The 144,179-nt window shown below is 38.2% G+C and overlaps 2 protein-coding genes across 3 annotated transcripts in view; one reads left to right on the forward strand and one right to left on the reverse strand.

The window, feature by feature from the left end:
* LMOD2 (leiomodin 2) overlaps window positions 1–2,262 on the forward strand; it is a 9,005-nt gene extending 6,743 nt beyond the window's left edge. Inside the window, exons 2-3 of the mRNA XM_061414573.1 lie at window positions 1–938; window positions 1,909–2,262. The exon at window positions 1–938 is cut by the window's left edge and continues 430 nt beyond it. Coding sequence (XP_061270557.1) covers window positions 1–938; window positions 1,909–1,935 — 965 coding nt within the window. The 3' untranslated portion in view covers window positions 1,936–2,262. The remainder of the gene's footprint in view (window positions 939–1,908) is intronic.
* A 20,125-nt stretch (window positions 2,263–22,387) lies between these two features.
* On the reverse strand, window positions 22,388–104,076 carry WASL (WASP like actin nucleation promoting factor). 2 transcript variants are annotated; one of them, XM_061414582.1, is made up of 12 exons: window positions 103,588–104,076; window positions 61,824–61,958; window positions 59,133–59,219; window positions 57,440–57,536; window positions 54,060–54,083; window positions 44,439–44,607; window positions 43,389–43,431; window positions 41,429–41,582; window positions 39,564–39,581; window positions 35,059–35,579; window positions 27,853–27,961; window positions 22,388–25,039 (listed from the first exon to the last, which is right to left on the reverse strand). In XM_061414582.1, the coding sequence occupies exons 1-12, from the start codon at window positions 103,702–103,704 to the stop codon at window positions 24,978–24,980; spliced, it is 1,536 nt and encodes a 511-aa protein (XP_061270566.1). In that variant the 5' UTR covers window positions 103,705–104,076; the 3' UTR covers window positions 22,388–24,977. The 2 variants fall into 2 exon arrangements, with proteins under 2 accessions (XP_061270566.1, XP_061270567.1); XM_061414583.1 differs by lacking the exon at window positions 39,564–39,581.
* Window positions 104,077–144,179: the final 40,103 nt, after the last annotated feature.

Consider the following 144,179-nt stretch of genomic DNA (forward strand, 5'->3'; position numbering starts at 1 on the left):
CCCTCAAGGCCAACACGGTGGTGAAGACCTTCAGCCTGGCCAACACGCGCGCCGACGACAGCGCGGCCACGGCCATCGCGGACATGCTCCGGGTCAACCGGCACATCACCAGCATCAACATCGAGTCCAACTTCATCACGGGCAAGGGCATCCTGGCCATCATGAGGGCGCTGCAGCACAACACCGTGCTCACCGAGCTGCGCTTCCACAACCAGAGGCACATCATGGGCAGCCAGGTGGAGATGGAGATCGTCAAGCTGCTGAGGGAGAACACCACGCTCCTGAGGCTGGGCTACCATTTCGAGCTGCCAGGACCAAGAATGAGCATGACCAGCCTCCTGACCAGAAACATGGATAAGCAGCGGCAGAAGCGGATGCAGGAGCAGAAACAGCAGGAGGGATACGACGGAGGAGCCAACCTTAGGACCAAAGTCTGGCAGAGAGGCACGCCAGGCTCTTCACCGTACGCGTCTCCCAAGCACTCCCCCTGGTCGTCCCCCAAACTCCCCAAGAAAGTCCAAACTGTGAGGAGCCGCCCTCCGTCTCCGGCGGCCCCGCCCCCGCCTCCGCCTCCGCCTCCGCCCCCTCCCCCTCCCCCACCCCCACCGCCACCTCCCCTTGCTCCCCAAAGGCTGCCACCCCCACCTCCGCCTCCCCCGCCTCCGGCCCCAGAGAAGAAGCTCATCACCCGCAACATTGCGGAAGTCATCAAACAGCAGGAGAGTGCCCAGCGGGCATTACAAAACGGACAGAAAAAGAAAAAAGGGAAAAAGGCTAAGAAACAGCCAAACAATATCCTAAAAGAAATTAAAAATTCCCTGAGGTCGGTGCAGGAGAAGAAAATGGAAGACAGTTCCCGACCTTCTACCCCACAGAGATCAGCTCACGAGAATCTCATGGAAGCTATTCGGGGAAGCAGCATAAAACAGCTAAGGCGGGTAAGTAACCCAAAGGCAGATGGGGCGAGCACCTAGCGTAGGAGTCAGCCTCCACCTCACTCGGGTACCAAACCACCTCTCTAACACTTATCAGTATACGCCAGAGCAGGCTGCCAAATCTGGAGCATCAAGAGCAGCTCACTAGAGAGAGGACGTTTCTGTTTGAGAGATGCGCTTGGTCCACCTTCTTGGCATCTCATTCTTTTAAGGGCCAGGCTCATCTTAAGACATTTCAACCTAAAAAAGAAAAAAAAAATCCCAATTTCCTTAATAAGAAATCAGGGTATATGTCTCCAAAACAGATTCATCACTTGACAAAAAGTTTACCACCAAGTTGCAAGTGATTGGACTTCCCTGATGGCTCAGAAGGTAAAGCGTCTGCCTGCTATGCAGGAGATACGGGTTCGATCCCTGGGTCAGGAAGATCCTCTGGAGAAGGAAATGGCAACCCACTCCAGTTTTCTTGCCTGGAGAATCCCATGGATGGAGGAGTCTGGTAGGCTACAGTCCACGGGGTCACAAAGAATCAGACACAACTGAGCAACATTTTCCTTTTCTTTCTTTCTTGCAAGTGACTTAACACTTAATTTATAATACAAAATTTGAACATCACCCAACAAAAATCTGGGTTTCCCAGGTGGCACTAGGGGTAAAGAACCCACCTGCCAATGCAGGAGAGGTAAGAGACCTCTTGGGTTCAATCCCTAGGGAAGATCCCCTGGCAAAGGGCATGGCAACCCACTCCAGTATTTTTGCCTGGAGAATCCAGTGGACAGAGGAGCCTGGCGGACCACAGTCCATAGAGTCGCAAAGAGTTGGACACGACTGAAGCAATTTAGCACACACACACACACACAGCAATCTGAGTTCTTTCTGGAAAATACTGCTAAAGTCATACTCTACAGATTTTTTTTTTTCCACTTTATCATTTGCATTGTTTTTATTGAAAGAGAATCCCCTATTTTTGTAGGTGGAAGTTCCAGAAGCTCTGCGATAAAAGCCTGATTTTTAGAAGAGGATGCAGCATTATTCAGTTGGTATTAGATAAAATGTATTGTGAGATGTTTCTAAAATACCTTCTTCAATTTGAGATGTTCTCCGACTTTAAAAATAGCCTCACCCATTAATTCCAAAGAGAATGTTAAGAAACTACCGGCATGTTTCTTCTGTAAATATGAAAATAAACTTCTTTTTTATGTCATGAGATTTGTATTGACAAGAAGCAGTTTATTTAAACATGCTCTGGACGTGTTGGTAACTCTGAGCTGTAATGAGTTCATGAAATGTGCTGTTATTTTTGTAATCCTAATAAATTTGGATTGAAGTTTTTTTGTTTTTTTTTAAGCAAACTAATATTTTTTGTAAGTGGATAATCACATCTGTCAGGTGTGTATGTAACTTTGCTAAATATTAAACATATTACATTCTTACCCCCAAAAAGGTTTGGGTACTTAGCATTTGCCTTTGTTTTCTCATGTCTAAGAAAATCTGATTAGAGCTCTCTCTAAAGGTCTGGAATCAAGAACCCTTTTAAAGGTCTTTTTGGTAGTGAGATACTAATAAAAGCTTGGGAAAAGACCCAACTTAACCATTGTCATCCTAGAGGCATGAATATTGGACCCAGGATGTCAACTGATACTCCCCCATTCCCATAAGGCTGATAGACACCCAGAAGTCATTCAATCATTTATAATTAAAGTTAACTGTTTCTGGAAAAAAATGGCAAATTAGAAAGTTTCTTGGTAGAGATGAAACAAGTGCTAAGGGAACACCTGGAAGATAGGCGCCCTGCATACCTGTCTTGAGGGTAATGCTAAAGAGTCACCACTCAAGTCTCCTTTGAGCTCACCCTGTGATAAGCTTTAGTTTAGTGCAGCGGTCCCCAACCTTTCTGGCACCAGGGACTGATTTCATGTAAGACAATTTTTCCATGGAAGGGGGTGGGGGAGGGGAAGATATTCTCCAGATGATTCAAGAACATTACATGTATTATGTACTTTATTTCTATTGTTATTACATCAGCTCCACCTCAGATCATCAGGCATTCTATCCTGGAGGTTGGGGACCCTGAGTTTAGTGCGTCTGTGTGCTCTGCCTTCGTAGTGGTGATGTCAGCGTCCACTACACACATGCACGGACAAGGGTGCGTGCATTTGCAATCATCCTACCCCATCTCTCTTTCATTCAAGAAAGATCTGGATTTTCAGATAAGAGGAAGATCTGTCAGAGATTACCTTCATTCCACCTGGTGCTGCACTCCAGCTTATGAAAACTACAAATCTCCTCTAAAGTCCTTCGTACTATCTTTGATTAGCAATGTTTCCTTTGTGTCCTATAGAGAATGATAGAGGTCCTGGTGAGCTCTTGGGTCACCAGGGTCTTTAATAATTATTTCCTGACTTTGTGTGGGGAGTGACTGACATTTTCTGAACTAAGTTGTATACTTTTCACAACAACATTAAAAGGTGCTCTTTCCATTTAATCCACGAGGAAAACCAGGTTCAGAGGGGCTGGGGATGCATGGGAGACTGTTTCAGAAGTCCATGCATGCTCCTTCTGCATCCCTGCATGTCTCTGCTTCCATCTGGACTCAGAGTCCTAAGGCTCCCTGTGCTTAGAAGGACAATGGGAATGTCAGTTTCCTTTAGCAGTGACTTCAGTATTTTACCCCTTTTCATGAATGTTCACAATCATGCTTATTTACTATTGTGCAAAAGAAAAAAAGCTAAAATATAGATTTTTAAAAGGCAAGCATGGGTGTGTGTGTGTGTGTAGTCAATTAGCACAAAAAGCCAAGACTGACCTTCCTTTCCCCTGACCTCTGTGTGTGCATGAGAACAGGGCTCTTCTGAATGTGAAGAGCTTTCAGCTCCACCATGATGAAGCAAAGGAGTAAATGGTTGCTGATAAATAGATCCTTTGATAAAACCATGTATAAATCCCAGAAAAAAGGGGGTGTGCAGAGGTATGAGGAAGAGGCTAGCTCCTGGGCTGCCAAGAGATGCTAGGCTATGGGGACTGGCTAGGCCTTCTCACCAGACAAGAGTGTTTGGGAGACAAATATCTCCTCCTTCAGATTTTGGCCTTGCTGGAAATTTTTGGGCTTCGAGAGAGAGGAGCATCCACTGATAAGGCACTTAACAAAATGGAAATAAGCATCCAGATCCCCATACTCAACCTTCAAAACATTGTAAAGCCCCTAATAAGACAAGTATGATATAGTTGGGACACTAAGTTGGCACATTTTTTGTTCAAGGAAAGCATTTTTAGAATGTGATTTCAGAAGACAGCACTAGAGCCAGGCAAAGTGTCATGACTCTTCAGCCCAGAACAGGAATCCCAAGTTCATCATTCCTGCAAACTCACAGACCTGGTATGAAAGCTAGCTAGTTCATTCCCTATAAAGAGCGTTCAGCTCACTGGGAGAGGGGCTGTCCAAGACCAGATGAAGTGTTTAGACCATGATTTATATCTGCACATTAATCTCTTAAAGTACACCTCATCCTGGTTGAAACAGGGCCAAAATGCTGAGTCTCACTCTGCGTCTGGAGCCCTGCTGCCACAAGTATTCAATAACTCAGTGTCAGCAGGATCGTGATTTAATACCTGCCCTGATGCAGTTGCTCCAAGTGAGGGAGTTCAGTTCAGTTGCTCAGTCGTGTCCGACTCTTTGCGACCCCATGAATCACAGCATGCCAGGCCTCCCTGTCCATCACCAACTCCCGGAGTTCACTCAGACTCACGTCCATCGAGTCAGTGATGCCATCCAGCCATCTCATCCTCTGTCGTCCCCTTCTCCTCCTGCCCCCAATCCCTCCCAACATCAGAGTCTTTTCCAACGAGTCAACTCTTCGCATGCAAAGTGAGGGAGAGGAAGAGGTAAAAAGAGACTGCAGTGCGTGTATTGAGAGGTACCATAGACAGGGGTAAATCGATATGTTCTTGAAAAGACCTCTTAACTACTTCTTTTTGTGAGAAGTTCACACTGTCTTTTCTTTGTTTCTCTGAGGTTTGGAAGGTGGGGTTTTGTTTTCATCAGTCATCAAATAGTAGATGTAAAAGTCAAAGACCTGACCTAAGAATTACAAAACTCAGAAATATTGCATTGATACTGAGGCACTGAACTTTCACAATTGTTCTCTGAGTGCCTGCCACATTCCAAATACTTCTGGACACTGAGGATGTGCAGTGAACAAAGGAGATAAAACTGCCTGTCTTCATGTCACTTACAAGTCTGGGGGAGGAAACTGACACCATTCCTTCAGGCACTGTGTCTATCAGGTGCCTCCTGTGGATGAGGCTCTCTGCTTGATGCTGGGGAGACCAAGTTGAATTAGAAAGTGTCTTTCACTTCCAATCAGGATCCTTGTTCCTTCCAGAGTTTGCAGGAGGTATAGAGTCCTTTGTGAGCACTGAGGAAGCCTAATCTTCTAAAACTGGTGTTAGCAAATCTCTATAAAGGGCCAGAGATATTTAAAATATTGTATAACATATTTAAATATTTTAGACTCTGTGGGCCACTTGGTCTCTGTCACAACTACTCAACCCTGCCATTATGGGGTGAAAATAGCTACAGATAACATGCAAGTGAATGAGCATGTCTCTGTTCTAATACAACTTATTTGTTGACACAAGAATTCAAATTTCATGTAATTTTCATGTGCTGTTCATATTCTTCTTTTGATCATTTTTTCAACCATTAAAAAATGTTAAAACTCTCTTTAGTCTGCAGACTGGACAGTAGAAGAATTGGATGGGTTTGACTTGTGAGCCAGCCACTGTTTACCACAGACCCTTGACCATAAGCAGATAAGGGGTCAAGAAAAGCTTCTCAAGGAAGGTGACACTTGTTTTAGAATTTTAAAGAATGGAGAAGACACCAGGCTGAAAAAGGAATCAAATGGTAGGGGTGATGAATGAGGAAAGACATTTAAGCTTGAGAGAATAGGGTCTTACAGAAAATAGAAAATCATAGGGTTAATGTCATTCTATAAAAAGCAAGAATTTGGTGAAGAGTTAATATTTCAGTCTTTCTTCTAGTATTGATAGGTTTTGTGGATTAAGAATAGTACTAGTAAATAGTTTCTGTATGGTCTTTGACAAAAGTAGTATGTGATCATTAAGACAAATTAGAATATACAGATAAGGCAAAAAACATACAAATCTCCACAATCTCACCCATGCAGAATTGCTGACAACCCTTTAGTATATCCTTTTAGACCCTTCTTAATGCATATTTAAACACACATATAACTTACATACCGTCACATAACCTACTGTATTTTATTTAAGCAATTTTAATAACTTGGATATTTAGGTTATTTTGATTAGACTGCTTATTTGGAATTTGGTTTGTTCCAACTTATCTTTTTGAGTCATTCTAACATTTAACTTTTCTGAAAAGCCCCTAGAAGAAACGACTGATTGAAAAAAATCACAGCTGAGAAGCCATCCCCCAGTTAGACAGGGTTTGTGAATACACCATCATTATGGTGCACCAAAACTGGAAATTAGGTTTCGACCAAACTGTCATGTTTACCAGCTTTCTCTCAGTCAAATCATATGCCTACTGAACCACAGAGGCATGGCTTGGTAAGACAAATTCCCAAAAGTCCATAAAATTATCTATGTCTGAATAAAAAGGCTGGAAGGGTCCAAGAGCCACAACAGTCTGCCCTGAACAACTCAGTGTAAGCTAAAGAATGGGGATTCATTCTGAGGGTCATGGCAAGCATCAAAGAATTTCAAAAAGCATGACATGATGTTTATACAGCTTTGCAAAAATATGGCTTTGGCCTGATACAAAGAGCTAACTCATTGGAAAAGACCCTGATGCTAGGAAAGATTGAGGGCAGGAGATGGGGGAAATAGAGGATAAGATGGTTGGATGGCATCATTGACTCAATGGACATGAGTTTGAACAAGGAGACAGTGAAGACAGGGAAGCCTAGCATGGCAGTCCATGGGGTTGCAAAGAGTCGAATGTAACTGAGCGACTGAACAACAGCGACTGAGAGAAGAACGGACTCAGTGAGGCCCAGGCTGGTGGCAAGAAGACCAGTAAGGAGACCACTGCAATGACCTAGAAATGAAGACATGCAGACAGACTGTGAACACTGTGTAGGTGTGAAGACGTCAGAACAGATAAAGCAGAGACTGAGAAAGCACGTGCTCCACAGATAAAGCAGAGACTGAGAAAGCGCATGCTCCACAGAATTTAGTGACTGATTAGGTGAAGGGAGGCAGGGGGCAACAGAAGAGAGGCGTCCAGGTTGACATGTCCAGGCTGGGCCGTTTGGGTGGATAGTCGTGCGACAAAATGGGAGAACAGGATACAGCAAGTATTGGAGGAAGAAGATACGTTCAGTTTTAAATAGTGTTGTGTCTGAGGTACCTGTCCATTTGAAAGTAGTGATCATGGGGAAGGTAGGTTTGTGCTGGAAATAAGGATTTGTGGGGTTGAGTATGAGTAGCACTTAAAGATGGGGGTTTGGACGAGGTCACTCCAAGAAAAGGGCAGAGGCTGACTGAGTATGTCTAAAGAAAAACCAGAGGAGAGTCAGGTGGCAAAGCAGAGAGTTGCACTAAGGAAGGGCCAGTTGGCAGCGCAAAATGCCTCAGTGTGTTCCTGAGCTCAAAGGCGTTCACTCAAACTGGTGCTCTTGGCGGGAGCAAGTCCATGGGAGCCGTGAAGATGGACATCAGGTTGGAGGGGTAGAGTGCGATAACTCAAATGCTTCAGAAAATGGATATGCTCCTCTTGAAGAGGGTCGGAGCGTCCACAAACCTCAGAATTAAAAGTCACATATTCCTGGTATGTCATTGTATTGTATTATATTATATATATTGGGTTGGTCAAAAAGTTCATCTGGGTTTTTCTGTACCTTCTTATGGAAAAACTCAAATGAACATTTTTGGCCAACCAGATGTATCTACATACGCAAGTATCTACTATAATTTTTACTTGATGTGATAAAATCTTATTTATATATAATATTTACATATTTAAATACAAATACATGCATATATTATGTACATATTTTTCCTCATGTCAAATAAAAGTGACATATGTATAAAGAGATTTGCAAAAACTTAAAAAAAAAGTGACATATGTATGTGCATATGATGTGATGTGACATTAGTCACCCAGTCGTGTCCAACTCTTTGTGACCCCATGGACTGTAGCCCGCCAGGCTCCTCTGTCCTTGGGATTTTCCAGGCAAGAATACTGGAGTGGCTAGCGATTGCTTTCTCCAGGGGATGTCCCCAACCCGGGAACTGAAGCCGGGTCTCCCACCGTGCAGGCACATTCTTTACCATCTGAGCCAGCAGGGAAGACTGTATGTGCCATACACATGTATTTAATAGTCAAGATAAAGTTAACTGGAAACCTCAGTGCACCTCCGTGACAGTCCAAAGAGTTCTGAGAATTCCTGGGATGAAGAGGATAGGGGATAGAGGCTTTATCTGCTCATGGTTGTCTCTGGTTCCATGCACCAAACATGCCTCTTGCAAACCTATGGTTGCCTGGCCCTATTTCAGTCGACAGTGACCTAATGTGACAATAGACCTGTGATAATCAGCCCTCTTTCCTGGTTTCCACAGCCTCGACATTACATGAAAATTCGGGAAATGAAGGAAAGATTGTTATTACAGTAACACAGTGATTTCAAGCATATGTTACAACAGTAATAGAGGGACTAACTCCCTATTTGAGATTTTTTCCCCCTACTTACATTTTATACAACATGATAGTCTGTATTTTATTGTTAGTTTATCACTCCTTCTTCTTCTCTCATGATTTGTCTTCGTTACTATCCTCCTACATCACTCCTGGGAGTTCCAAGTTCTTTTCATTCTGTTCTGCACAGCAAATTCAACGCTCTTCAACTCCTGCCAAAGAGCAGCTCCAGTTTACTTTTGCATATGCAAACTGGTCAGAGTGGGGCAGATCAGAAGCTTTAATTTAACAGGAGTTTCCCTCAGGTTATGGCCATGAATAGAATTTCTCCTCTTAAAAATGTCATTTCCTCTCCTTAACCACCATAAAAACCTTTGAGGAGTCACTCACAATCTGTTATCTGGACTGTTGCTTCTGAACTGGCTTTTTCCTAACCAATTGCTTCCTAACTGGTTTCTCTGTCTCCATTCTCCCTCGCCCATTTTTTCTCTACTTGCTTAAGTGATATTTTTCCCTACTTGCTTAAGTGATATTTTTCCCTACTTGCTTAAGTGATATTTTTCCCAAATGCAATTTGTGATAACCCACATTCTACAGAATAAAGCTCAGCTCCCTTGGCCTGGAAAATGTGGCCCTGCCGATCTTTCATCCTCATCTTGAGGCAGGCAGTAGATGGGGCCCCCAAGGATAAACTGATTGGCAACTCATTCCCTATGGACCAAAACTCCAAGACAGGAATAGCAGGACAATTAAAATTGGGGCCTACCCAGACCACGTATTTCTCATTCTCCAAGTCAGGAGACCTCCCCAACTATACATACTCAGGAAAGCTCCTTGGAGATCAAAATGAGAGTAATGTCAAGGGATGCTCTACCCATAGGCCTTTGGGGTATAATTCATCTTGGCTAAGAGTTGTGTGTGAACTCATGGGAGGATCCTGAGATACACCAAATATGGACTGTGACTCAGGCAAACCAAAAGGATTGGCCAAAGGAAACCCAGAAGAAATGCCCCATAAAAGTAATTCAAACTGTCAAAAGGGTGCAACTCAGCAAATCTCTCTCTCTCTGAGATAGCTCTATTTACACATACTATACTTCTTTTTTCTACTAATAAATACTTTTACTTGTTTCACTGTGTGTGTTAGCTGCTCAGTCATGTCCAACTCTTTGCAATCCTATGGACTGTAGCCCTCCAGGCCCCTCTGTCCGAGGATTTTTTCCAGGCAAGAACACTGCGGAGGGTTGCCATTCCCTTCTCTAGGGGATCTTACTGAACCAGGGATCAAACCCGGGTCTCCCGCATTGCAGGAAGATTCTTTACCATCTGAGCCATCAGGGACTACTTTCTGTCTTTGTGGGAATTCTTTTCTGAAAAGCTGAAGGGCCAGGTCCCCTGTCACAGACCACTAGCCTAGTGGCTAGGATCTGGTACTCTCACCACCATGACTCAGCCTCAATCTCTGCCTGGGAACCCAAGCCCAGCCTCAAGTCATTGTAGACTGAGACTACCCGAGATCAATCTGTCCTCATGCTCCCCATGCTTAAGCCATTCTGAGCAACGTGCAGTTCACTGAATCAGTGATGCCACCTCTTGACACACACCTTTCACAGACCATCAATCTGCCCGGAATTCCCTTCCCACTCTCTACATCTAGGGACCACCTACTCATTCTTCAGAAGACCTTGAAAGATGAGTCACTTATTGCACCAAGGAGATGGGGAAAGGGGCATCTTTCAAAGGAGATCTATTCTTTTCCACACTCTCCCTGGGTGACCTCATCCAAAGTCTCATCTTTAAATTCCACTCTTACCACATGATGCCCAAATTCTTACCTCCAGCACAAATACCACCCTTATGATTCTAAATCCACTCTTTTAAAAGAACAAGCACCCCAGACACAGTGTATTTAAGGCTGAACTCATCTTCTTCCTCCATCATCCTCCCCTCTTGTATTCTACATTCCACAGTCTCACAATACTTATATATATAGCATATATAATACAAGGCAATGTATATCTTGCCTTGCATTATATATGCTATCTGTGTAGATGTCTTAATCTTCCTGCTCACCTACTGGATTCTATATCCTAGAGATCAGGGACTTTATCTTACCTTCATTGCTAATAAACAGCAAGCACTCAATACATACAAATTGGTGGAGATGATTAGCTGCTCAGCAATAAAGAGACGATGTGATCATATATCCTCTCCATTCCTCCCCAGGTGGCTAAAGGGTGATGAGGAACCAAAAATGATAGTGGTTGAGAAAGGAAGTGTAGAGGCAAGATTTATCCCGGGGTCTATGACAGGGTGGGGCTTCTCTGGTGGCTCAGTGGTAAAGAATCTACCTGCCAATGCAGGAGACTCAGGTTCAATACCTGGGTAGGGAACATCCCCTGGAGAAAGAAATGGCAACCCACTCCAGTATTCTTGCCTAGAAAATCCCATAGATAGAGAAATGTGGCTTGCTACAGCCTATGGGATTGCAAAGAGTTGGACTGAGTGACCAAACTACTATGACCACTCATGACAGGGCAGGAGACTGCCTTAGACTCCACTACATGTGGAGACTAAGGAGCTCGAAGGAGGGCTTCTCTAGGGAGCAGCCAATGGTAGGCTGCCCATCTGTGTGCACGGCAGGCCAGAGCTCTAAGAATATCTGCATCTACTCTTGCTGGCTCTCTCCCCTCGAAGCCTCACTCCACCCCTTCTCCCGTGGGATCTTAGATCTGTCCTCAGGATACAGTCATGAGTGTTTGGATGAGCCGAGGACTGACAACTGGAAAACAAAAGTCTTGTTCTCTAAATAAACAATCCTGAGGTCAAATTTGTATAATCTTTAACCCCCTAACATTGAATTCATTAGACAAATTCGCACTCCAAAGCTGAAGTCTTTACTTTGATCTATTATCTACTTGTTGATTGGCTATTCTGCACTAATTTTCAGATGACTAATCACTTGTCTCAGATTGAAACCTTGTGTAATTAGCCATGTAGGCTTTATGACAAATTCAGCAACTTCTTAGCAACATGACTGTTGTGGTTATATGTTTAGAAGTTTTAAAAATTAGGTATGTATTTGGAAAGTCTGGTCATCTCTGATCAAAATCCTGTTATCCGTAGCACCAACTGTTAAATTTTCTCTCTTCCTGAATGAAATCTCAGTTGATCCATCTGTGTAGTCATTGCTGTATAGCCGTTAAGTCGTGTCTGACTCTTTTGCAACCCCATGCACTGTAGCCCATCAGGCTCCTCTGTCCATGGAATTTTCCAAGCAGGAATACTGGAGTGGGTAGCCATTTACTTCTCCAGAGGATCTTCCCAACCCAGGGATCTGAACCTGCATCTCCTGCATTGCAGGTGGATTCTTTACCTCTGAGCCACCAGTGAAGTACATAAATACAAAAATAATCTAAAGTCAGTCTCAGATTACAGTTTGGAAGTTGCCCTTCCTGCATTTCTCAAGCATTAATTCTCCTCCAAGTTGGGGCTGGGTGGCAGCCACACTTAACATACACGTGAACCAATAATCCAACAAATGGCAGTTGGAGAAACTCTTTACATTGGAGAAAAATTGGGAAACTTAAGCTTTTTTTTTTTTTTTTTGACATTTAAAGAAGTGTCAGAGGGAAAATACACTCACTTATATGTATTTGTGAACATCTTTCTGGCAGTTATACTTTAATCTGTGGCTCTTGCTTTATCATCATTTTCAGCTGGGGGGTACAGAATATGCAGGAGACCAGCAGAAAACTGAAAATAACACAGTTAGGAGGAGCACGAGCATACTCTCCAATGCATATATTTATTTTTCTCTGAATGCTGCCAAGACTTTTCGGTGACTCTTCTCTGAGACACTTGTAGGAAGTATAACAAGTGTAACAAGAAACTTGACCATCAAAACTTATGGGGATGGTATCTATGCTTCTACCCCTAGAAGCTGTCATTAATATCAATAAAATTTGTTTTTAAAAATGTGAATTATTTTTAAGAGAAGCTAAAGAATAAAAGGCAAAACAAATCCAGCTTCTTCTCCATGTATGATCATCATAAGTTAAAAGTCACCATGGGGTGAAAAAATATGAAATCAATGAAAAATGCTTAAAGAAAGAGACACATTGACAGAGGTTACTTGAAATTCAGAGACAGGATTCTGAGGTAATTCCAAATAAATTCTTGTGTAATCATTTATTAAGCATTTGGGATGACTCAAATCACTTGTAATCATTTATTAAGCATCTGGGATTATTAAGCATGCAAGTTACCTAAGCTAACATTTAAATGGAAAAAAAAATGTTTTGATGGTGATGGGAGGAGGAATGGGAATTGGGGATGAGCAAACAAAAAATGACAAAAGATTCTATTCATGAATACTCCAAAAAACTGAGGCTGTAGTAATCTCAAAACTTGCCTTGGTTTGCTTTAGTGGCTGCTGGTTTAGCTGCATGATTTTAACATATTTTTTTCTTTCTCTCTTTTAAATAGCATATCACTAAGAACAAAGCTAGTGGAGGTGATGAAATTCCAGCTGAGCTATCTCAAATCCTAAAAGATGATGCTGTGAAAGTATTGCACTCAGTATGCCAGCAAATTTGGAAAACTCAGTAGTGGCCACAGGACTGGAAAAGGTTTGTTTTCATTCCAATCTCAAACAAAGGCAATGCCAAAGAATGTTCAAACTATTGCACTGTTGCACTCATCTCATATGCTAGAAAAGTAATGCTCAAAATTCTCCAAGCTGGGCTTCAACAGTATGTGAACCAAGAACTTCCAGATGTTCAAGCTGGATTTAGAAAAGGCAGAGGAAACCACAGATCAAATTGCCAACATTGACTGGATCACAGAAAAAGCAAGAGAGTTCCAGAAAAATATCTACTTCTGCTTTATTGACTATACCAAAGCCTTTTACTGTGTGAATCAAAACAAACTGTGGAAAATTCTTAAAGAGATGGGAACACCAGACCACCTTACCTGCCTCCTGAGAAATCTGTATGCAGGTCAAGAAGCAACTGTTAGAACTGGACATGGAACAACAGACTGGTTCCAAATAGGAAAAGGAGTACATCAAGGCTGTATACTGTCACCTGCTTATTTAACTTATATGCAGAGAACATCATGCAAAATGCAGGGCTGGATGAAGCACAAGCTGAAATCAAGATTGCTGGGAGAAGTATCAGTAACCTCAGATATGCAGATGATACCACCCTTGTGGCAGAAAGCGAAGAAGAACTAAAGAGCCTCTTGATGAAAATTAAAGAGGAGAGTGAAAAAGTTGGCTTAAAACTTAACATTTAAAAAACGAAAATCATGGCATCTGGTCCCATCACTTCATGGCAAGTAGATGGGGAAACAATGAGAGACTTTATTTTGGGAGGCTTCAAAATCACTGCAGGTGGTGACTTCAGCCATGAAATTAAAAGACGCTTGCTCCTTGGAAGAAAAGTTATGACCAACCTAGACAGTATATTAAAAAGCAGAGACATTACTTTGCCAACAAAGGTCCGTCTAGTCAAGGCTATGGTTTTTCTAGTAGTCATGTATGGATGTTAGAGTTGGACTATAAAGAAAGTTGAGAGCCAAAGAATTGATGCTTTTTAATGTGGTGTTGGAGAAGACTATTGAGAGTCCCTTGGACTCCAAGGAGATCAAACCAGTCAATCTTAAAGGAAATCGGTCCTGAATAATCACTGGAATGACTGATGTTGAAGCTGAAACTCCAATACTCTGGCCACCTGATGGGAAGTACCGACTCATTGGAAAAGACTCTGATGCTGGGAAAGATTGAAGGCAGGAGAAGGGGATGACAACAGAGGGTGAGATGGTTGGATGGTATCACTGATTCAATGGACATGAGATTGAGCCAGCTCTGGGAGTTGGTGATGGACAGGAAAGCTTGGTGTGCTGCAGTCCATGGGGTCCCAAAGAATCGGACATGACTGAGTGACTGAACTGAAGAGTGTGACAGCATTTCCCTCTGGGTCTTCGCATTGCAAAAGCAGAACAATCCCAAGCCTTCTACAGTTGAAGTAAAGATAATGGAGTAATATTTTAATTGTTTATTCAGATCATTACTGGTGTCAATGCACTTAGGAGGCAGAGAACTATAGTGGTTTAGGGTACGTTTTTTGTATTGTCAGACCTAAGTCTGATGCTCAGCTCTGCCATTTACTATTTGTATGTGTTAGCCACTCATTGTGTCCAACTCTTTGCAACCCCATGGACTGTAGCACACCAGGCTTCTCTTGTCTGTGGGATTCTCCAGGCAAGAATACTAATGGGTTGCCATTCCCTTTTCTAGGGGATCTTCCCAACCCAGGGATCGAACCCAGGTCTCCTGCATTGCAGACAGATTCTTACCATCTGAGCCACTAGGGAAGCCCCTATTTACTATTTAACTTTGTGCCAATTGTTTAACTCAACTTTGCATTTGCTTGACTAAAAAATGGGAATAATAACTCTCCCATGTAAAACATTTCATGTCATGCCCAACTTACTAAGTATTCCAATGTGGGGCTTCCCAGGTGGCGTTATTGGTAAAGAATCTGCCTGGCAATGCAGGAGATGCAAGAGATGCAGGTTTGATCCCTGGGTCAGGAAGATCCTTTAGAGTTGGAAATGGCCACTCCAGTATTCTTGCCTGGAAATGGTGGGTCCCTTTAAACCTGATTTTTCTCAGATTCTCAGTGATGAAAGGTCTGGGAGTGGCGAAAGCACAGCCAAGGGGCTTCTGGAAGCCCCTTTACTGGCTTCACCATTATTATCAAAAAGTGGCTTGGTCTGAACTAGCTGGGTGCTCACAGTTCAGTACCCTCTGCAGACAGGAGACAGGACCAGGGGATGCCTCGCTGAGGAAGTCAGAAATCCGTCTACACTGAGAATTGCAAGCTAAGTGGGCAAGTGTTAGCTGTGCCCTCTGGGGACAGTGTTTACTAGAAAAACATTTGTGTGGGCAGGTAATGTACTCCCCATACAAAGCAGAACCAATATTTGAAGGTGTTCTCCCCCAACCCCATCTCTTTTTGGCCACAAGATCTTATTAATAGTTCCCCAATCAGGGATCAAACCCACACCTCCTGCAGTGGAAGCATAGTCCTAACCACTGGACCACCAGGATAGTCCTTACTTGAAGGTGTTCTTGATATCATTAATACTTAGAAGAAGCCAACTTTCATTGTGTCTCCCCAAGTCCCAATAATACGTCACAAGTTTCAAGAACTCACACATGCAAAACCAAGTCCTCTTCTGTGTATTTTATACTCCCTAGCTAGCCCTCCTGGTTACCAATTATTATTTTCTGTCATGGGGGAGGAGTGACTGGAACCATACAACAATAGCCAAAAATTGTGTTGGATAATTTCTAGGAGAGGTGAGCAGAATAGAGGTTGTTGCTTTGAGTCAGAGAAAAAAGTAAAGCTAGAGGATGGCTTAAGGGGACAATGCTTTCAAGAGAAGTAGTAACTGAAGACTGGGAAGCAGCCTTATAATTTTCTGAAACCTGTTGCTTCTTCCGGCTTCCTATTTGACACTGCGTAGTAGTTTCTATCTTTGGGGAAGATGCTTTAAAAAAAAATGCCATTGGGAATTAACGCATGGAAACCAAAACTTGGGGAAAAGGTTTCTATATTTTGATCTTGACATAGCATCAAGTTTGCTTCTCCAGACTTGTCAGAACAATTCTCATGAGCTGATATCATTGTTAAAGTGTGAAGAATTCCACAGACAGAGGATCCTGGCAGGCTACAGTCCCATGGGGTGGCAAAGAGTCTGACACAACTGGAACAACTTAGCATGCACACACACTTTCTATTCCTAGTTACGTCAAGGTAATAAACTACAAAAACCTACTAGGGATCTGGCAGACGGTTGAGACGGAAGCCTGATCTCTCAATGGGTCTTAAAATTATGTGGTCACATGAATTTACTCTATTACCCTAAGGTAGAAATATATTAATACATGCAATGAGAGATTTATATTGTGGCCTACTTCCAAATTACAGTAACAACAATCATTTAAAATAGTTTGGTTTATAAACACCAAAGTCCTAATGTATAGCATAGGGAACTATATTAATATCTTGTAATAAATCATAATGGAAAAGAATATTACAAGACTGTATATATGTGTATAACTGAGTCACTTTGCTGTAAAGCAGACTGGTACAACATTGTGAATCAACTATATTTCAATAAAAATGAAAAATATAATAGATAATAAGAACTTACTGTATAGCATAGGGAACACTACTTAAAACTCTGTAATGAACAATATGGGAACAGAATCTTAAAAAGAATGGATGTATGTATGTATTACTCTCACACTAGCAAAGTAATGCTCAAAATTCTCCAAGCTAGGCTTCAATAGTATGTGAATCAAGAACTTCCAGATGTTCAAACTGGATTTAGAAAAGGCAGAGGAACCAGAGATCAAATTTCCAATATCCGTTGGTTCATCAAACAAAGCAAGAGTTCCAAAAAAATATCTACTTCTGCTTTATTGACTATGCCAAAGCCTTTGACTGTGTGGATCAAAACAAACTGAAAAATTCTTCAAGAGATGAGAACACTAGACCACACGACCTGCCTCCTGAGAAATCTGAGTGCAGGTTAAGAAGCAACTGTTAAAACCGGACATGGAACAACAGACTGGTTCCCAATAGGGAAAGGAGTATGTCAAGGCTGTATATTGTCACCCTGCTTATTTAACTCATATGCAGAGAACATCATGTGAAATGCAGGGCTGGATGAAGCACAAGTTGGAATCAAGATTACTGGGAGAAATATCAATAACCTCAGATATGCAGATGACACCACCCTTATGGCAGAAAGTCAAGAACTAATGAGCCTCTTGATGAAAGTAAAAGAGGTGAGTGAAAAAGTTGGCTTAAAACTCAACATTCAAAAAACGAAGATCGTGGCATCTGGTCCCATCACTTCATGGCAAATAGATGGGGAAAGAGTGGAAACAGGGGCAGACTTTATTTTTGAGGGGCTTCAAAATCACTGGAGATGGTGACTGCAGCCATGAAATTAAAAGATGCTTGCTCCTTGGAAGAAAAGTTATGACCAACCTAGACAGCATATTAAAAAGCAGAGACACTACTTTGCCAACAAAGGTCCATCTAGTCAAAGCTATGGTTTTTCTAGTAGTCATGTATGGATGTGAGAGTTGGACTATAAAGAAGGCTGAGCGCCGAAGAATTGATGCTTCTGAACTGTGGTGTTGAACACTCTTGAGAGTTCTTTGGATGCAAGTAGATCCAACCAGTCCATCCTAAAGGAAATCAGTCCTGAATATTCATTGGAAGGACTGATGCTAAAGCTGAAACTCCAATACTTTGGCCACCTGAGGTGAAGTTTGAAAAGACCCTGATGGTGGGAAAGATTGAGGCTGGGAGAAAGGGACGACAGAGGATGAGATGGTTGGATGGCATCACTGACTCAATGGACATGAGTTTGAGTAAACTCTGGGAGTGATGGACAGGGCATGGCATGCTGCAGTCCATGGGGTCACAAAGAGTTGGACATGACTGAGCAACTGAACTGAACTGTACATAATGACTAGAATAAGTTTTATAGAATCAAAACAGGACTCAAATGCATAATTCTGAGCAACTGAACTGTACATAATGACTAGAATAAGTTTTATAGAATCAAAACAGGACTCAAATGCATAATTTTATCTCCCTACCATCTTTTCCCAAGCAGGCTACTGGAATAACCAACGGAATAATGATTGGTTTAATATTCAGTTAGCTGGGAAGTGAGGAAACACATATGAAAAATACAGTCATCCCTCAGTATCCACAGAGGATTTGGAATTCCATGGATACCAAAGTTCAAGTCTGCTGAAGTCCCTTATATAAAATGGTGGTTCAGTTGTTCAGACTCTACATTCTCATTCCCATTATCCCTGGCTGAGGAACTAAAATCACACAAGTTGCATGGTGTGGCATAAAAAATTAAATTAAAAAAAATACAATTTTTAAAAATTTAAATAAAAAATTAAAAAATAAAAAATAATATGGTTCAGTACAGGGAATACAATTAGCCCTTCATCTTTTGATGCAAACCCCACAGAAACAGAGGGCTGACTGCAGTGACTCCTGTCAACAAGTTTTTGTTCTTCTGGGTTCTAGAAATCAAAGCAATGAAAATGTCAAGTAAAAAGGATGCTGACAGGGCTCAGGTTGTATATAGAATTTCTCTTTGTTTGTCGTTTAACTGGCATGAACCATGTCAGGCTGTCCCAGGCATGTTAAACTGTGAGGCCCTAGTAGAGATTTTAAAGCATTCAACTGGCTCACAATCCACCTGAACTTTCTAAACATCTTGAGGCAGCAGGACCTTATAATCATGCTCTATGGGAACTGGAGGCATCATGCATGAAAACAAGACTATAACAATAGATCATTTAGAGGTGGCTTGGAAAGTAGTTAGTTTTAGGATGAGGTTTATTAGACTCTCATAATTACTGAACTATTAATGTTATCTACATCACAACCTTCAGCAAATACCCACAGCAAAGTTTGGCAGTGTTTTTAAGGAAGTTAAAAATTTTCTATCTGAATGGACTATATTGAGCCTTAGTTGAATACACAACTAAGAAGTTGGCCCTTCTACACTTACATCCTTGCTCAATAAACAAACAGAACCCAAATATTCTATTGCATCAGTTTTTCCCTAACTAGTCATTATCCTTCAAAATGGAGATTCGAACCCACTTAATTTTACTTGCTGAGTTTTCTCCCAATCCCAGTTTTAAAAACAATGGCTGGAGACACAAATTCTGTGTAGACAAACACACACAAAATTCTTTTCTATGCTCAGCCTCCTTAGACTCCCACTCATTTAAAAAAAGAAGAAGGTTTCTTTTTAGGCCTGGAAGCTGATTTAAGGACCCAAGTTGTCAAATAGACAACTACAGAATTGAGACGTTATGAATGGCTTTGTTGATTTCCCTAACGTTAACTGGACGTGATAATGTCTTTTCCTTTCACTTAATTTCTTTCAACACCACAAATACTAAATATATTTTATTTTCCTGTCCCTTTTACAGCAAAGGTGAAGTACATGCAACCTAGTTAGAATTCTCCTGTCTCAACAATAAGAGAAGCAAAAAGTTGGATTTCAAGTGTCCAGTTTGTCCTTGTGCTCCTTGGAAGAACTCCTGGTCTATAAATTGACAGTACAGCTGTTGGCTGATAATTAGGCAGAAAGATTAATACATTCTCAAAGTAATTTTCTGTCAGGCCATTGACCATAAGGGTTTACAAAATACTTATGTTTAAATAAAGGCAATGCCCATTTACAAGGAACTAATGAAAAGAATTTGGATGTAGAATAAAAACCTCAATTTGTTTTCCACTCAGTACTGACAGAAGTGTCCTGTGCTGACTGAATGCTTGGACAATGTAGGGTGACTGCCATCACTGAGCCAAGATACCATCACATGCTTCAGAATCAGGCTGTCTCGTCAAAGCCAGCCTGCTTTACTAGGCAAAGATGGGAACAGGATGCTAGAGGCTTTTATCAACACCCAGTTGACATGTGAGAAAGGGTGAAATTTGTAGCCGTAAATCTTGCAGAAACAAAGTAAATCTGCAATTTATCCACAACTTAAGAAAAACAGTGAAAACAAGAAAAAAACAGTATTATGGTATATGGGAAAGAGCAGCTGATTTAGTAGTCAGATCTGGCTTCTACTATTAATATTTGGCTCTAATGGGCCTCAAGCAAGTCCCGCAACTACCCCAGACACGCTCTCATCCAGGATATGAGTATATGCTTGATATAACTTCGATGGTCTCCCAACTGTTTTTCAGTTGTGACGTAAGTATTTTAGATTTAAGGAAGGACAGGATCAGAGACTATTGTTATATTTTAATGCCCATCATATATTTAATTTTAATAATCAGTTTAAATAAGGAGATATTGATGCTGGCCTTGATGAAAATCCTCAAACATCTAGCAAGAACTATGATAAGACTGAATTTAGGTCAAGACATGGCAACCAAATTCAAGATTAAAAAATGCCAATATGACACATGGAACTTCAATTTCCATAATGCAATTTGATACTGCTATAACTGTAGTTCTTAACAAATTTTTAAAAGATCCTTACTAAGGATAAGAAAATTTTGCAGTTGTTAAAAAATTAAGAGTACTTCAAATTTATCAGAAATGCCCCAATATACAAACACCTAAGCTAGAAACCACCTATAAGCTACTGTTATATTTTACTCAAAGTAATTGTTATTCATATCTTGACTGATCTTGACAGTGGTACACATGGCTGGTTTAGACTTACACTGGACTTGTGTAAAATGTAATACTATATATGTATCAGTAGATTGATCACTGGTGCAAATTAACATTTCTTTTTTAGTGAGTTGAGTGAGTGCTAGTCACTCAGTTGTGTCCAACTCTTTGCAACTCCATGGACTGTAGCCTGCCAAGCTCCTCTGTCCATGAAATTCTTCAGGCAAGAATATTGGAGTGGGTTGCCATTACCCTCTCTGGCAATCTTCCCAATCCAGGGATTGAACACGGGTCTCCTGTATTGCAGGGAGATTCTTTACCATCTGAGCCATCAGGCAAGCCTGATCACTGGTATAAATTAAAAAAAAAAAAAGAAAAAGTTTAAGCTGTTGTTGATTTATCCAGATTTGTTTTATAAAGCCAAAATTTTCAATGGGTTCCCTCATGGCAAAGGAAGATGCCATGCAGCACATACAAAAGATACAGTCTTAACATTAACTGCAAAGTAAGTTCCCCATGATATTAGTAAGAGCCAGGTTATTATGTCTTTTTCTAGTGGCTTCACTAAAAAGCACACTTAAAGGAAAAAAATCTAAGAATAAAAGAACAAGAGATTACAAAAAGTATGCTGTTTTGGAGGTATGATGTGACAGTGTCAATAAGGTAAGTGTGCTAAGTAAAATGTTCATAAAGAATTTTCCATTGTACTGTAATAGGCCTTTTCCCTATAGTTCTCCTTTAAGAATTCCATTTCTAAAGCAGAGTAAGTAATTTCAGGAATTTCTTCATTGAATAGATAAATATAATATGACAAAAGCAATTCTAAGGCACTTCTCTCTTTAAAAAACTTTTTAAAAGTGTGGTTAACACATTCTTAAGGGTTCACATTTGTACAATAGAAACAAATTTGTAAAAGGACATATCATTATGGAAAATGTTTAAATGTGACCAATGCTTTTAGAAGGCATTTTGCAGCATCCTACACAACAGATTCCACAACTCAGCTTAATCTTCAGACACCCACTTGTGCCAGGGTCAGTAGAACGGAAAATTCTACTTATCAAAAACTGAATTTCCTGTTTAAAAGTAAGCACCACCTTTGATAGCAAAGCTCTTTAAGTTCCTTCCACATGAACTACTGTATTTGGCTTTTACTGAAACTACCAGTAAACTCCACTATCACTCTGATTTAGGAAAGCACAACATTTTCGGTGTGCACAAGTTCCAATGTGACCTTGCAATGTGAACACTCTGTATACCACAGCAGTGGCTCCTGGAGGAACAGCTGAGCAGCTGTCACGTTTCCCGGCAGAACAGGGTGTAACATTCTTTTGCTCACCAAGTTTATTTAATGGCACACTCCAACTTTCAGGGCATGCAGTTGGCTGAAAACTTCAACCATTTCCATTCACTGCTGTGAATCCATTATTAAACAGTTTGAAATTTTTTTTTTTACCCATTTTAATCTCTTAACAATAAACAAATGAAAACAAACTATTTTATACTATTTGGGTCAAATTAATTTTATTATGCTCCATGATGAATTGCCACCAGTGCAACATCCTATTCACTATACATTTCAAAAAAAAAAAAAAAATTCACATACTAAACAAAATTTCAGTTGATAAATGGAAATGAATGATTGAAAGTCTTTATGAATCTCATACATACAATATGTGGCTAGCTGAAATTGTCTATCACGTAGCATTTAGATATAAAAAGCCTCATGCTAGTTTGTTAAACGCGAAGGCTACCAGACAATCATTTAGCTGGAGTGCATGTGGGAAGCTCTCAGACGACGCACAGGTATAGTGCTGTCCACGGTGCGAGGCGGTGGAGGACTGAAAACATGCAACCTTTACATCTACAGTGGATTTAGTCTTCATGCCTGGACTGAATCCCACAGCTGCTGTGTTTCAACCAATATTAATTTAGACTTTGTGCAACAACAAAAGTCTTTTTTTTTTGTCCTTTAAGAAGAAAGAATAAACTCAATTACCATTGGCAAATTTTATACCCATCTCACATGTTTAGAATTGTGTTTCCAATTCGAAGATTTGATATCCTTTGCTCAGAGCAGCTCCTGATAAATCTTTATCATAACGAAGTTAGCTAGAAAACCCTGCATTCCTTGCCCCAAAGTGAACAGATATCTTAAATTGGCATTAAAGACATTTCCAAGATATTGCAAAAAATTTATATAATGTCTAAAAGAAACAAAAAGGAAAATGATCAATATTATTTAAAATAATTAAAACGTTCTATTTACCATTTGCACAAATTCCTAATTTTATTGGTTGTTGTTGTCCAGCCTCATCCACACCAGACCCACAGAAATTAAGCCACAATAAAAAAAAAAACAGTAAGCAGAAAAAGGTTTTTAGCAGCAGAGGGCACTGTTTTTTTTGCAAGAAACAAAAAGTCTAGAATCTTTCCCATGAGCTTAAATTATTCCTGCAAGGTAGGTAACAGTCTCTGAATAACTTAACTATTGTACTGCACCACTTACTGCTTTCAGCAACAAAACCTTTTAAATTATTTCTCATGATAACTAGATGCATGATCACTAGAGATTATGTGATAACTGGTTAAAATTCAAGCCACATCTTGCAGGTCCAGCCTGTCAAGATCATGCCAATAACTAGATTTTGGTCGGTACAATTATAGAGAGCTTAATTTTTAGTCAGATATTGTGACTATAGTAATGAAATACATTTGGAACTACATTCTGTATATGACTCAATGTGAGAAAAATAGGTGTCTGTATTTATTTAAATCAGATCATTTTTCTACCTAAAATTTAAAGTAGGCAGGTATGATAATTAATGCTATATATATGAAACAATCACCCTTAGGCAGACTAGTGTACTGTAGAGAGGCAAGGAAACCCTAATTTTAACACATCATGTAGCATATATAACAGATATGCAGGTTGTAAAGTTTTATTTTTGCTTCTTAAAAATCTATCATTGGGTTTTGTGTTTCAAGAAATTTGACATTGGGACCATCAATCTTTTAAGAAAAAGGTAACCCTTCACCTGACATTTGACAAAAACATTGAGAAATTATCAAAATTTAAAAAAAAACACCCAGCATATTATAGTTTCACTATTACAGGGTATACCTTAGCCAACTAGGTAAGATTTCTATGGTTGGCATTTCTGAATTATCTCAATCCATACAGACTGCAAAATAAAAATACTTAATCCTACCTCATTTTTATGTTCTGAATTTTTTATAGTAAATTAATCAAATACCACAATGTATAGCCTCCTTCAGTTCATGTAGTATGGAATTATATCTAAGATCCCCTAAACTTTAACATCTTTTCTTTCAGAATAATACCAAAAATACTTTTTAAAAATTTTTGCCAAAAAGAGCCTGCCACATTTGCTATAACACAAAAATAACCTCAGTCAAGTATTAGGGATGCAAGGGCTCCTTATGATTCCAGCCTCCAAATACCAGATCTGTACAACAACAGGCAATACTGCTGTAAGAGATGTGTTACTCATTTTCCCAACTAGCATCTCTGTAGTGATTTTACGTAGAGCATATTGCTAAAATTTGAGAACTTGCATCAGTGTAGTGAAGTCTAGAGAACTGTGCAATGTATCAGTTTCAACATTCATGTGGCATGTGTTCAAAAAGAAGGGGCTAAATAAACTAAGGTTTGCATCACTTAAAAAAGAATGTAGTGCTATACTAGATTTTAATAAGAAAATTTAGGTACAGAAAAAGTAGGGTATGAAAATAGTGTTTTCCTTCTGGCATTATAACTAAATTACATTAAGGTTTTTGTCAGTCTCACATATAATATTTAAACTCCCTTGTTGATGGAATGAAAAACACTCACAAATCAAGTGAGCATCCTGGTGTAAACGTGCACACAGTCACAGGGAGTAGCTTTGCAGAGGATTATGACAAACCCTTACAGATTAAATGAGGTATTGCACAGATTAATAAAAAAAAAGCAAAAAGGCAACAAAAATATACAGCAAATTGGTAGAACATTTACATGATAATTTTACAGAATCCATAGACAGAAAGTAGTGTTTAGTATTTCACCTTAAAAATATATATATATAATATATAGATCAGTCTTCCCATTCATCATCATCCTCAAAATCTTCATCATCATCTTCATCCTCATCTTCGTCTAGAAGAGAATCAGTAAGACAATTAAAACATACACATAAATAAAATGACACAACATAATTCTTGCTATTCAACTTCTAAAATACAACCTGGAGGAATCCAGTTACTAAAATGGTTTAAAATGAATCAATAAAATACATTTAAAGAGTATTTGATTGTGAGCTGAAGATTAGGAGTAAGAAGACTTGGATTCTAGTTCCTTAATCTCTATGGAACCAGTTTCAACCTGTGCTTCCTTATGTGTAAAATCACGAGTTGATCTCACTGAATCAACAGGGCTTCTCTGGTGGCTCAGATGGTAAAGAATCTGCCCACAATGCAGGAGACCCGGTTCAATCCCTGGGTTGGGAAGCTCCCCTGGAGAAGAAAATGGTTACCCATTCCACTATTCTTTCCTGGAGAATTCCATGCAGGGAGGAGCCTGGTGGTTTACAGTCCATGGGGTTGCAAAGAATCAGACTGGGCAACTAAAACTTCATTTTCTATGAATCAACACACATATCACAAGAAAAGCTGCAAAAAAAAAAATATACTTGCACGTTGTTTAGCTGACTTCAGTTATAATTCCAGTGACAGGTAGGAACCGCATCAGCACTAAGCCATAGAGGAAACAGAGTAGGCACCCCAATACCCAATCTCCTTTTCTACCCTGATTCTCTCTTGAACCCACTGACACTGCTCTTTCCCAGTCACCAAGGACCTACTATCACTAAAAGTGAACTTGAACATGAAAGTCGTTCAGTCGTGTCTGACTCTTTGTGATCCCATGGACTATACAGTCCATGGAATTCTCCAGGTCAGAACTGCAGTGGGTAGCCTTTCCCTTCTCCTAAAGCTAAAGCTCAATTCTCTGTTTTCAGTTTTGTGACCCATCACACCCATCTAACCCAGATGATCACCCTGCCCTCCTTCAAACTTCTTCCCCTGACTTCTAAGATACCACATTCGCCAGTCCTCCAAACTCTACTAGACTTTCTCTTCTCTGTTTATACCCACTTCTTTGATGATCTCATCCAGTTCTGTACCTTTAAATACCGTGTACTTAATTACATGCAGAATTATATTAACAGTTCACATCTCTCCCCTGAATTTGACTCATAACCAAATGCCTACTCAACATATACTTTTAAATTTTTAGTAAGTATCTCAAATTTAATATGTACAGAATCAAATTCCTATCTTTCCTTTCAAACTTGGTCCTCCTAAATCTTTCTCCATTCTATTAATGAAAACTTCACTCTTTGAGTTGCTCAGGTCAAAAACCTCAGACTCATCCATCACTCCTTTTTTCCCAAATTTTGTTTTCAATCCATCAACAAACCCAATGTTATCCACATTTAAAGTATAACTAGTATCCAACCACTTCTCAGGAGCTACCAATCTGGTTCAAAGCTGCATCATATCCTGCTCGGATCACTGCCAATCATTACTCTGCTAAGAACCTTCCAGTGGCCGCCCACCACAGTCATGGCCTCCAAAGCCTTACTCTCGGCTTCCTGCCACCTCGCATACTACTTTCTTATTTTTTTCTTCCTTATTCTTCTTTCTCTTTCTTCCTTATTCTTCTTCTTGTTCCACCCCTACTGACCTTGGCACTGTTCCTCAACCTCAGGGAGTTTGTATTGGCTGTGCATTATTTTCCTGTTTTCTACATGGTTTACTCCCTGAACTCCTTTGAGTCTTTTCTCAAATGATATCTTAGGTAAGCCTCATTATCCTATGATAAATGAAATTCTCTGTCACAGTCTGTTAGTCTTTTTCTGCTTACTTTCTTTCCTTAGTACATATCACTATTTAAAGTACATATTTTCGAATTTGTTTTATTTATTATCTCTCTCTTTCTCACTGGAATGCATGCTCCATAAAGGCAGGGATTTTTCTTTTTTTCTTATTATCTCACAATGAATACTTGTGGACTGAATTAGCCTATTCTATCTTTTTAGCACAGTATAGAAATAAAAATGCCTATTTAAGGAAAACAAATGTTGCTAAAGGATCATAGACATCCACATCCTTAAGGGGAAATAAACAAAGAAAACAACATTTACTGAGCACCTACTATGTGCTCAGCAACCTTCTGGTTATTTGCATAATAATTTGCTATTCATATCAATCATCTGATTTATGAATTCTCTCCATGTAACAATCTGGAGAAATGAGGTCCACCACAGAGAATAAATAATAGATTTAATAAGAACAAAGATCTGCATCTAATACATCATGTTCTTCAGTAAATCTCCACCATTACCGTAGCAAAACCCATATTCTTTCTCTCTTTCAAAAATGATACTCATTTAATGGTGGTGTGCATATGTTTAATAACCACAAGTACAAACTATTTTATTCAAATAATGTTTTGGGAAAAAACAAAAAAGAGAAAACAAAAAACTAGGGTTCTTTAGCAAACCCCAGAAACAATACAATTTATCTCATTTCTCAGTCCCAATTCTTACAAATCAGGGAAACCTAAATTTACCTTAAGTTACAAGAATGTCTCAGGAATGAGATACAGGAATGTCAAGTCTTTTTTAAGAAGTTGTTTGCTAGGCATTCTATTAATACTTCTAGTTTGGGAAACAAAACTGCCATTTTTGCCAAAATTGTTCTTCCAATTTATGGTTATGACATGGCCTCCATTAAGCTTCAAACAGACTAGTCACAGTGACAACATCTTAAAATAAGTCTGAGAACCTATATCAATAAGTTATTCAGTAGCAGGAAGAAAATCTAGAAAAGACTGTCATAGAACAAAAAGAGAAACAGAACTTCAAATATTCAAATTTATTAACAATACGTATACACATGCAAATATACCTGAAGAATGAATGGCTTTGCTCCTCTTCTGCATCACTTCCATTAATGCACCTACAATTCCTGAAGTGGGTGCAGGTGCTGGTGGTGTAGACTCTGGGGCATCAGTTACCTTGGAAAGGAAAGTCAGCAAAACTGAGTAATACATCCTTATCAAAAAGTCTCTCTCTCCAGAAAATCTTTCTCTCTTACAATCACTTCATTATTTTAAAACAAAATAAAACCAAAAAAGCAAACAATCAAGCCCAGGATAGGATTAAATGAATTAAGAAAAAACAAACAAACAAAAAAAACAAAATTGCTGCTTTAGAAGACTTATGCAAGATATATTTTCCATTTTTAATGTATAGGCCATCAACAGATTTCCAAATTTAGATTAAAAATCAAACTTTTTGCTACTTGCCCTTGAAGTTGAGTTACTTCTGTTTATTCTAATATACAAAACCTGGGCTGATAAGAAACTTTAAAACAGTTATCAAAGGGTATTTTATAAAACTGAGGACATATTTAGATTCCGAGAACTACAAGGTGAGAAGCACATTTCAAGATATCTAAGAGCATTTAAAGAGACTTATATTTTCCTGAAAAATTCAACTTTGCTAATAAGCTTTATAATTTTAAATATTATATTTAATATAAAGTTATAAAGTATAACTTAGAAGACAATGGCACCCCACTCCAGTCCTCTTGCTTCGAAAATCCCATGGACGGAGGAGCCTATTAGGCTGCACTCCATGGGGTGGCTAAGAGTCGGACACGACTGAGCGACTTCACTTTCACTTTTCACTTTCATGCACTGGAGAAGGAAATGGCAACCCACTCCAGTGTTCTTGCATGGAGAATCCCAGGGATGGGGGAGCCTGGTGGGCTGCTGTCTATGGGGTCACAGAGTCGGACACGACTGAAGTGACTTAGCATAGCATAGATATAATGTATAAATATGTACACATATGTATACATACATATTCTAAATATGTATAATAGACAATATATATACTGTAATTCAAAATTAACCTTCCTTCTCATGTATGTGAAACTTCGCTTTAAGGAGATCAGATGGGTAGCCTTCAAAATGTACCTCACAAGGCAACTAACTTTCCCCAACTAAAGTACTATTTACTTTATCTAATACAAACTACATTTGGGGGAAAAAAATCAATATTAAAGGGTCTCATTAAAGAGACTCACAGACTTAGAAAATGAACTTATGGATGCCAGGGAACGTGACGGTTAGGGACTTTGGGAAGGTCATGTACACACTGCTATATTTAAAATGCATAACCAACAAAGACCTACTGTACAGCACATGTAACTGCTCAATGTTATGTGTCAGCTTGGATGGGAGTGGGGCTTGGGGGAGAATGGATACATGTATAAGCATGGCTGAGTCCCTTTGTTGTTCATCTGAAACTACTGTAACATTGTGTTAATCGACTATACCCCAGTACAAAATAAAAAGTTTTTTTTTTTTTTTAAACCCTATCAGTAAAGGGTCTCATTAAAACAGAAAAAAAAGGATTTTATTAAAATCGAATTTCTATATAAAATAATCCCTGATTTCAACACTCCCGACTCTTTCCAACCCCATGGACTGTACAGTCATGGAATTCTCCAGGCCAGAATACTGGAGTGGGTAGCCTTCTCCTTCTCCAGGGGATCTTCCCAACCCAGAGATCAAACCCAGGTCTTCTGCATTGCAAGTGGAATTCTTTACCAGCTAAGCCACAAGGGAAGCCCCATTAAAAAAGAGACTACAGGAAATCTGTAGAAACTAAGGGGAAAAAAATACAATTTAGAAAGTACTGCTCTCTGTGCACTTTGATTAAAATAAGTAGTCATTTATACAAAATACTCATTTTGTTAATTTTGTCCCTGATAGTATCCACAGAAAAGTATGTTATTGGTATAATTAAAAATGAAATAGCACAGCTATACTAAATAATTACACACATACACATAGCTACCCTTGAATAACATGAGTTTGAATTGCATGGGTCCACTAATATGCAGATTTTTTTCAATAAATGTATTGGGACATTTTTTAAAGATCTTCTACATCTGAAAAAACTTAATAGATGAACCCCATTGCCCAAATTCATGAAAAGAAAAAGTTAGACATGTCATGAATGCATAAAACATATGTAGATACAGGTCTACTTTACCATTTACTACCATAAAGTATATACAAATCTATTGTAAGAAGTTAGAATTTATTAAAGCTTATGCACACACAGAGACTTTGGGAAATCCTACATACATGGCATCATTCCCTGTTAACAGAAATGTAAATAAATGTAAAGATGCAGTTTTAAATTATAACTGCATAAGATTAATTGCAGTGCACACTGTACTATTGCCCTAATTTTGCAGATACCTTCTGTCGCTAATTCAGTGAGCCAAGCATGAGTATCAACTTGAAACTCCTTGTGATTCTACTAGTGTGAGCACTTTGTCTCCCCAGTAAATTGTGTATCGCAGTAAAAAGTGATCTCTTGCAGTTCTCGTGTATTTTTCATTGGATTGAGTGCAATACTGCAATCCTTGAATAAAACCATGGGACAAGGGCCACTGGTGATGCTGGAAGTACTCCAAAGAAGGGGAGAAAAGTCATTACAAGAAAAAGCTGAATTGTGTGATATGTTCTATAGAATGAGGTTTGCAGCTGCCCACCAATTAAGGATAAATGAATCCAGCATTAAGGTCATAATGAAAAAAGAACAAGAAATTCATGAAGCTATCACTGCAGTTAGGTGTAGGAGACCAACCCCTTCTTTTCCTACTCCTCCTCCTCAGCCTACTCAGTGTGAAGACAACAATGATGAAGACCTTTGTGATGATCCACTTTCACTTAAGCAGTAGAAGTAATCATCATGCCATCATCATGCAGAGTTCCAAAGAATAGCAAGGAGAGATAAGAAAGCCTTCCTCAGTGATCAATGCAAAGAAATAGAGAAAACAACAGAATGGGAAAGACTAGAGATCTCTTCAAGAAAACCAGAGATACCAAGGGAGCTTTTCATGCAAAGATGGGCACAATCAAGGACAGAAATGGTATGGACCTAACAGAAGCAGAAGATATTACGAAGAGGTGGCAAGAATACACAGAACTATACAAAAAAGATCTTAATGACCCAGATAACCACAATGGTGTGATCACTCACCTAGAGCCAGACATTCTGGAATGCAAAGTCAAGTGGGCCTTAGGAAGCATCACTACGAAAGAAGCTAGTGGGGGTGATGGAATTCCAGTTGACTTATTTCAAATCCTAAAAGATGATGCTGTGAAAGTACTGCACTCAATATGCCAACAAATTTGGAAAACTCAGCAGTGGCCACAGAACTGGAAAAGATCAGTTTTCATTCCAGTCCTAAACAGAGGCAATGCCAAAGAATGCTCAAACTACCGCACAATTGCACTCATCTCACACAGTAGCAAAGTAATGCTCAAAATTCTCAAAGCTAGACTTCAACAGTACGTGAACCATGAACTTCCAGATGTTCAAGTTGGATTTAGAAAATGCAGAGGAACCAGATATCAAATTGCCAACATCCATTGGATCACCGAAAAAGCAAGAGAGTTCCAGAAAAACATCTACTTCTGCTTTATTGACTACGCCAAAGCCACTGACTGTGTGGATCACAACAAACTGTGAAAATTCTTAAAGAGATGAAAGTACCAGATCACCTGACCTGCCTCCTCAGAAATCTGTATGCAGGTCAAGAAGCAACTGTTAAAACCAGACATGGAACAACAGACTGGCTGCAAACTGGGAAAGGAGTATGTCAAAGCTGTACACTGTCACCTTACTTATTTAACTTATATGTAGTGTACATCATCCAAAATGCAGAGCTGGATGAAGCACAAGCTGGAATCAAGACTGCCAGGAGAAATATCAATAACCTCAGATATGCAAATGACACCACCCTTATAGCAGAAAGTCAAGAGGAACTAAAAAGCCTCTTGATGAAAGTCAAAGAGCAGAGTGAAAAGTTGGCTTAAAACTCAACATTCAAAAAATAAAGATCATGGCATCTGGTTCCATCACTTCGTGGCAAATTGATGTGGAAACAATGGAAACAGTGACAGATTTTATTTTGGGGGGGGGGCTCCAAAATCACTGCAGCTACGAAATTAATGTCTGCTCCTTGGAAGAAAAGCTATGACCAACTTAGACAGCACATTAAAAAGCAGAGACATTACTTTGTCAACAAAGGTCCGTCTAGTCAAAGCTATGCTTTTTCCAGTAGTCATGTATGGATGTGAGAGTTGGACTATAAAGAAAGCTGAGCGCAGAAGAACTGATGCTTCTGAACCGTGGTGTTGGGGAAGACTACTAAGAGTCCCTTGGACAGCAAGGAGATCAAACCAATCAATCCTAAAGGAAATCAGTCCTGAATATTCATTGGAAAGACTGATGTTGAAGCTGAAACTTCAATATTTTGACCACCTGATACTCATTGGAAAAGATCTGATGCTGGGAAAGACTGAAGACAGGAGGAGAAGGGGATGACAGAGGATGAGATGGTTGGATGGCATCACCAACTCGATGGACATGAGTTGAGCAAGCTCCGGGAGTTGGTGATGGACAGGAAGCCTGGCGTGCTGCACTCCATGGGGCCGCAAAGAGTTGGACTGAGTGACTGAACTGAACTGATCATGCCATACAGTTAATAAAATAAACTTATCTGTTGTGTAAGTGTGCCTTTTTGTGAAAATCTAATAACTACATGGTGAGAACTGTATGAAATATTTTCATATCAACATTGCCTAAGTATTCATCATGTAGGACACAGTGTACAAGATTACACCATATTATATCACCATACAGTATGCCTCTCTCGTAACTGGAGAAACCGTGTAGCTGTCCATCATCACAGGTAAGTGGTTTTGAAAAAAAAAACAACAACAAAAAAACAATGTTTCCAATACAGTATTAAGAATATGACTGTAATAATATATGCCATAAAAATTTTATAATGATTCATTCATTAGTATGTAGGTCAGCTACTGTGAAGCAATAATACTGAATATACTAGGCTACCATAAAGCAATCATTATCAACATATAAATTGTTATACCTGTAAATAACTATAAATTTATCATATTTTCATTTTCAATGTCTAGTGTATTACATATAACATCTAGCATTATATAAGAATATATATATATATAAAAAAAGAATATTGACCAATACTGACGTAGGTACTAACAGACTATTCATCTTGTGAGCAGATGATGTAAAGTTATAGTATCAATAAATCCAATTCAGTACTGTAAATGTGTTTTCTCTTCCTTATGATTTTCTTAACATTTCTCTTCTCTAGCTTACTTTAAGAATATAGCATATAGTATAATATATATATAAAACATATAAAACATGTTCATTTTTATGTTATTGTAAGGCTTCCAGATAACAACAGGCCATTAGTAATTAAGTTTTGGGGGAGTCAAAAGTTATACACACATCTGACTGCTCCAGGGGCTTGTACACATAACTCCCGTGTCCAAGGGTCAACTTATGTACCTGAAATTCTAAAGGGTACGGACGGCCCCATTAAAATCTGCTCTTCATCTGAGCTGTGGTCATTTTGACAATAATTCTGCCCGCTAACAACTATTCAGTTCCTGAGAAACCTTTAGTCAGAAATAAATGGGAAGAGGGAAGTTGATTGTTCAGAGGCTGATCTAAGTATCATTCTGGATACATGTTAAGAAAAGATCTAAACACACTTTAAAGACCAGAAGTTTCTTAAATCTGTGCTATGCTAATGTTTAAATGCCTTCATTCAATTAGTTGTGTTCCCTATCTGTCATTTCCCTCCTAGACAGTTTCTAGGATTTAGGAAATTATAATTCTCTACCTACTGCAAAATAATTTTCCATTAAAAATCTCCTCCTTTTAGTTCCATTTACTTCATAGAAAAAGCTATCATTTCTGTCTGAAGTCCTACAGAAAAGTGTTCCTCCAAGAACTGAGAGACCACATCTAAAGGCCTGGAGGAAGTGTAGGAATGTTAGGTAGCTTAGGCTTTAGGTCAGGGGTCAGCAAACTACTGCACGGGCCAAATCTAGTCTGTCTCATCTTTTTGTATAACTTTCTTAAAGCTAAGAATGATTTTTACACTTTCAAATGGTTGAAAGAAAACAAAAATGAAAGAAGAATATTTGTGATATGTACAAATTATATGAAATTCAAATTTCAGTGTCCATAAATACAGCTTTATAGAACACAACCATGTCCATTCATTTATGTGCTGTCTATGGCTGCTTTCACAGTATATGTACGGCTGTTGCATCTGTGCTGTAACAGCAGAGCTGAGCAGTTGTAACATACTATATGGGTTTGCAAGCCTAAAATGTTTACTGTCTAGTCCTTTAAAGAAAAAAGTTTGGTAACCTCTGCTCTAAGTGAAAGTGAAGTCGCTCAGTTGTGTCTGACTCTTTGCGACCCCATGGACTGTAGCATACCGGGCTTCTCTGTCCATGGGATTTTCCAGGCAAGGGTCCTGGAGTGGGTTGCCATTTCCTTCTCCAGAGGATCTTCCCGACCCAGGGGTCGAACCTGAGTCTCTCACACTGCCAACAGGGAAGCCCTGCTCTAGAAGAAGGCTAAATGATGACCTCATCCAACTCAGAGAATCCAGAATTATCTGCCATCACCACAGAAATTCTTTCAATTCTCTGTGGAGTCTGATTCTCTACTAATCTAAATTTTAGACACAGAAACTTTAAAATATAGTTTAGTTTTCATACAGTTAATAGTCTGACTTTACCAAAATGATTACGATTCATTTCAATATGGCTACTTTTACTTCTGTGTAGTTTAATAAAGATTTTTCTCTCAATTAAATTTTATTTAAAAGTCTAGAACAATGAATTTTGAACACAGTGCAATATTCTCTTTATTGAAATTCTATAACAGGTAAACTAAAACTATGGTGACAGAAATCAGATCAGTGATTCTTTTTGAGAAGGGAGAGAGGCATGAGGGAACTTTCTAAGGTGGTATTTTGATATAGAAATATAGGTTACACAGGTAAAGGTATAAATGTGTGCGTTTTATGGTATTAAAAATATCAGAAGTTCATTGGGTTAAAAAAAATACCACGAGAAAAAGTAAAAAAAATATTTCTTTCCAAAGACATCTTATAATACTTTAAAATTCCATGAAGATAGGTAGTCTAGATTGAAAAGAATGGATTACTTACAGATTTCAGTTGAATACCCTGTCGTATCTGGTCTAAAAGTGCATCCCTTCCAGAGCAGGACACCGGCCGACTGTTCTGTTCCACTTTTTTTAGCTGAGCACCCTCTCTAATTTGATCTAAAAGAGCTGCTTTGCTTCCTGCAGGAGTTGGAACTTGGTGGTCACCATCAGAAGGGAGGCCAGGGGGAGGTGGTGGCCCTGGTGGAGGCGGAGGTGGCGGCGGAGGTGGTGGTGCCACTGACCCGCTCACTGACAGAGGTGGAGGTGGTGGTGGAGGCCCTGAAGGTGCTGAGGAGGGAAGAGCTGGAAGTGGAGGAGGGTACATCCTGTTTGGCGGTGGTGGAGGGGCTCCTACACCTGGCCTGGATGGAGGCGGTGGTGGCGGTGCAGCTGTGGGAGCTCTTGAAGGTGGTGGAGGAGGAGCCCCTCTTCCCCTGGCAGGAGGGGGAGGAGGGCCCGAGCTATGTGGAGGCGGGGGAGGAGGGGGCGGCCCTCCCCTTGATGGTGGTGGAGGTGGTGGTGCTGAAATACAAACAGGAAAAAAGAAAGCATGCTTTTTTCCCCCCACAAACATTATACTGAAAAAGCAACATATTTCAACATGTATTAAAACAGTATGAGGAAAAAAAGGCCTCATCTTTGTATTTTAATTACAAAGCTATCTGAGCAAAGATGATATCTTATAATTCTTATGATATCTTATAATTCCCAATAATTTGGGAATCTTCAGCCTAAAGATCACTTTCCTGGTCTTGAAAAAATATTCGCTGAAGTAGTAGAATTTAGTTGTTAGAAAATAAAAATCAATGGTTATTTTTCCTCTTTAAAGAATCAAGTATAGTTAGCTGTTCTATATAGTTGATTTATATTCAGAATTAAATAGCTAATGTAGTATAATCTATTAGAATTTACTCAAGTTAATCTGCTGCTACTGCTAAGTCACTTCAGTCGTGTCCGACTCTGTGCAACCCCATAGATGGCAGGCCACCAGGCTCCCCCGTCCTGGGATTCTCCAGGCAAGAACACTGGAGTGGATTGCCATTTCCTTCTCCAATGCATGAAAGTGAAAAGTGAAAGTGAAGTCGCTCAGTTGTGTCTGACCCTCAGCGACTCCATGGACTGCAGCCTAACAGGCTCCTCTGTCCATGGGATTTTCTTTTAAAATGTGAACCTTTGTCATCTAACTTACATTTGTAATTTATAATGTCCTCTATTTTTGTGTTTATAGGATATATAAGAATACATAATACATATATAATAAATATATAATATAGTGATAGATATAGTGTAATTCTAGTAATGGCAGTAAGGGAGGTGGGTTGCTCAGCTGAAATGTTCAATTACTTATTCAGGAGACATTAACAAATTTACTGAAAATTTCTAAATGCTGTAAAATTCAAGTTAGTAGTAAAATATTAACATTACTCTGACAGTAATAATATATACATTCTTATTTTACTAAAGGTAAAGTGTAAGTTAAAACAGAGAAGTTCAAAGTATAAACATATTACATTTCCAGAGGCATGATTTTACCAAGAGCATACACAAATTTACAGAATAATAAACTTCATTATTTTTTCATTAATTTAAAGAATGAGTAGGAAAAGAAATAACTTTTTCTTTTAAAGGAATAAAGCTATTTATATTTACTGGTACAAACTAATATATTCCTGATGGATAGTTCTAAAGTCTATACAAATACCCACCTTAATTTCAAATTATAGGATTAGATGCTCAAAAATGCAATGATCAGATCAGATCAGATCAGATCAGTCTAACTCTTTGCGACCCCATGAATCGCAGCACGCCAGGCCTCCCTGTCCATCACCAACTCCCGGAGTTCACTGAGACTCCAAGAGGAAAAAAAAACCCCTCACTTCAAAGGAAAGCCAAACATTATTTTCTAATTTCATTTGAGATAATCATGGGAAATATGCTATAAAATATGCTATCAAATTTAGTCATAAACATGAGATGAAAAAGACAGTAAGGCAAGGCTCACAAGGGTATTGTCTCCTGATACAGAGACTTTTAAAACTGGAAACATGGAGCAGCAAACAGGAGAGTCATCCTACTTGGATACAAGCCACCCCTAAGGGAAGTGCCCATGATTTACACTCAAGGCATGCTGCTGCTGCAGCTAAGGTTCACCCAATTTTCTCACCAGATCCAAAGCAAGAAGACAAACTTGCTAAGACCAGTCTTTTTCAAGCATATTTTGTGGTAACAGTAAAACCAAGAGGACATGGTCTATGTACATTATGTACAGCCCCTGAATAGGAGAGTACGTCAAATCCTCCAAGCAGATATAATCATTTTAATCAATTTAAGGCTTGCATTTCAAAAAGCAATGATATTTATCTGAACTAGTATTTTTTATGATTTAATTGTTTGCTAATCAAGAGGAAAAGGACTCACTCTATACTACAAAAACTGTATTGTTAGTCAATCATTTCCTGTGGTTTTGCTAAGGACTCTGGAACCATAATGTTCTATGTACAATGAAGAATCTCTTCAGTAGAGAGAATAAAGTTCTTTTGAACTGGGAGTAAGCACACTGATTGGAATAATTTGTGATTCAGCTAATAATCACTCAAAGAGACACTAAATTACTGCTCAGGCAAGGGGAGAGCATTAATTTATAGTCAATAAATTATCAGCTGTACCAAATTTGGGTACAGCACAAGTTTAGCATTTCTATTCTCTGAAAAGTGACTGGAAATCTCTCTGTATTTTCATGAGGAAAACATCTATTACCACCTTTCTATTTTTATAATCTGTACTATGACTACATAAAAAGGAAAGTATGCTAAAGATATACCATATCTCAGGGTAAAAATATGAAGGAATTAAGAGGAGAAGAGAGGAGAGATGGCACAACATCAGCTAGGTTCACATGCACAAAAACGTCTACTGGGCAGACACCACACACCACTATGAGAAAGTCTGAAGGCCTATAGGTTTTCAAAACTCTGAGTCACCACAAACACCAGATTCAGAATGACAATGATAGTTCTTAGATATTTAATTAGTAAATAAAAAGCATAACACAAAAGTTACAACAAATCAAACTGTTCTTACTATCAAAGGTTAGTGAGAAAGGAAGACTGAAACTTTCAGAAAAACTTCCTCTTGATGGTACACTGTAATGACAAGCTGACATATTTAAAAATAATTATTTCAGGTCAAATTAAGCATAACCAGTAGATAACTCTAGATATTTGATATTTAAGGGAATTAAAAGCAGAAATTATAAAACAATATAAATACATTAATATTTAAAAGAAATGTGTTACAGAATTCAGGAAACACTTTGAAGAACTGCTCTCATGCACTCTCATCAGGATTAAGCAAAGCAGGCATATATTATTCAACACAGATTGAAATCTATGGGAATACTGACAGCTCCCTGAGTTGTCCTTCACCCAACTGCATGTTTATGTTTAGTCCTCCCCGCTTAAAGCTCAGCATTCAGAAAACTAAGATCATGGCACCCGGTCCCATCACTTCATGGCAAATAAATAGGGAAACAGTGGACACAGTGGCTGACTTTATTTTTCTAGGCTCCAAAATCCCTGCAGATGGTAACTGCAGCCATGAAATTAAAAGACGCTTACTCCTTGGAAGGAAAGTTATGACCAGCCTAGACAGCATACTAAAAAGCAGAGACATTACTTTGCCAACAAAGGTCTGTCTAGTCAAGGCTATGGTTTTTCCAGTAGTCATGTATGGATGTGAGAGTTGGACTGTGAAGAAAGCTGAGCCCCGAATTGATGCTTTTGAACTGTGGTGTTGGAGAAGACTCTTGAGAATCCCTTGGACTGCAAGGAGATCCAACCAGTCCATCCTAAAGGAGATCAGTCCTGGGTGTTCATTGGAAGGACTGATGCTAAAGCTGAAACTCCCAATACTTTGGCCACCTGATGTGAAGAGCTGACTCATTTGAAAAGACCCTGACGCTGGGAAAGACTGAGGGCAGGAGGAGAAGGGGACAACAGAGGATGAGATGGTTGGATGGCATCACCAACTCAATGGACATGGGTTTAGGTAGACTCCAGGAGCTGGTGATGGACAGGGAGGCCTGGCGTGTTGCAGTTCATGGGGTCGCAAAGAGTTGGACACGACTGTGTGACTGATCTGAACTGCCCCAAATTAATGTTAAAAATACAAGTATATTTTATGTAGATTATTGAAATAATGCCAAGTGTAAAAACCAATCACTAAAAATAAGTATAATAAGTAAAACTAAAAACAATAGCAGTGCTGTAAGAGGTAACCCACAAAATTTCAAAAAAATTAAATTACAGACAAAAATGATCTGACTCATAGAAATAAATTTCCTTTCTTACTTTAGCATCTATATACCCCAAACATTAGTTTGAATAAAGGGAAGAAAACCTTACTGGATATTAGTTTTGGAGGCAGGATATATGAGTTAATAGCTTCTTTGAAAATAAACACATGCATAATTTAGGACACTGGGTCAAATAACATCCCCATACATACCACTCCATTGTGGTGGACCTAAAGAGCAGATTATTTATTATAAATTAATGGACTTCAAACAACTGCACAGATACACAAAAAGATATACTGGAAATGATAAGGTTTACCACTTTTTACAAGCCTGATTACATGATTTTACAAAATAATTCCACTTTTTACAAGCCTGATTACATGATATTACAAAATAATTCCAAGAAATTTGAGTCAGGTCTTACAAAACCTATTTTTATGGCAACTTCATAAACTTCTCCCTATTTTTATCATACTTCTGAACACGCTATATGCTTTGCCTAGGAAACATTTCCATAATAAATCATTATCTTTTTATTCTTCCTCTTAAAAAATGTATCTTCTATAAAATCATTCTTGGGTGTCTAAAAAGTTCCACACTGGGAGTTAAGATTCTTGAGTATTAAGTTTCTCAAGTATTTTTTTTTGTAATGCCTATGAATTTTTTCCTTTGCTTTTAGGTAATTCAATTAAGCACTTTGCCTAATTTGATATTTTAAAAGCAACTAGAATAAAAAGCAGTAATAAGAAAGTTTAAAAAAACAAACTCAATCAAGTTAATACAGACCACTCTCAGTTACAGATATTCAGGCGAGAGGCCAGCAATATGGACTGTCTAATAAATGCCAAGAGTATTTATAAACAGTTCAGAGAGACCCTGAGCATCATCTGGTGTAAGATGAAGGTGAATGTTAACAGTGGAGAAAAAGACAGTCAAAGAACAAACTAGGTCTTCAAGACCTCCATCATTTGCACACTAATTATAACCATGACTTATTTTGGCAGCATTTAAAAACAATGTTGCCCAGATGTTTTTATTAAAAATCCATACAATTTGGAAATGTGATTTTTTTTCACAAAATAAGATAAATCATCATCATACTATTTTCAGTGGAATTAGCATTGCGTTTCCACAACAGCAATTATGACTGCATGATTGTTTACATTATCTGTTGTCACAATAGATAGTAAGATTTCTGAGGGCAGAAACCATATCTTTGTATCTAAATATCCTGAGTAGAGACTAGTGCTAACACAATAATGTTTACTGAATATATGAATGAATGAATGAACATCAGCAGTGAAAAAGATACAGGTAGGTCAAATACCTAATTTAAAATGTTAGTTAAATTCTTCAAAAGAATGCTTTGATTATCTGGAGCTTTTGTTTTGCTATACTGTCTTATCACGAGTATGCAAAAAGGAGGAAGAAAAGTAGCCCCCAGTGAATTAACTGGTAAAGAGGTAACAGTCATATTGGAAAACTCAGAGTTAAGTGTATTTATATTTAATTGTGACAATTATTAAAATATGACCAAAAAACATGGTGATTTAAATAAAATATCAAATCTTAAAAAGGTACAAGTTGTTTGTGTTCGCAGGTACCAAATGGCAAGTTTTATATTTTAGCTAAGAAAAAAATTTATTTCAAAATAAAGATTTTGCATTATTTATATTCTAAAAATGCTTATTATACATTATAGAATTCATAATTATATTTAAATTACTACTTCTAATTATCATAAATGCAACTTTGATAGTGGTCTCTAACATTTACTAAGTGAAATATGCAACTACACTTTTTTATTCTAAAACCAAACAGCCAGAAGACTTTGTATGAATTTTCATGAATTTAATATAAGACTTTTAAATAGTTAGAAAAGTCTTGACAAGTTTTTTAGTTATACTGAAATAATGTAAAATCCAGTACACTGGGCTAAACAAGTTATCCCATAAATTACAACATTCTGCTTAAGGAAGGTTCACATGAACATATGTAGCTGTCATCCACGCAACTGACTTCAAAAGATTCAAAGGAAAAATAGTCAGAATGCCTAAACAGAAATAGAAGTTACCTTGCCTTCGCAGTTCATTTTTAACAGCTTCAACACCTCCTGTTTTTTCAATGAAGTCATATATAACTTTTGATGTTTCTCTGTCTTTAAGTTGTGCCTCTGAGATTCCACACATATCAAAAAGATTCTTCAATTCTGGATCCAAATTATTCAGCTACAACAGATAAAATAATTGCTAACTATAAAATCTATCCCCAATTTTTCACAACAGCAAGTTGAAATTTTATTCTCATATCTGTGCCTTTTATGAAATTATTTTCTTTTGTGTTTATAAATTTTTAATATAGTTAGAATATTTATATGCTAAGTAAATATCTTATAAAAAACAGAAAAAGATAAGAACAAAGAATAGGCTTTATATTTTATGTTTTCTTTTTATTTCCTACCTTTGTAAAAAAAAGCATCTTATTTTGATTTTTACCAATCCCTTCATGAATGATACATCTCTAAAGTTCATCTATTCTACCTTGTCCTAAATAAGATTTAGATATAATCACAAATAACCACAAAAAGTATTATTAAATCTATTAAAAAATTTGAGGTCAAGTACCTCTTCATAACCCAAGTACCCTGTAAAATGCCCAAGACAAAGAGGCATTCAAAAACACTGTGGTGCTGTTTATGACAAGACATGGAAGCAACCTCAAAGTCAACTGACAGGAATGGATGAAGAAGAGGTGGTACATATATACAATGGAATATTACTCAGCCATTAAAAATGAAATAATGCCATCTGCAGCAACACAGATGGACCTAGAGAGTGTCATACTGACTGACTGAAGTAGATCAAATACAGGAGAAATATCACATGGCATCCCTTATATGTGGAATCTAAAAAGAAATGATGCAACTGAACTTACTTACAAAAAAACAGAAGACTTACAGACTTAGAGAAGGAACTTATGGTTGCCAGATGGAAATGTATACACTGCTATATTTAAAATGCTTAACTAACAAGGACCTACTCTATAGCCTATGGGACTCTGTTTGATGTTATGTGGCAGCTTGGATGGGAGGGGAGTTTGGGAGAGAATGTGCATGCTAAGTCACTTCTGTCGTGTATGTCTCTTTGTGAACTTATGGACTGTCCTGCTAAGCTCCTCTGTCCATGTGATTCTCCAAGCAAGAATACTGGAGTGGGTTGCCATGACCTTCTCCAGGGATCTTCTCAACCCAGGTATCGAACGCACATTTCCTATGTCTCCTGCATTGGTAGGCAGGTTCTTTACCACTAGAACCACCCAGGAAGCCCTTGGGGGAGAGTGGGTATATGTATATGTATGGCTGAGTCCCGTCACTGTTCACCTCAGACTATCAAAACATTGTTTGTTAATTGGCTATACCCTAATAGAAAAAAAATAAAGTTTTTTTTTTTTTTTAAATATTGTGGTGTTAACACTGTAGTTCTAGTAATAAAAAAGTAACCAAAATAATTTTTGATTCTAATCACAAATAATATTTCTTTTCAACATAATTTTTCCAAACCCTGATTATCAGTCAAATGTTAAATATGTATACTTAGGTAACCAATTTTCAACTATTTTGCTCAAATGCTATAAATGAATGAATGACGAAATCACCAAGAAGAAGCAATAGAATACAAAGATCTAGACAATCTTTGGATATTCAGAATGTGACTATAGTACTTTCAAGTAATCTGGCTTATATTCCCCTCAAATGATCACTTTGCAGAAACAATTTTCTCCTCTTGGCTTTCAAAACATAGAGATTTCATATTATAGTAGATAAAGCCTAAAAAAAAAAATTCTCTTTAGAGACTTAGCCATCAATGATAGAACAATATATGATTTTAAACCTCAGTGGAATATGAACATGAATATAAGCACATTCAACCAAACACTAGAACTCACAAAAATGTATAAGCATAAAAGTCTAAAGGTAGGACATGACATTCCTACATATTTAGAGTTATAACATTTATGGCTTGAAAATAACTTACATCAAAGCCAGTATTCGGATCCCAACCCACATGTCCAATGTGTCTAAAGTAGCAGAAAGAAAAAAAACAGAAAAAAAAAACGCGTAAGTGACAATAAAAACATAATACACATGAAATCCAACCCAACCAGTGAATTTTTAGCCTGAACTAATGTTTCTCATAGACAAAATCATTTTCAGGGAAAAAAAGTGTAAGTAGTCAAGAGACCAGGATTCTAGCCCCAACTCCACTACTAACTGAGCCTTAATATTTTTGCACAACCTTTCTGAGCATCCATTTCCAAGAATACAAGCATTACATGTGTAAGACAACAGGAATTCTGTTATGAAGAAATGAAGAATGCACAGGAGAATGCTTGAAATACATCGAATGAATATCAAAGGTTTGATGCCTACAATAGACTGAGTTTTCCAAAAATTCCTATCTTGAGATCGAATACCAATGTGATAATTCCTGGAGATGAGGATCTGGGGAGGTAATCAGGTCATGAAGGTAGATTCCCCAAGAATAGGATTGGTGCCATTAAGAAAGAGGCCTGGAGAGCTCTCTCGCCCTCTTCCAACATGTGAGGACACAATGAGGAGACGGCAATGAACTAAGAAGTGGGATTTTACAAGACACTAAATAAATCTTGCCTGCCTCTTTACATCCTCCAGAACTGTGAGAAATAAATTTCTGTTCTTTATCAGCTACCCAGTCTACAGTATTCTGTTAGCAGCCCAAACAGAATAGGACAATGCCTTTAGGTAATTTCCAAATATCATTTATAGAGAAAAGTGAGATTTCATTTTCATGTCCAACAATTAGTTGAAAAAACAACTCTAATTTTTCTTTTCTGATAGGTGGAAAAGTAAAGTAACTAAGATTCTTAAAAAGTCTATTGATCAATAGCCTTTAAAAACTCCAACAACAAAATTATAGCAGAAGGTATGCAAGCGATAAAGGTAAGGGGTCTCCCAAAAAGAAAATAGAACTTTCTAACAATTTAAAAAAAGAGCAGAAATGAATAAATCAAAAGTAAAGATAAGAATAATAAAAGAACTGCCTTACTGGAAATTGCTTGGTGTTCCAATATCTGCCTTAGTTAACCTCTTCTTTTTAGCTTTTCCTTTTTTCTTTTCTTTGGTATGGGAGATGTTGTTGATTTGTGGACCATAAAATCTATTTGTTGTAATTTCTGGATTTTTTATGTCAACTGTTGCCATGGGTAGATTAGGACCTGCAAATAAAGTCAAAATAATATGAAAGAGATTTAAGAATTATCACAATCATAATTTATAATTTAAATACCTTTTTCTGAAGCAGGACCACTTCAATACTATAAATTATTTGTTTTAAAATCACATGTTAATTTTTATAAATAATAAATTTCAAAAATTCTTAAACTGCAGAAGTCTATAACAAATTCTTAAATTAGCATAGATACATTATTTCAAAGAAAACTATTTTTATAATACTAAATCTCATAAAGTACAATGAATTTTCAACAAGAATTTAAATTTATCTGACCCATTAAATTTTGACTATTACAAGCTTCACATCCAACACATTATTCATTAATAAAGTGGCATACATTACATAAGAAGAATAAAAGAAAAGAAGCATCTTTGTTTTAAATCTAGTAAAGAAATCTAGTTTTACTTCTTTATTTCAACTTTATTAGTCTATGAGGAAAAAAATGCTTATATAATTATTATTATCATTTTTTCCAAAACAGTAATATTTAAGTCTAGTAGCATCTTTCTCATTACTATACATATACTTTGGCTATCAGAAGTATATAGCTCAAAAATTTAAGACACAAAAATTCTTAAAACATTCCATCTTCCACAAGGATCAACAGCAAAAAGACCTTAGGCATTTTCAGGTATTATTAACAGCATCTCCAGAAGTGACACTAAATGTAGCACAAAAAATTTTGTTTTATAATTCATAAAAGTACTCTTGCTCTTAAAGGTATGAAAGTCTGAATGAAACAAATTCATCTTAAAAATTCCTTTAAAAATTAAACTGAAGGGCAACACATGTTCCTCAGAGATTCCATTTAAATGTATGATTCTCTTAATGTATGACAAAACTTCCTATTAGACCAAACTCCTCTGAGATGATCATAGTAATGACAATTTTAAAAACGTTGTATAAAATATAATCACTATTATGCAGAGAAAGAGTTAACAGAGTAGGCCTAAGACTGCTATCTTTAGAAAGGCCTGCTTGCAAGGCTGGCCCTTAGCTGGCATCTAAGGATCTAGGATTTTAAGAGGGTTCTTATTCCCTGATAAGATGGGCTCATTGTGTCTCAACTATTAGTACTATCAGTATGTTTTATGCTGATACCTGCTTTCCTTCTGTGAGTCTAGAATCTTGGTATGTACTAGACAGAAGATGCCCACATGACTAGCCCCCAGTAAACCCCAGGCACTGAGTTTCTCCTTAACACATCTCATGTGTGTTGCAACAACTCATTGCTAGAGAAATTAAGCACATTCCCTGTGACCAATGACAGAATACTCTTGGAAGATTGTGTGTGGTTCCCCTCAGACTTAATCCCACGTGTTTTCCCTTTTTTTTTTTTGTTTTTGCTTTGTATTTTTTCACTGTAAGAGATCTTTACTATATGCTCAGTCTTGTGAGTCCTTCTAGTGAATCACCAACTGGAGGGGTGGTGTATGGAATCTCCAACACAACCATAGAATGGCAGATAGAAACTCTAAGAAATTATAGGCTAATGTATCCTGAGTGATCACTAAATGCCAACTTGACAATAGTTCTTCAATTATCCTGAAAACCTCAAAGGCAACCTATTCATAAACATTGTCTGAAAAAAAACACTTATCTCCATGGGAAACTATATATAACTAATTTTTTCTCCCTCAACTCTACTATTGAAGATGAAATACAGTAAAAATAAAATTATAAATGCCATCTGCCAATTTATCAGACAAATAATTTGTACACAACTAAAAGATATACACAATTCAGCTATTTTCCCTTAATATTCAAAGTCATTAAGTACAGTATGTAAATGTCTAAAAGTTCTATTTATAGTTTCATACAAAATTCTGTAGGAAATTGCTCATATTGGCAAGAAGTAAAAATTCTTCTTGGAAAAAAATGGAAGCTAGTGAAAAATATGGATAAAACCATTAAAAGCTGATTTAGCATCAAGGAATAATCTGACAATAATTGGACCAAAAATTAAAGGTTAGTTAAGCAATATAGGAAGTTTATTAAATAGGAGATAAAGAACTAGATTTTCAAATTTGTTCAGATTCAAGATTTGAGTTCACTGTAGTTTCCAAAAAAGGGACTTATTAAAAATAATGAGAATTCAAATGTTAAAGGGTTGAACTGGAGTCATACTAGTATCTTCATAGACTTATCTAGTGCTCACTTTTTACTTCTCATTCTTCTCTTTCTGTTTTCTCTCCTCTTACAATTTATCATTACTCATCATTATTAGCAACACCATTCAAAGAAGATGCTGCAAATTATTACTCTCCTATCTTTATACTTAATAACATTTAAGAACCCCCTTAATCATTTCATGGAGAAGGCAATGGCACCCCACTCCAGTACTCTTGCCTGGAAAATCTCATGGACGGAGGAGGCTGGTGGGCTGCAGTCCACAGGGTTGCTAAGAGTTGGACACGACTGAACGACTTTACTTTCACTTTTCACTTTCATGCATTGGATAAGGAAATGGCAACCCACTCCAGTGTTCGTGCCTGGAAATCTCAGGGATGGAGGAGCCTGGTGGGCTGCCGTCTATGGGGTCGCACAGAGTCGGACACGACTGAAGTGACTTAGCAGCAGCAGCAATCATTTCATTACAAGGGACCGGAATGCAAAAGTAGGAAGTCAAGAAACACCTGGAGTAACAGGCAAATTTTGCCTTGGAGTACAGAATGAAGCAGGGCAAAGGCTCATAGAGTTTTGCCAAGAGAACGCACTGGTCATGGCAAACACCCTCTTCCAACAACACAAGAGAAGACTCTACACGCAGACATCACCAATGGCCAACACCAAAATCAGACTGAGTATATTCTTTGCAGTCAAAGATGGAGAAGCTCTATACAGTCAGCAAAAACAAGACCGGGAGCTGACTGTGGCTCAGATCATGAACTCCTTATTGCCAAATTCAGACAAATTGAAGAAAAGTGGGGAAAACAACTAGACCATTCAGGTATGACCTAAATCAAATCCCTTATAATTATACAGTGGAAGTCAGAAATAGATTTAAGGAACTAGATCTGATAGATAGAGTGCCTGATGAACTATGCACGGAGGTTCGTGACATTATAGGAGACAGGGATCAAGACCATCTTCAAGAAAAAGAAATGCAAAAAAGCAAAATGGCTGTTTGAGGAGGCCTTAAAAGAGCTGTGAATAGAAGAGACACTAAAAGCAAAAGAGAAAAGAAGATATACCCATTTGAATGTGGAGTTCCAGAGAATAGCAAGGAGAGATAAGAAAGCCTTCCTCAATGATCAGTGGAAAGAAACAGAGGGAAAATAGAATGGGAAAGACTAGAGATCTCTTCAAGAAAATTAGAGATACCAAGGGAACATTTCATGCAAAGATAGGCTCAATAAAGGACAGAAATGGTAGGGACCTAACAGAAGATATTAAGAAGAGGTGGCAAGAATACACAGAAGAAGTATACAAAAAAGGTCTTCATAACCCAGATAATCACAGTGTCATCACTCACCTAGAGCCAGACATCCTGGAAGGTGAAGTCAAGTGGGCCTTAGGAAGTATCACTATGAACAAAGCTAGTGGAGGTGATGGAATTCCAGTTGAGCTATTTCAAATTCTAAATGATGACGCTGTGAAAGTGCTGCACTCAATATGTTAGCAAATTTGAAAAACTCAGCAGTGGCCACAGCACTGGAAAAGGTCAGTTTTCATTCCAATCCCAAAGAATGGCAATGCCAAAGAATGCTCAAACTACTGCACAATTGCACTTATCTCATACGCTAGTAAAGAAATGCTCAAAATTCTGCAAGCCAGGCTTCAGCAATACATGAACCATGCACTTCCAGACGTTCAAGCTGGTTTTAGAAAAGGCAGAGGAACCAGAGACCAAATTGCTAACATCCGCTGGATCATCAAAACAGCAAGAGAGTTCCAGAAAAACAGCGATTTCTATTTTATTGACTATGCCAAAGCCTTTGACTATGTGAATCACAATAAACTGTGGAAAATTCTGAAAGAGATGGGAATACCAGACCACCTGACCTGCCTCCTGAGAAATCTATATGCAGGTCAGGAAGCAACAGTTAGAACTGGACATGGAACAACAGACTAGTTTCAAGTAGGAAAAGGAGTATGTCAAGGCTGTATATTGTCACCCTGCTTATTTAACTCATATGCAGAGTACATCATGAGAAATGCTGGGCTGGAAGAAGCACAAGTTGGAATCATGATTGCTGGGAGAAATATCAATAACCTCAGATATGCAGATGACACCACCCTATAGCAGAAAGGGAAGAAGAACTAAAGAGTCTCTTGATGAAAGCGAAAGAGGAGAGTGAAAAAGTTGGCTTAAAGCTCAACATTCAGAAAACTAAGATCATGGCATCCAGTCCCATCACTTCATGGCAAATAGATGGGGAAACAGTGGACACAGTGGCTGACTTTATTTTTTGGGCTCCAAAATCACTGCAGATAGTGATTGCAGCCATGAAATTAAAAGACGCTTACTCCTTGGAAAGAAAGTTATGACCTACCCAGACAGCATATTAAAAAGCAGAGACATTACTTTGCCAACAAAGGTCCGTCTAGTCAAGGCTATGGTTTTTCCAGTGGTCATGTATGGATGTGAGAGTTGGACTATAAAGAAAGCTGAGTGCAGAAGAATTGATGCTTTTGATCTGTGATGTTGGAGAAGACTCTTGAGAGTCCCTTGGACTGCAAGGAGATCCAAGCAGTCCATCCTAAAGGAGATCAGTCCTGGGTGTTCATTGGAAGGACTGATGTTGAAGCTGAAACTCCAGTACTTTGGCCACGTGATGCGAAGAGCTGACTCATTTGTAAACACCGTGATGCTAGGAAAGATAGAGGGCAGGAGAAGAAGGGGACGACAGAGGATGAGATGGTTGCATGGCATCACTGACTCAAGGGACATGAGTTTGGGTAAACTCCGGGAGTTGGTTTTGGACAGGGAGGCCTGGCTTGCTGTGGTCCATGGGGTCGCAAAGAGTCGGACACGACTGAGTGACTGAACTGAACTGAAGTCAGTTTGAGGTATATCAGAGTTAGATACTCTCTTTATGCTGTCATCCTTCCTGAAATAGGTGTGTCCAAAAAGCAATAATAAAGGAATAACCAGATTCTCCATTATAAAACAACAGAAATTTGGGAATTCCCTGGTGTTTCAGTGGTAAGGACTCTGCACTTCACTGCATGAGCACTGGGTTCAATCCTGGTTGGGGAACTAAGATCCCACAAGTTGTGTGGTGCAGCCGGAAAAACAAAACAAAAATTTAACAATTATAATTAATTTTAGGAAAAATAAAAATATTTTGATGTTACTTTAGTTTATATAAAAGTAACCTATTATCCTAAGAATATCCTAAATGGTATAAAGTTGGTAAAGTTAACAGTTTAAATTATTCAAGCTAGTAAATTCTTTTCTGGGAAATAATAAAGTTAAGATTCTTGTAAGCCTGATTTACAACTCACTGGAGAAAATGACTCAGCCATCTCTGAAGAAAGTCAAGGATGAAAAGGACAGGAATGAAATATAATTGATATTCAGAATAAATACCAAAGTTTCCCCTCCTCACCCTCCTCCAAAATCAGGTGTGGATATATTGTTATGCATCTACCAAGCAGTTCATAAAGCTGTGCCATTAGCTACTTACTTATTTCACAGAAACTTCATCAGTATTGGTTAAAACACTACTTAATTAAGTCTATATAGAAAAATTCAGATTTTAGAGACCTATTAAAAAAACTGGTATAAGCTGGGAAATTAGCTAGTTTTTCAAAATCTTTCATTTTATAGACAAAAACTAAGGACAGTGTCATCACCAACAGAATGATACTCAGATGTGTTCTTTCTATAATAAAGAACAAAACAAACAAAAAACAACAATTAAGGACAGGAAGAGGCAGGTGACCTGTCTAAAGTCACACAGTCAGTGACAAAGGGAAAGGTAAACTCTGCTGTCTTGGTGTCTAGTCCACTACTCTATTAACTAGAGTACCTTTTACACAACAGTTAAATGCCAAGACTGATCAACAGCACTAACTTTACAATAAGTATATTTTATGTCTTTACCAATTTATCAGTTCTCTTAGTTTGTGGTCCAACTGTTACAAGAAATGGTTATGAGTTTCAAAATTTAGAAAAAAGGGCTTTTTACACATTCAAGAGACTAAGTGTTTGGCAATTTTTGTTGGCAGCATTTACTTTACAGTTTGAAGATGTTAGGAAATAAATTTAAAATAATGTTCTAAAGCCTAATTAAATAGTTAAAAGTGACAGACTAAAAAATTAATAACTTGTATATAGTACAGAATCATTTTTAAAATAAAGTTTATGAAAGATATGGTAACAGAAGTAAATCATTTCTAGTAAACTTTACTTATTCCATTTCTGAAATTACATTCATCCTAAGAACATGTATTACGTAAATACATAATGAAGGGGGGCTGTTTCCCTTCTTTTTCAAAAAGCAGTTATGACAAATTACCTTCTTCTGATGAACGACAACTGTCAGAGAAAAGGTTTTTTAATATTCTCACTCAACAGCATTTCTAGTTAAATTTAAAACTAAAAGAACAAACTAAACTCTTCCGCTTAATTACATAAAAAGCAGAGAGCTCTCACCAAGGTAAAATAGTTGAGAAACAGGTGGCCTAGTGACCTCTGATGTCAAGCAGTCATAAAGCTGAGAACAAATCATTGGAAAGTGTCTAAGTTAAAAGGTGAGGTTGACCAATAAAGAAAAAAAAAAAGTGTATGGATTAGGAGTTAATGAGGAAAACACATGTCCTAATTGTACTTTAGGGCAGGAATACATGTTACTTCTACATAAAGTGTCTTTTTTACAGTTACAATTTGAAAAGGTCGGCTAGACTGATCGAAATGAGGATTGGGACAAAGCCCCTGCATGGACTCTGCAAGGCAGTTAAAAGTATCCATCGCCACCTAGTGGCAGCGCAGCAAATGCAGAAAAGCAATAGGCCACCTTCCTGAGTCCTCTCTCCACCATGGGGAGAACAAGGCAAGCAACTGCACTGCAGGGAAAAATATGAAAATTTCTATTAATAATTGTACGTGTATCTTATAAATAAATAAGTATGCAAATATTGGCAACACATGCTGTATAATTTTTTAACAATACCATTTTTAAATTTTCTGTTTATTTAATGAAAAAAGTTTGGGACCACTGTGCCAAAAGGTTAAAACTTTATATTTTAAGATTTTAAAACAAGAACCATTTCAGAGAAAGAAACTAAATTTAATTATGAGTATTTCTTACTAGGGATAATAAAGTTATAAAACATCATTGTCACATAAAGAATATCCAAATTCAAACCATTGTGGATTAGGTGCCTCTTCAAAAACATATTTTATATGTATTAATTAAATTACAGAAATCAAAAAGTACTTACATCCTTAACTTTAATTATGTTATTTGTACAACATCTACACTTTATAATCTCAGATTACTTTCCCTAAAGATGCTAACACTAGGAAGCCTTCCACACTGCTACTTAATATATGCTCACAGAAGGCCAAATAGTTTAATAAATTAAAAGAGGAGACTGAAATATTGAGCACACAAGTGGAAAAACTTCTAATGCTACATTAAAGGTTCACAGATGCAAGATTTCTGGCTCAGCTGCTCTGCTTCCCTTGTTTCTGTGACATACTAGCTGCACACCTCAAGGCATGTTACGTACCCTCTCTAGGTCTCAGTTTTTCCTTCAAAACTATCCTGATGTAGCACAGTGGTTACAGCACAGTGGTTACGGGGCCAGGCTCTGGAGCTGCAACACTTGAGACTGAATCTTGCTCCACTTTCCTAGTTCTGTGACCCTGAGCAAGTCACCTATCGTGCCAGTCTTCTCACCTACATCAGGGATAATATAGCAGCTACTTCAATTGGTTTCTGGACAGTGCCTGGCAGGTAGCAAATGACCATTAAAGGGTAGCTGTGAGTATGATCACTGTCACTGTCTTCATCATGGTAACTAGTATTAAGCACCATGCTAAACACTTTGATTACTTTATTTATCCCCAAGCAGTCCTGTTACAGGACTAAGTATTAAAAATTTCCATTCAAAGAGAAAGTCAAAGTATACAATGCTTGGCACATATTAAGTACTATTGAAGGTAGTCAAGTTTTTAAAAAAATTCTAATAAGGTAAATAATCCAAAATTTAATACAGCAATGTCTGGTTCATGTTATTATATCACAAAAACAAATTTAAGGACAAAATCAGAAAGTAATATGTTGGTTTAAAAGAAACAAAAACCAACCACCACCAACAGTTGTCATATATTAAGAACTCTGTACTATATTAAATGTTTCCCTGAATAATCATCCTATATTCTGATGAGATAATTGAGATGCCTTTGAAAAAGCAGCAGCTATATTCCCCACTATAACAAAGGCTCCTGGAACAACAGTTCTTTACTATCATAGGATCAGGGATCCCATTTCAATGTGATGAAAGCCATGGATCCCCTCTCCCCAGAGAAAAGAACATATATACAACATTTAGCACAAAACTTCAGCCAGAGTTTATGGGACCCAGGATGAAACTCTGCACAAAAGATCTAGGACCTTGTCCTTTATATCTTAGTATCCTGTTTTTATTCTTTAGTATAAATACATATATTTTAAATAAATGAATCTGTATTATTTCAGTTACTAATACTTCAATCCACATTACTTCATTATCAAATTAAAGAGGATTATGTGCAGCTACTATGTGTTCTAAACACATCAGCACAGTAAGCACAGCTACTATGTATTTAAACATACCAGAATAGTTAAGTGTTCATTCTGAAAGGGGCTAGTTTCATATTCCCATTGCAAAATAATCTTTTGAAATAAGAAAAAAAAGAAACATGAGAGCAGGAAATGAAGAGATATGATAGATAACATTTACTGTTTTTTTTTAAGGAAAACATTAAGACCAGTTTGTATAATTTTTGAACTTAAATCAACTGTACATAAGGAATTAAGATGTAATAATGAACGGCAGCCTTTGTTGTCTTCCCTCATCCTAGAAAAAAGCCAAAGAATAGTACATTTCTAAGTCCCCACCTATTATTTATTTTAAAATAAGAACACAATATACTACAGTATTTAATCATACATATTAAATAGTAGGTATTAATGTGTATGATGGGGCTTTCCAGGTGGCGCTAGTGATAAAGAACCTGGCTGCCAATGCCCGAGATGTAAGAGACTTGGGTTCAGTCCCTCGGTCGGAAGATCCCCTGGAGAAGGAAATGGCAACCCACTCCAGTTTTCTTGCCTGGAAAATCCCATGGACAGAGGAGCCTGGCGGCCTACAGTCCATAGGGTTGCACAGAGTCGGGCATGACTGAAGCAACTGAGCACAATGTCTATGATACTTGTTTCTACAAGGATTAAATTACAACCTAAAATTTTTTTGATCAATAATTATTGAAGAGCTTACCATTTGGGGGGTCTCGTCTTTTCTCTGTTAGGAAATAAATTGAAAGAATATTATTAGACATATGTAATACAAAAACCAACATAAAAAATTAACTCATCTAAACTGTCTTACTCTTATAAGTGGTTAATAAGAGTTTCTCTGAGGAACTGACATTTGGGCACCATTTGAATAAAGCAAGAGAAGGAACATATTTAAAGGCCCTCAGGAGAGAACAGCATAAAGGCAAAACCATAATACTGGACTGCAGTGAACCAAAGAAGAGTGGAAGGAGAGAAGTCAGAAGGGAAACCAGGGAACTGGAGCATGTAGGATCCCACAAGACATGGGTTAAGGAATATAGACTGTATTTCATATATGATAGGAAGCTCTTACAAGGTTTTGAATACAAATGGCATGATCTAATCTGTTTTTAAAAGTTCTGCCTGGTTATTATGTGGAAAAGAGAGAGTAAGGGGCATACAGTGACAGCAGAGGGACAAGTGAGAGCGTTAGGTAGTCCAGATGACAAACGACGGTGGCTTGGATTAGGGTGGTAGCAACAGAAGTGAGAAACAGACTCAAGACACGTTTTTGAAGGCAGAGACAATAGGACTCACTGATAGGGTTTATGAAGAACCTCTGTGAGCCAGAGTGACAAGGTAGAGCCAATGCCTTTTACTGGGACAGGGAAGACCAGGAGAGTAGGAGCAGGTCTAAATCAGGTTGGGGAGCCTGGATTAAGTGTTCTGTTCATACATATAAGTTTGAAGGCTATTCTGACACACAACTGGAGCACACAAGTCTGAAGGTCAGGAATGAGGTCAAAGGGGGTAGATAAAATGTTGGGAGTCAGCAGCAAATAGTATTTAAAGCTATGGGACTGAATGAAAGCATAAAGCTAATGAAAACACCTATAGATGCCTAAGCATGGGGGCAGACAGAAATAACACTGAAAAACTATAGCCAACTAAGGAGGAGTAATACCAAGAGAACTGCTATTAACCTGTTGCATTCATACTCATAGTCTTGCATTCATACTAGGTTTGACACAATTTTCCTTTCATGAAAGTTCAAAAGTGGTTGAAGAATTTCCAACAAACACAATTTCCACAGACTTTTGTAATACAAAATTTTCCAAAATCATATTTCCAAAATATTCCAAATTTTCCAAATACCATAAATAAAAATATAATAAAATATTTAGTTTCTAAACAGTCACAATCCTAAAATTAATAGGATTTAATTGAGGGGCAATTTGAAAATCCTGGCAATGGGAAATACAAATGGATTACTCCATCCGGTGGTCTGATGAAGTAATTTTCTGAAACATTTGATATAAGCACATCCTGTGTCCATGAATGTCAAATCTCTAGTTTCTAAGGTGATGTTACATCTGCATCCAGAGAAGAAATACTTCTTAAACTGGTGGTGACACAAACATGGAAATATGCTGAGATAATGTAAAGTTCAGAGTATAAGTTCTAAAATGCAATTACTTAGAATATAACACTATCCTGGCTTGAGTACCATGTTAAGAAAAAAAGAGATCTTTGGTTGAACTAAAAATGAAAGCGAATGGTGTAAAGTGTTTACTAGAAACATTAGCAGAATAGTGTTTAATCATATCAGGGAAGTTTTTAGTATCACAGTACTAGTCATACCATGGTTGGAGTACTACATTCAAACCTGAACATCATATTTGAAGCAGGACCATTTTCTAAATATGGATCATTTGAAGAAGATATAAAAATCTATAGTGCATTCAGAGCACAATATACAGACAGTGAGTCTATAAATTATATTATGTGAGGAATAACAAAATGGAAGTGCTTAAGCTAAAGAAGTGAAGGCCTAAGGAGGGCACGGTAGGTAGATGGCTTCCAAATTAAAACTGGCTGATTATTTGTTGCTCCAAAAGTTGGTCCCCATGCATCTAAGTTAAAGAGAGGCGAGGCTGAAGGCTGACTTAGCATGACAGGATGCCCAGTGATAAATCAGCTGTCTCCCATGTGGGTTTCCATCTTTCTGCTTCTGAAACACTATGACTAAAAGCTTAAGAACTGCATAAACAGAATTCCTGCACCAGGTGAAAGACACCTTTAGGTGCCCTATCTATTTCAAAGTCAATTATTCCACATGGTAAGAAGTGTTTTAAACTTGTTTTTATATTGAAAATGTCACACAGTTTGACTAAAAGGAGTTCCAGGGAGCCTCTGGCCTAGCACCACAACATGTCACTGAAATAGGAACTGAACCTCAAATTCTTCCACAGAATTAAATTCTTCCACAGCATGGAATCAAGCGGTAAACAACCCTGGTTCCAAAAAGGAGTAAAAAACAATAGGTGCCTAATAATTCTATTCACTCATTACAAAGAGGATATAATAAGATGACAGTGAGGCAACAACTCAGTTCATTTTATTTTCATTTTGCACATTACCTCCTCCTTGGAAACCCATTAAAATAAGTTAACATGTATAAAATGTAACACACGCCTTTATATTCCTGTCCTTTTTCATGATTTATTCCCTCTTACTGGTAAAGCAGATCCTTGAATACAGTGATTTTCAAACTGGGGTAACGTATACTTGGACGTACAAAAAGACTTTTTCAAGGAATATATGAGCATAGCTAGTTTCAAGGGGATCTATTTGCTGGTTGCATCTCCCATAAGCTATTTGTCCTACAAGTGATCTGCTTAAGAAGATGATTCTGGAGAGATTTACCTTTCTCAATCACTCTTTTCCCACTTTACAACAGGAATGCCTGGTAGTTGACTACTGTTGAGTAGTTAGTTCTACATCAATGAATTTAAAGCTCTATATTATCCTGCATCATTTGCTAATGTCTTATATATATTAGAGTCTCATGCATTAAACTAAGTTCCTTATGATTTTATAACATACAACATTAGGTACAAAACAGAAAAAGCAATGTTTACAGATCTTGTTTGCAACTTTGCATATCTGCTTCTAGGCTTGCCTAAAGTCTTTGTTCACAAAATATAGAATACTTTTTAAAATGTGAGTTACAAATAATGAAATAAAAATGCAAACATTAAGAGTCAGTGTATGTTAAATATTATCAACGAAAAAGATTACTGGAGTTCTCTAAAAAAAAAAGAAAATCAACCCAATAAAAATAGTCAGTTTTTTAAAGGGAAAATTAGTGACCTGTTTTGTGTAAAGGGCCAGATAGGAATTACTTTAGGCTTTGTGCTTCATAGTGTTTGTCAACTATCCAACTGTGTTGTGGGAGAAAATATAGTCAAGAACAATATGTAAATCAACAAGTATAGTTGTTTTTAATAAAACTTTGTTTACAAAAATAGATGGTAGAACAGATCTGTCCCGTAAGCCACAGCCAGCTCCTGTTTAAAGAAATTTTTAAAAAATGCTTACCAGATTTCCTTTGTCGTCGTCCCAACAAGTCTGTAACTGCTTTTCGGAATTTTTTTGCTTCTTCTTCATTGGCAAAATTAAGAGCAACTTGACAGGTCTGAAATATTTTCAACAGAAAAGGTAAACAACAAAACCTATAAATTTAGCTTTATTTAACAAAAAAGTTAATAACCAACAAAAGCACATTTCTGAAGAAAGCAACCTTACTTTATTAGCACACAAGAACTTAATCACTTGAATAATTTAAGAAGGCAAAAAGCATGGAGAAGGTAGAGTAAAAGACTACTATTATGTTACAGTAGACACTCAAATGTTAAACTGATACTTCATCTTCAATAAAAAAAAAAAAAGAGTGAACAGAATTTGATCCTTCAATAGAGCTCTGTAAACATTTGGATTTGAAAAGGCAAACACTAGAAACACTGATCAAATGCAGATCAACTCTTTCTTTTTTATGATTTTATTTTGCAGCTTAATTACAGGTATTCACGTACATTATTAAAAGTGTGAGAACACACTTGACATTATAATGGCATTTAGTCCACACTTTTATGTATGTACATATATTTACATACAATGACGAAAAATGTGAAAAATAACAAAGAAAGAAGAAAATACATTTTGAAAAGACAGATATATCATCTAATCCAACCTTTTATTGTAGAAAATCTAGGAAATACAAATATGCAAACAAAGAGTATTAAAGTCACTCAATCTAGTCCTCCCTCAGACAACTCCTGTGAGTATGTAGTACAAAAATCATTTTAACATTGTCCCCCAGTACGTTGCTGTTGTTGTTATTGTTTAGTTGCTAAGTTGTGTCCATCTCTTTTGTGACCCCATGGGCTGCAGCCCTCCAGGTTCCTCTGTCCATGGAATTTCCCAAACAAGAATACTGGAGTGGGTTGCTATTTCCTTCTCCAGGGGATCTGCCCAACCCAGGGGTCGAACCCGCATCTCCTGCAAGTGCAGGTGGATTCTTTACCCCTCACCCACCAAAGAAGCCCTGTTCCCAGGTACAGGCAATAAATTTTTAAAATTCTGTTTCCCCTGTCTCACTTTCCCTGGTGACTCAGACAATAAAGAATCTGACTGCAATGCGGGAGAACTGGATTCAATTCCTGAGTCAGGAAGATCCCCTGGAGAAGGAAATGGCTACCCACTCCAGTATTCTTTCCTGGAGAATCCATGGAAAGAGAAGCCTGGTGGGCTACTGTCTATGGGGTTGCAAAGAGTTGGAGAGAAGTGAACAGCTAACACTTCATTTTAGTACTCTTCTAGGCCATGAATTATTCTTTCACAAAATAATTTGTATGGCAATATAATCTTCAATATTTAAAAGTTACCATGGATTAGGGGTTTCATTTTTATAGACAGGAAAACTAAAATTCAGAGAGTTAAACTATTTGTCCAAAATCACACAGACAGGTTAAAACTATATAAGACAGAGAAGATGAAAAAGAAACCTCTTCTACATGCCAAATTACATTTACATTCCTCTTGGAAACCTTTTTTTTCCCTTAAAATCTTAGCCATTGCTTCCTATTAAGCTGTAATATCTGTGACTAGGCTTTTAAAAGTAAAATAACTCCTTATATTTTATACAATGGATTTACACAAAAAGCACATACTTTCTACAGACAAATGTAAACGCAATTACACTAAACAGGGAAATAAAGGAAATATGACTTACATCTCCAGCAAAGGTATGAAAATATCCTCTAGGACTATTATATACAAAGTTATTGTATAGCTCTTGTTCCCACAATAGTTTCCCATCCTAGAAAAAAATAAAAGTTGAAATAAGGGTCACCAATAAGAAAACCTCTAGGAATAAAAAAGAAAAGGAACAAAAATAAAGGAGATGACTCATATTAGGGCACTGTTTGTATTAACAGCCTTTACACACAGAGCACATATATGTACAATACATAAACAACATATCACACAATTTAATAAGTAGCAACAAAACAGTAAATATTGGTTGTTTCTTTCATAAAAATTACATACCAAGTGAGTTGAACTCAGTATGCTAAGATATAATCTTGTTAGCCAAGCATTTCCAAATATATACTTGGTCAAATACATATCTAGAACAATTACTAGATCATCAATGTTAGAAGTGGTAAGATTCTTTTGTACATGCACTGATTATCAAAGCATAGTTCTATCAGCAGTATTTAGAGTGTACATATCAAGTATTACTGGATTTCATTCTTTTTTCCTCAATTCTGTAGACACTGAGAGGGTCAAATATGCCTTCTCTGTACTGTTCATTAACAATCTTTGAATTTCTAACTTTTGCAGAGTGGTCTCCTAATTAATTGATTTATTATTAATAAATTATCATTAATTCTCCAAAATTAATTCTGATTAATTAATTCTCCAAAAGAATTGATGCTTTTGAACTGTGGTGTTAGAGAAGACTCTTGAAGAGTCCCATGGGCAGCAAGGAGAACAAACCAGTCCATCCTAAAGGAAATCAGTCCTGAATATTCACTGGAAGGACTGATGCTGAAGCTCCAATACTCTGGCCACCTAATGAAAAGAACTGACTCACTGGAAAAGACCTCGATGCTGGGAAAGATTGAAGGCAGGAGGAGAAGGGGACGACAAAGGATGAGATGGTTGGATGGCAACACTGACTTAATGGACATGAGTTTGAGCAAGCTCTGGGAGTTGGTGATGGATAGGAAAGCCTGGCGTGCTGCAGTCCATGGGGTCACATGACTGAGCAACTGAACTGAACTCCTAATTAAACATTGGTATACGTACTATCAATCATGAGCAGAAAGAGAATGATGATTGAAGTATACAAGGTTAAACTATGGTTAAGGGATCCATGAGTGACTGTCATATCGATAGCCTTAGTATAAGAAATATAATTAACCTTAATACCAAATGTGGCTAATTGTAAGTATTTAGCAATGGTTATCTATAATTGGAGATGACTGGTTAAGGAAATATAATCACAGCCCTATTCTGAAATGCAAGGTTCCACCTAGACCACCAATTCAAAAATATTTTAAAATGCTGTATACATGTAATGGGGCCTCCCTCATAGCTCAGTTGGTAAAGAATCTGCCTGCAATGCTGGAGACCTGGGTTCAATTCTTGGGTTGGGAAGATCTCCTGGAGAAAGAAATGGCAACCCACTCCAGTATTCTTGCCTGAAAATTCCATGGACAGAGGGGCCTAATGGTCTGCAGTCCACGGGGTCGCACAGAGTTGGACATGATTTAGCAACTAAACCACCACTACACACATTATGACCTTTATAATGGAATCCCCTTCTTCTCAGTGGAGTTCTATGTATATCTGCTTTCTAAACAGTGCTTCTCCTTGCTGATGAGAAATATATCAAAGGACTTAGGAGTGTCTTTTAAACTATGCATGTGTTCCCTACCCCCTAGAATTCGCTGCTATGGTTAAACTCCTGTTAGTAACAGGAGTACACCACATCTCTCAGCTGTCTTGAAGTATGTGAAATGGGTGTTACAAATTACTAATTTACAAAGGGCAGTGACTTAAACTTACTCTCAGGGAAATACTCTGCAACAGACCCAGATGGTCAGTGCACTTTACAAATAAATAAGCCGAAGCCCAGAAAAGTAAAGCAGTTTGATTACACCCTATTTAATCATAAGTACTGTCCAGGAGTTTAAAGTTAGTTTTTTTTTTTTTTTTTTGTAACTACAACCCTATTATACTTATTGCCACACATAAATATTAAGTAAGGAGGCTTACCCACAGAAAAGATTTTAAAAGATAAACAGAGACTTCATCTCAGCAAAAAGATGATTTTTACAGTGACTATCAGAGATGAATTCCTGACAAAGGGCATCCAATCTAAGACAAGGTGGATTTACACTTGAGACAGAGGGATACAAAGCTGGGAAAATCTGAATATACCTATGTTGAGAAACAACATAAAATAGGCAGCAAATACATTACTATAGATATTGTATAATACTTTAAATCCAGGCTGCAGTAAATAAGAACATACCAAGCTAAGATACACTTCTGTAGTTCCCTGCAAGAACTATATATGCTAGTCTGTGATGGACAGGATGGAATAAAAAGAGTATCATTAGAAAATAAGAGAATGTGGGCAAAGTCCAAATCCAAAAGAATAAAAACAGACAAACCAGCAAAACCTTTAATATGTGGACAGATAAAATGGGCAACTATTCACATTTGGCTTAGGGTTTACTGCCAATTTGATCACAATGCCCATGCTTCAATATCTCAAACCAAGCTTCACTCATCTAACATTAAGTATAATTTAAATATTACATAAAGGATAAACAAATCTATACTAAATTACAATTGAGGTAGAAAACCTAATCATCTACACTTTAAGTTAAGGCAAAACAAAACTCACCTTGATATCAAATATTCTTAAAAAATAAGATCTCTGTGGATTGTCCTTAACAAGACAAGCAACACCACTGCACTTCTTTGACCACATACAGTTCCGATCTGCTGCATATAACTGTACCACTGCCGAAGACATGGTCTGCAAAACATCAAATTTATAGCCATTAGATTAAAAATTACACTATGATAACTGAGCCCCTACTAACACCTTGAATGCAAGGAGACTGAACCAGAACCCCCTGCCAACCTGCTCCTAAATTCTGGACCCGAAGAAACAAAAATGTAATAAACATTTATCATTATTTTAAGCTATGTTTTGAACTAATTTCTTATGTAGTAATACATAACTAATACAATAACTATACTAAAAATAATTATTGAAAGTTAATATGCATTGAGGTTTAACATGTATAAGGAATGTGCTCATAAGCACTTTTAAATATAACGCAATTTTTATTACTATTAAAGCTTCATTTTATGCTTAAGAAACCCAAGGTTACAGAGGATACTTTGCCCAATATCACACAGTTGAGTAGCAGAATTGAAATTAGAATCCAGGCAATTTATAACTTCAGATCCTGTATTCTTACTCCCAGTACTATATACTATTTCCCAATAAAATGAAGTGAAAGTTGCTCAGTTGTGGTCAACTCTTTGCAACCCCACGGACTATACAATCCATGGAATTCTCCAGGCCAGAATACTGGAGTGGGTAATCTTTCCCTTCTTCAGGGGACCTGCCCAACCCAGGGATCAAACCCAGATCTCCCACAACTGCAGACAGATCTTTACCAGCCAAGCCACCAGGGAAGCCCATAAAATGAACATCTGAGCAACAAAGTAATAGCTATTAGTAAAGTCTGACTTCTATAAAATAGTTAACCCCTTAAATATAGGTACTAAGATTTATAGGTAATAAGCAAGATTTATGCTTATTAATTACAGTGCTGCTAACTTTGAACATATACTGAAAGATGAATTCTAACATCTCCTTTTTTAAAGATGGTAAAACTGAGGGAAAAAAAGATTTTAAGTGAAGTGCACCTGGCCACACTGCTTGAAAGCTATAATGAAGATATGGAAACGATCTGAGTGACTATTGTTCCAACTCTCCCATTACCCTTTTAGATGCACAGGAAAGGAGTTAATTCATTGTGTACAATGGATACCTTAGAACATGCATTAGGGTTTTGTAGCTACTACCTCCCTCATGACGATATCATGATACAATCGAAACTTTCATTTAATTCTAAATTAAGTTTCCTATATACTACAATTCATGGGGTCGCAAAGAGTCGGACACGACTGAGCGACTGAACTGAACTGATATACTACAATCTAACATGGAACTATTATTCAATTCCAATTTTTGTAAGAGTAATACACCCATTTACAGGTCAGCACTTATAAATCCTCTGAAAACAATAATTTTTTCTGACCCAGAAATCTTACTCCTAAACTAGAAATTAAGGAAATAATATAAAATAAAACTAAAAATTGTATTTTTAATATAAATAAAAACAAAATATTTATATAAATATAAATTATGTTTTAAAAACAGAAGATATTTAAACAACCACAAATAGGAGACAATTATGACTTGGTACATCAGTTCAATGAACACTGGGCATTGTGAAAAAAAGACAGACTACATTAAGATTTAGAGATGAAACTGTTTTGGGTTACATAACTATGCCTGGGGAATGCCTTCTCTTGATAAGAGAATTTCAAAGACCAATTAATAAACTCAGAAATCAGTGTTCTGCTAGAGATCAAAATTTCAGAAAGACTTTCCCAGGTAACAGTGATTGATGATGTTTTTAACTTTTGCAGACCAAACTCATCTTTATATTTCATAGACAGCCATGAACAGGACACAAAGCAGCAGGAAAAATTCCACAAGAGCCAGTTGAAAAATTACGAAGACAGCTCAGAAACTAGGACACTGGGTTTTAAAAAAGTAGATTGAAGAATGTGGGTGTGCCCTTGGCCTGCTTAGAACATACCAGTGAGCTGTAAGTGTACAGTCTTAACATGACACCTCCACAGGCACTGTGACCCTAAACCCCTAGCATTGAAAATATCAGAAAAAAAGATTTTGTATCTATTAACCAAAGATGTTAAAAATCAAGTTGAAAACTTAAAAAATCAGATGAGAAAACTTGTTTTCCAAGGAAAATTCATATAAATTCCAGCTCTTTTAATATGGTGCTATAAAAATGTGGTTATTTCTAAAAAGAAAAACAATTAGGAATTTAAATACCAAGAAAAAGTCCTAAGAAGCTTCTGACTTTATTATTTAACTAGAAAACAAGAAGTTACAGCTTGCAAAAGAAAAAAAATGTATTATTAAAGAGTTTGAAATTCCGTTATGGAAATTCCCTTGTCAAAGGAACAAACATTAACAGTGCAAAACACTGTCTGGGTGTATATATGGACTTAATAACAATCACAAATACCCCCAAATCTCATTTAAATATTTACATAAATGTAAACCAAAATCTAAGATCTGGCAAACAATTTTATATTCTCTACACAAGTATGGTTGGTGTTATAAACCTTAGTCTAAAACAATTTACAAAATTGTAATAGTAAAGAACACAACTAATATGCAATTTTCAGTAATACAATTTTTAAAATTTGGTACAATGTTACTGTCAGTCTAAGTGTGCCTATTTCATTCCTTCTTAAACTGTCAAAGTCTGAAAACTATATATTACAGCACCTTATAAAAGCCTTTTCTGATTAATTCAGAATAATTATAAAGACTAGCATAACATTTAATATACAAATGCCAGAAATAATAAAAACAGTGACTATCCCTAAAACTCTAGATTGACAGTGGCTTAATTAAGTTTTTAAAAACATTCCTTCCATTCCTTTAATTACAGCTAATCAACTCAACTACTTCTTGTCTTTCATAATCAAGAAGGTATTCTTGAAAAACAACCTATGGACAAGTGCTTAGGAAAGGAAATCAGTCTGTTTCTTAAGCTCAATAATGTTAGGGTGAAAATTTGTTAATAATTAAAAGAAAAAAAAGTACTATATCAACTTTCGTAGAAACAGAATCTGACCTATCTCACGCATTGCTGACATTTTAGTGCTGAGTTATTCCAACAGTTCGTCAGTCCTCAGAACTTTTACTGTCAAGGACAGAAATAAAATGGAGGATGAATTCTGGGATGTGAATCCCTACCACTGTCCTTCGGCAGGGCACTTCCACTTCTCTGGGGTTGACTGCAACAGTCAAGAAGCATTTCCCTGATTCTCTAGGTTGAAATGACTGCTTTTCCTTCACGTTTCTAGAAACACAATATCCTGTTTAAAATCTTGTCACATCACACATCTTATTCTAAAATGGAATAATTTTCTAAATTGATTATTGCTGCTGTTGTTGCTGCGTCGCTTCAGTCGTGTCCGACTCCGTGCAACCCCATGGACTGCAGCCTACCAGGCTTCTCTGTCCATGGGATTCTCCAGGCAAGAACACTGGAGTGGGTTGCCATTTCCTTCTCCAAAATTGATTATTAGTAGACTGTAATTCCCTTAAGTACCTAAAAGTTTTATAAGTCTATATTCTACTTCACCTGTACTTTGCCCAAGTAAGCAAACACATGTTAAATTAAAAATTACATAGTATGATTTTGATAATGATACTATGATAATGCAAAGAGATTGACCTTTTTTTAGGATACAGATCCTCAAATATTTGGGGCATCATATCAGCAACTTATTCTCCAGTGATTCAGAAAATAATAATATGCATATACATACACATAGAGAAAACCATGGTAAAATGCTATAAACACTTGACAAACATGTTGGAAGGGTAAACAGGAATACTTTGTACTGCATTTACAACTTTTCTGTAAGTATGAAATTATCTTGAAATAGACAAAGTTTAAAGCATAAATGATTCATAACAAGGGGGGGATTGTTTATCCCCTTCCACAGTCAGGACAGTCCTAGGAAGCAGGCTCTCTTCTCAGAGTCAATGCTACCTCCCCACACACACTAGCAACTGCAGAGACCCAAAACTAAGGAAAATGCCACTTCTTCCGAGTACCTCTATATTAACACTTTGTTAAAAGGGGTTTCATCTTGAATAAGACTCAAATCACACTATCATAACAACCACATTATATAACAGGTCAGAATAAGAATTTTAAGAAAACAGACGTTTATTTATTATAGAATCAGATGACAGGGAAAAGACTAAAAAATATCAGGACTTACATATCCTTGCTTGACAATCAACTGTCTACAACAAGTACTATGATGTAATACTTAATAATTGTCTACAATGATTATTGTTTTATTAATGAAAAAAATACAATGGTGTTAAAAAAAGTTCAGACATTTTCAATGAATATTAAAAATAAACTGTGAAAAAAGAAATCATTTGACTGAATAAATTAAAGTCTTCTCTGCAATCCCAATGGTCTAGATTACTAGTCAAAACATTTCAGCTTTTTTTATGTGCATTTGTAGCCCCAAGTTCCTAAATCTAACTCGCAAAAATTAATGCTAAGTTTTCTTATTACATAAAAGCTAAGCTTTAAATATATTCTTACTGTGATGACATATTTATATGAAATGCCCCATTATTATCCTGAACATGAAATTTTAATATGAAACATAAATGGAATATTAAAAGTTAAGAAAGATAAGGAGTTTGGTTGTTTCTCCATGAAAAAAATTAACTATAAAAATTTGAATTCTGATAATTAATTATACAGTGATCTCAAAGAGCAATTTCCTAAATAATTAACTTATAATAACACTTTTGTTCCATGGTAACCTAACAACCCAATACAGAAACCACCCATTTGAAAAATAGAAACAAGATTAGTAAGTGGTAAATAAGAGTAAAAATCATAGAAAAAGAAAGCACAAATAATTCATTCCGGAAAGAAGAGATTTTTTTTTTTTTTAAAGAAGAGATTTTTTTTATCACCTGGTAATTTGCACAATGAGAAATAACCAGAAAAAGAAAAAAAAAAAAAGAGAAAACGGTAGAAATTAAAAAAGCATATATCAAAGACAGAAGGCTCCACAAAGAACAGTATTTAAAAATAAAAAAAACAAACAACGCTGAGGACTGGAAAAGGAGGAATATAAAAGTAGTAACAAACAATCTCAACAGTGAAGGAAAATGGAGCCAGATTAAAAACAGCTATTGCCTTAGGATGAGGCACAAGCACTAAGGTCTTACTAGCTATTTAAAAAACTGGTGCTGGATGTATTTATTCATCAAATGTTTATTGAGCACCTATTCATTTCAGTTCAGTTCACTTCAGTCGTTCAGTCCTGTCCTACTCTTTGCGACCCCATGAACCACAGCACGCCAGGCCTCCCTGTCCATCACCAACTCCCAGAGTCCACCCAAACCCTTGTCCATTGAGTCAGTGATGCCATTTAATTATCTCATCCTCTGTCGTCCCCTTCTCCTCCTGCCCTCAATCTTTCCCAGCATCACGGTCTTTTCCAATGAGTCAGCTATTCACATCAGATGGCCAAAGTATTGGAGTTTCAGCCTAAAAATCAGTCCTTTCAATGAACACCCAGATCTGACCTCCTTTAGGATGGACTGGTTGGATTTCCTTGCAGTCCAAGGGACTCCCAAGAGTCTTCTCTAACACCACAGTTCAAAAGCATCAATTCTTCGGCACTCAGCTTTCTTTACAGTCCAACTCTCACATCCACACGTGACTAATGGAAAAACCATGGCCTTGACTAGATGGACCTTTGTTGGCAAAGTAATGCCTCTGCTTTCCAATATGCTGTCTAGGTTGGTCATAACTTTCCTTCCAAGGAGTAAGCGTCTTTTAATTTCATTGCTGCAGTCACCATCTGCAGTAATTTTCAGTTCACTTCAGTTGCTCAGTCGTGTCCAACTCTGCAACCCAATCAATCACAGTATGCCAGGCCTCCCTGTCCATCACCAACTCAAAGAGTTCACTCAAACTCATGTCCATCAGTGATGCCATCCAGCAATAATTTTGGAGGCCCCCAAAATAAAGTCAGCCACTGTTTCCCCATCTATTTGCCATGAAGTGGTGGGAATGGATGACATGATCTTTGTTTTCTGAATGTTGAGCTTTAAGCCAACTTTTTCACTCTCCACTTTCACTTTTACCAAGAGGCTCTTTAGTTCTTCTTCACCTTCTGCCATACAGGTGATGTCATCTGCCTGAGGTTATTGATATTTCTCCAGGTAATCTTGATTCCAGCTTGTGCTTCCTTCAGCCCAGCGTTTCTCATGATGTACTTTGCATATAAGTTAAATAAGCAGGGTGACGATATACAGCCTTGGCGTACTCTTCTTCCTATTTGGAACCAGTCTGTTGTTCCGTGTCCAGTTCTAACTGTTGCTTCCTGACCTGCATACAGGTTTCTCAAGAGGCACGTCAGGTGGTCTGGTATTCCCATCTCTTTCAGAATTTTCCACAGTTTATTGTGATCCACACAAAGGCTTTGGCATAGTCAACAAAGCAGAAATAGATGTTTTTCTGGAACTCTCTTGCTTTTTCCATAATCCAGTGGATGTTGGAAATTTGATCTCTGGTTCCTCTGCCTTTTCTAAAACCAGCTTGAACATCAGGAAGTTCACAGTTCACGTATTGCTGAAGCCTGGCTTCGAAAATTTTGAGCATTACTTTACTAGCGTGTGAGATGAGTGCAATTGTGCGGTAGTCTGAGCATTCTGTGGCATTGCCTTTCTTTAAGACTGGAATGAAAACTGACCTTTTCCAGTCCCGTGGCCACTGCTGAGTTTTCCATATTTGCTGCTATATTGAGTGCAGCACTTTCACAGCATCATCTTTCAGGATTTGAAATAGCTCAACTGGATTTCCATCACCTCCACTAGCTTTGTTCGTAGTGATGCTTCCTAAGGCCCACTTGACTTCACATTCCAAGACATCTGGCTCTAGGTGAGTGATCACACCATCATGATTATCTGGGTAGTGAAGATCTTTTTTGTATAGTTCTTCTGTGTATTCTTGCCACCTCTTCTTAATATCTTCTTCTGTTAGGTCCATACCATTTCTGTCCTTTATTGAGCGCATCTTTGCATGAAATGGACCCTTGGTATCTCTAATTTTCTTGACAAGATCTCTAGGCTTTCCCATTCTATTGTTTTCCTCTATTTCTTTGCATTGATCGCTAAGGAAGGCTTTCTTATATCTCTTTGCTATTCTTTGGAACTCTGCATTCAAATGGGTATATCTTTCCTTTTCTCCTTTGCTTTTTGATTTCCGTCTTTTCAAAGCTATTTGTAAGGCCTCCTCAGACAGCTATTTTGCCTTTTTGCCTTTTTTTTCTTGGGGATGGTCTTGATCCCTGTCTGCTGTACAATGTCACGAACCTCCGTCCATAGTTCATCAGGCACTCTGTCTATCATATCTAGTGCCTTAAATCTATTTCTCACTTGCACTGTATAGTCATAAGGGATTTGATTTAGGTCATACCTGAATGGTCTAGTGGTTTTCTCCACTTTCTTTCAGTCTGAATTTGGCAATAAAGAGTTCATGATTCAAGCCACAGTCAGCTTCTGGTCTTTTCTGCCGACTGTATAGAGCTTCTCCATCTTTGGCTGCAAAGAATATAATCAATCTGAGCATCTATTAGGTTGGTGCAAAGATAACAGCCGTTTTGGACCATGAATTTTAAACCATTATTCAGTTCAGTTCAGTCGCTCAAGTCGTGTCTGATTCTTTGCAACCCCATGAACCGCAGCACACCAGGCCTCCCTGTCTATCACCAACTCCTGGAGTTCAACAAACCATGTCCATTGAGTCAGTGATGCCATCCAACCATCTCATCCTCTGTTGTCCCCTTCTCCTCCTGCCCTCAATCTTTCCCAGCATCAGGGTCTTTTCCAATGAGTCAGCTCTTCACATCAAGTGGCCAAAGTATTGGAGTTTCAGCTTCAACATCAGTCCTTCCAATAAACACCCAGGACTGATCTCCTTTAGGATGGACTGGTTGGATCTCCTTGCAGTCCAAGGGACTCTCAAGAGTCTTCTCCAATACCACAGTTCAAAAGCATCAATTCTTTGACACTCAGCTTTCTTTATAGTCTAACTCACATCCATACATGATCACTGAAAAACCATAGCCTTGACTAGATGGACCTTTGTTAACAAAGTAATGTCTCTGCTTTTGAATATTCTGTCTCAGTTCAGTTCAGTCGTGTCCAACTCTTTGTGACCCCATGAATTGCAGCACACCAGGCCTCCCTGTCCATAACCAACTCCCGGAGTTCACTCAGACTCATGTCCATCGAGTCAGTGATGCCATCCAGCCATCTCATCCTCTGTCGTCCCCTTCTCCTCCTGCCCCCAATCCCTCCCAGCATCAGAGTCTTTTCCAATGAGTCAACTCTTCACATGAGGTGGCCAAAGTATTGGAGTTTCAGCTTTAGCATCATTCCTTCCAAAGAACACCCAGGGCTGATCTTCAGAATGCACTGGTTGGATCTCCTTGAAGTCCAAGAGACTCTCAAGAGTCTACTCCAACACCACAGTTCAAAAGCATCAATTCTTCGGTGCTCAGCCTTCTTCACAGTCCAACTCTCACATCCATACACGACCACAGGAAAAGCCATAGCCTTGACTAGCCGGACCTTTGTTGGCAAAGTAATGTCTCTGCTTTTGAATATGCTATCTAGGTTGGTCATAACTTTCCTTCCAAGGAGTAAGCGTCTTTTAATTTCATGGCTGCAGTCACCATCTGTAGTGATTTTGGAGCCCAAAAAAATAAAGTCTGACACTGTTTCCACTGTTTCCCCATCTATTTCCCATGAAGTGGTGGGACCGGATGCCATGATCTTCGTCTTCTGAATATTGAGCTTTAAGCCAACTTTTTCACTCTCCATTTTCACTTTCATCAAGAGGCTCTTTAGTTCTTCACTTTCTGCAATAAGGGTGGTGTCATCTGCATATCTGAGGTTATTGATATTTCTCCCGGCAATCTTGATTCCAGCTTGTGTTTCTCCCAGTCCAGCGTTTCTCATGATGTACTCTTTATATAAGTTAAATAAGCAGGGTGACAATATACAGCCTTGATGAACTCCTTTTCCTATTTGGAACCAGTCTGTTGTTCCATGTCCAGTTCGAACTTTTGCTTCTTGACCTGCATACAGATTTCTCAAGAGGCAGGTCCGGTGGTCTGGTATTCCCATCTCTTTCAGAATTTCCCACAGTTTATTGTGATCCACACAGTCAAAAGCTTTGGCATAGTCAATAAAACAGAAAAGATGTTTTTCTGGAACTCTCTTGCTTTTTCCATGATCCAGTGGATGTTGGCAATTTGATCTCTGGTTCCTCTGCCTTTTCTAAAACCAGCTTGAACATCACGAAGTTCATGGTTCACATATTGCTGAAGACTGGCTTGGAGAATATGCTGTCTAGGTTGGTCATAACTTTCCTTCCAAGGAGTATAACTAGGCTCAAACACATCTTTATTAATTAAAATGGAAATCGTTACAATCAACACATTTCCACCAATGGGAAATAGTTTATTCATTCCTGTGCATAAAAATCCATGCTTTAGGATTCACCAAACTCTTGCAAAGCATTTTCTGGATCCTGCTGGTTGTGGAAGCATTTTCCCTGCAAAAAGTTGTTGAGATGCTGGATCTGTTAAGCGAGAGCTTAGATGAATATGGGACTTCCCTGTGGCTCAGCTGGTAAAGAATCCACCTACAATGCAGGAGACCCAGTTCAATTCCCGGGTTGGGAAGATTCACTGAAGAAGGGATAGGCTACTCACTCCAGTATTCAGGCCTGAAGCATTGCAAGGACTGTATAGTCCATGGGGTCCTAAAGAGGTGGACACAACTGAGTGACTTTCACTCACTCACTCAGATGAACATGGTGGATAAGGAGGAACTTCGTGGCCCAATCTGTTCAACTTTTGAAGCACTGGTTGTGTGACACATGGTCAAGCACTGTCCTGGAGAAGAACTTGGCTCTTTCTGTTAACCAATGCCAGCTGCAGGCCCTACAGATTTCTGTGCATCTCATCGATTTGCTGAGCACACTTGTCAGATGTAATGGTTTCGAGAGCATTCAGAAAGCTGTAGTGGATCAGACCGGCAGCAGGCCACCAGTGACCATGACCTTCTTCTGGTGTAAGTTTGGCTTTGAGAAGTGCTTTGCAGCTTCTTCTCAGTCCAGTCACTGAGCTGGTCTTTGTCCGTTGTTGTATAAATCCATTTTCAACGCATGTCACAATCCCATCAAGAGATGGTTTAGTGTTGACGCATATAAAAAGATGACACTTCAAAATGACAACGTTTTTGATTTGTGGTCAGCTTTGCAGAAGGCAGTGGCACCCCACTCCAGTACTCTTGCCTGGAAAATCCCATGGATGGAGGAGCCTGGTAGGCTGTGGTCCATGGGGTCGCTGAGAGTCGGACATGACTTAGCGACTTCACTTTCACTTTTCATTTTCATGCATTGGAGAAGGAAATGGCAACCCACTCCAGTGTTCTTGCTTGGAGAATCCCAGGGATGGGGGAGCCTGGTGGGCTGCCGTCTATGGGGTCGCAGAGAGTCGGACATGAATGAAGCGACTTAGCAGCAGCAGTTGCAGCCATGACATTAAAAGATGCTTACTCCTTGGAAGGAAAATTATGACCAACCTAGATAGCATATTGAAAAGCAGAGACATTACTTTGCCAACAAAGGTCCGTCTAGTCAAGGCTATGGTTTTTCCAGTGGTCATGTATGGATGTGATAGTAGGACTATAAAGAAATCTGAATGCTGAAGAATTGATGCTTTTGAACTGTGGTGTTGGAGAGGACTCTTGAGAGTCCCTTGGACTGCAAGGAGATCCAACCAGTCCACCCTAAAGTACATGAGTCCTGAATATTCACTGGAAGGACTGATGTTGAAGCTGAAACTCCAATACTTTGGGCACCTGATGCGAAGAGCTGACTCATGTGTAAAGACCCTGTTGCTGGGAAAGATTGAGGGCAGGAGGAGAAGGGGACGACAGAGGATGAGATGGTTGGATGGCATCACCGATTCAATGGACATGGGTTTGGGTGGACTCCAGGAGTTGGTGATAGACAGGGAGGCCTGGCATGCTGCGGTTCATGGGGTTGCAAACAGTCGGACATGACTGAGCGACTGAACTGAACTCAACATAAGGTACCCACTTACTGAGCTTTTTTTTTAACCTTTCCAATTTGCTTCAAATGTCAAATAACCATAGAACAGTCGACACTGAGTTCATCAACTCCTCATAGGAGTTTCAAGAGGAACAGCTTCGATGATTGTTTTCAAGTGGTCATTGTCAACTTCTGATGGCCAGTCACTATGCTCATCTTCAAGGCTCTCATTTCCTTTGCAAAATGTCTTGAACTACCACCACACTATATGTTTGTCAGCAGTTTCTGGGACAAATGTATTGCTGATACTGTGAGTTGTCTCCATTGCTTTATGACCCATTTTGAACTTGAATAAGAAAACTGCTTGAATTTGCTTTTTATCTAACATCATTTCCATAGTCTAAAATAAATATAAACTGCGAATAGTAAGTCATTAGCAAAAAAAATAAAGTGATAAATGTACATTAAAATGATGTATAATATAACCACATTTAAGAATGTATTCCAGTATCAAAGGCAAATTTCAACAATGAAAAAAATAATCGCATCAATGTAATAGAAACACAGGGTTGTGATAAATGGGGGTGGGGTGGGAATAAAAGGGGTGTTGAACACAAAAATGAATTACACACGTACTCCTGAAACATAAGTTCTAATGGGAAGCAGATATTAGTAACTATTACAAATGGTATGAAGGAAAAATCCAGTATGCAAGTAAAGTGTAAAAGCTACTCAGCATGAAAAGGTTTCCCTGAAGTGACACTGTACTTCAAGGGTGAAAAGGGATGAGTTGGGTGAGCAGAGTTTGCCGTTAAGTGGAAAGGAAGCAGCACCCTAGGTACACAAAGCAACAAAGACCCTACCGTGGAAAGTGCTAGCAGAGTTTTAGAAGCTGCGTGGGGTGGGAGATAAGAGAGTGGTGTGGCATGAAGTTACAGACAATATTGAAACAACATCAAACATCCCTCTCTCTTAACGAAGGTGGGATGCTCACCTCAGTTAACCAAAGTTTAATGCTACCAGCTGAAACCTAAGCACTTTAATGACAAACAAACTAATAGGTGTATGTGTGTGTACAGTTTCTACTTTCACTTTCCTTTGCAAATAACAGTTCTGAATGAGAGGGTAGAAAGGTAGGTATTTTGGTCACTGATAGGATTTGGGTATTCCTGAATCTTAAAGCCAAATTATCATCTGATACCCTTTCACCATGAATTTATCAAGCATATAATCCAACATGAGGTCACCTTGTTTGCCAAAAGTCATATATTGGTCAGCTCTGGATACATTTATTGTCTGTTCATGATACATGATACCCATGGATTCATCCCAGTTCCTATATTGTCCTATTTTTACCTTATCCATCTAAATGATTCTATAAGGAACATATACCCTTAATATAATTTTATTCCTCTACACATCCATTTGGTTTAAAATTTTTACCTTATTCTTGGGGAGGGAAGGGAGAGGATGGAGGCGGTGAAGATAGCGGAAAACAGAAGATTACTAGTGCAGGAGAGAAAACGATTTTTATGAAAAGAGAAAATTCAACCAGATACATGTTCTATGCTCTAAGGAGTCAGGCGGATTTACTAGGAAGTCAGTTAAGTTTCGGAGAGGGCAATGGCACCCCACTCCAGTACTTTTGCCTTGAAGATCCCATGGACGGAGGAGCCTGGTGGGCTGCAGTCCATGGGGTCGTGAAGAGTCGGACACAACTGAGCGACTTCACTTTCACTTTTCACTTTCATGCATTGGAGAAGGAAATGGCAACCCACTCCAGTGTTCTTGCCTGGAGAATCCCAGGGACGGGGAAGCCTGGTGGGCTGCCGTCTATGGGGTCGCATAGAGTCGGACACGACTGAAGCGACTTAGCAGCAGCAGCAGTTAAGTTTTCGGCTCCTTTACTTCGAGAAGCCCCTTACAAGGCGTGGCTTATTTCTCTCTGAAGACACAGGAAGTAGCAGCAACACCACTCTCATTCCTAGGGGATCTTCTCCAGCTACTCCTTGAAGGTGATCTTGGTATATTTAACCCAAGGATGCCTTATCTCAATGTCTGTCCAGCCCCAGAAATGACCAGTCCCTTCCGGACCACATGATCCACCCAGACCCAATCTTAAACTCTGAGCAAAAGGATCTGAATAAATGCTGTCTAGCTCCCTGCTAGGGATGGAATACTATGACCAAACTTCATGGACATTTCTTGGGGAGGGGTCAGTGGTCCAGCCACCTGAGATCAGAGAGATGTTTTTACAAGGCAAGAAGCACCCTCTAAGCAAAGTGTAGAAAAGTAGAGATGTGCTATTACCAGTAACTGTTTTCAAAAAATTCCTTTCAGCTTTACACCTATCAATAATAGGAAACAATAAATTCTGATCAAACATATTATGTAATAAGCAGGAGTCTTTTCCTGTGAAGTTACCAGGCAGTTAATATTCTAGGCTTTGTGGGCCATTCAGTCTCTTTCAACACTGTAGCGTGCAAACCCAGCTACAGGTAATTTGGAGGTGCTTGTATTCCAACAGAACTTTATTTACAAATTCAAGTAGGCTGGATTTTTTTATAAAGCCCATAGCTTGCCAAGCCTTGGACAGAGGAACGTTTCTCTCCACAGAAAACATAAAATTGTTGTCATGTACACAGGTAACTGACAATATGTGGTCAAAAACTGTAGCTAAAAAGTATTAAGGAGGTGTATCACTCAGTAATAGCAGAAATTACAATAGTAAGAATCTATTTTTCTGGATTTTGTAATCTTTATGGTATTTCTCATTTGTTGTGATTCTTTTCTACTTCTGTATTTAGATTTTAGACGCTTTTTTTTTTAAAGACAGCGTCTCCAAACTGTACAAGCTTCAGGCCCCAAGACCTGGATCAGCCTTACTTGGGGTGAGAAAATGATGCACCGATTAGGGCAACAAAATTCTGAATCCAAAAAAATGAACTATCTAAGCTAATATATTCCTTTTGCCAAACCAAACTTAAGTTATTTTTTACATACAATGATCTTATCCACAAAGAAAACTGCGACTGAGCAACTTCCAAAATACTACTGAATTAAACAGATCAAAAAGGCCAATGGTTATGTGTTTGGTGAGGGGAGCAAGGTCAGGAGGGAGGGCGCTCCTTTATAACCAGTTTTTCATATAACATTCTTTTTTGTTGTTGAGTCACTAAATCATGTCCAACTCTTTGTGACCTCATGGACTGCAGCACACCAGGCTCCTCTGTCCTCCAAAATCTCTCAAGTTTGCTCAAATTCATGTCCACTGGGTCAGTGATGCTATCTCATCCTCTGCTACCCCTTTCTCCTTCGACCTTCAATCTTTCCCAGCATCAGGGTCTTTTTCAGAGTCAGCTTTTCGCATCAGGTGGCTCAAGTATTTGACTTGGGATCAAATCCAGGCCCCCTGCATTGGGAACCTGGGAGTCTTAGCCACTGGACCACGAGGGAAGTTCCATAACATTCTTAATAGATGATTAAATAGCATTTGCTTGAATTGAATGCCAGCTGTAATAGGGAAGCTCACAATTTAAGGTAAAAACTATCTCATCACTAAGCAACTCAGTTAGAAAATTCTTAATACTTAACTTAAACCTGGTTTTCTAGCAATTGCCACTTGTAGGTATTTTAACCTTCATGCATTTAAATACCCGTTGTGTGTTTGCTGTGCAGTTGGTATGGTGCTAGCTGCATAGCTACAATATAAAACTGGAGATGTGTACTGTCCCCACTAATTACAGCATACTTAGTTCTGTACAACGCCAAGAACTCTTTCACTTCCAATAGAGATGTGCCCTCACAACCCTATTTCTCAGGTCATCTCCTTTTCAACTAAAATTTATTTTAATCATCATCATCTGATCTCACTTATGGATTCCTTATCAGTCTGGCTGCCCTTATTAGTCTGGTAAAATGAAGCAGATGATATTTAGATGTGGTCTCATCAGTGTAGGATATTAGCAAAATGATGGGGGAAATAATTTATTCCCAATCACAGAAAGGAAAGCATGTATAGCCCCATTCTCATCTATCACACACTGTATGTTGAAGACACACGAGTTTGTTTTTGTCTAACTCATCACCCTTTCTCATATCCTCATCTTCCATTTCAATTCCATGCTCCCAAATGCAAACACCCTGTATCTCACCTCCTTTTACCTGGCTAACTCTGCTCATCTTTCAAATCTCAGTTCAGAGGTCACCTATGGACTCCCTTAAGTGCTAACACTTAACCTACTATTATAGCTTACTGTTTATAAGGATAAGCAACATGATCTTGTCAGATTCAGTCATCAAAAATAAGAGGGAGGAAGCAGTTCCTCTTTTCACTAGGTTTTACAAATAAGATTCTCTTCCAAAAAGTCAATCAACTGTTTAGGTAATTAAGGTCCTTAGGGCTTCCCTAGTGCCTCAGTGGTAAACAATCTGCCTGCAATGCAGGAGACCTGAGTTTGATCCTTGGGTCAGGAAGGGAATGGCAATCCACTCCAGTATTCTGGCCTGGAGAATACCATGGACAGTGGAACCTGGCAGGCTGTAGTCCATGGGGTCACAAGAGCAGGACAGGTCTGAGTGGCTAACACTTCCACTTTCAAACTACACAAATGAACAAATGATTGGGTTAAACATTTTTTGGATAGGAAATACTATCCAAAACAGTATTTGGATAGGAAATACTAAAGAATAAAATGGAATATAGAATTAAAAAGCCAACAAGAAGCAAACATGCTGAGAAATTTAAAGTTCATTTGAAAAAAACAAAAAGCCCTGAACAGGAAAAATTATGAGCACTGAGGTAGCTAGTACAGGGGTTTCCCCTTCAGTACTCATAGATAATAAGAACAGTTCTCCTGGAAGGAAGCCTAATGGAGTGCTTCCTTAACAAAAGAATTGCCATAAATCCCCTACGGTACAGCCCATGCACTCAAAAAATAGAGGCAGGCATTACTCAAACTTGCTTATGTGGAACAGTAATAAATTTATATAGCACTGTAGTAAATTTATAAAGCACAGAGGAAAGTTTTTAGTAATCAGGAGGGATGAGAAATATATAATCAGATATACAGTGTAAAAGAAGAGCTATAACTGACTGGCAATAACTATAAAAAGTCTTACCATGGTCAAGATGAATAAATTCATAAGGTAAAATAGTTTGCATCCAACACAAGGAAATACAACACAGTAAAATATATGGTACCCAAAATGTTCACAGATAATCTAGCTTATTATATAGAAATTAAAATAAGTTCAGTTTGATGTATTTAAATTAGGGTAATGGAGTAACTCATTTTAGAAAGACTTCCATCAAAACTATTAAAATAATTCAAATCTTACATTTATTAAAACAAACCTTCAGAACTTTAAAACTACCCAAAATTACTCAGGCAACTAGAATTTTCTAGATCAGTTAAAAATACCTACTCAATTCATTAAATAAGCCACAGTTCAGCTATCAATGGGATACTAAACAGCTGCCTAAAAAAGAAATGAAGAGGCTCTTTAAGTCTAGATAACACTGTTATGTGAGAAAAAAGCAAAATATAAAATGAGTACAGTATAGTATTTGTGTGCAATAGTGGAAGCAAGAATAAATAATTTTTGTTGCTTAAATATGGGTGGTTGGTGGTTTAGTTGCTAAGTCATGCCCAACTCTGCCACCCCATGGACTGTAGCCTGCCAGGCTCCTCTGTTCACGGGATTCACCAGGCAAGAATACTGGAGTGGGTTGCCATTTCCTTCTCCAAAAGAAAAAGACACAGAAAACTAGTAACAGTTGCCAGTTGTTTATGGGTTTTGTGTGTGTGCATGGGTTTTATCAGGCAAATGCAGGATAGGATAGGACAAAAATATTTCTTTTCATACATTTAATTTTAAACTATGTAAATATTTTAGCTTTTCAAGTAATTAAATATTGATTTGAAAAATATACTCACACCAAAAAACACAAAAGACCTATTCAAGTCATATCATGGTACAAGTCTGAGAAAAATAAAAAAGATCATCTTTCCCGTTTAGAAACTATAACCAAGGAAGAATTTCTAGTAGTTTTCAAAAGTCTTTCCCCTTAAAAAAAAAAAAAATTAAAAGAGAACATTGCTGAATAGAACATATTAGAGTGTCTAAAGCTATAAAGAGAAAAGCAAACTTTGGCTAGTACGGGGAGATAGCCTGTGTCTGTAATGAAGATAAAGTCTATGATTTCTTTCACAGACTCTCTTTGAGTCTTCTGAACTCTTAAACGTGATTAATCAAGATAAGCAAGTTTAAAATTCAATCGACTATCCCCCACATTTGTTATAATATATGCAGCAATTCATAATTACCCAAGCTTTTAAAGGCAATCATAGGAATGTGCATACATATTTTATATATAAGCACATTTAATTTGCTTGACTTTCATATGTACAATCAAGCTGGGAGAAGGACATGCAAAGAGAAGCTTTAAGAGTAAGGAACAGTTTAAATTCAACATACAAGCTGACTTAAGGCCTTAATGTACAACATTTGAGACTCTCTTATACATTATACGTAAGAATCAGATAAGCAAAAAAAAAAGGGGGGGGAGGGATAGGCAAGACCTTTCCAAAGTTGTTTTTAAGATTTATACTTCATTACAGCTTCACCGGTGGCTCAGATGGTGAAGAAACTGTGTGCAATGTGGGAGAGCTAGATTCGATCCCTGGGTTGGGAAGATCCCCTGGAGGAGGGCATGGCAACCCACTCCAGAATTCTTGCCTGGAGAATTCCATGGACGGAGGAGCCTGGTGGGCTACAGTCCATGGGGTTGCAGAGTCAAAACATACTTTATTACAATTTCTTAAAAGACTTAAAAATGTAATGTAAAACATTAATAATGATCTAGTCAGTAATCAGAAAAATAAATTTACTCAATAAACCAGGTTTTATCCTCAGAAAACTCAATGTTGCTAGTTTCAAAGGGCAATTTTTATTCAAAATATGTGAGCCAGTATGTCTAACTCTGGTTATTATTACTGAAATTGAATGACCATGCATAACTAGATATTAGACTGCGATCCCTACAAAGGAGTCAGGTATTAAAAGGTATTTCATATTAGTTTTCCTTTTAAAAGAACTTAACCATTTAATAGATCAAGAACTTGTGGGTAGCAGGGGCAGGAGACAGAGGAGAATATGAGGATTTTACATAGTAAAAAAAGTTTCAGTATTCCTTGGTTTTCAGCAAGTGGGTCAATGAAAATAAAGAGAATCAGAAGGAAAAAAAAACAAAACAAAACTTCCAAACACACACAAGACACTCTTCACACCTTTACCATCTTCAAATCTAGAATCAAAGTTGTAACTAAAAAACTGAAATTCCAATACTTTGGCCACCTGATGTGAAGAACGGACTCACGAGAAAAGACCCTGAAGCTGGGAAAGACTGAAGGCAGGAGAAGGGGATGACAGAGGATGAGACAGTTGGATGGCATCACTGACTCGATGGACATGAGTCTGAGCAAGCTCTGGGAGTTGGTGATGATTTGGGATGCCTGACATGCGGCAGTCCATGGGGTCGCAAAGAGTCGGACACAACTGAGCGACTGAACTGTAGTAAAGAGTAAACAATTTTTAAGAATGATGCCTAAAGGTTTAGGTCAGTGAGAGATCAAACCATCCTGGACTGTATCTTGGTTGGATAGTCACTAGCTTTTATCAATATATAATAAACCTACACTGCTGCAGGTGCTACTTGTTCCCAACCCCCAATACTTCTAATTGTTAGTGACCTGTTGCCTCTCTCCAGGGACAAGCACAGAGGCTACAGCTCTGTCAGTTTAGATTCTCTCCTGGAAATTTGGTTTTCCAAATGGAGTCACAAGACTAAGGAGTTCAGGGAGATTACTGGAGTTGAGAGAAGGTCCACTGACTCCTGTCACTATTCTCAGAGCCTCCCAGCCTCCTACTGTTTCTGAAATTTTATTGTTCAATTCTGTTTTGGAGTCCATGGGATCCTCTTGTAGCCAACACATTCCTTTTCCCTCAACATTAGCTGTAACATTTCCTTGACACAGCCAATGAAGCATTTATCACTGAATGATTTGTTATAGGTTGTTATGTGAGGTCTGCTTCACCAATAAACAGTTTATCTTCTAAAGACAAAGGCCATGTATGTACCCTCAGCCCTAGCAAAGTATTTCATATGCAGTGTGCACTCATTCACTGAATGAAATAAAAAGGATGGAAAGTCAAAGGATTCTTAGAATCATATTAATTATTGCTACATTATCGAAATTATTTTAAATATTTTTCAAAAAAGTAGTAACTGCTCATCTGTGGTATTTAAATTATTTTTAGAAGAATGACAGCAATTCTCTTCTTGGCACCTCAATTAACCATAAACATCTATATGACATGGTGAAAACCTTCAGTCTATGCAATGCCATTCCTAATATTTTAACTGCCACAAAACACAGGAATTTGCTTCCACCGCAATCTCTACCCACAGAAAAGGGGATCATACTTCCACCCACAGAAAAGCATACCAAAGTCAAAATATACTTTGAAAAAGAAGAATGCACTTTCCCCACTAATTTTCAAAGCACGTCAAGGCCAGTAAGATGAGCACAGAAGCAGGAAACAATTTCCAGTATGCTGAGTTAAATAAACAAACTATTTAGTGGTTTTTAAGTGAACCTAAAAAATAGACAGTGCTAATCTTTTAGCGTATACTCAATCCCATCCGTCTGGATCCAGTTCACATTTATAGACTACATCAACAGTAGAATATATGTTCTTTTCAAACTTACATGCAATAATCACCAAGACAGACCATATCCTGGGCCATAAAACACAACAATAAGGAAATCATACAAAGTATGTTCTCAGACAACAATGTAGAAATCAATATAACAAAGACAGTTGGAGATTTTCAAAACATTTGGAGATGAAACATACTTCTAAATAGCAGACGGATCAATGAAATCTCAAGAGAAATCTTAAAATATTTTGAACTAAGTGAAAATGAAAACATGAACTTACCAAATTTTGTGGAATGCAGCAAAAGCAGTGCCTAGTGGAAAATTTATAGCACTGAATGCATGTATGAGAAAAGAAAAAAAAAATCTATAATCGATAACCTAAGTATGTACTTTGAGAAACTAAAAAGGAAGAGCAAATTAAATCCAAAGCAAAAGAAAAGAAGAAAAATACAATTTGCATCAGAAATCAATGCAATTGAAAATAGGAATAAAGAAAGTAAAAGATCAATAAAATTAATAATTTTTATCAAGATTAAATAAGAAAAAAAAAGGTAAGACACAAATTAATAACATGAGAGCCCAGAAGTAGATCCACATAAACACATGCAACTGATCTTTGATTAAGGAGCAAAGACAATCCAATGGAAAAAGGATAATCTTCCTGAAATATGGACAACCACTTACAAAAACAACAAAATCAATCTAGATACTGCTCTTACACACTTCACAAAATTTAACTCTAAATTGATTATAGATTTAATTGCCAAATGTGAAGCTGTAAAACCTTCTAAAAGATAACATAGGAAAAAATGTACATGACCCTGGGTTTCATGATAACTTTTTAGAAACAAGAGCAAAAGAACTACCTACAAAAGAGAACAATGATATACTGGACTTCATTAAAAAAAAACTTCTGCTCTGCAAAAGAAACTGATAAAGGAATGAAAAGCCACAGATTGAGTGAAAATATGCATATAAACATATGATAAAGGAGACATACCAAAAAAGACAGAGAACTCTTAAAACTCAAAAATCAGAAACAAACTATCCAACTAAAACTTGGGCAAAAAGACTAAACAGACACCTCAGCAAAGATACACAGCAAATAAACATACAAAAAGATACTCAGTATCATACAGCATTAGAAATGGCTAATTAGAACAATGAGACATGACTATAACTCTATTGCTGCTAAGTCACTTAAGTCGGTCGGACTCTGTGCAACCCCACAGACGGCTGCCCACAAGGCTCCCCCGTCCCTGGGATTCTCCAGGCAAGAACACTGGAGTGGGTTGCCATTTCCTTCTCCAATGCATGAAAGTGAAAAGTGAAAGTGAAGTCGCTCAGTCATGAATAACTCTTCACGACCCCATGGACTGCAGCCTACCAGGCTCCTCCATCCATGGGATTTTCCAGGCAAGAGTACTGGAGTGGGTTGCCATTGCCTTCTCCGATAAACCTATTAGTATTAACTAAAATCCAAAACACTGCACACACCAAATACTGGGGAGAATGTGTAACAACAGAAACTGTCATTTATCCCCAGTAGGAATACAAAATGCAACAGTTTTGGAAGACAGTTTGGCAGTTTCTAACAAAGCTAAGCACAGGTTTCCCACATGATGCAGCAATCGTGTTTCTAGATATTTACCCAAGTCAACTGTAAATGTACATCCATGCATGAACCAGCACGAATGTTTACAGCACCTTTACTCACAACTACCAAAAACTGAAGCAATTGAGATTTCCTTTAACAGGTGAAATGAATAATCTGTGATACATACACACTAAAATGAAATATTTTTAATCATTAAAAAGCAACAAGCTATTGAATTATAAAAAGGCATGGAGGAATCTTAAATGCTAAATGAAAGAAACCAATCTGTAGATACTACCTATTGCATGGTTCCAATTACATGACATTCTGGAAAAGGCAAAACTACAAAGTTTAAAAAAAAAAAAAAAAAAACCAATGATGCCTAGAGTTTCCAAAGGAGGGATACACAGTGGAGCTTTCGGTATTTTTAGGGCATACCACTCTGTGTGGTATCACAATGGTGGGGATATGACAAGCATTTGTGAAAACCAAAATCTATAGATCTGTACAGATTTAAATCTCCTTGAACTACAGATGTGAACTAGTAATAATGCATCAATACTGGCTCATCAATTTTAACAAATGTATCATACTAATGCAAGCCATTCATTACAGGACAAAGTGGGGTGGGGAAAGGGAGACAGGGTATATGTAAATCCTTCAGACTTTCCAAACAATTTTTCTGTAAATCTAAAACTGCTGGAAAAAAAATTAAGTCTACTAATTAAAAAAAAAACAAGCTAATTATCTATTAGAAAGCAGTCTTTCAAACATAAATTTGGACTACAACCAAGAATAATCATAGCTGAGGAAACAGGAACAAAGAAGAGAGGAACTACATGAATATTAATTCAAAATTGTTTTCAATGATGAGAATTTAAAAAAATTTGTATCTTCAGATATATTTAATTAGTCATTATTGCAAAAGGGGGAATGCTCTTAAATTACAGCAACTAACAAATGCAGAGTATTTTGATGGAAAATTAAAAATTAACACCTTACCATTAAAATTCAAAGACAAATGTCACAATATCTGGTTTACAATAAAAAAAAAAAAAAAAACTACCAAGCATGTGAAAAAGCAGAAAAATGTGATTCACAGTGAAGATAAGGATAAATCATGAAAACCTGATACAGATGTTAGAAATTATAGACAAGGACATTAAAAGTTGCCATAACTGTATTCCATACATTAGCCAGAGCAAAGATAGAACATGTTAAATACTTAGAAACATAGAATATACTTTTAAAAATCCAAATTAAAACTCTGGAAATGAAAACTACAATATCTGAGAAGAAGTCAACATCTAAATGGTATTAATGGCAGATCAGACACTGTAGACAAGAGACTACTGATTTCACATAGCACTAGCTACTAACTCAAAGTGACAGTGAGAATGAGATGGAAAGAAACAAAAATGAGCTCTACAATACTGAATTCTACAGCAACTTCAAGCACTTTACATGTGTCTAGTTTTTTTGAAGTTTAGCTTTTCTTTGGAGGGGGGAGTGGATATTGGAGGGAAAAGCCTGAAAATTTTCTAAGCTTGGTATCGATTTATTATAAATTCACATATCCAAGAAGTTTAAGAAATCCCAACATTATAAGAAAACTATAGCAAAAGCACATTATAATCAGAGTCCTTAAAACCAGTAATAAAGAGAAAAATCTTAAAAGTAATCAGAGAAAAAAAAGATATACTGTGTACAGAAGATTAAAGAAAACGACAACAGTAGAATTCCTGTCAGCAGTAACTGCAAATCAGAAGATAATGGAGCAACATTTTATAGAAATTAAAAAAACCTATCAATGTAGAATTATGTATCCAGAGAAAACATCTTTCAAGTTCAGGGCAAAATATAGACTAAATGTTTTTCACTTCCCTGGTGGTATGAAGGATAGGAACCCAGCTGCCAATGCAAGCGTTTGATCCCTGGTCTAGGAAGATTCCACATGCATGGAGCAACTAAACCCACGCACCAGAACTATTGAAGCCCACACACTCTAGAGCCAGTGAGCTGCGACTACTGAAGCCGATTAACCTAGAGCCTGTGCTCTGCAACGAGAGAAGCCACTGCAATGAGAATCCCGACCACCACAACTACAGAGTAGCCCCCGCTCTCTGCAACTACAGAAAGCCTGGGCACAGAAACAAAGAGCACAACCAAAAGTTAAATAAATAAATAAAGATAGATGAAGAAAAATAGTAGTAAATAAAATTAAATTTAAAAATACAGATTTTTTCCAGAAACACAAAGCTGTAAGAATTTATCAGCTGTACAATAAGAGATGTTCAAGGGGGGGGAAAAAGTAGGGGAGACAGGGAGGGAGGGACGGAGAGCAAGAGGGAAAAAATATTTGGACTTAAGAAAACTGACAGCAGAAAGAAATCTGAATCTACACAAAGGAATTAAAGACAACAGAAATGATAATAAGTGGATAAATACAAGACTCCCACCCCCCCTTACTTTCAAATCACCTTTAAAAATATTTAAATCATTAGAGCAAAATAACAATGTATCATGGAATTGAAAGGTAAAATGTATGGCAAAATATAGCACAACATCCTGAAGGGAAGAAATGGAACTGTGCAATTATATAAAGTTCTTTCAAAAGTGATAAAACATCCTTTGAACACAGACCACAGTAAGTTAAAGACATACACCGTAAGCCCTAAACACTGTAAGCCCTAAAGCAACTACAAAAACTAAAGTTACAATAAACCAAAAAGCGAGATTAAAAGAAAACTACTAACTCAATCTAAAAAAAGGCAGAAAAAAAGAGAAAATGAACAAAGAGGATGTGAGACAAACAGAAAGCAAGCAGTAAGATGGTAGAGTTTAAATCCAATCATATCAATAATGATTTAAATGTAAATGGTCTAAACATCCAAAGTAAATATTACCAGATTGGCCTTCAAAAGGAAAACCTAACTATGTGCCGCATATATGAAGCCTATTTTAAGTACACAGACACGAGAATATTAAAAATAATGCCAAAAAAGATTATAACACCAACTAAAAGAAAGCTCCAATAACAGTTGATTTCAGAAGAAATGGAGGTCATTTCATGATGATGGTCAATTCTTCAACAGGACATAACTGTTGTAATGTTTATGCTCATGATAAACAGGTTCAAAACAAATGAAGAGAAACTGATATAACTGCAAGGAGAAATTCATAACAATAATGGAAGAACTTAACAGCTTTCTCTCAAAATTGATAGAGCAAGTAGACAGAAAGTCAGTAAGGATAAAGATGTAAACTATGCTACTGATCAACTTGATATAATTAACATCTGCTGAACACTCCACCATGGCGCTAGTGGTAAAGAACCCGCCTGCCAATGCTGGAGAAGCTAAGACACACAGGTTCAATCCCTGGGCAGGGAAGATCCCCTGGGGGAGGGCATGGCAACCCACTCCAGTATTCTTACTTAGAGAATTCCATGGAGAGAGGAGCCTTGTGGGCTACAGTCCATAGGGTTGCAGAGTAAGACACAACTAAAGCAACTTAGCATGCATGCACAGCACCTAACAACAGTGAAATACATGTTATTTTCAAGTGCACGTGGAACATCAATTTAAACCATATTCTTATACATAAAAAGGATCCATATATTTTCTAACATAATGGAATTAAGTTAGAAATGAGTAGCAGAAGAATCTGGAAAATCCCTAAAACTTGAACACTAAATTGCATGCTTCTAGAAAACAGCAACAGAAAATGTGTGGGTCAAAGAAATGAAAAGAAAAATTAGAAAGTAATTTAAATTAAATGAAAATACAACATATCCAATACATGCTACTGCTAAGTCACTTCAGTCATGTCCGACTCTGTGCGACCCCAGAGATGGCAGCCCACCAGGCTCCCCCGTCCCTGGGATTCTCCAGGCAAGAACACTGGAGTGGGTTGCCATTTCCTTCTCCAATGCATGAAAGTGAAAAGTGAAAGTGAAGTCGCTCAGTCGTGTCCAACCCTCAGCGACCCCATGGACTGCAGCCCACTAGGCTCCTCCATCCATGGAATTTTCCAGGCAAGAGTACTGGAGTGGGGTGCCATTGCCTTCTCCGATCCAATATATGAGATGCCAGTAAAGCAGTGTTTACAAGATAACGTACAGTACTAAATATCCACGTTAGAAAAAGGTCTCAAATCAATAACCTGAGTAGTTATCACCTTACAAAGGAAAAGCAATTTAAATTCAATGAAAGCAAAAAAAAAAAAAACAAAATCAGAACAGAAATCAATAAAAAACAAGAGAAACAGTAGAAATCAGTTAAACTAAAACCTGTTTTAAGAAAAATCAATAAAATTAACATACCTCTAGCCAGACTTAATTAAGAAAAAGAAAATCATATAATGTCTATTTATTTTCAAATAACACAGGAAAGAGAAAAGTGACTGGAGATATAAAGCAAACAAGACTAGCCATGAGTTGATACCCATTATCCTATTTTATAATTTACATATGTTTACAAGTTTCTATAATAAAGATGGTTAAAAAAAAAGGGGGGCCATGAAGTAAATTTATATGTACCTCATATAATAACAGACTCTTTGCAGGTAAAGTGCAAACATATGCATTCATACACATACCTACAAATAAAACGGAAAGGAAAGAGACATGTCAAATCCTTAAGAGCTTTCTATGGAGACTAATTATATTAGGAGATGAGAGGTATAAAAGGCTATTTTACCTTTTAATTCCATATAGTAACTGTGTGCGTGTGTTTTTTAACAATGAGTATAATTGGGATCATTTTTGTACCTAAAATTAAAAAAAAATTTTGATGGCTAGTACACTTGATGTGGGGGCTTCCCAGGTGGCTCAGTGGTAAAGAGTCTGCCTGCCAACTTAGGGGCCCACAGGGAACACAGGTTTGACCTGGGTCAGGCAGATCCCCTGGAGGGGAAATAGTGACCCACTCCAGTATTTTTGCCTGGAAAATCCCCATGGGCAGAGAAGCCTCGTGGGCTTACAGTCCATGCGGTCAAAAAAAGTCGGACACAACTGAGCGTGCCCACACACACAATATGAAAATTATATAACTATGAAAGGAAATAAGGACATTTTTTTAAAAAGACTTGCTTTCCATGGAAATCCTAAGTCAATTTTTCCTATATTAATTGATAAATCCAAAGCTATTTTAAAGCAAATATTTTTTGATGGGAGATGGGGTGGGAGGTAAAGTCGTGAAAAAAGTACCAAGTACACGCACATAATCACTTTGAATGCTAGTAAGGGTATGGGAAAAACCTTCAAGCTAGGCTTCAGGAGTATATGAACCAAGAACTTCCAGATGGACAAGCTGGGTTTAGAAAACGCAGAGGAACCAGACAGAGATCAAATTGCCAACATTCACTGCTTCACAGAAAAGTCAAGGGAATTCCAGAAAAACATCTACTTCTGCTTCATTGACTACGCTAAAGCCTTTAACTGTGTGGATCACAAAACTGAAAAATTCTTAAACAGATGGGAATACCAGACTGCCTGCCTCCTAAGAAACCTGCACGCAGGTCAAGAAGCAATAGTTAGAATCAGATACGGAACAACTGACTAGTTCAAAATTAGGAAAGGCCGTATATGTCAAAAGAAATGCAAAAAAGCAAAATGGCTGTCTGAGGAGGCCTTACAAATAACTACGAAAAGAAGAGAAGCAAAAAGCAAAGGAGAAAAGGAAAGATATACCCATTTGAATGCAGAGTTCCAAAGAATATCAAGGAGAGATAAGAAAGCCTTCCTCAGCGAGCAATGCAAAGAAATAGAGGAAAACAACAGAATGGGAAAGACTAGAGATCTCTTCAAGAAAATTAGAGATACTAAGTGAACATTTCATGCAAATATGGACTCAATAAAGGATAGAAATGGTATGGATCTAACAGAAGGAGAATATATTAAGAAGAGGTGACAAACACATGAAAAGATGCTCAACATCACTTACTATCAGAGAAATGCAAATCAAAACCACTGAGGTACCATTTCACACCAGTCAGAATGGCTGCGATCCAAAAGTCTGCAAATAATAAATGCTAGAGAGGGTGTGGAGAAAAGTGAACCCTCTTACACTGTTGGTGGGAATGCAAACTAGTACAGCCACTATGGAGAACAGTGTGGAGATTCCTTAAAAAACTGGAAATAGAACTGCCTTATGATCCAGCAATCCCACTGCTGGGCATACACACTGAGGAAACCAGAAGGGAAAGAGACACGTGTACCCCAATGTTCATCGCAGCACTGTTTATAATAGCCAGGACATGGAAGCAACCTAGATGTCCATCAGCAGATGAATGGATAAGAAAGCTGTGGTACATATACACAACGGAGTATTACTCAGCCATTAAAAAGAATACATTTGAATCAGTTCTAATGAGGTGGATGAAACTGGAGCCTATTATACAGAGTGAAGTAAGCCAGAAGGAAAAACACCAATACAGTATACTAACGCATATATACGGAATTTAGAAAGATGGTAACAATAACCCTGTGTACGAGACAGCAAAAGGGACACTGATGTATAGAACAGTCTTATGGACTCTGTGGGAGAGGGTGAGGGTGGGAAGATTTGGGAGAATGGCATTGAAACATGTAAAATATCATGTATGAAACGAGATGCCAGTCCAGGTTCGATGCACGATACTGGATGCTTGGGGCTAGAGCACTGGGACGACCCAGAGAGATGGTATGGGGAGGGAGGAGGGAGGAGGGTTCAGGATGGGGAACACATGTATACATGTGGTGGATTCATTTTGATATTTGGCAAAACTAATACAATTATGTAAAGTTTAAAAATAAAATAAAATTAAAAAAAAAAAAAAAAAGAAGAGGTGGCAAGAATACACAGAAGAACTATACAAAAAAGATCTTCACGATCCAGATAATCACGATGGTGTGATCACTCACCTAGAGCCAGGCATCCTGGAATGTGAAATCAAGTGGGCCTTAGGGAAGCATCACTAAGAACAAAGCTAGTAGAGGTGATGGAATTCCAGTTGAGCTATTTCAAATCCTGAAAGATGATGCTGTCAAAATGCTGCACTCAATATGTCAGCACATTTGGAAAACTCAGCAGTGGCCACAGGACTGGAAAAGGTCAGTTTTCATTCCAATCCCAAAGAAAAGCGATGCCAAAGAATGTTCAAACTACTGCACAATTGCACTTATCGCACACACTAGTAAAGTAATGCTCAAAATTCTCCAAGCCAGGCTTCAGCAATACGTGAACTGTGAACTTCCAGACGTTCAAGCTGGTTTTAGAAGAGGCAGAGGAAACAGAGATCAAATTGCCAACATCCACTGGATGATAGAAAAAGCAAGAGAGTTTCAGAAAAACATCTATTTCTGCTTTATTGACTATGCCAAAGCCTTTGACTGTGTGGATCATAATAAACTGTGGAAAATTCTGAAAGAGATGGGAATACCAGACCACCTGACCTGCCTCTTGAGAAACCTGTATGTAGGTCAGGAAGCAACAGTTCGAACTGGACATGGAACAACAGACTGGTTTCAAATAGGAAAAGGAGTACGTCAAGGCTGTTTATTGTCACCCTGCTTATTTAACTTATATGCAGAGTACATCATGAGAAATGCTGGGCTGGAGGAAGCACAAGCTGGAATCAAGATTGCCTGGAGAAATATCAATAACCTCAGATATGCAGATGACACCACCCTTATTGCAGAAAGTGAAGAACTAAAGAGCCTCTTGATGAAAGTGAAAGAGGAGACTGAAAAAGTTGGCTTAAAGTTCAACATTCAGAAAACAAAGATCATGGCATCCGGCCCCATCACTTCATGGCAAATAGATGGGGAAACAGTGGCTGACTTTATTTTTTGGGGCCCCAAAATCACTGCAGATGGTGATTGCAGCCATGAAATTAAAAGATGCTTACTCCTGGAAGAAAGTTATGACCAACCTAGTTCAGTTCAGTTGCTCAGTCATGTCCGACTCTTTGCAACCCCATGAACTGCAGCACGCCAGGCCTCCCTGTCGATCACCAACTCCCAGAGTTCACCCAAACCCATGTCCATTGAGTCAGTGATGCCATCCAATCATCTCATCCTCTGTCGTCCCCTTCTCCTCCTGCCCTCAATCTTTCCCAGCATCAGGGTCTTTTCAAATGACCAACCTATACAGCATATGAAAAAGCAGAGACATTACTTTGTCAATAAAGGTCGTCTGGTCAAGGCTATGGTTTTTCCAATAGTCATGTATGGATGTGACAGTTGGACTATAAAGAAAGCTGAGTGCCGAAGAACTGATGCTTTTGAACTGTGGTGTTGGAGAAGACTCTTGAGAGTCCCTTGGACGGCAAGGAGATCCAACCAGTCCATTCTAAAGGAGATCAGTTCTGGGTGTTCATTGGTAGGACTGATGTTGAAGCTGAAACTCCAATACTTTGGCCACCTGATGCGAAGAGCTGACTCATCTGAAAAGACTCTGATGCTGGGAAAGATTGAGGGCAGGAGGAGAAGGGGATGGCAGAGGATGAGATGGTTGGATGGCATCACCGACTCAATGGACATGGGTTTGGGTGGACTCCTCGAGTTGGTGATGGACAGGGAGGCCTGGTGTGCTGCGGTTCATGGGACTGCAAACAGTTGGACAGGACTGAGCGACTGAACTGAAATGATGCGAAGAGCTGACTCATTTGAAAAGACCCTGATGTTTGGAAAAATTGAAGGCAGGAGGAGAAGGGGACGAGAGAGTATGAGATGGTTAGATGGCATCACCGACTCAATGGACGTAAGTTTGGGTAAACTCCAGAAGTTGGTGATGGAGAGGGAGGCCTGGCATGCTGTGGTTCATGGAGTCGCAAAGAGTCGGACACAACTGAGCAACTGAACTGTATATGTCAAGGCTGTATATGTCACCCTGCTTATTTAACTTCTATGCAGAGTACATCATAGGAAATGCTGGATGAATAACAAGCTGGAATCCAGATTGCCAGGAGAAATATCAACCTCAGACAGCAGATGATTCTACTCTAATGGCAGAAAGTAAAGAGGAACTAAAGAGCTTCTTGATGAGGGTAAAAGAAAGTGAAAAGGCTGGCCGGAAACTCAACATTCAAACATCTAAGATCATGGCATCCGGTCCCATCACTTCATGGCAAATAGAAAAGTGGAAGCAGTGACAGATTTTATTTTCTTGGGCTCCAAAAAAACTGTAGACGGTAACTGTAACTATGAAATTAAGACGCTTGCTTCTCAGAAGGAAAGCTATCACAAACCTAAACACCATAATAAAAAGCAGAGACATTACTTTACCAACAAAGGCCCATCTAGTCAAAGCTATGGTTTTTCCAGTAGTCACATACAGATGTGAGAGTTGGACAATAAAGAAGGCTGAATGCCAAAGCATAGATGCTTTCAAACTGTGGTGCTGGAGAAGACTCTTGAGAGTTCTTTGGACTGCAGGAGATCAAACCAGTCAATCCTAAAGGAAATCAGTCCTGAATATTCATTGGAAGGACTGATGCTGAAGCTGAAGCTCCAATACATTGGCCACCTGATGCAAAGACCTGACTCACTGGAAAAGACCCTGATGCCTGGGAAGATACAGTGCAGGAAGAGTAGAGGATGGCAGAGAATGAGATTGTTAAGATAGCATCACTGACTCAAGGGATATGAATCTGAGCAAACTCAGGGAGATAGTAAAGGACAGGGAAGCTTGTTGTGTTGCAGTTCATGGGGCTGCAAAGAATCAGAAATGACTTAGTGACTGAACAACAACATAGGCACATAAAAACAGCTAGAAAATATTGACAAGGAGAGTAATGAGGGACTTGTATGCTGTGCTTAGTCGCTCAGTCTTGTCTAACTCTTTGAGTGATCCATGGACTGTAGCCCGCCAGGCTCCTCTGTCCATAGAGATTCTTCAGGCAAGAATACTGGAGTGGGTTGCCATGCCCTTCTCCAGGGGATCTTCCAATCCAGGGATCGAACCCTGGTTTCCCACAATACAGGCGGATTCTTTACCGTCTGTGTCACCAGTGAAGCCCAATGAGGGACTTAAAACTAATCAAACTGTATCATCGTTATAAAGCTATACTAACTAAAAATTCTATACACTGACAAAAAAATTAAAAAAAAAAAAAGAATGTAGAAATGGAGCTAAGTACATCTGATAATGTGGTAAATTACTGGGGTAGCATTTCAAATAGGTATGGAAAAATGAACTGCTCAATAAGTAGTGTCATGGCCATTTGTATTATAAAAATGTAATACTATGACTCTTGTTTTCCAAAGTCACTTCCAGAAAGATCAAAGATAATAGGTATAAAATAAAACAACAGATGTACTAGGACAATGTGAGTAAATACTCTCGCAATTCTGAACTAAGACAGTATTAAATAAAAACTTGATACACTTGAAAGACTATCGCATTTAACTACACAATATTAAAAACCTATGCAATGACCAAAAATATTTCTGTCAAAAAATAAAATGATGACTGCTGAAAAATATTTTAGTATAAAATTACTATTCCTAAATAGTTTTCAGGTCACTAAAAAAAAGCAAATAATTCAATAGAAAAACGGTCTATAGACAATAACAGGTAATTACAGGAGAAATATAAATGACCAACAGACTCAAAAAGATAACTTCTTCAGAAACTACAATGAGATTTTTTTTCACCAGTGAAATGGTCAAATGCAAAAAAGATTTTAAACTCTAATGTTCATGCAACTAGACAGTTTCACAATAACTGTTTTGGAAGACAATTAAGCAGTATCCATTACTATTTTTTAATGCTCATGCTCTCTGACTTCATTTCTTAGAGTTTACTCTATAGAGATACCTAGAAAGGATACACAGAAATAATATTTGAATGTTCATTACAACACTGTTTCAAAGGCAAAAACATAGAAAGTAAAAATACCCATGGTTTTGAGTTGAACTGTGTGTCTCCCTAAAAAAATACACTGATGTACTATCCCTGCTGCTGCTACTGCTGCTAAGTCGCTTCAGTCGTGTCCAACTCTGTGCGACCCCACAGACGGCAGCCCACCAGGCTCCCCCGTCCCTGGGATTCTCCAGGCAAGAACACTGGAGTGGGTTGCCATTTCCTTCTCCAATGCATGAAAGTGAAAAGTGAAAGTGAAGTCGCTCAGTCGTGTCCGTCCCTCAGTGACCCCATGGACTGCAGCCCACCAGGCTCCTCCATCCATGAGATTTTCCAGGCAAGAGTACTGGAGTGAGGTGCCATTGCCTTCTCAGGTACTATCCCTAACCCCTGTTTATCTGTGAACATGACCATATATCAACAGATTCTTTGCAGATGTAATCGAATTAAGATGAGGTCTTTAGGGCTGACACTAGTCCAATAACTGGTTTCCTTACACAAAAAGACAGAGAAACAGACAAGCAGAGAACAAAAAGAGAATCCTGTCATGATTACACAGGTAGAGACTGGAGTCATGAAAGTATAAGCCAAAGAATATAAAGAATGGTCAGCAGATGCCAGAAGCTAGAAGATGTATGGGACAGATCCTCTCTCAGGGCTGCCAAAAGGAACCAATCCTGCCAACACCTTGATTTTGGACTTCTAGCCTCTAAATATGTAAGAGATTAAATTTGTTTTTTAAGCCACACAGTTTGCGGTATCCTGTTACACTAGCCCTAGAACACTGTTACAGAGGTTAGTAAGTTATAAGGAATACATAAAATATAGGATGCAGTAATAAAAAGGATGCAACCAATATAAATGAACATGGCAATATCTGAAAGATACAAAATATAAGTGAAAAAGTTAACCTGCAGAATACCATTTTCTGGTAATTTATAAAGAAAGCATCTTTCTTCCCTTTAAACTCCTTACTGAAATTTATCCTTGTCAAATGCTGGTCAAGTCAAATATGGGCTAGACTGCCTACCTCTTTATCTTCACAGGCATTGATACCTTCACAGATCTACTTCCACTCCTAAGGCCTCGATAATAAGCATTACACAAAGGATTCCAACAGCTCTAATCTTTTCTAATTTCTACTATGGAGCCATTTCCACAAGGAGGTTCTGCTGTCATCTTGAATTCAGAGTCAACCAAATATTGCCATTATTTTCTTCACTATACTTCAAGAATATAGCTTTGGAATGGAACTAGATTTTTTTGTTGTTGTTTGTTTGGAATGGAACTAGATTTTATGGACAGTGATCCTGGACTGACTGACAGTGGCTGCATGTAGGAATACACTGAGTGAATCAGAAACCCCATCGTGACAAAGTAGGAAAAATCACTGTGAGTGATAGGTGGTATCTGCCATGAGAACTAAGGCCAAGTATTTACTCATTCTTTTTCTGTTCTAGACGTCACTACAATTCAGGTTCCTTAGCCAGGCCAGGTCTGGTCTGCTAAGATAATGAATAAGAAAATATTTAGTAAACGTTAAAGCTCAAGAATTTCCCTGGTGGCTAAGCCGTAAAGAATACACCTGCAATGTAAGAGACATGGGTTTGATGCCTGGGTTGGGAAGATCCCCTGGAGAAGGAAATGGCAACTCACTCCACTATTCTTTCCTGTGAGATCCATGGATACAGGAGCCTGGCAGGCTACGGTCCACGGGATCGCAAGAGTCAGACAAGACTTAGCGACTAAACCACAACCACAAAGTGTTACTCAATTATTCTCATGAATAAGAATTTCCAGTTCTCCCCATTTCTAGATACTTCCTATCTTGACGTTGAGTCAAAATCTTTGTGACTTCTCCCTTTATATGTCCAGTTATGCGTTTGGTCGCTCAGTCGTGTCCGACTCTTTGTGGCCCCATGGACTGTAGTCCTCCAGACTCCTCTGTCCATGGAACTTCCCAGGTAAGAATACTGGAGCACGTTGCCATTTCCTACTCCAGGGGACCTTCCTGACCCAAGGATCAACCCCGCATCTCTTCTGTCTCCTACACTGGCAGGCAGATTCGTTAGGACTGTGCCACCTAGGGAGCATGACTTCTCCCTACTTAGGGACTAAAGCTCAATCCCTAGGTCTGACATTCAAGGTCTTCTCTAAAATCTGGCTGCAATTTATCCTTCAAACTTATCATTCAGTATCTCCTCAAGCAAATACCATTCTTAATTCTAGCCAAGCCAGTCTATTCAGTATTTTCAAATACTTCCTGCAAATTTTCTACTCCACAGTTGCTCACACATTTCCCTACACTTGAACTGAATGGCTTCTTGTTCTGACATAAATTCTACAGGCCATTCAAGACATCATGCTCAAGCCCCATAAAGATGTATTAAAACTCACAGTGATATACCTACTTCTTCTAATATTCAAAACTTTACACTGGCTTGCAAAACTATCTTGATGTGCATAATTTTTGTCTTCCCTGCCTACTTAGTAAAGAACTAAGAGGTAAAGACTACATCTTCCTTGCCCTTTTCATGTATTCCAAGATACTGAGGCAAGTCCTTGATTCTTGATCATGATGCTATTTTATTAATAAAAATAGAGGAAATCATTTGATTAGCTTCATGAACTGCATACAAATCAATCAGCTCCTTTACTACTATGAAATTTCTTAGGTATTTCAGTTTGGAGAGAGAATTTCACTTAAATTTATTTTGGAACCAAACAAATGACAAACAACTTCACTTCTATTTTAACACTTAAAAATACTAGATACTTTTAGCTTCTCCAAGTTTAACACAAAAGTTTTAACTTTAAAACACTTCATTGTCCTAAAGTTACTGTGTATTTGTTTGATGATAATTTTTTTAAGGCATTTTACTTTCCCAGATGTCTTCTGTATTTCTCTTTGTTTCAATTTACCTGGTCTTTAATGAGTACTCCTTTTACAGAGATAGACTTCTATAGCAATCTTCAGGTCAAGTAAAAAATAAGTTAAAAAGCAAAATCACCATGGCAGACAAACTGAGGAGCCAAGGACACTGAAAACAATTAAACTATTATAACAGACAGTCATACCAACTGAAATATGAAGTTACTCCAAACCTTTCATTGGATTCTATTTTCTAAAGAGAACTTTCTTAGATCCACCTCCTCCACATTACACCAGTTATTTGGTCTCTTAAAAAAAAAAATTCATAAATTCCTTTATAACACATCGTAAAGTGAAACTGATGTTTTCTAATAATTTTACTCTCTTATATTAACACTATAATGATGTAATCCTCTTTACTTCCAAGAATACTGATGTAGATACAATAAATAAAAACAATACATTTTTGTTACACTACGTTTATGAATACAGTCAAATATTCCAAACATTTTCTAATTAGTAAACAACATTTAACACTTAAAAAATAGCAGATCATTCAGTCACATGGCAGTAAGAATTTTATTTATGTTAGCAATATATATTAGTCTGGACAAGACTGTATGAACTTGTTTTGTTTCCAGAATCTTTACAGTGATATTAATAATGCTGAGTTCTAAACTGTTAGATCAAAGCTATGACTCTCAGAATATTTACAACGAAACTGAACTCTTACCTGCTCTTATAAACCTCAACTCTTAGTCTCCCTAAAATAACCAAGTCGGTTCACTATAACTATTGAGTTTAACACTTAAAAACTAAAAACTGAAAGAAAAAGCAAATTATTTTTAACCTTAGATAATAAGCAATAAAGGGTAATATCAAACTATCATATCATTAATACAGTGTCACGTAAGAAATAAGGTTCTAGATGGAATTGGTTAATGAAATATTGGACTTGGTAACTCCATCTTAATTAAAAGGCATACTTATAGTAATATAAAAATGCCTTGTAATAAAAATAAATAATAATAATAATTCAAAGTTAAGAGCTGATTATTCCATTACTAATGCTGTTTAATTCTGTTAACCCTGATCTTTCTGAGGTAAGATGCCTATTAAATTGTGATGCTAAAGAAAAAGTGAGTTAGAAATGGGAATCTGCAATGAAATGGTTTTAGATGATCTACCTTGCACTTAGATAATCTATCTTGCACTTAGATATATATTATCTTTGTCTCCACTGTGCAAAACAGAAATATGCCAAGGTTAACAGAAGAGCTGATCTTTCTCTGCTAGAGTTCCTGGCAACTAGAATATTTAGAGTGGTAGAACATTAAAGGTGGAAAGACTGTGGTGTGTTCTGTCCAACCACTCAGTTTCAGATCAGGAAAGTGGTCAGGAAAGTTAGGAAGGTGGAGATTTTTGTTCACATTCATAATTAATCAGTGGCAGAGCATGGACAAAAACCCAGGAACTCCTCTTATACAAGTATCCCCTCTTCCCTTTCCGGTCAGCAACCAGAAGGGCTAAGGTTACCCAGAAATTCCTCAAATAGATTTGTTCCAGCTGCTGCTTAACTCTTATTTACATACTCTATAATGTATTGACTTTCAGCCAAAATGTTAGAATTAACTTACCTAAATCAAAACAAATGTAATATACAGTTAAAGATTTTACTTTAAAACCTCCCTGCCAGTAACAAGAAATCTAAACCAAGTAGTCAACAGTATTAATGACAACATTCTTTCACATGCTTCTCTAAACTCCCAAAACACTTTATAAGTGGCAGGCATTCTAACTGCTTTACACACATCACTGTACTATTCTCTGAAATTGTTGGCTAAGTTCATTTTACAAATATAGACACTAAGGCTTATACTTGTGAAGAAGTCTGCCTATACTACAGACCTAAGAATAATAAGAAACAGGATAGACAAACCCTGATCTGCTGGATTCTTCTAAATTTCCTGTGCTTACAGCCTATCCTGTATGAAATTCACTTTTGTATGTACCTTTTTTCCTCTTCACTAGCTTAGGTTGTCTTCCTGTCTTTGTCTCTTCCAAATCCAAATCCCATGAATTTTAACCTTTTCCCTCCTAACATAAAACTCAAGGTGAAACATATTCCCAAAACTAACTTCCCTCCGGGACTGCCTCAATTTAGGCCTTCATCAAGACAATGATCTCTCTAGGCACCTCTCCCTCTAAACCTATGTAAGAATTTAGAACAGAAACAAAGTTAACTGTTGGACAGCTACTGCTACCAACCATATTAGTTAAGCAGAAGAATTAAACCGCTTTATTCTCCTAATAAATGAAGATCAAAGTCCAGATACCATGCGCATTAGAAACTGAAGGTTTTAACAACCTGATCAAGCAATGAGAAAAGCTGAATGAACTAAGGAGTATACAAGCTAACTATTTTAATTTTGCAATCAAGAAGTATGCAGTGATCTATATGCTGGTTATTATCAAAATTATATAAGACTGTAGACGTAAAGTCTAATCTCACAGAATTACACACAGGGTGAGAAAAAAAAATACACAAAAATTAAAAGACAATAATAAGCAAGTTAAAACAAGTGCTAAGGAACTAAAAATAAATAAATAAACATTAAAATTAGTTAATTAAAATGTCTTCTTAAATATCACTAAAAAACAAACCAAGTGAATATGCAGGGAATGGTAGCAGTCAATAATATTTCTAACCCCAATCCAAATGGGAGATGATTGCTGAGAGATAGTATAGATTTTGTTTTTTCCCCAATTCTTAATATTATCCTTGAATAAGGAACATATATACATGTTTACCTCTTCTTGGCAAGAGGGCTATACTCTTTATAGAAAATAATTAATCACATGACATAAAAGGCAAAAGAACAAAACAAGATTTAATGATCTTGTGTTTAACCCTTCTTAATTGTTCTAAGAAAATACTAACAGCTATGAACTGCACTAGAACTATTAACTTTATGTAAAAGTATATTAACATATATTTATATATTTACATATGGCTTTAAATGAAACCTCAGCTTTCTCAAAATCTATTTGTAAAAACTGTGGTAAAACTATAGATTTACTGAAGATTCACATCCTCCATGAAAACAATCACCAACTTAGAGTTTCACTAACATCTAGGCATATTTACACATAGTGACACATGCATGTTTCTACATACTTTTTCTGCCAATTGTTTTATACGTGCCTCTTCCCCAGTTTCCTTCTCTCATGCCCTCTAAGGGGGATGAAATTCTATTGGAGTCTTTTTGTCCTTGATCCCACCAGCACTGGTTTAATTCATACCCTCATCATATTTCATGGAGCTTATTTGTAAACATGTATCTGACCTCCTTTGCCTCCAATCCTTCTATAGTGACTCCACCTTCCTCCTCAAACTTTAAAAGTCAATCTGATCTTGTGGTATACCACTAATCAGTGCAATACTTCCTCAACTACATCTCTCTTACATCCACATCTATGAAATATGCATTGTTATTTTAAGGGGATAGAGAAATGGCATCCTGAAAGAGCTCAACTTTAATAAATCACAGAATATGGGCCAAAAATGGAGGGAAAACCTATTAACATTTCCAACATGCTTCAGGATCACCCTATTAGAAAACTGTGAATTTCAGCAATGATTCTCAAACTGTGATGTAACTTAGTCTCTATTAAGCTTGCTAAAAACAGAAATGCCAAAGTTCCACCTCAGACCAATGAATCTGAATATTATCTAGGAATCTGACCTAGCCATACACATTTGTAATAATCTCCCAATGATTCCAACACACATGTAAACCTGAGAACCCCTCTTGCTCCATAACATATTATCTGTAGGTCCCCTGACTTTCCCAAGCTATTTCATACTTCTCACAACTTGGGAGGAACAGCTGACCCTCTGAATTTCTAGATATGAAGGACTGACTGACAGGGACTTGAGCATTCAATGACGACTATACTTTCTAGACTTAAATATTCAAGTACTGACCATTCTAAAATGCTTTTACTCATCCTCTCTTGTGATCACCTAAACCTTTATAAAAATAACAACATCCACACATTTATGGACAGTCCTTCTGATACACACAACCACCCAATGAGATGTATCCCTATTCTAGAAATGAGAAAACCAATTCTAGGACAGGGGGCTTAAGAAACTTATCCAAATTGACACTATGAATTTAAACCCCGGACTGCTGATTACAAACCCAGGATATTTTCCATTGTAACATGCAGTGTCTTACCAGTCACTGTGAAGTACTGATGTACTTAGCAGTTTACACATTAGTTTCTTTATCTAGATTCAGTAAGCTCCCTGAGGGGACACATCAACTCTGATTTTGACCTCAACAATTAGCTACTCAATACTAATTTGCTGAGTGAAAGAAGGAATGAAACTCGTGAGAGCTAGGACTGTAACTACTCCAGCTTCATTTTCTTGAAAATTCTTAGAGCTCTGATTGCACTTCTTGCTTAACAAATTTGGTCTGACCTGTATATCTCACTGCGTGATTTTTTTTTTTTTTTAATGAGACAAAATATTTCAGTAATGTACAAAATACTGCAAGGTCAGCAAAGCGGGGGGTGGGGTGGGGGGGGACTATTTCAGAAATTAAGATCTCATTCTTTACTGTCTAATAATGGGAGACTTCAAATATTAATCTTTGCAGCCATTTCATTCAACAAGAGCAGGTAACTCCAACAGTGTGGTTCTAAATGACAGAAATCCATTCTTTATCTATCACTGTATTCTTACACGTCTGTCATTTCTTTGACACCAGTGAACATTATAGGAAATGCAGAGCAATTAGTCAGTATGCTTGTGTATAAATGTAATGTCCCTCCCTGCCTAATGTGTCTGGTATGTAACACATAGTACAACTACTTCCTTTTCTGAGACAGATTATATAACATAAGTAGTATACCAGAAAATTTTTTTTAAAAACTTTTCATTTGCAGATAATGTCACCTTCAAATTGCTGGAGATTTTCCTAAGTTGAAAATATGCACAAATTAGGGCTGCTTTAAGAATCTTACACTTTAATTGTATCAGCTTCCAGTGGGAAAAAAAAAGTGATTATTCCTTTAACACCACTTTTAAATAGATAACAAGAAAAAAACTTCTAAAACAACATGATGTAGTGGAAAGTACAACACAACAGGCATCAGGAGTCCTGCTTTTCTAGTTTTGGCTACATTACTAAATTGCTGTGAGACAGAGGGCTCACCGGCTCAGTTATTTTGTTTGTTTAAAAAGTGTGTGGGGAGAGTGAAGAGGGGGCTTGACTGTCTTCACAGCTGTTTTCCCAAATCCTGATTTTAAGCCACCTCCCTCACTTTATTCTAATCAGGTCTAACTTCTGAAGTATGAAACACATCTGCAAAAAAGTAATGATTCAATCTCCTACCAGGTGGAACAGGATACAAAGGGTAAACTCCTAGAAAGTTAACAATTAATCTAGTAACTTCCCAGAACTTGTCTAATCCTAACTTCTTAAACAAGCAGGTGCAGTCTGGGTGACACATTTAACATTAGGAAGGAAAACTGTAAAAGGTACAGCTCTGTTGACATTTCCCTCGGTGGTTCCGGGGTGCCAGTGGCACAGACTCTGAGGTGTTAACCAGTAAAGTGGGGAGAAAGGGACCCGAAAAGCGTTTCAACAGTCTCAACCACAGCTCAACTCAGCCACCCCAATAAGATGCAGGCTGACAAGGCCTACCCCACAGAGCACAACCTCCCCACCCCCAGAAGCGCCAGCAGCCAATGTAATGAATGCTTCCGTCAACAACACATTCCCCTTCCCACAGCAGAGCTGCTGGCTCCAACCGGCCATCTGGAGTTGGAACAGGCCGCACAGCACCGACCTAAGACCCATTCTCAGATCCCCAAAGGCCAAGAACTACTGGAGATCGCGGTTCCCCTGAGCTTGGTTCTGGGAGAGCAGCATCTCCCATCAATGCAAACAAACAACAACAAAAACAGTGGAGAGGAGAGAGAAACCAGGCCTGAGCGAGACTGCTGGAGAAATAAACCTCGTTTCTCTGCAGTGGGGAGCAGTAGCACTACCTGCCCTCGGTTCTAAACCGATGCACTCGACTTCATTCTTTCCTGAGATCCTCAAGGGAGAATAAAAGACCTTACGGCCCGATTCATTCATATCTAGGTTTCGGTCCCCGACCCACCCACTCCTGAAACCGTTGGCATTGTGAAGGAAAGTACCCCCACATCGGGGTCGGAGGAGAAGCGAGAGACAGTCCAGGAGCCCAGTCACTACGACCAAGCAGCTCCTGTAAAAAGATCCCCGCGAGGCCTGACAGCAAAGTCTGAACAAGCAGCAGAGGCACGGAACCGGGACCAAGCGAGCAGGGCTCCAGGACAGGCTGAGGACCTGACACTTCCCTGCTCCCCGGGCAGGTCCTAGAGGCGGCCTCCGGCCCGCACTGCCCGCACCCAGGGAGCCGGGTAAGAGAGAGGCCTGGCCGGCAGTCCGACCCTCCCCGCGCCGCTCCCGCCTCCTTCCCCGCTCCCACTTCCCGGCGCTCCCTCCCGAGCCCCGGAGGCTAAGGTCGGGGGCGGCGATGCGGGTCTCAGCCACTGACCACACATTTCTTGCCGAGGAAGGTGAAGAGGGACTCGTTCTCCTGCGGGGTGAGCAGCAGGGACCCCACGTTGGTGACCCTCCGCGGCGGCGGCGGCTGCTGCTGGCCGGAGCTCATGGTTTCGCCGGCGGGGTAGGGAGGCCAGGGCCGTCTCCTCCGGCGAGTGGGCGAGCGCTCGTTCCCCTTCTGGGTGACAGGGGCGGGAGGAGGGGAATCAGAGGCGTAGCATCTCGCAGCTCCTCCGGCGCAGGGAGGAGGCCACGGAAGGAGGAGCCGACGGCGGGCCGCTGTGAGAAAGGGAAGCTCCCCGTTCCCGCCGGGGTAGGCTCTGGCCGGATGGTCGTTGTCCTCGCACTCCGGCGACTGCGCTAAACTCCCAACTCCTCCCCCAACCTTCCTTCGGCGGCAGTGGCGGCGGCGGCGGCAACGGCCTCACAATCCAACATGGCAGCGGGGTACGGGCGAGACCACAGGACGCGAGACGCGGGGGAGCGCGCCGGAAACGCGCGGCTGCGGGAGGAACCCCACCTCCCCACGCCGCGCCTGGCTTCGCCTACCCGGCCCGAGGCCACGCCCACTTCCGGCTGAGGCGCGGGCTACGAGCGCCCTGCGGTCTGACGCGGGGCCGTGGGTCCGTCGCAGGCTTTGGCGTCCGAACTCGTTCCTCGGATAGTCTTCTTCTACAGAGGTTTGAAGAGAGGAGGTGGCTCGTCTCCGCCACCGAGGTGTCATCCCTTCTTCTGAGACGCACACCTTTGCGGAGCATCAGTGCAGACCCAGGTCTCCGTCCCCGAAATAGCTTTTTTTCTGAGGCGCGACTGCCAGATTTTCGAGCTCCTGTCAGAAAGTTCTGGAAGTTGCAGACGGAAAATGGGAGAAGGGACGCCCTTCCCTGTGTTCCTCGCCAGGTCGCTCAGAGCCGCAGGTGCCTGCGGTTTCTCAGACTTTGTCCCAACTTCAACAGTGGAAATGGATGAATAGGCCTCTGCCAGGATTGTGGAAGAGACCTTGCTGATGGACGTTCCTAAAAAGCAAAGGCACTTAGAAAAGGTTTCTACTGCCCGCTGCTATTTCTCAAAAGGATAAATGTATTTGTAACGTTGCAGTTCAGGTTCGTTTCTCTATGGGTCCTCCACACACTTCCCCTGATGTTTTACGAATTGAAAAATACTTCTTTTTTCCCTCCTCATGTTTTTCTTTCTCTCAAACACCAAAGGCCTTGTTTTCTCTTTATCCAAAGTGAATGTACCCATTTAGAGATGTCACTCAGAAAAATACATCTAAATCCTTAGAAGTAAATCCCAGGAATCTTTTAAAAATTTATATTCAATATTGGAAACTACCTAGGGTAACTCCCTTTGTTCAGTAGGTTAAGCACTAGACAGCTGTCTTAAAACGAAGTTTGGTAATATGGAGATGATAAATAAACACTGTTCTGAATTATAGAATAAGCATCTCCACTTTAAACAAATTAGCATTTATTGCATAATCGTTACTTACCATCATGTTTGCTTATTATTAAACAAAAAGCGTATGTTAAACTCAAGACATCTATCCTTTGACAAATGAAAGTTGATAAAACTATTTGATTTTAATATTTCTGAAAGCTCCCAATACAAATCTTGGGTGTACTAAACAGATTGTTAAGCCATTATAAATACTCTTTAAAAATATTATTAGAAAATTAAAATGAAGGCTGCCTTAATGAAATTAACTGAATGGAAATAAATCTAAAAGGAAAATGTAATCATAGTTCTATGAGTCCTCACATAAAATATGGATATGTCAAAGTTACCTTGGTTTACAGTGTTAGGGAAAAAAGTGATTTCGAGAAAGCAGGCAGACTTTTCGTAAAATAATTAGGTTTGGAAATTAAGAAATATAAACAAGGAGTTGCCGTTGAACTTAACTAACAAACTTAGAAGCTGAATCAGTTTGTCTCGTATCAAAAGTGAGATTCCTATAATTTAAAGCCGCAGTGACAGTGGAAAGCATTATAAATTACTGAGAAGTAAAGATTAGAGCCCTAATATTTTCAAACCTATGAACCAGGATAGTAACAAAAGTATAGGCTTCAGATAGTCCTAAATTGGAGTTCTTGTGCAGCCATTATAGCTTTATGGACTTTGGCCAAGTTGCTGTTCTGAGTTTGTTTCCTCATCCATAAAGTGAAAATAATTTTTATTTAATAAAGGTGTAGGATAAACATAATTAAACCTACTTCTGAGTTATGAAATTTACCAACATAGCATGTGTAAAGAACCTGATAGAGAGTGGTTAGTCGAATACTATTTGTCCTCTCATTGATCATCTTTGCCTGTGGTCTGCTCTGCCTTCCCTTAGCTAAGGGAACTAGCATTGAGTTGAAGTGTGTATTTTTACCTTTGTTGTATCTAGGCCTAATGCTTGGAAAACCGCCCTTCATATTTGGGACTCTGTATAATTCTTCAAATACATAGTAGTGAATTTGGGACGTAATTTCTTTGTGAGCATAATTTCTAGTTAGGCTATGTATTGTGCCACATAGGTTATGTATGTCCCAATAAGCTGAAATTATAAAACTGTAAAAATCGATAAATCTAGAGACAGGATCATATTAGTTTCTAAATAATAAAAACTGAAGGATAAAAATTTTTATGCCTGCCTACCAGCTTCTAAAACTTGTAGATTATCAACCTTTTGAATATGGGAGAAAGAGATGTAGAAAAGGACTGTGAAAAGAGAAGATACAGGAGAGAATAGATGATTCCACAGTAGCTATAAGCTGTGGAATCTATCCCATGGTGGGAACTGTGGGCTCCGATCTTTTCACAATCTCCTTAGCCTAGACTATGTTTTAATTTTTTTTTTTCCCTTTCAGAACATTTTCGACGTCTTATTTCTAAATGTAATTTTCTGACTACTTGCCCTTTTTTTCTTTAGAAATGAGAATGGTAAATTATAATGACCATAGGCTTTTGTCTGAAGCCCAAAACATTTCTTTAGCTTTTCCTCCAAATTATAAGTATGTTTTGTCCACAAAATTGCAATTTAAGTATTTTCTACCCTTGCATTGTAATTTTTGCTTGCCTCTAGGCGTTTTCCAACTCTTTGTTCTTAAAATGTGAAATACATAAGGATGAACACTGCATTCCAGATAGGACTTCCTTACTCTCATGAACACATGAACGAGCAATATTTGAATTTTCCTCCTTTAGCATGCATACAAGGATTCTGGTTTTGCATGTTCACCCTGAGACCAAGCAGTACCAGCTATATTTGTTTCAACAGTTTTAGCAAGTCCCCTTCTTTATTTCATTCTTGATAGCATATCCTCTTTTTGGCAGAACACAAGACATCTTTCTCTCTGTTTTCTTTGGCAAGTTATTTTCTTATCTCAAATTCTTTTTACCCAGTTTGACAGACTGGATTTGATCCAGGAAATAAGAAGTATTCTATTTCCCTTGAACTAACTGTCTTGGAAGTTTGTAAGCTAGGTTAAGAAGACTGGGGATTTTATCTTCCTGTATGTATAAAATGCATAAGCTCTCTTAAAATGTCTATGAATATCACTAAGAATAGGCAGTTTTGTTTAATATTTCCTATTTGGCTCTCCTTGACTCAATTAGAATCTATTTTAAATTTTATTTTCATCTTGCCTTGCTAAGATCCTTTAAGTAACTCCTCATTTTAACAGAAAACATTAGGGTAGTTTACTTATGAAAACGAGGGCATTTTTTCCACGTGTATTCCCTGTCATTATCTTTATACTTTGCCACTTTCTCCTGTCCTGCTGCTCTGTTAACCCACTTCTTTATAAATGTCATTGTTAATGTACTGTTGCAAGTCTTCTGAAACACCCTGGTCCCCTTGCTAATGTTAATTATTTAAAGATGTAGTGACACCCTTCCTTGTAAAGGACTGTTCAGGTAGCTGCACACAGGGATCTGTGGCATTCAGCAGCCATTGTGGTCTTAATTACCAGTCGAGGGTTCTGCTTTCCCATGGCAGAGTCCCAGTTATAGTGACAGAATAGCAGTAAACTTGGATACTGCAGGGGTGATGAATATCATTTCCCCCATGCAACCTCCAAGTGCCATGGCTTTAGGATTTATGTGAATGTTACGTATAGCAGTGTTTAAGAGAATTTGTTCTTGTTCTCCCGAGTTAAATGTTTCATTTTTCCTGGACTAAAATCTTGATAAGTAAACTAGCAAATGATTTTCCCCTTCTTTCCTTTTTAAATTCATTTTGAGTACAAGCCTTTCTGGGGCTTACTTTTTTAGAAATAGCTTATGTACAACTCATTCAGATTTTTTATTGATCTTTGTGGAAAACTGAATTCTGAATTGTGCTAGTAAATTATCGGTGATAGTTACTACCGCTGGTCTCCAGATACCTAAAACATAACCTTTATTCAAGAAATGATTTCAAGACCTATGTATGGTATAGTCTCCAGTATGCTACTTACTGTTCTTTTTTCCCCCACTGCTCTTTTACTTTAATGAATATTCAGTGTCTCAGTTGAATTATTCCAAATAAAGGGGGAAAACATTGACCTCTTTATTATAATATACTCACAGTCAATCTGCATATGGATGAGTAAGCAGTTTGGATAATGTTGATGATTTGAAGATACCATGCATCCCTATGAATACCTCACTGAAACTATCAAAATAGAAGATATGGACTCTTCTATCATATAACTTTTTTGGTGTTACATTGATGAAGTTTGTAATTTCTATTTCAGTAATTTTGGGGTTCATTTTTATTACTCTTTTCATACTTCGGGTTTATTAGTAGCTCATTTTCCATTTCAGAGTTGAAATCTTAAGTTTATTGTCTTTATTTTAATTGAGATATAATTAACATAAAACATTAGTTTCAGTTATACAACACAATTCAGTGTATGTACATACTGAAAATACATATAGCTTTTAGAAAATCAATTTTTAGCTTTATTAAAAGTGATACATTCATATGAATTAAAAAATAAAATGATACTACAAAGGTTATAACAACAGGGAAGCCCAGAAATTCTGTGCTTCTGAGTAAAAAAGTTGGCTTAAAGCTCAACATTCAGAAAACTAAGGTCATGGCATCTGGTCCCATCACTTCATGGGAAATAGATGGGGAAACAGTGGAAACAGTGTCAGACTTTATTTTTGGGGCTCCAAAATCACTGCAGATGGTGACTGCAGCCATGAAATTAAAAGACACTTACTCCTTGGAAGAAAAGTTATGACTAACCTAGATAGCATATTGAAAAGCAGAGACATTACTTTGCCAACAAAGGTCCGTCTAATCAAGGCTATGGTTTTTCCAGTGGTCATGTATGGATGTGAGAGTTGGACTGTGAAGAAAGCTGAGCGCCAAAGAATTGATGTTTTTGAACTGTGGTGTTGGAGAAGACTCTTGAGAGTCCCTTGGACTGCAAGGAGATCCAACCAGTCCATTCTAAAGGAGATCCGTCCTGGGTGTTCATTGGAAGGAATGATGCTAAAGCTGAAACTCTAGTACTTTGACACCTAATTTGAAGAGTTGACTCATTGGAAAAGACTCTGATGTTGGGAGGGATTGGGGGCAGGAGGAGAAGGGGACGACAGAGGATGAGATGGCTGGATGGCATCACTGACTCAATGGACGTGAGTTTAAGTGAACTCCAGGAGATGGTGATGGACAGGGAGGCCTGGTGTGCTGCGATTCATGGGGTTGCAAAGAGTCAGACACAACTCAGTGACTGAACTGAACTGAACTGAACTTGCTCCCCCAAGAGTCATCCAGTCTGAACTGTTTCTTTTGGCATTTATATATGTATTTCTAAATAATATGCTGAGCTACTATATATTAATTGATCAACTTAAAGAATTATATATCAACTTCATATTATATTTGCTGAGGATTTATCTCTCTTAGATTCAAGGGATTAGATCTGATAGACAGAGTGCCTGAAGTATGGACAGAGGTTCGAGACAGGGATCAAGACTATCCCCAAGAAAAAGAAATGCAAAAAGTAAAATGGCTGTCTGAGGAGGCCTTAAAAATAACTGTGAAAAGAAGAGAAGCAAAAAGCAAAGAAGAAAAGGAAAAATATACCCATTTGAATACAGAGTTCTAAAGAATAGCAAACAAAGATAAGAAAGCATTCCTCAGTGATCAGTGCAAAGAAATAGGGGAAAACAATAGAATGGGAAAGACTGGGGATCTCTTTGAGAAAATTAGAGCTACCAAGGGAAAGTTTCATGCAAAGATGGGCACAAAAAAGGACAGAAATGGTATGGCCCTAATAGAAGGAGAAGATATTAAAAAGAGGTGGCAAGAATACACAGAAGAACTACAAAAAAGGTCTTCATGACCCAGATAATCACAATGGAATGATCACTCACCTAGAGCCAGACATCCTGGAATGTGAAGTCAAGTTGGCCTTTGGGAGCATCACTACAAACAAAGCTAGTGGGGGTGATGGAGTTCCAGTTGAGCTATTTCAAATCCTAAAAGATGATGCTGTGAAAGTACTGCAATCAATATGTCGCAAATTAGGAAAACTCAAGCAGTGGCCACAGGACTGGAAAAGGTCAGTTTTCATTCCAATCCCAAAGAAAAGCAATGCCAAAGAATGTTCAAATGGCTGCACGATTGCACTCATCTCACACACAAGTAATGCTCAAAATTCTCCAAGCCAGGCTTCAATAGTACATGAACCATGAACTTCCGATATTCATGCTGGATTTAGATAAGGCAGAGAAACCAGAGATCAAATTGCCAACATCCACTGGATCATGGAAAAAGTAAGAGAGTTCAGAGAAACATCCATTTCTGCTTTATTGACTATGCCAAAGCCTTTGACTGTGGATCACAACAAACTGAAAAATTCTGAAAGAAATGGGAATACCAGACCACCTGACCTGCCTCCTGAGAAATCTGTATGCAGGTCAAGAAGCACCAATTAGAACCAGACATGGAAAAACAGACTGGTTCCAAATTGGGAAAGGAGTACGTAAAGGCTGTATATTGTTATCCTGCTTATTTAACTTATATGCATAATACATTGTGCTAAATGCCATGCTGGATGAAGCACAAGCTGGAATCAAGATTGCCGGGAGAAATATCAATAACCTCAGATATGCAGATGACACCAACCTTATGGAAGAAAGTGAAGAAGAACTAAAGAGCCTCTTGTTGAATGTGAAAGAAGAGAGAGAAAAGGTTGGCTTAAAACTCAACTTGAGAAAACTAAGATTATGGCATTTGGTCCCATTACTTCATGGCAAATAGATGGTGAAACAAAACAGTGACAGACTTTATTTTGGGGGCTCCAAAATCACTGCAGATGGTGTCTGCAGCCATGAAATTAAAAGATGCTTGCTCCTTGGAAGAAAAGTTATGACCAACCTTATCAACATATTAAAAAGCAGAGACATTACTTTACCAACAAAGGTCCATCTAGTCAAAAATATGATTTTTCCAGTAGTAATGTATGGATGTGAGAGTTGGGGTATAAAGAAAGCTGAGCACTGACAAATTGATGCTTTTGAACTGTGGTTTTGGAGAAGACTCCTAAGACTGCAAGGAGATCCAACCAGTCCATCCTAAAGGAGATCAGTCCTGAATATTCATTGGAAGGACTGATGCTGAAGCTGAAACTCCAATACTCTGGTCACCTGATGCGAAGAACTGACTCATTTGAAAAGACCCTGAAGCTTGGAATTATTGAAGGTAGGAGGAGAAGGGGATGACAGAGGATGAGATGGTTGGATGGCATCACTGACTTGATGGACATGAGTTTGAGTAAGCTCTGGGAGTTGGTGATGGACAGGGATGCCTGGCATGCTGCAGTGCATGAGGTCACAAAGAGTCAGATACAACTGAGCAACTGAACTGAACTGCCCTTGGAAAGTTAGTAATGGTTGAATGGATTGGAACCATAAGATAGTATATCTTGATGTTATTTATCTATGAATAGCTATTTAGCGAATCCATTAAACAACATATTTTTTTAGTATACTATGTTGTCAAAGCCAGTGATATATAGATTTTCTATTTGGAAATTATCATTACTTTTTTTTTTTTTAAATAGGGGTATAGTTGCTCTACAGTGTTGTTAGTTTCTGCAATACAATGAAGTGAATCACCTATATGTATACATATAGCCCCTCAGTCCTAGACCTCCATATCATCCCGCACCCCAGTCTCACCCATCTATGTCACCACAGAGCACTGAGCTGAGCCCCCTGCACTATACAGCAGGCTCCCACTAGCTATCTGTTTTACACATGATAGTGAATATATGTCAGTCCCAATCTCAATTTATCACATCCCATTCCCCCCGCCCTGTGTCCATTTGTCCATTCTCTACATCTATGTCTCTATTCCTGCCCTGCAAATAGATTTATCTGTACCATTTTTCTAGATTCTATACATATGCATTAATATATTTGTTTTTCTCTTTCTGACTTACTTCACTCTATATGATAGACTTTGGGTCCATCCAGTTCTCTACAAATGACTCGATTTTGTTCCTTTTTATGGCTGAGTAACTTTCCATTGTATATCATTACTTTTTAAATGTCTGTCTCCTCCATTATTAGTCTTAAGTCTCTCTGAGAGCTCGGATCATGTCTTACTTATCTTGATACGATATCTTTTTAATTCTTTATATTGAACCTGCATGCATTGTCATTTCAGTCACTTCAGTTTTGTCCAACTTTTTGTGACCCTATGGCCTACGGTTACTGTGGCCTATGAGGCTCCTCTGTCCATGGGATTTTCCCAGCAAGAATACTGGAGTGGGTTGCCATTTCCTCTTCAGGGCGTCTTCCTGACCCAGAGATCAAACTCAGTGTTTCCTGCATCCCCTGCATTGCAGGGAGAGTCTTTACTGCTGAACCACCTGGGAAGCTCTAATCGATTTACAAGTATACATTTAATATTGTATATTGTATTATATAATGTTGAACCTATATAATATTAAATATATACTTGTAAATCAAATGATCATTTTTGATCCACGGCACAACATTTGAGTATTTTTCATAAGTTACAAAATAGCTATACAGGCTCTATCAAGTCAAGAAAACTTCACATCTCCAGACTCTGCCATACGCTACTAAGCATGTGATATTCCAAGAGCCCTTGGAGAGAAAATACAATCTGCAGAAATCAACACACAACCTAATGGGACCAGGGAGGGGGGTTGTGGCTAACAACAATGAATAGGAATGGCCTCAACCTTAGTTGACCAGCAAACTAATGCACATCCAGAGTATGAACTGTTTTTGTTTTTGTTTTTTTTTCCTGAGCAGTCTTAGGTATCCAGGGGCCCAGTCTGAGACGAGAAATACAGAGCATATTGTTAGGGGCTTCTGGGAATAATCATTTTTAGCTCAATTCAGTTGCCAAAACAGTAAACCAAGGTTGACTTGGTCTGGAAAGCAACTTTGGAATGAAGTACTGTAGTGAGAACAAGAACCAGAACAACATACAATAGACTGGCCATCTCTAGGGACTTAAGGAGATAGACCAATAGTTCTCAAAATGTGTTTTCCCCTCCTGGTGACCTCACTTGGGAACTTGTTAGAACTGTAAAACTTCAAGCACCACATTGAATCAGAAACCAAATCAAATGCTGAGGTAGGCCTCATCAGTCTGTTTAAAAAGAACCATCCTGGTGATTATGATGTATGGACCTTCATGAGGACATCCAGAGGATTAAACTTACCTCTACCAACAACCACCTCCTCCTCCCCCAACATAGATTACAGGAGTTGGTTGTTATTTCCTTCTTCAGGGGATCTTCCTGACCCAGGGATCAAACTCATCTCCTAGTTGCAGGCAGATTCTTTACCACTGTGCCAGGAGGGCACAGTCCATTTCTTTTAAAAAAGCTGAATGTCTTTCGCCTTGGAACTTATACAATTTTAAGATGAAAAGGACTTTGCCAAGTCGCTTCAGTTGTGTCTGACTCTGTGTGACTCCATAGATAGCAGCCTACCAGGCTCCGCCATCCCTGGGATTCTCCAGGCAAGAACACTGAAGTGGATTTCCATTTCCTTCTCCAATGCATGAAAGCGAAAAGTGAAAGTGAAGTCACTCAGTCATGTCCAACTCTTCACAACCCCATGGACTGCAGCCTACCAGGCACCTCCGTCCATGGGATTCTCCAGGCAAGCATACTGGAGTGGGTTGCCATTGCCTTCTCCTCTTTAGCAATCATTAATTAATTCCTTTCATTTCACAAAGAAGTAAATGGAAGCACAGAGAAGTTGAGTATCTTTACTGAAAGTAGAAGAAATGGAGTAGTCCTCATAGTTAAAAAGAGTCTGAAATGCATTACTTGGGGGCAGCTTCAAAAATGACAAAATGATCTCTATTTGTTTCCAAGGCAAACCATTCAACATCACAGTAATCCAAGTCTATGCGCCAATCACTAATGCTAAGGAAGCTGAACAGTTATATGAAGACCTACAAGACCTTCTAGGACTTACACCAAAAAAAGATGTCCTTTTTATCATAGGGGATTGGAATACAAAAGTAGGAAGTCAAGAGATACCTGGAGTAACAGGCAGGTTTGGCCTTTGTGTACAAAATGAAGCAGGGAAAAAGCTAAAGAATTTTGTCAAGAGAACACACTGGTCATAGCAAACACCCTCTTCCAGCAACACAAGAGAAAATTCTACACATGGACATCAACAGATGGTCAATACTGAAATCAGATTGATTATATACTTTGCAGCCAGAGATGGAAAGCTCTATGCAGTCAGTAAAAAGAAGAGCTGGCGCTGACTGTGGCTCAGATCATCAGCTCCTTATTGCAAAATTCAGGTTTAAGAAAGTAGGGAAAACCACTAGGCCATTAAGGTATGACCTACATCAAACCCCTTATGATTATACAGTGAAATTGATGAATAGATTCAAGGGATTAGATCTGATAGAGTCCCTGAAACTATGGACAGAGGTCCATAACATTATACATGAGGCAGTGACCAAAACCATTCCCAAGAAGAAATGCAAAAAGGCAAAATTGAGGAGTCTTTACAAATAGTTAAGAAAAGAAGAGAAGTGAAAGGCAAAGGAGAAAAGGGAAAGATATACCCAACTGAACGCAGAGTTCCAGAGAATAGCAAGGAAAGATTAGAAAGCCTTCTTAAGTGAACAATGCAAAGAAATAAAAGAAAACAATAGAATAGGAAAGATTACAGATCTCTTAAAATTGGAGAAGCCAGGGGAGCATTTCATGCAAAGATGAGGATGATAAAGGATAGAAACAGCAAGCATCTAACAGAAGCAGAAGAGATTAAGAAGAGGTGACAAGAATGCACAAAAGCACTAAATAAAGAAAGGTCTTACTGACCCAGATAACCATGATGGTGTGGTCACTTACTTAGAGCCAGAAATCCTGGAGTGTGACATCAAATGGGCCTTAGGAAGCATTACTAGGAACAAAGGCAGTGAAGGTGATGGAATTCCAGCTGAGATATTTAAAATCCTAAAAGATGCTGTTAATATGCTGCACTCAATATGTTAACAAATTTGGAAAACTCAGCAGTGGCCACAGGACTGGAAAATGTCAGTTTTCATTTCAATCTTGAAGAAGGGAAATACCAAAGAATGTTCAAACTACTGTACCATTGTGCTGTTTTCTCATGCTAGCAAAGTAATTCTCAAAATCCTTCAAGCTAGGCTTTAGCAGTAAATGAACTGAGATTTATAAGCTGGAGGATTTAGAAAAGGTAGAGGAACCAGAGATCAAATTACCAACATCTGTTGTATTATAGAAAAAGCAAGGGAGTTCCAGAAAAACATGGATTATGCAAAACGTGGATTACGCAAAAACATGGATTACACTTCATGGATTACGCAAAAGCTTTTGATTGTGTGGATCACAACAAACTGTGGAACATTCTTAAAGAGATGGATATACCAGACCACCTTACCTGTCTTCTGAGAAACTTGTATGTAGGTCAAGAAGCAACAGTTAGAACCAAATATGGAACAACACACTGGTTCAAAATTGAGCAAGGAGTACATCAAGGCTGTATATTGTTGTTCTGCTTATTTAACTTCTATACAGAGTACATAATGAGAAATGCCAGGCTGGATGAATCACAAGCTGGAATCAAGATTTCTGGGAGTAATATCAACAACGTCAGATATACAGATGATACCACTCTAATGGCAGAAAGTAAAGAGGAAATAAAGAGTCTCTTGATGAGGGTGACAGAGGAAAGTGAAAAAGCCACTGTAAAACTCAACATTCAAAAAACTAAAATCAGGGCATCTGGTCTCATCACTTCTTGGCAAATCAGTTCAGTTCAGTTGCTCAGTCATGTCCAACTCTTTGAGACCCCATGCACTTAAGCATGCCAGGCTTCCCTATCCATCACCAACTCCCTCAGCTCTCTCAAACTCATGTCTATTGAGTTGGTGATGCCATCCAAGTATCTCATCCTCTGTCGTCCCCTTCTCCTCCCACCTTTAATCCTTCCCAGCATCAGGGTCTTTTCTAATGAGTCAGTTCTTCACATCAGGTGGCCGAAGTATCGGAGTTTCAGCTTCAGCATCAATCCTTCCAATGAATATTCAGGACTGATTTCCTTTAGGATGGACTGGTTTGATCTCTTTGCAGTCCAAGGGACTCTCAAGAGTCTTCTCCAACACCACAGTTCAAAAGCATCAATTCTTTGGTGCTCAGCTTTCTTTACAGTCCAACTCTCACATCCATATGTGACTACTAGAAAAACCATAGCTTTGACTAGATGGGCCTTTGTTGGCAAAGTAATGTCTCTGCTTTTTAATATGCTGTCTGGGTTCAGTTCAGTTCAGTTCAGTCAATCAGTCATGTCCAGCTCTTTACGACCCCATGGACTGCAGCACGCCAGGCCTCCCTGTCCATCACCAACTACCGGAGTTTATGCAAACTCATGTCCATTGAGTTGGTCATGCCATCCAAAAATCTCATCCTCCATTGTCCCCTTCTCCTCATAGATTTTCTTCCAAGCAGCAAGTGTCTTTTAATTTCATGGTTGCAGTCACCATCTGCAGTGATGTGGAGCGCACCATCCCCCGACCCCAATAAAGTCTGTCACTCTTTTCAATGCTTCCCTATCTATTTGCCATGAAGTGATAGGACCAGATGCCACGATCTTAGTTTTCTGAATGTTGAGTTTTAAACCAGCTTTTTCACTCTCCTCCTTCACTTTCATCAAGAGGTTCTTTAGTTCTTCTTCACTTTCTCCCATAAGGGTAGTGTCATCTGCATAACTGAGGTTATTGATATTTCTCACGGCAATCTTGATTCCAACTTGTGCTTCATCCAGCCCAACATTTTGCATGATGTACTCTGCATATAAGTTAAATAAGCAAGGTGACAATATACATCCTTGATGTACTCCTTTCCTGATTTGGAACCAGTCTGTTGTTCCATGTCCTGTTCTAACTTGCTTCTTGACCTGCATACAGATTTCTTAGGAGGTAGGTCAGGTGGTCTGGTATTCCCATCTTTTTCAGAATTTTCCGCAGTTTGTTGTGATCCACACAGTCTAAGGCTTTGGTGTAGTCAATAAAACAGATTTAGATGTTTTTCTGGAACTCTTGCTTTTTTGATGATCCAATGGATGTTGGCAATTTGATCTCTGGTTCCTCTGCCTTATCTAAATCCAGCTTGAACATCTGGAAGTTCTCGGTTCATGTACTGTTGAAGCCTGGCTTGGAGAATTTTGAACATTACTTTGCAAGCATGTGAGATGAGTACAGTTGTGTGGTAGTTTGAACATTCTTTGGCATTGCCTTTCGTTGGGACTGGAATGAAAACTGACCTTTTCCAGTCCTGTGGCCACTGCTGAGTTTTCCAAATGTGCTCGCATATTGAGTGCAGTACTTTCACAGCATCATCTTTTAGGATTTGAATTAGCTCAACTGGAATTCCAACACCTCCACTAGCTTTGTTCGTAGCGATGCTTCCTAAGGCCCACTTGACTTTTCATTCCAGGATGTCTGGCTGGAATGGGAATAGATGGGGAAATAGACTTGGCAAAAGTGGAAACAGTGACAAATTTTATTGTCTTGGACTCCAAAATCACTGCAGATGGTGACTGAAGCCATGAAATTAAAAAACAGAAAAGCTATGATCAACCTAGACAGCATATTAAAAAACAAAGACATTACTTTTCCAACAAAGGTCCATGTATTCAAAGCTATGGTTTTTCCAGTAGTCATGTACTGATATGAGATTTTGACTATGAAGAAAGCTGAGTACCAAATAATTGGTGCTTTCAAACTGTGGTGCTGGAAAAGACTTTTGTGAGTCCCTTGGACAGCAAGGAGATCAAACCAGCCAATCCTAAAGATAATCAACACTGCATATTCAATGAAAGGACCATTGCTCCAATACTTTGGCTACTTGATGCCAAGAGCCAACTCACTGGAAAAGACCCTGATGCTTGAAATGATTGTTAGGAGAGGGCAACAGAGGAAGAGATGGTTGGATGGCACCATCAACTTAATGGATATGAGTTTGATCAAACTCCAGGATATAGTGAAGAACAGGGAAGCCTGGCGTGCTAAGTTCATGGGGTCACTGTTAATCACGACTTACAACTGAATAACAACAGAAAGATAGTGCAAAAAAGAAGATAAACATATATTATTCTTTTCATTATTACGAATAATCTGTTCTGGCTTAAAAATGAATATTTAAGCCTATTTATAAGTCTGCATTGTGCCCCTGCATCTTAGAGGGGCACGATAAGAATTATAATCCTATGAGCATAAAATTCCTACTTTTAATTACCTCAGTAGAATATAATAGGTAATTGGTGACTATGATTCATGGAATTATTGCTCTAATATGTATAATTCATATTCAAAACTAGATTGTAGAGACTTCTCTAGTTGTTTAGTTTTTGAGACTCCACCCTTCAGTGAGATGGGCATGGGTTCAATCCCTGGTTCAGGAACTAAGATTGCACATGCTTCTTGGCATGGCCAAACCGCCCCCCCCCCCCCATATATTCTATACTACTTGATAATTTTAAATCAGTTATGCCTCTCAAATCCCCATTGCTGGAAGTTACTGTATTTTTTTTTAAAGTACTTAAGTATTTGAACACTCAAATAACTTAGCCAACATCAATGGTCATGTTTGAATAAGTTCCTTATTCTTTGTTTGGTAGTCAAGGGACCTTAGCAATTATTAGTTCAAACTCCTCATTCACTAATGTCTAAAATGGAAAAAGCAAAAAAGTATGAGTATACGTTGGATATATTTGGTTTATTATTTAGCCACAGCTGTCAATTAAATGTGTCTAAAAGTTTTATTGAGAGGCAGTATAATATAATGAAAATACTGCAGACATTATAGTCAAAGAGACTTAGGTTGGTGACGAGTTCTACAGATCCTTGACTAAGATAATATTTTAAACTAATTTGAAAAAGTTGTTTAAAACTGAGGTTACATATTTTCTTTCTCACATTTCCATCTTCCTCCTTTAAGAGAGTTAGGAAAATAAACACAGTGGAATACTGGTACTTCTTTTATCACCTGGACACTTTTGGCACTGAATCTTGTATGTTTACTTTATGTTCAGTTAGACTAAGAGTCTGAATCGATGAAAGAGGAAAGCTATAATAAGCAGGAAAACTGACTTGATGTGATGACTCAACTCCTATGTAATAATGGTGTCTATGTTGTTGTTATTTGGTCACTTAAGTCATGTCTGCCTCATGGGCTGTAGCCTGCGAGGCTCCTCTGTCCTTGGAATTCCCCAGGCAAAAACACTGGAGTGAATTGCCATTTCCTTCTCCAGGGGATCTTCCTGACCCAGGGAGTGAACCCACATCTCCTACTTGGCAGGCAGATTCTTCACGACTGAGCCACCTGGGAACCCAGTATCTATGTGCACCCACATTATAAGGTCTGACACACATGAGGGGAATGTGTCATCCTATCACAGTTTCCTGTTTTGACGCAAGTTCATACACATCCCAGTGTTATGTTCCTCAGGCTCTCCATCTCCAAACACCATTGGATTTACTCTAGATCTATAGCTCCAGCTGATAAGCTCCATAAAGCCATCATGCACAAGTTCAAACTCATGATCTTTGTTACAAATCTTTCTTCTTCAGGCGCTTAATCTTGTCTTAGTGAATAACACTGATATGTACTCTTTTCCAGTCCTCTATGACCCACCTCCCAGAATATTGGAAATAAAAGCAAAAATAAACAAATGGGACCTAATTAAACTTAAAAGCTTCTGCACAACAAAGGAAACTATTAGCAAGGTGAAAAGGCAGCCTTCAGAATGGGAGAAAATAATAGCAAATGAAGCAACTGACAAACAACTAATCTCAAAAATATACAAGCAACTCCTACACCTCAATTCCAGAAAAATAAATGACCCAATCAAAAAATGGGCCAAAGAACTAAATAGACATTTCTCCAAAGAAGACATACAGATGGCTAACAAACACATGAAAAGATGCTCAACATCACTCATTATCAGAGAAATGCAAATCAAAACCACTATGAGATACCATTTCACGCCAGTCAGAATGGCTGCGACCCAAAAGACTACAAGCAATAAATGCTGGAGAGGGTGTGGAGAAAAGGGAACCCTCTTACACTGTTGGTGGGAATGCAAACTAGTACAGCCACTATGGAGAACAGTGTGGAGATTCCTTAAAAAAACTGGAAATAGAACTGCCTTATGATCCAGCAATCCCACTGCTGGGCATACACACTGAGGAAACCAGAAGGGAAAGAGACACGTGTACCCCAATGTTCATCGCAGCACTGTTTATAATAGCCAGGACATGGAAGCAACCTAGATGCCCATCAGCAGATGAATGGATAAGAAAGCGGTGGTACATATACACAATGGAGTATTACTCAGCCATTAAAAAGAATACATTTGAATCAGTTCTAATGAGGTGGATGAAACTGGAGCCTATTATACAGAGTGAAGTAAGCCAGAAAGAAAAACAGCAATACAGTATACTAATGCATATATATGGAATTTAGAAAGATGGTAACAATAACCCTGTGTACGAGACAGCAAAAGAGACACTGATGTATAGATCAGTCTTGTGGACTCTGTGGGAGAGGGAGAGGGTGGGGAGATTTGGGAGAATGGCATTGAAACATGTGTAATGTCATGTATGAGACGAGTCGCCAGTCCAGGTTCTATGCACGATGCTGGATGCTTGGGGCTGGTGCACTGGGACGGCCCAGAGGGAGGGTATGGGGAGGGAGGAGGGAGGAGGGTTCAGGATGGGGAGCACGGGAATACCTGTGGCGGATTCATTTCGATGTTGGGCAAAACTAATACAATATTGTAATGTTTAAAAAAAAAACAGCAAAAAAAAGAAACCTCAAAACCATCCTGTCCTCCTATCTCTTACACTGCCTCTGTCCTCTCATCTCCAGCTACTATAGCTTATCAATTTTATCTCCTATTCACTATCTATTGTCACCTGTTTTTCATCTCTTCTGCCCATGCCCCCAAACAGCCTTTCGATATCTACCATCTTTGTCCCTACCAACTTATTCAACCTCTTTCTCTGGTAACTCCTCCCCCTGCACCCAACCCCTCAGTCTTTACACTCCATCAGTCATGGAGTTGCCTCAACAGGCCACATTTTTCACACCTTATTCCCTCTAATTGGAATGTCTTCTCTTCTGTTTCCTTGAGGTTGTCTCTGTGGCAAGTTTGTACTTCAACAATCAGTTTAAGTATTTACCACTTTTGTGAAGCCTTTTCTGAATTTCCCAGGTAAAATGCTCCTTTCTCCTCTGTGCCCACATGGAATCTTGCATGTAATTCCACTGCAGCTTAAAACAAATCAAACTTATTTATATTTATGTTTCCTCACTTGACTCTAAGGTGATGGACCTTGTTATTTTTATATGCATTCAATCCCGTATATTTGTATTTTTCAGTTACCTGATCCCCTGCTGCCTAGTACAGATTCTTGATAAATATCTGTTGACTAAGAATTGAAGAAACAAAAAGGAAGGGAGGAAGGAAAGGAAGAGAGGGAAAAAACTAAAGGAGGACTGTTCAGAGTTCTAAGAAACTACTTCAGATCTTTGTAGGTCTCAATCTCCTTTTCTTCTAAATAATCTTGGCTCTCCCAATGCAAAATTTTTGAATCATGGCTGAAACTTCTGTTCTCACTCATCAGAATGTAAATGCTGTAACTACCCTCTGCAGCCAGCTAAGTTCCTTCAAAATTCTCCTATTTTCATTGGAAAATTTTCTGCCATGTACCAACTTCCTCTCTAATCTTATTTACTTTTCTCTGACACTCTTGATACATATAACATCTCATAAACGAAGAAACCAAAAATTCATTTTGAATGTAGTAATGACTCTGAATGATAAAATACATTCAAGAGTAGTGCTGGATTGCCCAGGAATTATGTATTATATTTAAGTAATCTGTCTGAATATATTTCTGCTGTAAAAATGCAATAGTAAGGGTTTAGAAGCTTATTATTTTGAGCATTTTATTCACTATTCAAAGTATATACTAATCAAAAAGCTTGTCAATTTCTCATAGAAAAATGAACATCTTTCTGGAAGTTCTTTTCTTTTCTTTCTTTTGAATTAACAAAACTACAAGTAGTAAGTAGAGATAATGAATTATCACATTGAGAGTGAAGAAAAGTGATAATCAAGTGGTGATATTGCCTGTATGGAATAACCTTGTTTTCTAAGCAAGTTAGGCAGGAGTAGAAAAGAGGGATGTCATGTCAGTATAAGTGAAGAGAGAGATTGACAGTATACAATTGTTTGGGTTACAATATGTTATGGATTTTTGCAAGTTAAGTGTTTAAAGTGTAATCATTAGTGGAAAAATCACTGCTCTAAAGACAATATTGGTTATCTGTTAATTCTATGGGAAATATGGTAAGAAGGAGACTTAAGATCTTTTACTCTAATATTTAATATTTTACCTTTAATTCCCTTCTTAATTTCCATAAATTTCTAAGAAGCAATATGTGCTAATAAGGTAGTTTTTCTTGCAAATATGTATGCAAGTAAAAGAAAAGTAATAAATCTTTAAATTATCAGAAATGAAGGTTTAATGGAATAAGTGCTTTTGTAGTGCATCTTTCTAGAGTCTGCATTTCTTCAACTAATTCACTACAAAAACAGTTCAGGTCTTTGTCTTATCTTCTGGTGTCTCAGACAGTAAAGAATCTGTCTTCAGTGCTAGAGATCTGGGTTTGATCCCTAGGTTAGGAAGATTCCCTGGAGAGGGAATGGCTACCCACTCCAGTATTCTTGCCTGGAGAATTCCATCAATAGAGGAACCTAGCAGGCTACAGTCCTTGGTGTTGCAAAGAGTCGGACATGACTGAGCAACTAATGCTTTTCATGTTTGTTTAAACCAAGGCTATGATTAAAATTGTTTCATACGTAAAATAGAAAACAGTGTACTCTTCCTGCTTTCTAAGTATAGCAAAGCATTGTCCCAAGTTCAAAGCAATGTCTCAAAGAGCTTTATTCTTTGGATATGTTCTATCACTCTTCTGTTAGATCAGGTTTTATTTTTTAACACTTAGCTCTTCCTGTTTTCATTTGTTTCCCAAAGTATGCTTTCCAAGACCAATTCCTGATGTTTCTCTCATTTGCCTATTGCTGTTGTTCCATTGGGCTTCCCTGGTGGCGCAGATGTTAAAGAATCTGCCTGCAATGCTGGAGATCCAGGTTTAATCCTTACATCAGGAAGATCCCCTGGAGAAGGGAATGACTACCCATTCCATTATAATTGTTCCTTATTTTTCTTTCTTCAATAAATTGTTAGGTTTCCCACTCTCCAGTTTGTATTCCTATAGTTCCTAACTGAAAAGAGCTGCTAAAAATGAATTTCTATTATGTTGATATCTTACCTATTATAAGAAGGTTCCTAATTGTAGTTGATACAAAAGTCTTTAAATTACAAAAAAGCCTTTTCTTTTTTGTCATCAATAATAGTTGTCTTTTGTTCTCTTGATTTTGAAAGCCTCAGAGTCTGTCCTCAGTTAGAAATGTAGAACAACACCAGTCCTTCAAAACCACTTAAGAAAGCATTAAACCATTATTTTTTGCTATTCAGTTACTCTCAATACCCAGTGAGAAATGTGGTATTTTGAAAAGTTTTCAAAGGAAATGCTCTCAATTGAAACCCTTAAGTAATCTATTTTTTATTTTTCCATTAAATTAGATTCCTGGGAGGCTGCATGGTTATACTGCATTAACTTAAGCCTCCTATAGAACCAAATGCACTAAGTTATAGTGTAAAAACTCTTGATTTTAATGGAAGATTGTTATAAGAAAAAGTATTATGGATTTACTTTTATGTTGATGATAAGACTATTGTCCAGAATATTTTACTTAAGTTATATAAGTTAATAGCCTCTCTGTAAGATTGCTAAGTGAGAAATTTCTTTTGGATTTTACAGAGAATCAGCTCTCCAGAAGCATTGGTACATTTTCTCTTATGTGTTTCTTTCCACATCCCACCCCCGCAAACCCCACTTGCCCTACCTCAGTCTGCTCAGATACTCAGAGCAAAATTTAATGCTGTCATGTCAACTCTGTCAATGCTTTCAAAATTTCAGATATTCGCATAACACCTTTATGATGTTTGCCATATTCTCGTATCTCCAGAAGAATATTCTAATTTTAATCAAGCCAGGTTTTTACTTTTAGAAACGTATTTTAATAGGATACTTGGATTTGGCATGCTCACTATATTTTTAATCTACTTCAAAATATTGTTAACGTGTCAGAATAAATGACTTGTATAATGTTTAAAGTCTTCTCACATATTATCAGTAGTACATATATCAGACATTGGAAAATACTGACTTGTATTAACTTCGGATTGGCTTATTTTGCCCTCCTATATCCGGTTCTGATTTTCTTTTAAATAATTCTATTGTGTATGCCTTTTGTTGCCTCAAAATGTCTTTACTAAAAGGGACTCTTTCCTGCAGGTGTCAGAAGCTAAGTGCAACTAGCTTATGTAAAGAAAACAAGAGGGAGAGGGAGAACTGGGTCTATTAACTGACAAATTTGAGATAGATCTCTAAAGGCTTAGCTGGATCTATCATTCATTGATGTCAGTAGGTCTCAGTCCTTTATTCTCTACCTTTCAGCTTTGTTCGATGTAGCTATGATCCTTGGCAGTCTCCCTCAATGTGCTAACTCCTTGCAGCTCCTGGGCTTATCATCTACCAGTTTAGCAATAATTCCAGGGGAAAACACACAAGCAAACTCCTCTTTTCCTGCAACTAAAGCAAAAGTCTTACATCTAGTTCTCATCACCCTGAAAAGCATCATGTTACTTAACTAATCACTGTGGCATGGAGTTTTACAGTGTTCTGACTAGTAAATTTGCATCACGTGCCTGGGGCAGATGGGTCAGTTCTGTCCACACCATATATAAGAATCCTAGGGTAGATAGTTTCTAAAGAGAAAGAGGGGTATGGTTACCAGCTGTAATAAACTAAATGTTTTTATCTCCTTTCCTCTTATGTATTGTAATCTTAAATTTAAGAGAAATTTCTTTTGGAATTTAGTTACAGAGAATAAGCTCTCCAGAAGTATTGGTACATTTTCTCATTGGAATTTTTGAGAGATAAGGAGAAAGGAGATAAAAATTCCAAAAGAAATTCTCTTAAAGAATCTCTCTATATATTGGAATCTTAACCCCTGCAATGTGATTCTATCAGGAGGTGGTGCCTGGAGGTAATTTGGTCATCAGGGTGATTTCAACAACTGTATATTAGGGCTACTGTGCCTCAACACTATGGATATTTTGAATTAGAAAATTCTTTGCTTTGGAGGGTATTTTAAACTAACAGATTGATCATAATATCAGAATCAAGGACAGATCCTTCATTTTTTGTTTTGTTTTTTAAATATCTTTAGTTTTATTAAAAAAATTTTTTTGTTGGCATATACTTGATTTACAGTTTTGTTTAGTTTCTGCTATATAGCAATCAGCTATACATATATTATATAAATATATATATTTACACACACATTCCTTTTTAGATTCTTTTCCCATATAGGCCATTACAGAGTATTGAACAGAGTTCCCTGTGCTATACAGTAGGTCCCTATTATCTATTTTATATATAGTAGTGTGTATACGCTAGTCCCAGTCTCCCAGTTTGTCACTTTCCCACCTCCAAGGACAGCTGTTTAAATAAATGCAGGCATGTTTAACAATGTCTGTACAGTATAGGATATTTAGTAACATCTCTGGGCTCTACCAACATCAATAACCTCAGATGTGCAGACGACACCGTGCTTATGGCAGAAAGTGAAGAGGAACTAAAAAGCCTCTTGATGAAAGTGAAAGAGGAAAGTGAAAAAGTTGGCTTAAAGCTCAACATTCAGAAAACTAAGATCATGGCATCTGGTCCCATCACTTCATGGGAAATAGATGGGGAAACAGTGGAAACAGTGTCAGACATTATTTTTGGGCACTCCAAAATCACTGTGAATGGTGATTGAAGCCATGAAATTAAAAGACGCTTACTCCTTGGAGGAAAGTTTTGACAAACCTAGATAGCATATTGAAAAGCAGAGACATTACTTTGCCAACAAAGGTCCGTCTAGTCAAGGCTATGGTTTTTCCAGTAGTCATGTATGGATGTGAGAGTTGGACTATAAAGAAAGCTGAGCACCGAAGAATTGATGCTTTTGAACTGTGGTGTTGGAGAGGGCTCTTGAAAGTCCCTTGAACTGCAAGAAGATCCAACCAGTCCATCCTAAAGGAGATCAGTCTTGTGTGTTCATTGGAAGGACTAATGTTGAAGTTGAAGCTCCAATACTTTGGCCACCTGATGCGAACAGTTGATACATTGGAAAAGACCCTAACGCTGGGAAGGGTTAGGGGCAGGAGGAGAAGGGGATGACAGAGGATGAGATGGCTGGATGGCATCACCGGCTCAATGGACATGGGTTTGGGTAGACTCCGGGAGTTGGTGATGGACAGGGAGGCCTGGTGTGCTGCAATTCATGGGGTTGCAAAGAGTGAGACATGACTAAGTGACTGAACTGAACTGGGCTCTACCCACTAGATGCCAGTAGCATCCTTCATTTTAATGGACCCAAAATGTTCCCAGATATTGCCAAATTCTCCCTCTCCTCAACTGGGGAGGAAAAGTTGCCCCAGTTGAGAACCACTGCACTATATGTAGATATTGATATACAAATATAATGACACTTATAGTTAGAAATGAGCCTCATGATTAATGGTTTGTGATTAATGGTAAAATGCTATTGATGGTATTATAACCACTCCATGACCAACATTTCCTTCCTTATTACATCTACATTAAGACTACCCTTTGTTGTATGAAAGTGAAAGTAGCTCAGCTGTGTCTGACTCTTTGCAACCCCGTGGACTATACATTCCATGGATTTCTCCAGGCCAGAATACTGGAGTGGGTAGCCGTTCCCTTGTCCACAGGATCTTCCCAACCTAGGGATTGAACCCAGATCTCCCACATTGCAGGCAGATTCTTTACCAGCTGATCCACCAGAGAACTCCAAGAATATTGGAGTGGGTAGCCTATCCCTTCTCCAGCAGATCTTTCCAACCCAGGAATCAAACCAGGGTCTCCTGAATTGCAGGCAGATTCTTTACCAGCTGAGCTACTAGGGAAGTCACTGACAAAATTTATTGAATTTATTACTTGTGCTTCTGTATATTTACCTTATGGATTCATAATTATTTGTACTCCAAATTACAGAAACCAACTCTACTGCATGTCAGAGGAATCTGTCAGTTGCTGCTGTCACACATAGTTCTATGGCCATACTTACATGTGAAATTGTTTTTTATTTCAGTCCATCCAAATTTTTATTGTTTTCAGCCCATCATCCACATACGTTTGTAATTCTGTATTTTTCCTCCGTATGTGTTCTTATAGTTGAGCTATACTATAGCATTATACCTTCCTGCTAGTATATTGGTTGAAACTTAGAACCTTTTAGTTATAATATTTTTGGCATTTTTGTTATGGGTAGTTTGTACATGATTCAATTACTTGGATTTGAAGAGAAGTCACCAAGACTGGAAGTGAGTGGTTAGTGGATAGAATCCATGGGTAACTGCATGTCCAGTCACAGTTCAAATGAAGTGGGCACCAAATTTTATAGTGGGTGGAAAGAGCATCATTGGACACTTAATACTCTGGCATCTAGATGCAATTGTTGTCTGAGGGGTGCTGCATAAATAACAGTGTTTCTAACCATTAAAATGATGTTTCTGGTACAAAAATTCAAACCCAAAGGCTGCAATTTAAAAAAATAGGTGGCCCCTCATCTGAGTGGTGGGAATGATCAAATAGGCAAGAAATTAGAATTGAAACTGAGAATTCTGGATAGCACAGAGGTCCCATTAATTCAACTAAGTGGTATAGAAATCGTGACTTATGGAATAGTTAAGTAAACCAGTGGTAAGTGGGGTATCTTTGAAACAGAATAATAGAAAATTGTCATAGAAAGAGAAAACTCAGGTAATAACTAAACTTTACTTGATGAAAGTGCCTACTTAGGCACTTTCTGCCTCAAGTCAAAAGTGAAAGAGCCCAGAGAGCTATCTTTGCACTGATGGGCAGTGGAAGCTAATAACCAATGTTCCAGTTAGAATACTAGATTTGGTAGCAGGCTGTACCACACCCATGAAAAAAGATTCATAGCATCAGCTATTGATGACACAATATGATGTCTCCTAAGATTTATTGGTTGTCTTGATTTGATTTTCTTTTTCCTGTGTCACTGGAACGTCTATTCCCTTAGTAGAATATTTTTATAATGGTTTAAATCTATTCTTATCTAGGGAGGCTACTGTCAATCTTTAATCTTTTTCTTGATTCTTGCTCAGATTTATTGTTTCCTTGTTCAGATTTGGCAGTCAATTCAGTAGTTTTGGTACATGCTCTTCTTGTATGAGTTTCTGTTTGTGCCCTTGTATGGGACAGAATTGCACAAGCTGTAGTTCATCAGGTTTGAGCCTAGTTTTACATTTTTTTAAAAAATTAGACATTTGCTATTTTAGTTATTTAATAATTATAATTAGGAATAGTATATAAAGAAATAACATAAATTTTATTTTGTTGTACTTTTTAGTTTCTTTCCCTCTTTTCTATGTAAAGTTAAGATACATATAAATTGATCACTACCTTATTGGTTTTTAAATTTTATGTTAAATTGTACTAGCTCAGTTTTACACTGGTTTAGAAAAGGATAACTACAGTGTATTTATATGTTCATCACATAGAATGTTTTCACCTAGCCTGCATTTCTCACATAGGATTAGCTTTCTTTCCCAGTTTTACTTTAGTATGTGTGTGTGTGTTTTCTTTACATCAACCAGTGCATTGTTTGAGTCAAATCTTTACTATTTGCTTTGCTTAAATCCCTTAAGCTTATGATTCAGATCTCATAAGATATCACAGAAGTCTCAACCTAAATGGGAAATTTTGAGTTGTTCAAATTGAGCTGTCTTTTTCTTTATCAATGTTCATTCTTTGTTTTAATCTTTCCCCTCAAGTTCTCTGCTTTTTTTAACTAATAAATGTATATAGTCAATCAGTGAATCCATGTTTATCCATCCATTCATCATATATTTGCTTCACACTATGTTCTGCATGACAGCTGGCTAGGCAGTGGAGAATCAAGGGTGAATGAACTTTGCCTCACAAGCTGGAGTCTTGCTTCTATGCTTTGCTTACCTGTGAGGTATGCTCCTCTGCCCTGCCCTTCAATTAGTGAGCAAATCCTGTCAATTCTGCCTCTTTCTTACTAACTCTGTCCTTGGCTATGCCTACCTGTCTCTATTACTGCAGTCATAAATCTGTGTTTTGTCTATGTCTACATGGCAACCCATTCCAGTACTCTTGCCTGGAAAATCCCATGGACGGAGAAGTGTGGTGGGCTACAGTCCATGGGGTCGCAAAGAGTCGGACATGACCGAGCGACTTCACTTTCACTTTCACATAAGTCTATGTTTTGTCATCAGGATAAACTACAACTGATGAATCTCTCTTTCTTTGCTTCCTATTCAACTCTGTAGTCATAGGATCTTCCTGAAAAGCAAATCAGCTACTCATAAGCCCTTCTATATCTCCTGGTCCCTACAATGAAGTTGATATCATGAACGTTCTTCAAGGGTTTTACTGATCCAATTCAAGTATGTCTCACCTGCCTTATCTCTTGATACTTCCTCCCTGAAACGCTTCAGGAACTAGAACATGTACTGTCTCACCTCTGGGTCATCTAAAGAGCTTTCCATTCTGACTCTTCACCTCCATAGTCTTGATCTTGTCACCTCCTTCACCACCATTTTCCCAGATAATTCCAATTCATACTTAATGTCTTAACTTTGATATCACTACTTCCAGTGTGAAAGGAGAATAAAAATGGAGTTGATATTGCTAAAAGAGCTCTCTACAATGGAGCCAAGACAACTTTAAGGAAGTGTGGCTTAAATGCACATCTCAGCTTGGATGGAATCTGACTTTTGACCTGATGAAATCATCCAGAACACCAGCCAGAAATTCAAGACACTTATCAAACCCTTACCCTAAAATAACTCAAGACGGGTTATCTACTCATCAGAACCCTACCTTAAAATAACTTGTAATTCCATAAGGAGAAATATTTTCTGACTCAAGTTAGAGTCAATCAGAATTCTCACCAGACAGCTTTTAACAACCTATGGCTTTTTTGTCTTTTATAAGCCCCTGATTCTTTGCCTTCCTTGAAAATACTCTTTTAGAGTTACCTGAATCTGTGTCTCTGAATTGCCTTAAGACCCCAAATAAACACTTCTTCTTTACAGCATCCTGCAGGTTTTTGGGTAGGGGAAGGAGGTGGAATTGACACCAGTGCAGCTTTCTGTGGGTTAGATATCTCTTCTATGGGTATATTTACCATAGACCATATTGAAATTTCTTCTCTTCTTGTCCTGTTCTTTATACCCTTATCTTGTTTTTACGTCTCTTCTTGTCTTTATAAGAAACAAGGGAAATGTCTTTTCCACTCTTTTTACCTGGAACCTAGCTTAGTAGTTGTTACATTACAGGTGTTTAAAAAATACTTGTTGAATGAATGAAAGATTGAACAACAGAACAATTCATAAACTATCTCAAATATTAAAAAAAAACAACCCTCCAAGTCTTAAAATATGCCAGTAGAGTCCCTGTCCCATACTCCATACTAGGATTGTACATAGAAAATAACCAATGACTTTGTTAGCTTTTGACCGTATCTGGAATAAGAAAAAAAAAATAAATGTAGGAAAAGAGCTACTTTGCTTTGTGTCATGTATACAATGCTAGGTGCAGCCAGATTCAACAGGGACTTAGATTTAGATTTCTTCATTTCAATCTCTGGATTTCTTCCCCACTCCCATTAACTAATACACAGAAAGAGTGCCCCCACAAACACACACACTTTTTTGTTATCATTTTCCATATGAATCCTTAAAATAGCAAACTTTCTAGGCAACTGTGATAATGAAATGCTCACTGAGCCAGAAGTAGAAGACTGACAGCAATTAGGAAAAATGGGGCAGACTACGTTTATCTCAAATGGAGGCTTAAACTGGTTGGGCCACTTTTTCCATCTAGAAAATTAGAAGAATTGGATTACAAGAGGCTTTCCCAGAGAAACCAAATATTGAGATGGCCAAAAAATTCATTTGCATTTATCAGTAAGATGTTATAGAAAAACCAGAATGAATTTTTTGGTCAATCCAATACTTACTATTCTATATTCAATTTTAAATAGGAATTAATTTACAAATTTTGAATTGATGTAAAAGTTTCAGGAAAACATCTACTATATAAAATAAAGGTATATTTCTATAGACCTCTGCATTTAAATTACCTTAACTCGCATGTAAATTCTTATGTGATGGGAATCTCAACTTCAAAGTGGACTGAGTCCACTGCCAGGATTTAGGCATGACTAAGCATTTCTTGTATGAGAGTTGGACTGTGAAGAAAGCTGAGCACCAAAGAATTGATGCTTTTGAACTGTGGTGTTGGAGAAGACTCTTCAGAGTCCCTTGGAATGCAAAGAGATCCAACCAGTCCGTTCTGAAGGAGATCAGCCCTGGGATTTCTTTGGAAGGAATGATGCTGAAGCTGAAACTCCAGTACTTTGGCCACCCCATTGGAAGAGTTGACTGATTGGAAAAGACTCTGATGCTAGGAGGGATCGGGGGCAGAAGGAGAAGGGAACGACAGAGAATGAGATGGCATCACTGACTCGATGGATGTGAGTCTGAGTGAACTCCGGGAGTTGGTGATGGACAGGGAGGCCTGGCGTGCTGCGATTCCTGGAGTCGCAAAGAGTCAGACATGACTGAGCGACTGAACTGAACTGAACTGAAGCATTTCTTGAAAACTGGTAGGACAGGCCTAAAAGGAGTCTGCTTTTCATGAGTTGATTGTCATGAGGGCATTGTTTGGGGCTATGGAAAGTCTGAGGAAGTTAGTGCATGGAAACTTGCTCACTAGAAACAAATGCTGTGGAGGGCACCATGTTCCTTCCTGTAGTTGTTATTGTTTAGTCAGATAAGTTGTATCTGAATCTTTGCAATGTCATGGACTGTAGCACGCCTGGTTCCTATGTCCTTCACTATCTCCTGGAGTTTGCTCAAATTCATGTCCATTGAGTCAGTGTTGCTGTCTAACCATCTCATCCTCTGCTGCCCCCTTCTATTTTTGCCTTCAAACTTTCCCAGCATCAGGGTCTTTTCCAATGAGTTTATTCTTCACTTGCTCTTCATCAAGTGGCCAAAATACTGGAGCTTCAGCTTCAGCATCAGTCCTTCAATGATTATTCAGGACCGATTTCCTTTAGAATTGAATGGTTTGATCTCCTTGCAGTCCAAGGGACTCTCAAGTCTCCTCCAGCACCGCAGTTCAGAAGCATCAATTCTTTGGTGCTCAGCTTTCTTTATGGTCTAAATCTCACATCCAAACAAGACTACTGGAAAAACCATAGCTTTGAATACATGAACATTTGTAAAGTGATGTCTCTGCTTTTTAATATTCTGTCTAGGTTTCTCTTGGCTTTTCTACCAAGGAACAAGTGTCTTTTAATTCCATGGCTGCAGTCACCATCTGCACTGATTTTGGAGCCCTGGAAAATAAAATCTGACACTGTTTCCACTTTTTCCCCTTCAATTTGCCATGAATTGATGGGACCAGATGCAATGATCTTAGTTTTTTGAATGTTGAGTTTCAGGCCAGGTTTTTCACTCTCCTCCTTCACCTTCATCAAGAGGCTCTTTAGTTCCTCTTTACTTTCTGCCATTAGGCTGGTATCATCTTTGCATATCTGAGTTTGTTGATATTTCTCCTGCCAATCTTGATTCTAGCTTATGATTCATTCAGCCTGGCATTTCCTATGCTATGCTCTGTGTAGAAGTTAAATAAACAGGGTGACAATATACAGGCTTGTCGTACTCCTTTCTGAATTTTGAACCAGTAAGTTGTTCCATATCTGGTTCTAACTGTTGCTTCTTAACCCTCATACAGATTTCTCAGGAGACACACAAAGTGTTCTGGTACTCCCATCTCTTTGAGAATATTCCATAGTTTGTTGGGATCTACCCAGTCAAAGACTTTGATGTAGTCAATGAAGCAGATTTTTTTTTTTTTTTTTCTGGAACTTCCTTGCTTTCTTTATGATACAACAAATTTTAGCAATTTGAACTGTGGTTCCTCCGCCTCTTTGAAACCCAGCTTGTACAACTGGAATTTCTCTGTTCACATATTGCTGAAGCCTAACTTGAAGGATTTTAAGCATTACCTGCTAGATTTCCCTGGTAGCTCAGCTGGTAAAGAATCCACCTGCAATGCAGGAAACCCTGGTTCGATTCCTAGGTTGGGAAGATCCACTGGAGAAAGGATAGGCTACCCACTCCAGTATTCTTGGACTTCCCTGGTCCTCAGTTGGTAAAGAATCCACCTGCAATTCAGGGGACCTGGGTTTGATCCCTGGGTTGGGAAGATCCCCTGGAGAAAGAAAAGGCTACCCACTCCAGTATTCTGGCCTGGAGAATTCCATGGACTGTATAATCCATGGGGTCACAAAGAGTCAGACGTGACAGACTTTCACTTTCACTTTGCTAGCATGTGACATGAACAAAATTGTACAGTAGTTTGAACATTCTTTGGCATTGCTCTTCTTTGGGATTGGAATGAAAATTAACCTTTTCCAAGTGCCGTGGCCACTGCTGAATTTTCCAAATCTGCTGACATATTGAGTGCAGCACTTTAACAGTAATCATCTTTTAGGATTTTAAATAGCTCAGCAGGAATTCCATCACCTCTGCTAGCTTTGCTTGTATAATGCTTCCTAAGGCCCACTTGACTTCACACTCCAGGATGTCTGACTCTAGGTGAGTGACCACATTATTGTGGTTATCCAAGTGTTTAAGACCTTTTTTGTATAGTTCTTCTGTGTTTTCTTGCCACCTCTTCTTCATTTCTTCTGCTTCTGCTAGGTCCTTACCATTTCAGTAATTTATCCTGCCCATCCTTGCATGAAATGTTCCCTTGATATTTCCCGTTTCCCTGAAGAGATTTCTAATCTTTCCCATTCTATTGTTTTCTTCTATTTTCCTTGCATTATTCATTTAAGGAGGCCTTCTTATCTCTACTTGCTGTTCTCTGAAACTTTGCATTCAGTTGGATATATCTTTCCCTTTCTCACTTGTCTTTCACTTTTCTTCTTTTCTTAGCTATTTATAAAGCCTCCTCAGACAAGCAATTCACCTTCTTGCATTTTTTTTTCCTTTGGGATGGTTTTGGTCACTGCCTCCTGTACAGTGTTATAAATATCCACCCCTAGTTCTTCAGGCACTCTGTCTACCAGATCTAATCCCTTGAATCTCTTCATCACCTCTGCTGTATAATCATAAGTGGCTTTATTTAGGTCATACCTGATGGCCTAGAAATTTTTCCTATTTTCTTCAATTTAAGCCTGAATTATGCAATAAGAGTTCATGATCTGGGTGACCTTCAGCTTTAGGTCTTGTTTTTACTGACTGTATAGAGTTTCTCTATCTTTGGCTACAAAGAACATAATCAATCTGATATTAGTATTAACCATCTGGTGATGTCTATATGTAGAGTCATCTCTTGTGTTGTTGGAAGAGGGTGTTTGCTATGACCAGTATGTTCTCTTGACACAACTCTTTAGCTTTTGCCATGCTTAATTTTGTACTCCAAGGCCAAACCTGCCTGTTATTCCAGGTATCTCTTGACTTCATACTTTTCTATTCCAGTCCCCAAAAGATGAAAAGGACATTCTTTTTTGGTGTTAGTTCTAGAAGGTGTTGTAAATCTTCATAGAGCTGGTCAACTGCAACATCTTTGGCATTAGTGGTTGGGGCATAAACTTAGATTATTGTGATGTTGAATAATTTGTGTTGGAAACTAACCAAGATAATTCTGTCATTTTGGGGATTGCACCTGAGTGCTGTATTTCAGACTCTTTTGTTGACTATGAAGGCTACTCCATTTCTTCTAAAGGATTCTTGCCCACAATAATAAATATGATGGTCATTTGAATTAAATTTACCCATTCCTATCTATTTTAATTCACTGATTACTAAGACGTCTATATTCAGTCCTGCCATCTCATGCTTGACCATATCATTTACCTTGATTCAAGGACCTAACATCCCAGGTTCCTATGCAATATTGTTCTTTATAGCATATTACTTTATTTTCACCAACAGACATATCCACAACCTAGTGTCATTTCCCCTTTGGCCCATCCACTTCATTCTTTCTGGAGCTTTTAGTAATTGCCCTCAACTCTTCTCCAGTACCATATTGGACACCTTTTGACCTGGGGGTCTCATCTTCTGGTATCATATCTTTTTGACTTTTCATACTGTCTTTGGGGTTCTCTAGGTAACAATACTGAAGTTGGTTGCTGTTTTCTCTTCCAGTGGACCACGTTTTATAAGAGCTTTTCACTATGTCTCATCTAATTTGTATGGCCCTGAATGACCAGGCTTATAGGTTCATTGAGTTATGCCTGGGCACTAGAAACAAATTCTGTGGAGGGCACTATGTCTCTTTCCTGATCTATTAAATGAGAGCCTCTTGGGAATAAATGCTTTGGTGGGGGCAGCTGAAGGAACTTTTTATAACAGAAGACAAGATTTGGGAGAGGGACATTTTCTACATTTTGGAGCACAACATTGCTGCTCTGACACAATAAATTATGGCTAGAATGTGGTTCCATTTCTTATCCTTCAACTGCTGATTTAGAATGCACTGGGAGACACAGCCTTTGACAGTGATGATGCATTCCTTCAAGTGGTTTCTCAACTGAAGTAGGCATGGTGATTGTCTGTGAACATAGGCAATATATCCCTGGAAACTAAAAAAAAATACCATGATGAAGGGGAATATTGCAACAGACTATTGTTCTGCAAGGACTTCTGGGTGATTCAGTGGTAAAAAATATCCACCTGCCAATGTAAGAGATGTGGGTTTGATCACAGGGTCAGGAAGATCCCCTGGAGAAGGAAATGGCAACCCACACTAGTATTCTTGCCTGGGAAATCCCATGGATAGAGGAACCTGGTGGGCTACAGTCCATGGGGTAGAAAAGAGTTAGCGACTAAACAAATTCTTCTGTGGAAGGCAGAGAACAATAAGCTCACCAAATTTGAGTAATTGCTATCAATAAAAATTCTTTTATATCCCTTAGGATGATGACACCAGGGGAAACTTGGATTAAATTTACAAAAGGGTCATATGAATGCAGTTTCTAATCCATACACTGCCATTGGGCTATTTTTAAATTTTTGTTTATTTTACTTTTTTATTCTAGTACAGGTCTTCTGTGTATTATATGTTACAGATGTATAATGTTGTGATTCACAATTTGTATAAGTTATTCCATTCATAGTTATTATATACTATTGGTCACCTTCCCTGCATTGTAGCTTATTTTATATATAATAGTTTGTACTTCTTATTCCCCTACCCCTGTATTGTCCCTTAATTTTTCCCTCTCCCCACTGGTAAGCACTAGCTTGTTCTCTATAGGCTTGAGTCTGCTTCTTTTTGTTATATTCACTAGACAGTTGTAAACTATATCATGATATATATGATATCATACAGTATTTTCTTTCTCTCTTTGACTTAATTTACTTAGCATCAGTTCAGTTCAGTCGCTCAGTCGTGTCCGACTCTTTGCGACCCCATGAATCTCAGCAGGCCAGGCCTCCCTGTTCATCACCAACTCCCGGAGTTCACCCAGACTCAGGTCCATCGAGTCAGTGATGCCATCCAGTCATCTCATCCTCTGTCGTCCCCTTCTCCTCCTGCCCCCAATCCCTCCTAGCATCAGAGTCTTTTCCAATGAGTCAGCTCTTCGCATGTGTGGCCAAAGTACTGGAGTTTCAGCTTTAGCATCATTCCTTCCAAAGAAATCCCAGGGCTGATCTCCTTCAGAATGGACTGGTTGGATCTCCTTGCAGTCCAAGGGACTCTCAAGAGTCTTCTCCAACACCACAGTTCAAAGGCATCAATTCTTCGGCGCTCAGCCTTCTTCACAGGCCAACTCTCACTCCATACATGACCACAGGAAAAACTATAGCCTTGATTAGATGAACCTTTGTTGGCAAAGTAATGTCTCTGCTTTTGAATATGCTATCTAGGTTGGTCATAACTTTCCTTCCAAGGAGTAAGCATCTTTTAATTTCATGGCTGCTATCACCATCTGCAGTGATTTTGGAGCCCAGAAAAATAAAGTCTGACACTGTTTCCACTGTTTCCCCATCTATTTCCCATGAAGTGATGGGACCAGATGCCATGATCTTCGTTTTCTGAATGTTGAGCTTTAGGCCAAGTTTTTCACTCTCCACTTTCACTTTCATCAAGAGGCTTTTGTGTTCCTCTTCACTTTCTGCCATAAGGGTGGTGTCATCTACATATCTGAGGTTATTGATATTTCTCCCGGAAATCTTGATTCCAGCTTGTGTTTCTTCCAGTCCAGTGTTTCTCATGATGTACTCTTTATATAAGTTAAATAAGCAGGGTGACAATATACAGCCTTGATGAACTCCTTTTCCTATTTGGAACCAGTCTGTTGTTCCATGTCCAGTTCTAACTGTTGCATCCTGACCTGCATACAGATTTCTCAAGAGGCAGGTCAGGTGCTCTGGTATTCCCATCTCTTTCAGAATTTTCCACAGTTTATTGTGATCCACACAGTCAAAGGCTTTGGCATAGTCAATAAAGCAGAAATAGATGTTTTTCTGGAACTCTCTTGCTTTTTCCATGATCCAGCGGATATTGGCAATTTGATCTCTGGTTCCTCTGCCTTTTCTAAAACCAGCTTGAACATCAGGAAGTTCACGGTTCACATATTGCTGAAGCCTGGCTTGGAGAATTTTGAGCATGACTTTACTAGCGTGTGAGATGAGTGCAATTGTGCGGTAGTTTGAGAATGTCCTCCAAATCCATGCATGTTGCTGTAAATGGCAAAATTTCATTCCTTTTTACAGCTGAGTAGTAGTGGAATTCCAGCTGAGCTATTTCAAATCCTAAAAGATGATGCTGTTAAAGTGCTGCATGCAATATGTCAGCAATTTTGGAAAACTCAGCCGTGGCCACAGGACTGGAAAAGGTTAGTTTTCATTCCAGTCCTAAAGAATGCTAAAGCTACTGTACAGCTGCTCTTATTTCAGATGTTAGCAAGGTTATATTCAAAATCCTTCAAGCTAGGCTTCAATAGTATATGAGCTGAGAACTTCCAATTGTACGAGCTGGGTTTCAAAGAAGCAGAGGAACCAGAGATCAAACTGCTAAGCTTTGTTGCATCATGGAGAAAGCAAGGAAGTTCCAGAAAAAACATCTACTTCTGCTTCAATGACTAGGCTAAAATCCTTTGACTGTGTGTATCACAACAAACTGTGGAAGATTCTTAAAGAGATGGGAGTACCAGAACACTTCATGGGTCTCCTGAGAAATCTGTATGTGGGTTAAGAAGCAGGAGTTAGAACCAGATACGGAACAACTTACTGGTTCAAAATTCGGAAAGAAATACAACAAGGCTGCATATCGTCACCCTGCTTATTTAACTTCTATTCAGAGTACATCATGTGAAATGGTGGCTGGGTGAATCGCAAGCTGAAATCAAGATCGCTGGGAGAAATATCAACAACTTCAGATATGCAGATGATACCACCCTAATGGCAGAAAGTAAAGAGAAACTAAAGAGCCTCTTGATGAGGGTGAAAAAGGAGAGTGAAAATGCTGGCTTAAAACTCCACATTAAAAAAACTAAGATCATGGCATCTGGTCCCATCACTTCATGGTGAATAGAAGAGGAAAAACTGGAAACAGTGACAGATTTTATTTTCTTGAGCTCCAAAATCACTACGAATGGTGATTGAAGCCCTGAAATTAAAAGACACTTGCTCTTTGGAAGGAAATCTATGACGAACCTAGATTCGTCATGTGTGTGTGTAGTCACTCATTTGTGTCTGACTCTGCAATCCCATGGACTGTAGCTCTCCAGGCTCCTCTGCCCATGGAATTCTCAAAGCAAGAATACTGGAGTGGGTTGCCATTCCCTTCTCCAGGAGAGCTTCCCAACCTAGGGACTGAACCCAAGTCTTTCACATTGCAGGCAGATTCTTTACTGTCTAAGCCACCAGGGAAGCCCTATGACAAACCTAGACAGTGTATTAAAGAACAGAGACATCATTTTGCCAACAAAGATCCATATAGTCAGAGCTATGGTTTTTCCAGTAGTCATGTATGGATATGAAATTTGGACCATAAAGAAGCCCGAGTACTGAAGAATTGATGCTTTCAAATTGTGGTGGTGGAGAAGACTCTTGAGAATCTCTCGGACTGCAGGGAGATTAAACCAGTCAATTGTAAAGGAAATCAACCCTGAATATTCATTGGAAGGACTAATGCTGAAGCTGAAGCTCCAGTACTTTGGCAACCTGATGTGAAAACGTGACTCACTGGAAAAGACTGTGATGCTGGGAAAGACTGAAGGCAAAAGGAGATAAGGAGGCAGAGTATGAGACAGATAGCATCACTGACTCAATGGACATGAATTTGAGCAAACTCTGGCAGATAATGAATGACAAGAAAGCCTGGTGTGCTGCAGTCCATGGGGTTGCAAAGAGTAGTGCACAACAACTTGAAGACTGAACAACAACAAATGGTAGTTCTAGTTTTAGTTTTTGAGAAACCTCCAAAATGTTTTCCACAGTGGCTATCCCAAGTTACATTCCCATCAACTGTGTATGAGGGTTCCCTTTAGTCATTCTCCCAAGTGTGAGATCAAATCTCATTTTAGTTTTGATTTGCATTTCCCTGATAACTCGTGCTGTTGAGCATCTTTTCATGTAGCCGTTTCCATCTGCATTTCCTCTTTGGAAAAATATCTATTCAGTTCTTCTATCTATTTTTTAGTTGGGTTGTTTGTTTCTTTGATGTTGAGTTGTATGAGCTATTTATGTATGTTGGATATTAATTCCTTATTGATCATACCATTTGTAAATATTTCTTCCCATTCAGTAGATTGTCCTTTTTGCCCATAGTTTCTTTTGTTATGCAAAACTTTTCAGTTTAATTAGATCTCATTTGTTTATTTTTGCTTTTATATCCTTTACTTTAGGAAGGAAGGAAGTAAGTAAGTGAAGTCGCTCAGTCGTGTCTGACTCTTTGCGACCCCATGGACTGTTGCCTACCAGGCTCCTCTGTCTATGGGATTTTTCCAGGCAATAGTACTGGAGTGGATTGCCATTTCCTTCTCCAGTTAGGAAAGGGACCCCAAAAAATATTACTTCAATTTATGTCAAAAAGTGTTCTGCCTATTTTCCTCTAGGAGTTTCATACTATCTGATCTTACATTTAGGTCTTCACTCCATCTTGAATTTATTTTTGTGTGCGACGTTAGAAAATGTTCTAATTTCATTCTTTTACATGTAGCTGTCCATTTTTCCCAGTACTATTTATTAACAAGACTGTGTTTTCTCCATTGTATATTCTTGCTTCCTTTGTCATAGATTAATTAACCATAAGTGGGTGAGTTTATTTCTGGGCTGTCTATCCTGTTCCATTGATCTTTGTGTCTTTTGTTTGTTTATTTTTTAACAGAAGAAATTCTCCCATCAGTCTTGATGTGTGCAGAACTGTAGCTACTGGTCATGACGGTCTGTTGAGTACTTGAATTGTGGCTGATATGAATGTAAATGTGCTGTAAATATATAAAATACTGATTTCTGAGACTTGATATTAAAAAAAGAATGTAAAATATCTTAATATTTTAATAATTTTAATATTGATTGTATGTAGAAGTAATATTTTGGATATGTTGGGTTAAACGAAACATATTCTCAAAATTAACTTCATTTCTTTTTACTTTTTAAAATATGGCTCTAAAAGGGGCTTTCCTGGTGTCTCAGAGGTTAAAATATGGCTCTAGAAAATTAAAAACTATCGACACATAAGTGACCTGTGTTTTATTTCCAGTGGACAAGGCTGACTGATAATTAACATTTGGGCCCTAAAACATATGGCATTTATTTGACTTTTTAAATTATGGATGCAAAAATTTTCTGGTTAATAAAATTAAAGACTCCTTAAGGATAAGTTCTGTGTTTCTGTTTTTCGTTTTTCCAGGTACTTGTACCACTGATAACATGTAATAGATTTTACTGTATGCTTATTAATTTGAATTGATATAATAAGACTATTTGCTTATTTCCATAAAACTGTGGCCTAGATAAGTGTATAAACAGACCTTTGTATTGTAAACAGTATTCAGCTCAGAATATGTGTTAATAAGTAACAATTATTTTAATTCCATTGTAAGCTTTTTCCACTTTCCATTTTCTTGCTTTATATTTTTAAAATGCAAGTTAAGAAAGGTTTTAGAGCAGTTTTATTCATCAATGTGTTTGTTTATTTTCTATAAACCTTTTGATAACAGTATAATTGGGAGAAATTTTAGCTGAATTTCTAAAATTCCGAATTAGTGTCTTTCCTTTTAGCTACTTATTTTGAAATAATTTTCCTATAGAAGATACATGAATAGCATAAGAAACTTCTGTGTACCCTTCAATCAGATTTATCAACTATTTATATTTGCCACATTTGCTTTATTACTCTATATTTTACTATCTATCAATATTATTAATGTTTTCATGAACCATTTGAGAGAGAGACACAGACATACTTCTTTACTCCAAATTACTTCAGTTAATATTTACTAAGAATAAGGACGCCTTTTATAAAATCGTAATACAATGATCAAGCTTATGAAATTTAACACTAATTTTCTATTACATGATACATATTTAAATTTTGACGATTGTCTTTATGTTATATCTCCACCGTCCACCCCCTATCATTGCTCAATCCAGGGTCTAATTCAAGAGTATGCTTTGCATGTAATTGCCATGTCTTTTTCAGGTGCTTTAAATTAGAACATGTTCCCTACCCTTTTCTTCCCATATGGGTTTTCATGACGGTAATTTTTTAAGAGTCTGGGACAATTGTTTTATACTGTGTTTTTCGATGTGAGTTTCCTAGTGATTAGAAGCAGATTATGAATATTTTGAAACGTATAATAAAAGTGATCCTGTGATAGCCTCAGGCCACACATCAAGAGAACATGATGTCGATTTCCAATTTTGGTGATGTCAGCTCCATAAAGGTGGTGTCTACTAGGTTTCTCCACAGTAAAATTACAATTGCGCTTGAAAAACTGTATGTTTTTAATGAAGTGTACTTCATAAACCCAGGGATCGGGGTTCAATCCCTGGGTCAGGAAGGTCCCCTGGAAAAGGAAATGGCAACCCACTCCAGTATTCTTGCCTGGAAAATTCAATGGATAGAGGAGGGTGGTGGGCTACAATCTATGGGGTTGCAAAAGCTGGACATACCTGAAGTGACAGAGCACAGCACATTTTTAGAGTACTTATTGAATTTGTTACAATACTGCTTCTTTTTTATGTTTTGGTTTTTTGGCCTTAAGGCTTTGGGTCGTAGCTCCCATCCAGGGACTGAACTCGTACCCCCTGCGCTGGAAGGTGAAGTCTTATCCACTGGACTGCCAGGGAAGTCCCTGTAAAGGGGCTTTGAGGGCAAAATGTTTGAGAACCATTGTCCAAGACCAAATGAAATGCTGACATTACTGCTATAACCTGGAAATTTCTTAGGAAAGTGGCAGTGAGGGGGGAATTAAAGCTGAGATTCTTAAATCCATCTTTTGAACAATGGCTGTTGTTCACTCACTTTGTGACCCCATGGACTGCAGCATGCCAGGCTTCCCTGTCCTTCACCATCTCCTGGAGCTTGCTCAAATTCATGTCCATTGAGTCGGTGATGCCATCCAACCATCTTGTCCTCTGTCAACCCCTTCCCCTCCTGCCTTTAGTCTTTCCCAGCATCAGGGTCTTTTCCAGGGACTCAGCTCTTCACATCAGGTGGCCAAAGTATTGGAGGTTCAGCTTCACCATCAGTCTTCCAATGAGTATTCAGGGTTGATTTCCTTTAAGATTGATTGGTTTGATCTCCTTGCAGTCCAAGGGGCTCTTAAGAGTCTTCTCCAACAGCACAGAACAATGGTATACTCAATATAAGCCTGAGATTTTCCACAGGAAATTCTTACCTTTTGGAAGTATATAATGTAATGAGAGGTGAAATAATGTAATGTGATGTCTGAAATTTCTTTAAAATAATACAGTGGTGGTGGTGGTAAGTGTACAGATGAAATGAAATTGTGCTTTCAGCTGTTGAAACTGTGTGATTGGTACTTACGGATTCATTATAAAATTCTATTTTGAGTATGTTTAAAAATTTTCAAATTTATTTTAAATGTTTCATCTCTACATAAACATTTTAATGTTATAGTCTTAGATAAGAATAAAGCCTAATTGCCTGAAATGTCATAATAATTTAAAGCATGTAAGTTACAGTTTTTTGGATATATGTAAATACCTTTCTTCTAAAAAGTTCAAACTGATTTACCTTGACTGGTTTTACAACATGAATACTCATCTGTTTCTTTGCCCTTTGGAACATTTTAGGGAAATTTGCAAAATAAAAACAGATAATTGAGTACACATCAAAAGCTCATACAATGGAAAGCAATACTATGGAATTTTTGGAATTAGCTGTAATACAATATATTATCATAAAATCAGATAAATCTGAGTTCGATTCCTGGCTCTGCTACTTCATAGTATTTATAATAACATAACACTAACAGAAATAATGTACTAATGAGGCCAACGTTAACTGAGCTTAATATGTGACACGTTTTGTGCTACATCTTTACATTAGTGTATTCACTGAATCTTTTCAACAAAATCAGAAATAACTTTTGTTTTTTAAAATAACTTGCCAGATGATCACATTTGGTAAGAGATTGAGTAGAAATCTGAAGCTGGGGCATGGATCAGCTGGATTAGCATCCTGGTTTTATCCTGCACTGCATGGCCCTGTCTTATTGGTGACTGCCATGAGCAAGTTATTTACTCTCTCAGCCTTAGTTTTCTCTCTCATAAAATAGGAATTCAAATAGTAA

Source organism: Bos javanicus, chromosome 4, assembly GCF_032452875.1.
Source record: "Bos javanicus breed banteng chromosome 4, ARS-OSU_banteng_1.0, whole genome shotgun sequence".
Classification (NCBI taxonomy): Eukaryota; Metazoa; Chordata; class Mammalia; order Artiodactyla; family Bovidae; genus Bos; species Bos javanicus.

Bases quoted from the DNA above. Each gene is read 5' to 3' on its own strand.
- WASL (XM_061414582.1), bottom strand. From the start codon at position 103,704: ATGAGCTCCGGCCAGCAGCAGCCGCCGCCGCCGCGGAGGGTCACCAAC. The intron at 59,220-61,823 runs GTGAGTTTTGTT...ATTTTTTTCTAG, and splicing joins TAAGAATATTTGATATCAAG to GATGGGAAACTATTGTGGGA. The intron at 44,608-54,059 runs GTAAGCTCTTCA...CTTTATTTGCAG, and splicing joins AAGACGAGACCCCCCAAATG to GTCCTAATCTACCCATGGCA.